This window comes from Grampus griseus (assembly GCF_964374135.1).
Source record: "Grampus griseus genome assembly, chromosome: 11".
NCBI classification, from domain to species: Eukaryota; Metazoa; Chordata; class Mammalia; order Artiodactyla; family Delphinidae; genus Grampus; species Grampus griseus.
This window is the reverse complement of record NC_139005.1, coordinates 45,938,156-46,082,334: the sequence shown is the minus strand read 5'-3', so window position 1 is coordinate 46,082,334 and position 144,179 is coordinate 45,938,156. Positions and strand designations below refer to the sequence as shown.

Sequence of the window (144,179 nt, the reverse complement as noted above, 5' to 3'; positions counted from 1 at the left end):
TTTCCTTTTTAGTTTCCTTTAAACCCCCTTTTAGAGGGATCAATCTGTTTTAAAAATTGAATAAGGCTAAGTTACACTTCGAACTTGTTACTTGGCCCAATCTTCTACACCTTGTTTCATTCAACTCCATAAAATGTTTTCCCTCCTTGAAGAATTTTCAGGCACTGCAGTTTGCCCTGTAAATCTCTGGCTTTTTGTCTGCTCCTCAGTCACCTGCTTTGTTATGGATCCAATTTTGTGGCTCACAAACAAAATCTTCTCAGAAATGACCTATGAAGCAGCCTCCACAGGGCTGCCTGGGACTTGACAGCTTCCATTTCCTCCCCCGTGGAGAGTGGCAATGACCCCAGCATGGAGACCAGAAATGAGGGGAGACGGGGAGGGGTGTGCATTTAGTGGTCAGAGCTTATACTTGCAGTTTGCCCTTGTAGTTACAGTGATTCCTTAGCTCTTTTCTGGGGTTCTGAAATAAATTTTGACCTCGTATCTTAATTGGCATATCAACATAAATTTACTAGAAAATAAGGCATGTTCTAAGGAGTAGTCTGAATTTTTTTGCCTTATTCATGATACCTATTTATATTACTTAAGGTGATTCAGTTCAATTGTGTTTTTGCAAATAGATGGAATCATTTCTGGAAAAGTAATAATAACAAATCAATGTCTTACTTCGGAATTATAAAAGCATAAGCCTCTTTTTAAATAAGTACAGTTGCATGTCAAGAAATCTAAACAAATGTGTAGTTAAGAATGATTGTTATACCTTGGGGACTTCGTTTCTACAAGACAGATTAGCAACATCCGTACCTCGTTATGCATGGAAGTCATTTGTTTTTCCCTGAATCCAGCACAGCACAAGTTCTGGGATTGCAATTCATAAAGAGAACGAATGTGAAGACTGAGAGCTGTTATGACATTAATCTTCACGAATATGGAAAAGAGTGAATTATTATCTTCCTCTTTATGAGGTGAAGAGAACTGTCGCAAAAAATTTGAATCTTGGTGTATATTGGGAGAGCTGCAGGGCCTTAGAGAGTTAGTCTAACCCCTCTATTTGTAGGAGACTCACCCACCTTTACGTAGTGAGTTAATGGCAGAGGTGGTACAAACCCCTAAACTCCCCAAATCAGGGATCTTTTCACTGACCCAAAAGGGGCATATTTTCTCCTAATTCCAGTTTTTCTAAACAATCAAGAGGCCTCTTCAACACACTTAATATGGGATCTTAAACTATACATAAGTAGTCAATTTTTGACTGCTTGTCGTGAGCTAACGCATTTTTTGGTATTTGTCTACTTTTTGTCTGTATTTACGCTATACAAATTCCACTGTTGACAAGTTCTCAGCTCTGTTAATGTTGTCCAAAATTATGAATCTGAGCCTTTTTGTACAGATGATCAGCACCATGACTAGTAAGGAAAGCTTCCAGGCTGCTCAGCTTTGGCTGTGCCCTCACACATTTAACTCCTGTATTTAAAAATTCCTCTGAAAATCCACTGACATTCCATTAAGTGTAAAAAATTGCAATTTCTAGGGAGCTGTTAGGGTTCTTTTTGGAGAAGCAAGATTCCTTTAAAAAGAATGAAAAGATATTTTTAAAAAGTAAAGCAGGCAGTCAGATGCCTTAGAGTTCTTCAAAATGCCTTAGAGTCCTCTATCACTAGATCACTAATTATATACATGTATTCTATTATTTTATGTCAGCTATATTAACTTGTTAAAAGGATAACCTAGAAGAAGGGCATTTGGAAACTAGACTAGAAATCAGAAGACTTCAATTTTAAGCACATTTTTCCTTGCCAGGGAATACAGTTAAGGGAGAATGGTATAATGATGAGAAACCAGCCTGGCTCCCAAGTCTTACTTCACCACCTACCGCTTTTGTGAGCTTGAACATGTTTTAACCCCTGGGCCTCAGCTGCATCCTCATTAGTAAAAAATAAGTATAATCTCTACATCATCTACATCAAGGGTGGATGTAAGAAACTGGATGACATATATGAAGCACCCAGCAGAAAGCCAGACTCATAATGGGGGCTCAGTGAATGCTAGTTTATTATCTTTTCACACATCCCTACCTTCACCCTCCCTAATCTCTCTGCCTCTGTTCCTAATCTGGATAACGTATATTACAAGAGAACTGTAAGGACTGATTTTAGGATGACACATAGAAAATGTATAGAGCAACTGACTGACTCATTGAAAAAATCCTTCCACAGACATAAGAATTGCTAAAAGAAAAATACAAAACAAAAAGATCTCCTTCCAAGACAAGACACAAGGAGGAGGCACAGATAATAGAATTAATTGGTGACTGCAAGATGAGAAGAACTAGTTGATGGGAGAGAGCCTTCTGGCTTCAGCAACTGAGTGAGCAAAGATGCCTTGAATGGAGGTGGGCAAGGACAAGTAGAGGCTATGAGGAAGGGTGACAATGGGTTTAACTTGGGATGGCAATGGATTGAGTTTTGGACATTGCTATAGTCTGAACGTTTGTGTGCCCCACCCCCAAATTCATATGTTCAAATCCCAGGTTTATGGCATTAGGAGATGGAGCCTTTGGGAGGTAATTAGGTCATGAGGGCAGAACCCTCCTGATTTAGATTAGTGCTCTTATAAAAGACACCCCCACAGAGCTCCCTAGGCCCTTCTGCCATGTGAGGACACAGAGAAAAGAAACTGAAGAGGAACCAGGAAGTGGGTTCTCACCAGAACCCGACAATGCTGGCACCCTGATCTTGGACTTCCAGCCTCCAGACTGTGAGTAATAAATTGCTGCTGTTTATAAGCCACCCGGTCTACAGTATTTTGTTACAGTCGCCCAAACAGACTAAAACAGACAGGTTGGGTTTGGGCTTTATGATTCTCTAATCAGCCCCCCAAATAGACAGTGGTCTCTAAACAAATGTTTCAAGTATGTGCATGTCCTTAAACTAATCTGCCACAAAACCCTTTTATAAAGCAAAGAATCATTTGATAAAGCAACTCCTTGACATATCTATTTTGTGAATTCCAACTACAGTATATCAGGTTTTCCAAGAAAAACACATCTGCACATAGGCTTATTATGGTCATTAAGAATAGATTTTCTAGTTCATTGCTCCACGAATGATGGCTGCCAATTCTGAAACTTGAGTTGTACATCACAACTTCTATTTAATCCTGTTTATCATTTCAAAATTAAGTTGTTGTCTTTGTTCAAAAGGAAACAATTTGGTATTTAAGAAGCACTTTTCAAGTCACGTATGAGTGTCGCAGAAATTATCATATTTAACACCATGGCTTTTAACTTTGGCCATAGTTTTCAAGAAGTTTTCCCTCCATCCAAAACCTCATCCCCTCCCTTCACCCTATGCCACCCTCACTCTCACCCATCCTCCACCACCACCACCCCCCACGCACACACATCGAATTTTAAGACTCTTGAAAGATTTAGGAGTTCTTACTTCAGAGGTACTACCACCATAATATATCAAACATATTAAAACAAGTCATGCAAATTACTTAAAACTCTACTGGTTGAGTTGTGGTAGACTACTTGATATAACGTTATGTTCTAAAGATAGTTAAATTAAGGAGTTAGTGTTTTTTGAGCACAAGCCACCCATTCTCCTTGCTTGGCCCTGCAATAAAACTTTCTCTGCTCCAAAAAAAAAAAGATATTGAAATTAAGTATTAATTAATTTCAATTTTGTAGAATTGGGTTTTTTTTTAATTTTGGAGAAAAGAAATTTAAAATTTCAAACATTGTAGGCCCTTGAAAAGCTTGTAGTCCATTAAGTAGTTTTTCAATAGCCAATGAATAAAATAGTCCCAACAACAAATCCCCACTCAAAGAAAAAGATAAAACATTAGCACTTTCAGAATATTTTTGCTGATCTTTTCCCCTTCGCACATAAAGCATCTGTATTATTTTAATTGTTTCTTATCTTGGGCTCTTTTGTCCTCATGCAGTAGTTGGCATGGAACACCACAATGATTGGGAATTGATTACCTCAACTGTCCTGGAGATGAGGGTTCCACCTCTTCCTGCCATGAGATTCTCTAATGCACTCAGATGTGGTGTGAAGTGAGAGCACACCTGGCCGGCCTTGGGCACCTCTGTCCTGTTATAAGACCTCTCAGCAAACCCCTGCAGGGCCTTCTAAATGATCCAACTGGGCTCTAAGGTAGAGCTTGGTCTTCCATGGGATTTCACTCCAATTACTATGAATTTTGAGAACTATTCACAGGAAAGGTGCTACCAAAAGCAAAACGTGATTATTTAAAAGATTTATCTCTCCAAATTATCAAATATGCAAATATGCCATAAGTATTTGCCTTGGCAGAAATCAGTAGCAGAAACATGTTGACAAATAAGTTTCTTTATGTTCGTAACTGATTTCAGAAGCTACTTTGTTAGATTCCTCCCAAAGCTGAAAAGCCAAGAATGAGAAGAACCATGAGTTGCTCCCTCTGTTTCTCTTTCCCTGCCAAGTGCAGTCACTCTGCTAACCCAGGTCACACTTTTGAAAAAAGAGAACAGGAGTGAAGCAGGGAAGAGGGATAAATGGAAGTGGCTGAAAGCTGTGCAGAGACTGCATTTCTCTCCTACACCCCAACACTCAAACCTACATTCTTCTCTGTGAAGACAATCTGAGTTAAGACAGAAGGAGACAACGGCCTATTTAGCCAATAATTTGACAATATTCTCTGGACACCCTTTTTCTGTAATTAGACAGCCACTTTCTTTTGACAACAAAAGAAAAGTCGTCCTTATAATATTAACTTCTCAAATAGCAAGGTTGTGTTGAATTTAATGTGCTCATTTAAACTGTGCATTTCACTCCACCAGAGAGTGTTAGAGAATTGATTTAAAAAAAAAAACTGCAGCACATGATAATTGCAATTTATTGATGGTATTAATGATTTCAGTTCCCGTTTTGTCATTTGGTATACAGTTTTAAAGGCTTGAGAACTTAAATGTAAAAGGGGGAAATTGATTTTAAAATAAAGCTAGTTATTTATTTTGACAAAAGATGAAATCAAAGGGGTTTTTTTCCTTATCTATGAATAGAAATTCTGTGTAATGTTATAGCTAATAGAGTATTGATTTTCCCCTTTTCCACTTTTTCAATGTGCTTTGGAGCTGCCTTTTATGGATTTTAAATATACAGGTTTTGCGTTACATTTGGGAAAACATGCATATACAGAAAATATATTTGCCCAAATGGATCTAGGTGTTTCAGCTGTCAGAAATCTACTTCACACTCATTAGTCTAGCATTGGACCAACTGTGACACCTATAAGAAAAATAAGTTGAAATCGGATAATTCAGCAATAACTGCTCAATGAAAAAGATTGATTGCAAACCAGGAATAATTTCAACCTGATTTTTAATTAAAGGCAAAAAAAAATGTGGATATCATCACAACTACTTATACTTCCTGTGATGGTTTTCCTTCTTCTCTCCACACTCCCCCTGCCACAGTCATATTATTTGCACACTGAAAAATAATTAGCTTTGGTAGCAGGGCTGGCAGGCCTGAAACTGGAATCTTCAGTCTTTTTACCAATTCCATCTCTAAGGACAAAAATGTGAGATGAAAAAAAAAAAACCCAAATTGAAGTAAAGGAGAAACTGTTACATATTTGAATGAGATTTTGTAACATACAAAAGCCAGGTGTGGCAACAAAAAGAATAAAATACCTAGGAATAAACCTACCTAAGGAGGCAAAAGACCTGTACTCAGAAAATTATGAGATAGCGATGAAAGAAATAAATGACACAAACAGATGGAGAGATATACCATGTTCTTAGATTGGAAGAATCAATATTCTCAAAATGACTATACTACACAAAGCAATCTACAGATTCAATGCAATCTCTACCAAATTACCAATGGCATTTTCCACAGAATTAGAACAAAAATTTTTACAATTTGTATGGAAACACAAAAGACCCTGACTAGCCAAAGCAATCTTGAGAAAGAAAAACAGAGCTAGAGGAATCAGGCTCCCTGACTTAAGACTATACTACAAAGCTACAGTCATCAAAACGGTATGGTACTGGCATAAAAACAGAAATATGGATCAACGGAACAAAGATAAACTCACACACCTATGGTCACCTAGTCTATGACAAAGGAGGCAAGAATATACAATGGAGAAAAGACAGTCTCTTCAATAAGTGGTGCTGGGAAAACTGGACAGCTACATGTAAAAGAATGAAATTAGAACATCCCCTAACACCATACACAAAAATAAATTCAAAATGGATTAAAGACCTAAATGTAAGACCAGACACTATAAAACTCTTAGAGAAAACTAGGCAGAACACTCTTTCACATAAATCACAGCAAGATCTTTTTCAATCCACCTCCTAGACTAATGAAAATAAAAACAAAAATAAACAAATGGGATCTAATTAAAAGTAAAAGCTTTTGCACAGCAAAGGAAACCATAAACAAAACAAAAAGACAACGCTCAGACTGGGAGAAAATATTTGCAAATGATGCAACCAACAAGGGTTTAATCTCCAAAATAAAAAAACAGTTCATGCAGCTCAATATCAAAAAAACAAACAACCCAATCCAAAAATGGCCAGAAGATCTAAATAGACATTTCTCCAAAGAAGACATACAGATGGCCAAGAAGCACATGAAAAGATGCTCAACATCACTAATAATTAGAGAAATGCAAATCAAAATTACAATGACATATCACCTCACACCGGTCAGAACGGCCATCATCAAAAAAAATCTACAAACAATAAACACGGGAGAGGGTATGGAGAAAAGGGAACGCTCCTACACTGTTGGTGGGAATATAAATTGGTACAGCCACTATGGAGAACAGTATGGAGTTTCCTTTAAAAGCTAACAGTAGAACTACCATATGACCCAGCAATCCCATTCTTAGGCATATACCTGGAGAAAACCATAATTCGAAAAGATACACGCACCCCAATATTCACTGCAGCACTATTTACAATAGCCAGGACATGGAAGCAACCTAAATGTCCATCAACAAAGGAGTGGATAAAGAAGATGTGGTACATATATAGAATGGAATATTAGCCATAAAAAAGAACAAAATAATGCCATTTGCAGCAACATGGATGGACCTAGAGATTGTCATACTGAGGGAAGTAGGTCAGACAGAGAAAGACAAATACCATATGATATCGCTTATATGTGGAATCTAAAATATGACACAAATGAACTTATATACCAAACCGAAACAGACTCACAGACATAGAAAACAAACTTATGGTTACCAGGGGATGGTGGGGGGGGATAAATCGGGAGACTGGAATTGACATACACACGCTACTATACATAAAATAGATAACTAATAAGAACCTATTGTAAGGCATAGGGAACTCTACTCAATACTCTGTAATGATATATATGGGAAAAGAATCTTAAAAAAAAAGAGTGGGTATATATAAATGTATAACTGATTCACTTTGCTGTACACCTGAAACTAACACAACATTGTAAATCAACTATGCTCCAATAAAATTTTAAATTAAAAAAAAAAGCCAGGTATGATCTCTTTGTGTTAGTTCAATCCAGAGCCCCCAACTTCTAACTTTATTTTGGGCGTGGCAAAATCCTCAAGGGAATTTAGTGAGTTAAGTCTGGTTATGAATCTGGAGTATGAATTTGGATGCAGTGAAATCAGGAAATGCAGCTTCTTTAGAAGACAGAAGTGCCTCAGACTCGGAATCAGACATCTTTGGCTTGGCCTCTAATTAGCTGCGTTGCCTTGGGCACGTGGCTAAGCCTGAGTATTTTCCTCCCCAGTGATAGGGGTGAACTGGACAGGATGATATCCACAATCTCTTCTAGTTAACTCTCAGCCAAAAAGCATTGATTGAGCAACTGCCTTGAGTCCAACTCAGTGCAGAATAAAGTCGAGGGCTGTGTAAATATGATATGCCTGTATGTGTCTGTGTGTGTGTGTGTGTGTGTGTGTGTGTGTGTGTGTCTACCTCCCTACCAGTCTTTAAATCATTTGTAGACAAATCTGTGCCCAGTTCTTCTTTCTTTGCCCTAGCACTTATCACAGTACCTAGCAAAATAAAAGCACCCAACAACTTCTTTGGTGAATGAATGAATATGTGAAAACTTCCATAGGAGTTTTATAGTCTCCCTGGGAAAATATCATAAAAGCACTTTTTTTGGGGGGGTGGTAAGGATTATAACTAATATAACCAAGAAATATGATAAACAGAGGCCCTCAGGAATCTCGTTTATCCCACACAGAAACAACAAATTAAAATAGGATATTATAATATTCTCCCGAATTTTAGACCATGAGCCCAGTTCCTAATTGGGAGAACCCCAAAAGGAACAGGTAGTGTTGCTCATCTCTCCAGCTACATCTAAAATGACTGAAGCCTTGAAAGGAAATTTCTTGCTAATAATCATGAACTCAGTTGGTGCCTCAAAAGCTTTCCACCAAGACTGTTACCTTTGTTAATGAAGTTTCTTTACAAGATGAGAGATTTTAATCCCCAGCGAAGTAGTCATAGAATTGCAAACATCAGAATTCATTTCATGAGGCTTGAGAATCATTTTCTTCTAAAATAACAAGCCTAATTTTTAAGGAGAAAGGACATTTAAATAGAAGGAAGGCAATATTTTCCAAACACAATTTTTCAGTTTTCACAGTGAAATAACTGAAACTAAAGCTCCACTTGATTTAAAAGTAAGCAAGATTCTAAACCTAAGCCACAGCCACTGCAACACACCATCAGTTTATTCCCCTGAGAGCACTTTGGCGAGGAGATGGGGAGGTCTCTGATTTGTCAGCCAGGGTGAAACACAGAAAATTAAGGTGTCAGTTAAAGAAACAGACCCATGCTTCTCTAATGCCTTCTAAAAGTCCCCTGTCAGAAAAACTCCACACGTTGTAGCCTTGCTCATTTTATCTCCTTAGACATCACATATCAATCATCTCAGTCTGTTAAAGACAAAGAGCTGGAAGACATTTATATTCCAAAATCTCTCAGACATCAAATAGGTCTCAAACGCAAAGTGCACTCTGGTTATCAATTATGATTGGATTCTCAAGGTGACAAGTTCCGTGCCAGGCTCTTAGCTTTCCCCTCTCACCATCAGGCTCAGAGAACTGCATGTGAGAAGCACAAAATATAACTACATTTAGGAGGATGATTAACTTCTCCCTAAGGAATGAACAGCCTCATTCCCGTGATGTGGAAAGGCAAGCAGCACCCACTGTGACCATGACTTCCTCCCAGGGGGATTCCCAACATTCCCCTGAATGTACCACTGGCTCTAAGACAGTGTCCTGTGAGCAAAGGGAAAGCCCACATGCTTCCTCCCCACCAGCCAAAGCTGTCTCCTTCAGTGGCCTGCCACACAGGAGTCAATCTTTGAGTGATAGCTTTGCCCATAACCAAACATCCAAGACACGGTACTGCTAATAAGGACAGAGTTGGGTGAACGGGCCAGAGAGAGGGTTTGGACAGTTACCACAGAACAGTGGGTATCTGTGAAAAAGAGAGGAAAACAGGAAGGCTCTGGAAAGAAAGGACATGGGGTTGACTCAAGATAAGCTTAACCTACTTTACAACTTTACTGAACTTACAGCTCTGAGACCTGGAACAGGAGCCTTAGGGTGTTGAGAAAGTATCAGGAGTCTTGGGGCATGCAGGAAGTAAGCACAGAACCCTCTGCTTTTCTGCGTCTACTTCAGGGCTCTTGTAACCACCGCCCCAGAGCACGGGTTTCGAGCTGTTTGACGCTACACACGTTTTAGCACTCAACTCACAAATTGAAACCTGTAATCTTCTTATTTTATAAAATTGCGGCTTTTTCATTTCTAAATACATTTTGTTCCAAATATTCAAGTGTGTTTCCATCTTCTTACCTTTGTTGATTCTGTTCCCTCTGCAAGAAAAGCCCTCCCATTATAACAGCTTAGCTGAATGATACCATCATTCAAGACCCAACTCCTATCTCATCTCCTCTCTGAAGACCCTTATTAAAGGGTGACCTTTCCCCCTTCAAAACCTCCTTAGTATGTTTATATAAATCACAGAGTGTGTGTGCGTGTGCGCATGTGTGTGTGTGTGTGTGTGTGTGTGTGTGTGTCACAGCACATCAACAGTGCACAGAGCTCTTATGTTATCTAATTTCTGGATGCCCAGGTTGGCTGGACAGGCAGAGTATAGGGTACACCCATCCCAGTTCCAGGTATAACCCAAGATAGGGTACTCAGTGCATTTTAGTATATAGGTCTCTAGCTCTAACCAGTTCTGCCAAGGAATGGTTTTCCAGCATCCTTACGTTGTAGAGTTCTAAAGAAAATTTCTTTAACCTGGAACTAATGATAGCAAATAATTTTTGCCAACATTGAAATGAGGCTGCTTCCTCATAATTGGGAAATGAATCTTCTCACTGCTGCACTTCTCCCTGTTCTACTGTTTTCGCTTAGCTTTTATACCAGTTTTACTATTTCTCCTTCATTACTGCACTACCAAATCTTTCAAATGAAAGAGCTAAAGTAGATTGTTTTCTACATTTTTTCTTGATTCATTTCAGACTTAGAAAATATATGTAGTTATCAAATGAAAGTAATTAATATCATTTCCGTATTACACTATTTTTGAACAGTAAGATCGCTATTTTTTTAATGTTTCTGATTTAGTTTAGTTCTAGGAAATTAGATTTCTCTTATCTATAATCTATTATATGACTAATGTGTGTAGTGTTCACCTTCAAAAGCACCCAAAATAAGGAATTAGCTCATTGTCTATATTCACATTAGCTGGCCATTTAAATTAGCTTTTTCCTTCTTTTTTTATAATTTTTTTCAAGTCTTTGATTACTACTGTTATGCTCCTTAATGGTTACAGATGTTGATTAACATCATTATTCTGAAAAAAGAGTAAAAAATGCTAAATCTTTACAAAATAAACAATCACAATTTTTAAAATGTAATCTATAATAAGAACAAGCAACTTATGATATTCAACACTTTCTGTAGGAAAGAAGAGCACGTTCATGGGTTTATATGTACCCACAGAAAAGTTTATTAAAGGTTTAAATACTACCTTCATAAGGTAAACTCAGGTTTTAAAAATTTGTGTTATCCTCACATAAATCCTCCTCAGCATTATGATGGGCCATGTAAATGCTAGTACTTTAATGCAGCAGAGGAATTTCTCACATTTTAGATACTGAAAGATATTAGTTCTGTTAGGAGGAAGAGGATTTATATCAATTAAGCACTGATTTGAGTCTGTCAGTCACTTAACATACTGTCTCACTGTATAACCACATACAGTGAGTATTTTACTTTCCTTTTTTTTTTTTTTTTTTTAACAGATTAAGAAACTGAGGCTCAGAGTGACATTCCTCAGTGGCGGAAGTGGAGTTCATAATTTGCCCGACTCTAAGGGCCATGCTCTTTTCGCTATACCATGTGGCCTCCCTAAATTAAGCCTCTCTTGTCAACAAGTCTGTGAGGGCAGAGACAATGTGACACTCAGGAGACAGCAAGAAGATAGGAGGAGACGATCGATGCCTTTTCCAACACTTAGCCCACAAGAGCCTAGGAGATTTCAACCTATTCATGAAGCCATAGATAAAAACTTACAAAATATCTAATTTAGCATAGAATTACAGAGTCACAAAGTGATTTATAGTACTTGTTCTTCTAAGTATATGATGAACTCTAGGGCATTTACCAGAACAATTATCTACTGAAAACAACCAGCAAAAGCAATATAAAAAAAAATGGAATAAGATAAGTCTCTGCTGAGGGTGATATAGTGCCACCTCCTCTGTGAAGGTAAACCAGATACTAAAATTTAGAGACATAGTAGAGGCATCAGTTCTATATCTACATACCTGTTCTATACCTAAAACCAGCAGAAAGGGGAAATACAGAGAATGAAGGGCTGTGGTCCTAGAATAAAAGGAACAATCAGACACTTGTTACAATGTGGCTTTTCCTAATTCAATCCCTGTCTCCAATCCCTGGAGCACTTGGCAAGTAGGAAACCCTGTACTATGCACTGGAGATTTGCAGTTGACTCAGAAATAGTCCTGGCCTTCCAAGAGCTCGAGGTCTAATTAGGGAGATAAGGTGGGAGATAAGGCAAATACACTAATCATTGTACCTGTAGGTAACATCATACATGTCATAAAGAAAGATTTAGAAGTGCTCCAAGGCAACAACAATGATTCTGTGGGTGTCATTTGGGATAGGCTGGTGGGTGGGATGTCAACAGGTGGAGGTGGGGCACCAGCAAAGGCATAACAGGGTGGATGTCTTCCAGAACAGGCACTTGGTTTCCTGGGCTGTTGATGGGCACCACACTGTGGAGGGCCTGGCACATCACAATGAGGATTCCGTGTCTAACAGCTGACCTTTGAAAGAGCTGTTTCCATTGAGTGAAAAGGTCTAAAATTAAACCACAAAGTGATTTGGCCTATCCTCCCACTCTTTCCTTTCCTCTTGACAGGCTGCTGCCAACATCTGAAACTTGATTCAACACCTGACAAGTCATTTTCTCACTTCCTATCCTCCTTGGAATATTTAATTAGTGATACCATTCAAAGTAAAATAAACAAAGGAAGGAAGAAAGAAATGGAAGTGGTGGCAGGAAGTGTTAGTAGCAGGAGATTGACCAGGGGAAGGGATCAGTGGATCTTGAAAATGGGATGAAGTCTGCACACACAGCCATGGCCCTCCCCCACCACTCACACTCCCCTGCAGAAGGTGAAGGTCAACTGGTGAGGATAAAGGAGGCTCCAGGTTTCTCAGGGATTCAATAGATCCATAGGCAGTGAGGATGGTAAACACATAAATTTGGAATCAGATAGATGCCAGTGTGGGTAGACACTTACTGGCTGTGTGAACCTGAGCAAGTTTCAACCTCTCTGGCCCTCAGTTTTCTTGTCTGTAAAATGGAAATGCTAGTAGTATCTGCCTTACAGGGTTCTTGGAGAGAAGAAATGAGATGATGCAAGAAAAAGAACTTAGCCCAGTGAGCCCTGGAGAGGACTTCTATTATCACCTATAACTTTACAATAACGTGACATGGAAGTAGAGGTCAGCTACACTACTTTCTGTTGCATTCAGAGAATGGAAGACACAAACCCTCCCTACCCCAATGTGTGTGCGTGTGTGTGTGTGTGTGTGTGTGTGTGTGTGAGAGAGAGAGAGAGAGAGAGAGAGAGAGAGAGAGAGAGAGAGAATCAGAAAAATTGGGGTTTTTTTAATAAGAAAGAACCCTCCCCAGAGCCCTATGATGAGTACCTTAATGCCATTCTGGGGAAGAGTTAGAAATCAAGCCCCACTGACGTGGGATGGGGAGAGTAGAAATATATAAGGATTGATTTTTGTGGAGATTTGGCATCCAGAGTTCAGGACTAGAAAAAGCCAAGTTAACTGAAGTGAGATTCCAAGGATGTGAAAAGCAGATGTATGTGTACCAGAAAAGATGGGCTTTGATCACAGACACACACACACTGATTAGAGCGGTATTGGGAAAGCACAACTCACACCTACCCTATCTTATTATTTGGAACATCTAAAAGACGTCACGGGTTTGAGACCTCCAGGACGCACAAAGGCTGGGCAGCACTGGTGAGACAGAATGCGCCCCTCTCCCTGGGAAAGGTGGGGATGTCAGCAGTCACAGGGGTCGGGTTGGTTTCGGGCAGAAGCTGCCCAGGAGGATCAGGAATAGACAATTTACCTGGAGAAGTGGAGCAAAAACGCTGTTTAAAACAAACAAGGACTATGGGACTTGTGTCTGGCCCTGTGGGTGGGGCCACATTTAACCCATATGCTCCCTGACTCTTCTGACAGTGACTTGAATTCAGTACCTAGTGTTAGAATCCCACTGTACCCTGGCTTTTCTGAAAGTACCCAGAGCTAAAGACTCTAGAAAATGAAAAGAATGACCACCTAGGAAAATGTTTTAATGCTGCTTCAGGCTACTCTACAGAAATGGTTGCACTGAGTCAAAGAACCAAAATGCAAATGGTCACTAACAAGTATGTCACCAGAGCACAGTGTCTGACTAAATGCCATCTTTTGCAAGATATGGGATCTGTGTACGAATAGAGTCTTAGTCTTGTTTACATGAAGCATCCAAACATTTTGACAAATGAACTGTCATCTGCCAAGCCAAAGTCCACGGACTTCCTCGGGGAAGAAGTCGAGTACAATTAGCAGGTTAACAAAACACAGCTGCAACACAGAAAGCCACCTTCCTTCTAATCCCCTTCACCTTCCATCAGAGGAAAACAGAATGCAGCTAAAAACGTCCCAAAGGCTCCTACTCCTGAGGTCACAACATTAACGGACAATACCAACAGGTCCTGAAAACACCCACAGTATCAGAGGAAGACCCTCAGCCCACACCCCCATTCGATACCCAGCACTTTGGTGCTCTGGAACGCCAGTCTGTGGCTGCAAACTTGGGATTTATTTAGTTAACATCCCTAACGTGCCCTTTCCTGGATGAGGTAAATATATCAGTGTAGTCCATCCATGGAAAAGAACTATTCATTTTTATTATAGAAAAGCAGACTGGGTGAATTGTACACTGGATTTAATTACTTTTGTCAGCAGTCCAACGACTTCAAGGATAAACCTGGAGAAAGTACTTCCAGCAGATAAATGGAACATCTCCAACAGCTTCGGCCTTCTACAGTAGGCTATGACCTCAGTTCAGCTGGAGTCGGATCTTACCTTGGGTAGTGTTTTTATGAGTCTGTCTGAGGAATGAAAACTCAATTATTAAAACAAAAGAGCTTAAACTTAGAATGAAAACTCACAAGTTAACACAGTAATTTTGGCTTTTATACACTGTAGTCTGTTAGAGCTAGAAGAGTCCTTTGAAAAATCACCTCATCCTGTTCTTTCATTTCACAGATGAGGAAAATGGGATCCAAAGAGCATTGGTGACTTGCCCAAGCTCACCTCTCTCTTTAAAAATACTCTTTCCAGGGCTTCCCTGGTGGCGCCGTGGTTGGGAGTCTGCCTGCCGATGCCGGGGACGCGGGTTCGTGCCCCGGTCCGGGAAGATCCCACATGCCACAGAGCGGCTGGGCCCGTGAGCCATGGCCGCTGGGCCTGCACGTCCGGAGCCTGTGCTCCGCGACGGGAGAGGCCGCGGCGGTGAGAGGCCCGAGTACCACAAAAAAAAAACAACAACAAAATACTCTTTCCACTAAACGACAGGGACTTCAGATTGAAATTTGCTAAATGAAATGCCATTCCCAGTGCAGCCTCTCACTATGGGTACTAAAGGACTCCAGGTTCTGGAAGATTGGCTTATCCTTTTTCTACTAAAAAGGATATTATGCTCAATACCGTGGTTTAACTGATAAGGACCTCTGCATTTATAACCAAGCTGTATTCAAAATCTTTGTAAATCAGTGGTTTAGAATTTGAACTCTACTTTTCCCATAGAAACAACATTAGAAACAGTGGGTTGGTGCCAAGACAGCTCACAGAAACATATTTAAATTAGGATAAGACTTCAATGCCATAAGTATTACAGAAGATATTATCAACAGCAAATACTTTTGCAATTCTTGCAATTAACCATTAAGAAAAAATATAAAAGCAATCCATTCCAAAGTAAATTATCAGTGCTTAGTTATGTTGAACGTTGACGCTTAAAGAAAAGCAGTTTTAATAAATATTCATTTAACAAGAATATTCCGGGTACCACCAGATTGAGTGCCTGCCTCTAAGAAGCTACAGAAGCCTGGAAGGGACAAGAAAACAAAGAAAATGAGAAGGTTAGAGACATGTTCTAAGGTGCAAAAGGAATACAACTGCCTGGGGAGACTAAGAGGGCCCTTGCAGAGGAGGCAACTTCTGATCTAGTCCTCAAAGGATGAGCAGGAGTTTGACAGGAAGATGAAGAAAGGAATGTCACTCCAGAAAGTAGACAGAAACGTGTTGAGGCTATTCTGATGAAAATTTGAGCACTCCTGGGGACTAATTATTTCTCATTTCACTTAAGAATGTGGAGATTCCCTTTTTGCTTAATACAGATATCTCACTAACACTGCTCATCGCTCCTGTCATAATAAAGATGGGATTTAGCTACAAATGAAAGGAAAAAGGAGCAAAAGAAGAAAAGGTTACTGAGCAAGAACTGAAAATGGGACAGGAAGACCCAGCTCAAATGCCCTGCGTTTGCCATCCCTATAGGATGCAGGTTCTTGACTCATTTGCTTTCGAAATTTTTAGAGCACAGTGTGTGGCCTGTATTAGGTACTTAGCAAATGTTTATTTGATTTAAAAGTCACAAATTTCTACAATGAGATACCACTTTACAACCACAAGCATGGCTGTAACATAAAAGATAGGTAATAACAAGTAAGGATGTAAGAGGATATGGAGAAATTGTAACACTTATACACTATTGGTGGGAATGTAAAATGGTTAAAGAACTTTAGAAAACAGTTTGGCAGTTCCTCAAAAAGTTAAGCATAGAGTTATCTATATGATCTTGCAATTCCACTTTGAAGTATATACCCAGAAAAAATGAAAACATACCCACACAAAAAGAAGTGTACATCAATGTTCATGGCAGCATTATTCATAATTGACAAAAAGTAGAAACAACCCAAATGTCCATCTACTAATGAATGGATAAATAAAATGTAACCTATCCATACAACGTAATATTATTCTGCCATAAAAAGAAATGAAGTCTTGGGCTTCCCTGGTGGCGCAGTGGTTGAGAGTCCCCCTGCCGATGCAGGGGACACGGGTTCGTGCCCTGGTCCGGGAAGATCCCACATGCTGCGGAGCGGCTGGGCCCGTGAGCCATAGCCGCTGAGCCTGCACGTCCGGAGCCTGTGCTCCACAACGGGAGAGGCCACAACAGTGAGAGGCCCGCGTACCGCAAAAAAAAAAAAATGAAATGAAGTCCTGATACTTGCTACCACATGGATAAATTTTGTTTTTTTTAATCAAGTTATACTTGACATACAATATTATATTAGTTTTAGATATACAACATAGTAATTCTATATTTTTATACATTATGAAATACTCATCACTGTAAGTACAGTTGCCATCCATCACCATACAGAGGTGTTACAATATTATTGACTATATTCCCTGGGTGTACGTTACAACCCTGTGACTTATTTATTTTATAGCTGGAGGTTTGTACCTCTTAACCTCCTTCACCTATTTTGTCTGTCCCCCAGCCCCACTGCCCTCTGGCAACCACTAGTTTGTTCTCTGTATCTATGAGTCTACTTCTATTTTCTTTTGTTGGTTCATTTGTTTTCTTTTTTAGTTCCACATGAGTGAAATCATATCATACATCACGTGGTCACAATTGGCAAGATTTCATTTTATATATATATAGTGTACTCAACCATAAGAAAGAATTATATATAAATATATAATATATATATTATATAATCCCAAATATATATATATATATTCCCAGAGGTGGAATTGCTAGATTTTACAGGAGTTCTATTTTTAGTTTTCTGAGAAACCTCCATACTTTTTTCCATAGTGGCTGCACCAATTTACCTTCTCACCAACAGTGCACAAGGGTTCCCTTTTCTCCACACCCTCATCAACACTTGCGGTTTCTCATAATAGCTGTTCTGACAGATGTGAGTTGATAACTTATTGTGATTCTGATTTGCCTTTCTCTGATGATTTGTGATGCTGAGAACCTTTTCATGTGCCTCTTGGCCATCTGTATATCTTCTCTGAAAAAATGTTTTTTCAGATCCTTTGCCCATGTTTTAATAAACGTCTTTGTTCTTTTATGTTGACTTGTACAAGTTTTTTTTGCATATTTTGGATATTTACCCTTTACTGGATTTGCAAATTCCAGTAAATTCCATTTGCAAATATCTTCTCCCATTCGGTAGGTTGCCTTTTCGTTTTGTTAGTGGTTTCCTGTAAGCTTTTAGTGTGACATAGTCCCACTTGTTTATTTTTGCTTTTGTTTAGTCACTGAGTTCCTCTATTCTTCTCCTGAGTTCTGTGAGCCTCTTTATGACTGTTTCTTTGAACTCTTTATCAGGTAAATTATCTCCATTTCATTAGGGTTTTTTCCTGGGCTTTATTTTGTCCTTTTATTTGGAACATATTCCTCTTTCTCCTCATTTTGTGTGACTTTCAGACTTTGGTTCTATGAATTAAGCAAAACAGCTGCCTCTCCTGGTCTTGAAGGAGTGGCCTTGTGTGGGAGCATCCCTTGTGTAGACTGCTTGTGTCTGGCGGCTTGGTCAGGCTGATGGAAGGTGGAGCAGCCCCGGTAGGGGGCAGTCCCGTCCCTGGAGAGCGCTGCCCCTGAGGCTGCCTTGGTGGGGCAGCTGGGGATGGAGTGCGCATGGGCTGGGGAGACAACCCAGGGGAACTCAAACAATGGCATTCACCAGTGCCTCCAACCCCAGGGAGGGCTGTCATCTGGCAGAAGCTCTAAGGTTAGTAAATGGCTTTTCTTCCCATATAGTCTAGGTACCCTTTAAACTGCTGCTTTTCCGCTGTGTCCCAGGGTGGGTGAGTCTGTGTTCATCAGAGCCCTCAACTATCCCTCCCTACTGCGGGTTGCCATGGCAGGGTGGGGTTCCTGTGGATACCATGTCTCCAACTTTCCTACCAGTTTCTATGTGGTCCTTCTACGTGCAGTAGCCGTTCAATCAGCGCTTGGGTCTTCTTCAGGAGGAATTGCTCTATATGCAGGTGTAGATTCAGTGTGCCCACAAGAGGAGGTGTGCTCAGGGTCTTCCTATGCTCTCATATTGACCAACCCCACCAACGTGGATGAACTTTGAAAACATTAAGTGAAAGAAGCAAGCTAAAAAAGACCAAATATGGTCTTTTCCATTTGTATGAAATATCCGGAATAGGTAAACCTATAGAGACAGAAAGTAGATTCGTGTTTGCCTAGGACTGAGGGATTGGGGAAAATGGAGAGGGGCTCCTAACAGATACAGGGTTTCTTTTTGGGTTACTGAAAATGTTCTAAACTTCATCATGGTGATGGTTTCACAATTCTGTGAATATACTAAAAACCATTGAACTGTACACTTTAAATGGGTGAATTATACGATATGTGAATTGTATCTCAACATGCTTTTTAAAATAAAGTCACGAGGTAACCACAACTATGAAATTTCTTTATCCATTCATTCAACAAATATTTTTAAGCCCCCCCTCTATGCCAGGCACTACTAGAGGCCTGATACAGAAAAGTAAGCAAGACAAAGTCCCTACCCTCAAGGTATTTATACGGGGGAGGGGTAGACAATAAACACAAGATTAAGGGACTGGATAAACACAGTTAATTGAAAACAGGCCCTTATATACTCCTCTCTCTCCTAAATTCCAGTAAAATGACTGCCAAGGACTAGAAAGGTATTAAAAAGCAGAGACAAAAATAACAGAATAGGAAATAACCCCAGACAAGACATGACAAAAACTTGTCTACTAGAGAAAGAAGATGGACAAATGATATCTCAACATGTCCACTGGGAAGTCACTAAAAGTTTTTAAGCAAGAACAGTGACTCAAATGAACACTGAGACCATTTATTCTGGCTGCTCTGTGTAGAATAGATAACAGCAAGAAAGTGGAAGGCAGGAGAACAGTTAGATGCTATTACCATAGGCCGAGTAAGTGGTGATGGCACTTGGACAGTGAAGACAAAAGAAGTGGGATTGAATTTGAGATGTATCTTGAAGGTAGAGCCAATAGGACTTGCTGATAGATTGACCATGGGGCAGGAAGAGAAAGAGGAAGCAAAAACTACCACTAGATATTTTGGTTGAGCAGCCAGGTGATGAGGCATCATTTACTCAAATGAAGACTGAGGGGATGGAGAAGGAAAGATTTGGGGATGAGGGCAAGTAATTAAGAATCAAGCATTTTGAACGTTTTAAGTCTTATATGCCCATAAGATATCCAAGTGCCCAAGATGGGTGCCAAGTAGATACTGTATGCATAAACTGGGGTAGAGATATAGATTTGGGAGTCATCAGCACATATACGGTATTTAAATTCATGGAACTAAGAGGGGAAGAGGGCCCAGATCTGAGTCCTGAAGCATTTAGAGGTGGGTCACAGCTCCCACATTTTGCTGGATACTTCTTTTGTTCTTTGTTTGTGAATTATTTCATTCTACAGAAATTTTCAATTACCTTCTAACATTTCTGCTTTCCATGACATCCTAAGAAAGGCCTTCTTCATTCAATACAACAAAATTTTCCTCCTACACATCCTTCCAGTATATTCAACGTTTACACGTATATCTTGAGCTCAGCAATGGGCTGAAGATCTGAACGGATGCAAAAGGCAATAAGCTGGTGCAGTCACAGAACTCACCTCATCTGATTCCTGTCTCTCAGGGATCCCTGGCCTTTGTTGTCTGGTGTCCAGGATCTTGAAAACCATCCTACACCTTTTTTTTTTGCACATTTAGTGAGGATATACTAAATATATAGAGTAATTTCATTTTTATACAAATAAAATATGCATACATAAATACATACATACATACATACTGATAAATGTGCACACAATTTACAAGTCCATATAGAATGAACTGGAATGATTTATACCAAACTATCAACAGTGCTTACCCCCACAAGTGAAGGAATAAGGTAAAATAGGGATCACTTTTTATTCTACTTAAACTGCCTTTCAGTGTTTTAATTTTTACAGTGATTTAATATAATCTTTATAAATTATTTAAAAATAATTAAAATATTGATAAGAACATTTTGAATTGTTACCCCTCGCTACCCTCTTCGATTCAGTGAACTGCGTTGAAGAAGGGGTGTTTGTGATTGACTAGCTCACACATCAGTTCAAATGACATTGTTTCTTTCACATTGAGATTTCCCATTAAGGCCTCCTAGACTGTTTCTCCCATGTTTTGAAAAGCTAATCGTTTAATCCAAGTAATATGAGAAGGAGGACAATTTAAATCAATAAAGGTATACTTTAAATTCAGCTGGAGAAAAATAACTGCATCAACTATAATTTGAAATTTAGCTGTGGCTATTACCATCCCCATTGAAACCTTCTTGCTGGTAGAAAGGCTGTTTTGTCTTCAGAGAAAATAGGGAAGCTGTCAAGCAATTCCACCACGTGGTACAACCCATCCTTACCATCTCTAAAAATCTGATTTCTTGTTTTGAATACTGTATTTAAGTTAGCTGACAGCTTTTGCATTGCAAATTGATGGGGAAGATTCTTGTGCAACCAAACGTCAATCTTGTTTCCAGAGCTTAGGACTGAAAATGTAAATTCCACTATATATTTTGAATGCACTCTAAATAAAAGAGTTCAGCAAGACAGATGGGTCTGTATGTGAGGAAATGCTTCTTAATGGACCTCTAAGTGCGGTATCAACCCCTCAAGCATTTTGAAGCTAGGGTGGTAAAGGAAAACTGTTTCTTTACTCACAACAGTTCTGGCACAAATGTGTAGGTGGGTGTTCCACACCAAGCAATTCTCCAGTTCTCTGCAGACACCAACTGCGACTCTTAAAATGTATTAAATTCTGAGCTACCACAGACCCCCCAGGTTAATGGCTCAGTCCCATAAGGCTGCCTCCCTCTTCAGATGCCAATCTCAAGTAGTGTGCTCCCAAGTTACCCACACTTTTGTCTGACTTAGCTACAAATCAGGATACCCACAATCCCTTCTCAGGTTCAATAATTTGCTATAATTGCTCACAGAACTCAGAGAAACACGCTATGTATGTTTACTGATTTATTACCAATGAGATTACAAAGTATACAAATGAAGGGCCAGATGAAGAGGTACCGTAGGACCAGGTCTGGAAGGGTCCTGAGTGCAGGAGCTTCTGTTCCCATGGGGTTGGGGACACCCCACCCCCACTGGGTGCACCACTCTCCCAGCACATGGGTACTTTCACCATCCCAGAAGCTCTCTGAACCCTACAGTTTAGCCATTTTTATGGAGGCTTTATCACATAGCCACAATCGATTATTAATTCAATCTCCAGCCCTTTTACTCTCCCCAGAGAATGAGAAGTGTGCTGAAAGTTTCAAGCTTCTAATCATGGCATGGTCTTAGGTGACCAGCCCCATCCTGAAGCCATCCAGGAGCCCACCAGGGGTCATTTCATTAGAACAAAAGACATTCCTATCACCCAAGAATTTCCGAGGGATTTAGGAGTTCTGTGTTAGATGCTCCTATCACTTCCATTGCAGGAAATTGTAAAGGTTTTAGGAGCTCTGTGTCAGGAACTGGAGACAGAGACCGAATATATATTTCTTATTATGTCACAGGTTGGTCAGCACATAATATAAAATATATCAAGCTTTCTCTTTCTATAGCAGAGAGATGACATGAGGCTCTCTGGAGGTCCCTTCAAGCCTTATGCTTCCTTTAAATCTGTCACGTATTTGGTACTCCTATAAACACACGCACAGGCACACACACGCGCGCACACGCACACAGGCACACACACTCCATGCATGCGCATCCTTATTCCTGACTTTTGATCTTCAACTACTTTAGATTTTCAGTAGATGATAAACTTTCAAAGGTGCCAGAGCTTTAGCTGTCAGGACTGTAGAGCAAATAGAATTTAATACTTTGAGATTCAATTGACTAACATGTAAAAACACCTAGAACCGTGCCCAGAACCTGGTAGAAGCCAGGGATGATATTCAAAATATTTTACCACCAGTATGGCGTGGTCACGCAACAATCACAGCAAACACCAGCTATAAAATTTTAGTAGGAATATACCACAGTATACTGGCTAAATTATCAGTGCTGATAAAAGCTCACTAAATGTCTGGATTTTTTTCTTCTGTACACCCTTGCTCACATAGAGTTTGTTGAACCAGAATTAATATTTATAGGACATTATTGTCACAGTATGTATGCTTTCTTAATTGAGTTACATAATTATATTTACATTTTGTTCATTAATCTCTTATTGATACCAGAGGACTACAGAAAGCTATCTTCCAAGAACTTGGAAATGAGAGAGATAAGATCTCCCTTGACAGACTAAAAAATGAACCTTACTGGGAGAAGTTATCCACCATAATGGCTGAAGAGCTGAAGAACTTCCTCAAATTAAGTAATCTGAGGGCCACTCAAAACAAAATTTATTATCATGTTAAAGCTGTAGAATACCTAATGTCCAGAGCAGAGACAGAGAGAGAGAGAAGCAATGGGAAATATTCAGAACTGCCCCATGGAAAAAGCAAAGCAGACACTGGCCTAGACTAGGGTGCCCCAGCCAGCACACTCAGAATATACTGGGCCCAGCTGAAGGCTGCCCCTAGAGGTGGGGAGGCTCTAGAGAGATTTTGTAAAAGGATTTTTCCTGAGGTTAACTAAATCCCTTTCATTTTGACCTATTCACTGATTTGGTAAGGAACAGGGGGAAATGACCTGCTCATATAGCCCTAATCAGACAGCTCATTCTGGTTCCTATGAAGTTCTTTCTCACTCTAAATTACTAAATTGACATTTTTGTGTTAAATCAGCCCCATGTGCATTTTACTTAGTATAGGTCAGCCACCAGTGCTTGATGACCTCCCAGTACTCTTAAAAGAGGTAGGTGAGATGGCCTAGTGCCAAAGAACCCACTTAGACCTGGGTTCAAATGCCAGTTCTGCTTTTCTAAGGCAGTGTGTGATTCTAAGCAAGTTTTAACTTCCCTAAGCCTTGCTTTGCACATTGATAAAAATGTGTATAATAATTCCTCCCACATAGAGTGACTGGAGAATTAAATGTGCTAAAGTTTGTGAAGTGCTGTCATCAGCATTAAGAGTGAGTCTCTGGGGACTTTCCTGGAAGTCCGGTGGCTAAGACTCTGCGCTTCCAATGCAGGGGATGCACGTTCGATCCCTGGTCCAGGAACTAAGATCTCACATGCCGCGTAGCACGGCCAGAAAAAAAAGAGTGAGTGTCTGGGCTTTCAGAGCAGAGGACACATCCCCATGACCAGCACCCCACACACTCCCACATCACACCTTTAACTGTCATCTCCAAATGTCTACAAACATACTGTCATGTCTGCCTGGGGTCGCCTGGATGGACTCTGAGCTCACATTCATCTTTGTATCCCCAGGGTCCCTCTCTCAGTGGGTTTGCTTTGTTCCCTTGAATGTTTTAAATTGTGGGAAAACAACCACACTACACCAACAAGGAAGCACATCTGTAGAGTTCTGACTACACACTGACTAATACAACAACTGTTACTCGTAGCATAGTGACCATTTAGAAATGGAGAGGTGTACAGGATGACAGATAGCTATGTTAGTATTAGTATTTGTCTAATGTGATTCTCATAAAAGACGGTGCTGTCTCATTATTACTGCCCCTTTATTTCTAGATTTTAAAAAGAAAAAACTCATCCTCAGGGCTTCTCTGGTGGCACAGTGGTTGAGAGTCCGCCTGCCGATGCAGGGGACAGGGGTTCGTGCCCCGGTCCAGGAAGATTCCACATGCCGCGGAGCGGCTGGGCCCGTGAGCCGTGGCCGCTGAGCCTGCGCGTCCGGAGCCTGTGCTCCGCAACGGGAGAGGCCACAGCAGTGAGAGGCCTGCGTACCGCAAAAAAAAAAAAAACTAATCCTCAAAAAGTTTAAGTAAACCACTTTTATGTACAGCAGAAACTAACACAACATTGTAAAGCAACTACACTCCCATAAAAACTAACTAAAAATAAATAAAAAGAATCAGAAAAAAAATTAAGTAACTTACAAGAAAAGCACAGAGCCAGAAGTGAAATCCTAGAATGCTTCCCATGTGCTTTTGACAATATCACACCACCACCACACACACACACGTGCGTGCACACACACATACACCCCAATTAGTTGCTATAAATCTAAAGCTACTGCTATGAATCTAAACAATATTTGACACAAAAGGTCAGCTGGCAAAAAAAAAAGGAAGAGAGGCAAATATTTAACAGAGTACAAGAACAGAAACTGAGTCAGTAACTTGCCAATGTTAAGAGCCTATGTTAGACCAGGGGAAACACTTCTCCCTCATTCCAAATTATTCCATCCACAGGAAGGAAGTTCAAAGGTATAAATCTTGGACCCTCTCTGTCCCCAAGGAGCTGGAGTGATGGCTCTGGTTGGTAATTTAGGGAGATTTAACGAGGCATGCCTGCGCAGCTCTGCCCTGTCTCCCTCAGGAATGGGGATACTTGACGGAGTCTGTGTTCTCTGCTGCTCTTCCCTCAGACACAGAGGTCTCCCCAGACCCAAGGCTGCCATGACTGTGAGGGCCGCTCTCTCCAGTTTGTGGATTCAGTCATCAGGCTTTTTGGCCCTCACACCAAGCCATATATTCTAACCCTGACTTTATTGGTAATTAAGGTGATCATTTGGCCTCCATTCGATTCCTCTGTTTTATTCTTAATTTAACCGAAACTCAAGCAGGTAAGAGGAATGTTATTTATTGGACCACTCAAACACCCCTAAATATAGATTCAGATACTAGCTATGTCACCTTGGACAAGTTGGTTATCTACCTGGTAATCTGGGACAAATTACTTAATCTCTCAGAACCTCAGTTTCAACATCTATAAGGTACCCTAAATACCACTCAGATTAGATTAGACAGGAACATGAAACAAGATTATATATATATATCAGGGGTTCTCAAACTTTCGAACTGAATCAAGCATCAGAATAACCTGGAGGGTTTGCTAAGACTCAGAGTGCTGGGCCCCACTCTTAATGCTCCAGCCCTAGTTTCTGACTCAACAGATGAGGCCTACAATTTGCTGATGTTTCTGACAGGGAACCATACTTTTGAGACCCACTGAGATTTCACATACATGCACACACAAACATATATATACATATATCTAGAGAGAGAGAGAGAGAGACGGAGCTTATTAATACAGCATCTGTTACATGAGATGTACTCAATAAAGTAGTACTACTGCCATTTTTGTTTTGTTACCAAAAAAAATACTTTAAGGCAGTGGTTCTCCACCGGGGGTGATTTTGTGTACATACACACACATCTGCCAGGACATTTGGCAGGCGTTTTTGACTGTCACAACTGAAAGGTGGGGAAACAGCTCCTAGCATCTACTAATCCATTGAGTAGAGGCCAGAGATTCTGCTAAACATCCTACAGTGCACAAGACAGCCCCCCTGACAACAAAAAAATTATCTGGCTCAAAATGTCAATAGCTCCAAAATTGAGAAATTCTGCTCCAAGGCCTCCCCCAAAACCCTGTCTATAACTCAAGCATCAATGCTTACATATTTTTCATACACACAAGACCTTCTCACCATTTGAGAGGTACTTGACCCATCAGAGACCCATTAGCCAAGGGGAACAGTCCAAAGGAAGCTTAAGGTTGTTTTATCAGATTATATTAGATATGTCAACAGAAGAAAGGTTTTGATAAAGGAGAAGGAAGAGTAAAGTTTGGAAACCATAGGTGTATAGGGGAAGAGATTTAAGATAAAACTAAATTTTTTTTGTTGAAATTTGTGAATAAAGACATATATATGCAACACAGATATAAAATCACTGTTTAAATGCAGAAATATAAAACAAATTATATACAAGTTGCCTGCCCATTAAATTTTCATGCTTGGAATGTTTAGAAATGTTAAGAGCTAAGGAAAAATCTTTTTCTCCCTGAAATTTTCCTGAGTTTTTCCCTATCAGCAAATAAACAAGATGCAATTTTAGTAGTCAGCAGTTTCAGGAATATGGAGTAGTTTGTACTTTTTTTCATCTATCTGGGAAAATTAGATAGGCCTTCCAACATAATCCTTTTGAGTGATCTTTTCTTCCTCACAGAAAAATGTGATTGGAAAAAAATCCAGTTATTTTAGGATCTGGTTTCTGGCACATGGGTTTTTCTTCTTGCTCTGTCATGACCTCTCTGGGTCTCAGTTTTCTTATTGTGTAGAGCACTTGTTTCAGAAATTACAAAGTGGCAGTGCATTGGGCAAAACTAGTCTTCATCATAGCCATTTTTTGACCCTGCTAGCTTTCTGCAAACTTTGCCTCTTTGGGCATATGAGTTTGACCCCTGGCCTAGTTTCAGTATCTACCGGAAATCCAGGGAAGTCCTTGAGTCAGGCCAAGTCAGTTATTTATTAGCATGAGGCCTCTTTAGCCTGGGAAAGACAGTGACCCCTCAGACTAGACTGATGCTGGCCCAGGTATCTGAGCCATGAGCCACGAAGAAATAATCTCCTGGTTGCTATACATAGGGCAGAAAGAACTCACTGGAGAGAAGAGAAAGTTCAGTGAACAGTCTCAGTCTGGAGCTACTGTTTGCCAGAGACTGAAGAACTTTGACGGGAGTAAGGCACACTCAATTTCAAACTGCCTTCTCATGTTCCCCCAGGAAAATCTTCAGACTGCCCCCAGATAAAGGAGCTGTAATAAATTAAAAGTGGGCCTAAGATTTTTTAAATACCACCAGCTGAGACTCAGTAAAAAGGGAGAAGCAAATGACCTAATTTTGCAGCCCAAAACCAGACACCAACCAGACTGGGGCTGGGTTAACATAGGTGAAGACAGGAGAACTATTTCACATCCACCAAAAAACCCAAATTTACATTTATGTGCGCTCTAAATTAAGTGTAAGGTATAATCAGTGTATTAGTTATATTGAAAGTGTTAATTTATCCATAGTAAATTTTTGAAATGGAGCCCAATTTTCTGAGTCTTATTTTGCTATTTTTTCATCTCTTAACATAGAAGGAGCTTTAAAAAATTGGCTTGAGACCTTTCTCAATCTCTGGGCGAGCCCCTTTGTAGTTAGATATTCAGGCAAAGCAAAGGAACAGCTAATGGACCAAACGGCTAAACCAGCACGTTTGCTGGCTCCAGCCTCCAAGAGCAGCATCTCCTGAGAGAAAGTGGAGAAAACCCTGAGAGCTGTGGGGTGAGGATGAGGTGAAGTTCTACTTTGATAAGTGCTCGTGTGGGATGGTGGCTTTGGCAGGGGAAGGTAACCTGCACAGCGGGGGAAGGGTGAAACAGGAACAGAACTATGGGAGTCTGGGCCCTGCTTATCCCACGTTCCTCGCCATTGCCCTCAGACAAACGGTGCCTGACCCACACCTGGTCCAGCTGTCCTCCAGAGTGAGATCAGGGCACGATGGAAATCCTGTGCTTGTGTGAAGAGCTGAAGAACATAAATGAGGACTAACTAACCCTGGACCGTTGCTTCTCCACCCTTGCCCACATCCAAGCCCCAGGGCTGGCGAATAACCATGCAAATGAGAGCATCCCAAGATTGCTTCCTCTTGGAGAGGAAGGGCAAAGGGTGAAACTCTGACCTGGCAAGTTGTTGGGTGAGGAGAAAAGATAAAGCCAAGAAGAAATGTGAAGTATAAAATATACACAGAACGTAAATGGAAGAAATAAATGGCAGAATGGAAATACCCAGGGGGCAAATCAGAGACTGGGAAGAATAGGTTACGGAAACCTCCCAAAATGAAGAAAGGATGAAGAAATAGATAATATAAAATAGTAGCTAACAAAGATGGAGCCTAGCAGTAGAAGTGCTAATATCCAGATAATAGGAATCCTAGACAAAGAAAAATATAAAAATAAAGATGTAGTTTTTAATTTATTTTTTGATTATCTATTTTTGTATATGCTTGAAATTTCAAGAATAAAAAATTTAAGGCAATTAAAAATGTTTGAAAAAAATAGAGAAATGCCATGTGACCATGGTATTAAAAAGTGCAGAAAATGTATTTCCTAAAATTCAACATTGAGCCATAATTTTACAAAATTCAACATCAATCCACATTCTTAACCTGTTAAGGAGATCACAAAACTAGAGGTAGTATTACCCTAAATGGGAGCTGTTACTGGATTGGCAAGATGATCCCTAGGTCTCTGTCACTAACGGGCATGGCTGCTCCAGAAAGGAGGGAGCATGGACATCTCTGAGGCAAGTGGGCAGCTTTATATGGGTGGGAGACAGCATGAGAGGATGGGGCAAAGGGGACTCATAAGTGGCAAAGAAACAGAAACACAAAGAGGGATATGGGAAGGGGTCTACCCTAAAATACTCCCTATAGGGTAAATGCTGTCACTTCTCCCCACCTCACCTTTCCAAAGCCAATTCCAATGTCATTAAATCTTTTTTTTAATTGAAGTATAGTTGGTGTACAATATTATAGATGTTATAGGTGTAGAATATAGTGATTCACAATTTTTAAAGGTTATACTCCACTTATAGTTATTATAAGATATTCCCTGTGTTGTACAATATATCCTTGTAGCTTATTTTATACATAATAGTTTGTAGCTCTCAATCCCCTACCCCTATATTGCCGTTAGATCTCAATGGATCTTGCATACCCTCGTATTCGTTACCTGCAGTGATGGGTAGGAGGCTCTAGGAAAGGACCAAGAGAGTCTTAACTGAGTAGCCCAGGACCTTTGAGTCCCGGGAATTGGGGAATTGGGGGCCTTGACTGAGCATGTGCATCATTTAGCAGAAACTTTGATGCTCAAATTTAAGTCTCTGAAGACATTGGAAAGACCTTCAACTGTCAGGCTTGCTTTCACCTTTTAAGTTTTCATTACCTTTTTTCCTATAACTTAAGAAACCCAAGGGCATAATGTGGGAAAGAAGGTGGACTCATTGTATTTGGGATGGTACTTTGGGCTCTAACCTTGTAAAGAGATGACTCCTCTCCCCCTTATGGAAGCTGAAGTAGCATTTGTTCGGAAGCTATAGAGCATGCAGTGTAAAATAAAGTCTAAAAGGGAAAAATGCTGTCCCAAGGAGTTTATAATCTGTGTTTAACTGTGAATTCATGCACCAAAAAAATACCATGGGAGAAGGTACTTAAATCTTAGAAGTCCAGTGTCTGCTAAACTATTTACTTTGTTCATTTTCTTTTCATAATTATGAGGCTTTTAAGACTGGCTAAGATAAAGAAAGCCCAGCATTTACCATCTATGTTATTAAATACTATATTTATTTTATAAGAAGAAAATTTCCGTTATTGGGCCAGTGTATACTGAGTGTAAGAGAGAGAGAGAAAAGGCACTGAGGGCCTCTCTGAAGAGACAACTAGAATTTGGCACTACTTACCATTGGAGTGTTCCAAGTTTTTAATTTCCATTTAAGTTGCATTATATTTTATGGGACATTATTTGGGGATGAAAAATTCTAACTCTGCAAAGAAAATTGGCTGAGTAGGGAATTTAACAGCACTGCAACTGGATGAGTTGTTATTTCATATATTTGAAAATTTAAAGAAAAAAACCCCAGAACAAAGAAAATAACCATAGACATTATTCAGGCCCACCTATGGTGGCATTTAAACATCGTAATAAAGAATGAGTGGGTTTTCACCAGATAGGCCAGGTGGGGGAAAATGTTCCAAGAAGAGGGGATTCCGTACACAGAGGAGCACAGCACGCTGTGCAGTGCAACAGAGACACGGGATGCTCTTATAAACAGTCAGGAGTGAGGCTGGAGAAGTAAAAGGAGGGCCATGTCATCAGGAGTCTCATATGCCCCTTTTATCGTTCAAGAACTTTCCTGCCACAAGTGAAAAAGAACCCAATTCCAACTGGCTTAAGCAAAAACAAAAAACAAAAAAGAACAACAACAGAAAGATCAAGGTGTAGGCTTCAGGCATAACTAGATTCAGAATTCAAATGATGTCCGTATGGCTCAGGTTCTCCCCAGCCTTCTGCTGAGTTGGCTTCATCCTCAGACTTCACATGAAAATTTCCAGAATCAGCTCCAGAATCCACCCAGGGCCCACACTAGAGTAGGATGAGGGAAGCACTCACCACCTCATGCACAAATTTAAAGGGTCACCCAAAAACTCAGTAATCAAGATAAATAATATTTTACTGCAATATTTTACAAATTCAAAAAGCAATCTGTGATGAACAAAATATCAAATTTTTAAATAAAGACAAGATCAGTATTACTGATTTTTCCTTTTGCCTAAGGCTCCACCGTGGCTCCAGTTTTCAATAAAGACAGAATCACAACAATGCTACTGATACTAGAAGAATGAACAGATGCTGGGAGTGGGGAGGGCACAATCTGATGCCCACCACAACATGGCTAGAGGTTTTGACTTTATCTGTGGGCAGTGGATGATCATGGAAGATTCCAAGCAAGAGACAGAAAGACAATGGATGGAAAGACATGTTGGGAGGGTTAGAGGAGGAAATTCAGGGACGGGAGTTAGGAGACAATTAGCCCAAGCAATACATGGTGAAACACAGACATAAAGCAGTGCCAGTTGGAGATGGGGAGGTAGGGAGTACGGAGGACATGGGGGACAGAACTGAAAGGTAGTTAGGAATATCAGTAGAACTTGGAGAGATGGGAAACAGGAAATGTTAAATAGTCAGGGATGCTTCTCCAGTTTCTGGCTCTAGCCACTCTCTGGATAGTAGCACAATAACCAAGATTAAGATTTCAGGATATGGGCAGGTGGGTGATTGGCCAAAGGGAGCAAGGGTGAGGAAGAGATGCAGTTCTAGACATGGTGACACTGAGGTGGCAATAGCAGCAGACAACAGGGTCTGAATCTCACAAGGGGGGAATGAAGAAGTGGCTTTGGAAGGTATTAGTATATATAAGGGATAGTTGAAGTCCTGGGCATTAAAAAATTTTCCCAGAGGGTGTATACAGAGAGGGAGAGAAGAAGACTGAAGATGGAATTGATATTATTAGGAGTTCTCTCCAATGCAGGTTTTTTTTTTTTTTGGCCACGCTATGCGGCTTGCAGGGTCTTAGTTCCCCAACCAGGGATCGAACCCAGGTCCACGGCAGTGAGAGCACTGAGTCCTAACCACTGGGAATCCCTACCCCCAGGGAATTCCCTCTCCAGTGCAATTTGAAAAATAGATCCTGGCCCTAAAATATTCTCCTTATTGATCTTACAACTCCTAAAAAACTTTTTTAACTCCTAGAATTTTCACATTACTTCTGCTTTGGATTAAATCACCAAAAGCATTTTGATGTACTACATATGTTATCTATATAACTTTAGACTGTAAGTATACAAGTTAACAGAGCTGGGATAACCACCTAGAAAACAGCCATAGAGAACATAATTTCCAAAAAGGAGAGGGGAAAGGAAAGGAGAAAACAGGTGCTACCTATTGGGTTTAAAAAACCTTGGTCTATAATTGATTTCTCAGGTTGGGCCTGAAAAAATTACAGAGTATTAAAAGGTCCCCTGATGTACCTTTTGAACCCTCCATATCTGATTAAATTGGAGAGTTTAAGAGAAGCAGAAATAGGAAATACAAAGAAAGAGGAGGGCCTCAAGGTGAGATCTGGGGTCTGGGCCCAATGTAGGTTTCTATACTCTTTCCCCTCTCCCTTCAAGTTAGAAAGGAAAAAAATCAGTCATCTCTGGAGGTCCCTTGCTGATGCCAACTGTAGGAGAAATATAAGAAGGCATCATCGGACTCTTCCCCAAGGGGGCAGACAAACAAGAGACGCACTCTTCTCCTGTTTTTGAACAAAGGGGCTGCAAAGTAAAGTATCTGAAATATTTGAGTATTCCATCAGGAAATACCCAAATCAGTAACAGTCTGCGGTGGAACTTTTTAAAAAGCCCAATAAAATCTAAAACGGGGAGAAAGATTACTTTCATTTGCAGCTAAGGCTGGAATCATTATTTTTTATAGTGTGAGGTTAGGCTGAATTTTAAAATCTTTTGTTATTCTACAGCGTTAGCCTGTTTTTAATTAAGACACCCATGTCAGTTGAAAAATGTGGCGTATTTGTATAGAAATAACTATAGCAAACCAAAATCTTAATTCTAAACCATTTTACTCACTTTCCCAGACACACTGGTAATTATTTCTGGTTGACATCACTGAAGTGCTTTCCAGCAGCACTGAATAGATTCATATCAATTGAAGTTTTCCCTTGTGAAGAAAGATGAGGTGCCGGGATAAATCTGGGAGTGGGCAAATCCCATTTTTCATCAGTGCCTAATAATTAGCAGAAATTCATTACTCTGTGTTTGTTTGAGCCTGAACAATAATCAGCTTGTAATTACTGGTAGCTTAGGGCAAGGTAAATATTTGATGTGATGCTGGTAAATCAGTTTTTAGTGGTACAAAGAGTTAGCTGATCCTGTATTTCTTTAGCCTTTAATAAGATTATAAGCATTAACCACAAAGGTGAGGCTAAACCTTCCCCATCTGTTGTTGTACCTTCACGCTTCAGACAAATAGCAGGAAAGAGACTGCCGGTGGAACGCCAAGCTAATGAACCCCTGGGGGACTGGGGCTGTCTACCTGGGTTAAAAACCAGAAATTGCTTTTAGCAAATTCAGTGCAGGAAAAGCAGCTACAGTAGCCTTATCATTAAAGTCCTAAAGCCTGTTACTGGGCTAAGCTTTGGCCTAGCTTTGATTTAAATCTCTAATTTTGTTGTTGTTGTTGTTGAGTCTGAGCAGCTGACACTGGAGGCAAATTTAAGCTTTTCTGGTTGGTTTACTAGATATTTTTTAAGTCTTAAAATTAAGCAATATTCTTTATGTAATAGACACAGCAGGTAAGTTCCAGAAGAATCTTCTCCAGTGGTTAATATAAAAGAGCCAATAAAAGTGCATAGGACTTTGTAACAATCTAAACATGAATACCTACACGTAGCTCATTTATCCCACTACAGCCCAGCAAGGTAGGGAGAGCCAATGGTATTATCTCCATTTTAAAAATGAGCAACATCTTCTTTATCCATTCATCTGTCGATGGACACTTAGGTTGCTCCCATGTCCTGGCTATTGTACATAGAGCTGCAATGAACACTGTGGTACATGACTCTTTTTGAATTATGGTTTTCTCAGGGTATATGCCCAGTAGTGGGATTGCTGGGTCGTATGGTAGTTCCGTTTTTAGTTTTTTAAGGAACCTCCATACTGTTCTCCATAGTGGCTGTATCAATTTACATTCCCACCAACAGTGCAAGAGGGTTCCCTTTCCTCCACACCCTATATGGCACATATATACAACAGAGTATTACTCAGCCATAAAAAGAAATGAAATTGAGTTATTTGTAGTGAGGTGGATGGACCTAGAGTCTGTCATACAGAATGAAGTAAGTCAGAAAGAGAAAAACAAACACCGTATGCTAACACATATATGGAATCTAAAAAACAATCGTTCTGAAGAACCTAGGGGCAGGACAGGAATAAAAATGCAGATGTAGAGAACGGACTTGAGGACACGGGGAGGGGAAGGGTAAGCTGGATGAGGTGAGAGAGTGGCATGGACATATATACACCACCATATGTAAAATAGCTAGTGGGAAGCAGCCACATGGCACAGGGAGATCACTCGAAGCTCGGTGCTTTGTGACCACCTAGAGGGGCGGGACAGGGAGGGTGGGAGGGAGACACAAAAGGGAGGAGATATGGGGATATATGTGTATGTATAGCTGATTCACTTTGTTATAAAGCAGAAACTAACACACCACTGTAAAGCAATTATACTCCAATAAAGATGTTAAAAAAAAAAAATGAGCAAATTGAGTCTCAGCGAGGTTAAAGCCCTGACGGGAGGTCACAGTTTTAGTCAGTGATGGAGTCAGGCTGAGCACAGACCGTCTCTCCCCTGGTTTAGAATTCTCTCCACACCACATTTACCTGTGGGTCTGTGTCGAGCCCAAGCCAGCAGTGATGGGCTCAAAACCAGAGATGACTGCCTCTGTCAAGGCTTGGGAGCACTGCCAGCATGTTACATTACACGAGGGAGACACCAGGTAAACAGCTGCCCAAAGCACAGCTCTGTAAAACACCATGTAAATACCCCCCTAACTGGATCGAGGGCAAACCAGAGAAAAGCACTGGTTTGGAAAGTGCTTTAAATAGACATCCATTTAAGCCTCTTGAGCACAGATAATTAGATTTCACTTTCTTTATATCCAAGAACCTAGCAGAGTATCCATGGGGCAGAGGCTCAGTAGCTATGTACCATATTCACGTGCCCAGCTGGAAGGAACAGGGAAGGCACGGGCAGAGGAAAAAGACAGAGTGTACCAATCCAATCTAAAAATGACATCAGCTTCTTCCTACAATGAAGTTCCAATGAAACCTCTCCTGTGCTCAGAAATCCTCAAGGGCTCCATATTGCTTGCCACTGGCCTGGCATTCAAAACTCTCATCAATAACTCCTCGCTCCCCTGTGGATACAGCCAGAATAGATTACTGTTCTTTCCTAAACATGCCCTGGGGGTTCTCACTTCTGTAGAACTGGCCCGCTTTGATGCTATCTCTCCCTCTGATAACCTACCCACCTGTTCAGACTCATCTCAAAGACTGTCTCCTGTTTAAGACCTTTCTGCTTCCTCCAACTGAATAAGATTTCATTCTCCCCTGAAGTCCCATGGACGAACTTTACCATATATCCTCTTACTCTGCCTTAAATTGGTTCAACAGATGAAATTGCCAATATTCATATGTTTCGATCTAAAATTATCATTTTTCCCATGTTAGAGAATTTCTAGAGGACTGAAACTATGTGCATTCCTCTTGGTCAGCGTCCTCCAAATGCCTGGACTGAAAACATGAACAATAATTTTCAGTCAACAAAAGAATTATGGGTTGTTCCTTAAATTCTTCAGGTTTTTCTTTTTACATTATATTCATTCTGTAAGTATATCAGGACTCAACGCCACCACCACCATTCCATTCTCATTCATTCTCTCTCATTCATCTTTCATTCTCTCTCTCTCTCTCTCTCTCAACATTGAATCCATTCTAGGAATTCCACCTCCACAAAAATTCCTGAACTGAAGACAACTGACTATTATAACTAACTACATCCTGTAGGAACAATTTGACCTGCGTATTTCATTTGTTCTTCTATTCAGTTAACATGCATTGAGGATCGTCACTTTGCCAAACACTTGTAACCACCAGACAGACACAGGTGAAATATCGTCTGTTCCAATCACAGCCCAATGGGGAAGACAAGCAAGAAATCCAGAGATTTCCAATGTGGCAGGTGCCATAAAAAGGGTACACAGGGTCCTATGGGGACACATAGGATGGGCTCCTGATTCATTCTACAGAGGGAAGGGAAAAGAGGAATTCAAAGAAAGCCTCCCCAAAAACCTAACTGAATCTTGAGAGAAAATTTTACTGGGTGGGAATAAAAGGAGAACATTTTTCAGGGAGAGAGAATAATGTTCAAAGGCAGAGAACTGTGTCAAAACATCCATTTTGGGCTTCCCTGGTGGCGCAGTGGTTGACAGTCCGTCTGCCGATGCAGGGAACGTGGGTTCGTGCCCCGGTCCGGGAAGATCCCACATGCCGCGGAGCGGCTGGGCCCGTGAGCCATGGCCACTGAGCCTGCGCGTCCGGAGCCTGTGCTCCGCAATGGGAGAGGCCACAACAGTGAGAGGCCCGCGTACCGCCAAAAAAAATCCATTTTGATGGAACAATGTGTTTGTAGGGCATAGGAGGAGGGGGCATGGCAAGAGAAGAGACTGGAGAGGTGGGCAAAGGGTAGATGATGGTGGACCTTGTGTGCCAAGTCAAGGAGCTTCAACTTTATCCTGAAAATGACTGGAAGCCATTAAAAAGTGAGGGGGGTGTGTGTGTGTTTATAAATTATAAATATATGTGGAGGGGGATAGATAGAGATTCTAAATACACATAGCAGCTAAAGTCTGCGCATTATGGTTGACAGTAGGGAACACTGATTTGCAAATTAATATTTATACATATAATTATAAACTAGTATAGCATCAGTTCTAGAAAGGACAGTTTAGAGATCGTCTATCCAATAACCACATTTTACACATGGAGAGATGGAAGGTCTTGCATCTGGTCATAGGACTTGTGAGCATCCAGGTCAATAATTATTGCCAATAATAATCTTTTCTTTTTATCATTATCATATGAGTCAAAACTGTGTTTGAATTAATAAGAATTTTACTTGGCTTGTATTTTACATCAACAACTAAAGTGGCTGATACCTCAAATAGTTTACATAATAAATTGAATTCAAACATAAGCCACATCCAGATAGGAATAAAATGGATTTTTTCAATGACAGGAAAACAGCAAAATCAGTGTGGTCTTTTTGGGGGGCCACATACTTAAGTCTTTGACATCAATCACACATATAATGTCATTGACACTGATGTGGGCAATGCCGACATCAGCTTTGGAACTCATCTTTTGGAAATGCCTCTGAACGTGGAGGGGTAGTTACAGCACAGTGGCTGAGTGTCGGCCTCCTGAGCTCCAGAGTGTCTGGGGTCTATTTTGGCTCTGCCCCTCATGAGGTGAGTGACCTGGGAAGTTGATTAACTGCTTTGTGTCCCAATTTCCCCATGTACGGAAAAAGAAAAAATAATGGTACCTACCTCTAGGGTTGTTATGAGGATTAAATGAGTTACTACTTATAACGGGCTAAGAATAGCCTGGGACATGATAGATGTTATGCAGGCATATGTTAAATACAAATAAAGCCAGATGTAAACCCCATGAAACAGTTGGCAAGATGAATTTCTAACTATGCTCTGGTTAAAGCTGGCAAACAGAATTCTAAAACCAAACTGTAGAAAAATATTTCTAAAGCACTTTTATGCTGTAGATGTTAATGGCATTAGTCCATCGTTAGCTACTATTTGTAAAATATGAATATTTATTCCTCTATTTGTTTAAGGTTCATTATTTAATTTTAGCTCATCTTTTGCACATCTGTTTACATGTTAAAAACCCCCAAAGGACAAAAACCATGCTCTTCAAACTTGCCCTCTAAGGTGTCAAATCCAAGTGCCAGGTGGGCACTTTCTGGTGATGGGGATTAAGCTGAACAAATAAGTCCCTTTGCCTTCTTTATGTGTCAGCTTTACTTGGCTTTGTGGTGGCTATGCATGTATTTCCTTTTCACTTCATTACTTTGATTTTCTTTTGACGGGGAGAGGGATAGTGGGAAACAGAGTTTACCACTATCCTCCGGTAGATATGAGTGATGTGTAATATTTTATTCCCACTAGGTGCAACTGGCTTCATGACTATCTTTTTGCTCAGTAGGTCACTAAAGACCTGGGGCAGGTTTAATTTAGAGACGAGACTGGGAGAGACCTACAAATGAGGAAAGGCAATGATTTCACAGCAGCACACTGTTTCCTGTCTGATTAAAAGGACTTACTCACTGAGTCAGCCCAGAGAGCCTTGAATTCATGCTCTAATCAATGTGATGAAGTAAATAATACAAAATAAAATGCTGGAATGAATCTGAGTGATTCCATACTTTGTGAGAAACAGAAACTTACCAAAACACACAAAGAAAGGGGAACATGTCAGGAAAATGATACAGGTAGAATTAAAACAACTTTAAAAGGTCTCCTTCCCCAAAAAATGACAAATTGAGCTATTTCAATTCCACTTCTTGCTACCTACTCCCTAATCAAATGCTTTGTTGGGTAAAATCGACATGTGGGACTTTTCAAATAGCAGAAGATTGTTTGAAGAGAAATTTGGCAAAGAAAAAAGTTAAATCTCCCTCACAATATTCTTTGGAAATAAGAATGAGGCAAGATCAACATGTTGAGGATCAACCAAAATATAACATTTGTTGAACTGAAAGCAAAGCACAGGTTCTGGATAGGATAAAACCTGAGACTGAAAGGTCCTCCTTAGTATGTCCACATTCACAATAAAGTATCACAAATATGAAATAATATCCTTGGACTTACCTGGTGGCGCAGTAGTTAAGAATCCGCCTGCCAATGCAGGAGACACGGGTTCAAGCCCTGGTCCGGGAAGATCCCACATGCCGTGGAGCAACTAAGCCTGTGTGCCACAACTACTGAGCCCACGAGCCACAACTACTGAAGCCCACACGCCTAAAGCCTATGCTCCACAACAAGAGAAGCCACCGCAATGAGAAGGCCGCGAACCGCAACGAAGAGTAGCCCCCGCTCGCCACAACTAGAGAAAGCCCGCGCACAGCAATGAAGACCCAAAACAACCAAAAAATAAAAATAAATAAAATTTTTAAATAAATAAATAAATAATATCCTTGTGAGGGACAGTGAAACTGGTGAGAAGCTGGATCTATTCCAGAATTATAGATGTATTGTCATGGCCCTCACCAAAATAGCCCAGCCGGGAGCTTCGTGATCCAGTGAAGATTTGTGGCCCAGGTGATTGAGACAGTATAGATAGTATAGAAAGATAGTATAAAGGAAACATTCTCTTGAAGTGGAAATGCTTCTGTATAATCTATTTGAACTATTACCAAAAATGTATCTTTTATGAGATTCCAAGTGTTGAAAACAAGGTCAGAGAACAAGAATTACATAAGAGATGAATTAGGCCAAGGAGATGGGACTTTCTCTGCTGTCAATACCTAGTTAGCAGACATGACACGGTGAGTACAAAGTCTGTGTTGTCAGTGGGTAGCCTGGGTTTGGTGCTCCAGAAGCATCTCTTCTGTTATTTGTAAGAAAGCCTCAGATGTGTACCAAAGCTGCAGATGTGAATGCATAAGATATGCATTTTCAGTGTGCCGGAGAAGTGTATTAATATCAAATTGCCTAAATTCAAAGAAACAAAGTATCTTCCTGATGATGACATTTCATCATCTCCTTTTCTCACCAGCTGTTGCGCACCTTCAAAGGTCACATCATTTAGGAATTAAGAAACTCACCTGTATCACTTCCAGAAATGAGCCAAATGAAATCCTTACAGAAAAGATCAGCAAATCCATTTCTCAAAGGATGTCCTTGCTATCAATTTGTCAAGGATGTCTGAAAAGAGTGATTTGTGATCAAAATCTCTTTCCATAGAAAATATATACATTTCCACTCTGTTTCATGACTGACAGAAATAGCCAATATTAATGCACTTAATTATTTATAGTTTGACCTTTACTTTTCACAGAAATTCAAAGAGCAGCTGTCCTTATAAATTCAAGATAAAGACCACACTAACTTTTTGAATATAAATCAACTTGTTAAAATTAAAGGTTTACTGACTACCATTTTGATTTCTTGTTGAATAATGAGATGAGAGAAGAAGATCAAAAATGGAATTTCAATATACCAGATAATCTCTTTAATTTCATTTCTTCCACAGGTATGTACTCAGTTCCTCCTATGAGCAGGGCAGTGTACACATATAACATGAGAGAGGAGAGTTAGAAAAAATATATACAAAATAGTGACTTCCACTTAAGAAGGCAAAAATTTTATTAAGGAGGCGGAAGAATTTGCCTAAACAGGCAAAATTATTAATAAGATGAGGTCAACATGCAAAGTAGTATATGTACAAGAGCAAAATCATTTGATACAAAGAATGTCTCTAACATGGAAGAATGATAAATAAATGAATGATCGTTGTCGAATTAGGGAGCAGGCAGGCTGTATTCTGGGAAAGATTTTTGAACAAGTTAAATTTTGAATAGAGTCAATTGTTCATTCACTACTTAGTATGTGCCAGTCACTGCACTGGGCACTGTAAATGTAAAAAATAAAATACCTGAATCCTGTCTTCAGAGAGAATAGTAGAGACATATGCTCTCCAGTAGAGACTCCTGGGCATATATCTGGAAAAAATGAAAACACTAATTAGGAAAGATACATGCACCTCAAGTTTCATACCAGCATAACTTAAAATAGCCAAGATATGGAAACAACCCAAGTGTCCATCAACAGATGAATAGATAAAGAAGATGTGGTATATATACGATGAAATTTTCTTTAACATCTTTATTGGAGTATAATTGCTTTACAATGTTGTGTTAGTTTCTGCTGTATAACAAAGGGAATCAGCTATATGCATACGTATATCCCCATATCCCCTCCCTCTTGCATCTCCCTCCCACCTTCCTTATCCCACCCCTCTAGGTGGTCACAAAGCACCGAGCTGATCTCCCTGTGCTATGCAGCTGCTTCCCACTAACTACCTATTTTACATTTGGTAGTGTATATATCTCAATGTTACTCTCTCACTTCGTCCCAGCTTACCCTTCCCCCTCCCCGTGTCCTCAAGTCCATTCCCTACGTCTTATACAATGAAGTATTATTCAACCATAAAAAAGAATGAAATTCTGCCTTTAGAAGCAAAATGGATGGAGTTAGATAATATTATGCTTAGTGAAATAAGTCAGACAAAGATAAATACTGTATGATATCACTCATATATGGAATCTAAAAAATAATACCAATGAGTGTATGTAGCAAAACACAAGCAGACTCACAGATACAGAGAACAAACTAGTGGTTACCACCGGGAAGAGGGATGGCAGAGGGACACATTAGGGGTATGGGATCAAAAGATATAAATTATTATTTATAAAATAGAGAAGCAACAAGCTTATATTGTATACCACAGGGAATTATAGCCAATATTTTGTAATAACTTTTAATGGAGTATGAACTGTAAAAATACTGAATCACTATACTGTAGACCTGAAACTAATATATTATAAATCAACTATGCTTCAATTTAAAAAAATAATGTAATGAGTGTGGTAACAGCGTAATCAAGTTACAACAGAAAAACAGTTCTACCTGGCAAGTGAAAGATGTTTTCAAAAGGCAGAAAATGAATTGTGTGTTGAGAGAGGAGCGGAAGTCTCCATGAGATGAATGGGAGAGAAGGCCACACCAGGCGTAATAACCAGGCAAGGTTTGCAGGGCTCCATGGTAGAAAAGAGCAGGGGCTTTCCAGAGTCTGAGATCAGAGTGTCAGGGACTACAGCAGATCTGACTGAAAGCAGATCTGGGCCAGAGTGTAAAGAAAGTCTTTTGTGTACAAGACTTCTATTTCCTCCTCAGCACTAAATGCACTTCAAGAACAATAGCTATTTTATTTATTTTACATTTTTTTACCCCCAGCATTGTTATCCAGTTGGTCTATGGGGAGCTAAGGAGAGAAGTACTGTCAGATACTCACAATTTATGGTTTTATATTGTTCTAAAATTAATCTTTGTGAGGGCAAAAGAAGCACAAAAGTAACAAATGTGTCTTTATGTTAGATCTTGACTTCTAACTCTGATTTCAGTTCTTAAATAGGACAATCTTGGAGAAGGATTGGCTCAAGATGGTGGATGAGAAGGACATGCGCTCACTCCCTCTTGTGAGAACACTGGAATGACAATTAACTGCTGAACAATCATTGACAGGAAGACACTGGAACTCACCAAAAAAGATACCCCACATCGAGAAAGACAAAGGAGAAGCCGCAATGAGATGGTAGGAGGGGTGCAATCACAATAAAATCAAATCCCATAACCACTGAGTGGGAGACTCACAAACTGGAGAACAATTAAACTACAGAAGTCCACCCACTGGAGTGAAGGTTCTGAGCTCCACGTCAGGTTTCCCAACCTGGGGGTCCAGCAACGGTAGGAGGAATTCCCAGAGAATCAGATTCTGAAGACTAGCAGGATTTGATTGCAGGACTTCGACAGGACTGGGGAAAACAGAGACTCCACTCTTGGAGGGCACACACAAAGTAGTGTGCACATCAGGACCCAGGGGAAGGAGCAGTGACCCCATAGGAGACTGAACCAGACCTATCTGCTAGTGTTGGAGGGTCTCCTGCAGAGGAAGGGGGTGGCTGTGGCTCACCACGGGGACAAGGACACTGGCAGCAGAAATTCTGGGAAGTGCTCCTTGGCATGAACTCTCCCAGAGTCCTCCATTAGCCCCACCAAGGAGCCTGTGGGCTGCGTTGCCACTGGCCAAACAACCAACAGGGAGGGAACTGAGCCTACCCACCAGCAGACAAGCAGATTAAAGTTTTACTGAGCTCTGCCCACCAGAGCAACACCCAGCTCTACCCACCACCAGTCCCTCCCCTCAGGAAGCTTGCATAGGCCTCTTAGATAGCCTCATCCACCAGAGGGAAGACAGCAGAAGCAAGAAGAACTACAATCCTGCAGCCTGTGGAACGAAAACCACATTCACAGAAAGATACACAAAATGAAAAGGGAGAGGACTATGTGACAGATGAAGGAAAAGATAAAACCCCAGAAAAACAACTAAGTGAAGTGGAGGTAGACAACCTTCCAGGAAAAGAATTCAGAATAATGATAGTGAAGATGATCCAGGACCTCGGAAGAAGAATGGAGGCAAAGATTGAGAAGATGCAAGAAATGTTTAACAAAGACCTAGAAGAATTAAAGAACAAACACCTGGAAGAATTAAAGAACAAACAAATAGAGATGAAAAATACAATAACTGAAATGAAAAATACACTAGAAGGGATCAAAAGCAGAATAACTGAGGCAGATGAATGGACAAGTGACCTGGAAGACAGAATGGTGGAATTCACTGCCGCAGAACCGAACAAAGAAAATAAAATGAAAACAAATGAAGACAGCCTAAGAGACCTCTGGGACAACACTAAACACACCAGCATTCACATTAAACGGGTCCCAGAGGAGAAGAGAGAGAGGGAGGACCCGAAAAAATATTTGAAGAGGTTATAGTCAAAAACATTCCTAATATGGGAAAGGAAAGAGCCACCCAAGTCCAGGAAGCGCAGAGAGTCCCAGGCAGGATAAACCCAAGGAGAAACATGCTGAGACACACAGTAATCAAACTACCAAAAATCAAAGACAAAGAAAAATTATTAAAAGCAACAAGGGAAAAACAGCACATAACATAAAAGGGAACTCCCATAAGGTTAACAGCTGATTTCTCAGCAGAAACTCTACAAGCCAGAAGGGAGTGGCATGATATATTTAAGGTGATGAAAGGGAAGAACCTACAACCAAGATTACTCTACCCAGCAAGGATCTCATTCAGATTCGTCAGAGAAATCAAAAGCTTTACAGACAAGCAAAAGCTAAGAGAATTCAGCACCATCAAACCAGCTCTACAATAAATGCTAAAGAAACTTCTCTAAGTGGGAAACAAAAGAGAAGAAACGGACCTACAAAAACAAACCCAAAACAATAAGAAAATGGTAATAGGAACATACATATCGATAATTACCTTAAATGTGAATGGATTAAATGCTCCAACCAAAAGACACAGGCTTACTGAATGGATACAAAAACAAGACCCATATATATGTCTTCTACAAGAGACCCACTTCAGACCTAGGGATACATACACAATGAAAGTGAGGGGATGGAAAAAGATATTCCATACAAATGGAAATCAAAAGAAATCTGGAGTAGCAATACTCATATCAGAAAACATAGACTTTAAAATAAATAATGTTACAAGAGACAAGGAAGGACACTACATAATGATCAATGAATCAATCCAAGAAGATATAACATTATAAATATATATGCATCCAACATAGGAGCACCTCAATAAATAAGGCAAATGCTAACAGCTATAAAAGAGGAAATCAACAGTAACACAATAATAGTGGGGGATTTTAACACCTCACTTACACCAATGGACAGATCATCCAGACAGAAAATTAATAAGGAAACACAAGCTTTAAATGAGCAACAGACCAGATACATTTAATTGATATTTACAGGACATTCCATCCAAAAACAGCGGATTACACTTTCTTCGCAAATGCACACGGAACATTCTCCAGGATAGATCACATCTTGGGTCACAAATCAAGCCTTGGTAAATTTAAGAAAACTGAAACCTTATCAAGCATCTTTTCCGACCACAATGCTGTGAGATTAGAAATCAAATACAGGGAAAAAAAGTAAAAAACACAAACACATGGAGGCTAAACAGTATGTTACTAAACAAGCAAGAGATCACTGAAGAAATCAAAGAGGAAATAAAAAAATACCTAGAGACAAATAACAACGAAAACATGATGATCCAAAACCTGTGGGATGCAGCAAAAGCAGTTCTAAGAGGGAATTTTATAGCAATACAATCCTACCTCAAGAAACAAGAAAAATCTCAAATAAGGAATCTAACCTTACCCCTAAAGGAACTAGAGAAAGATGAATAAACAAACCCCAAAGTTAGTAGAAGGAAAGACATAATAAAGATCAGAGCAGAAATAAATGAAATAGAAACAAAGAAATATTAGCAAAGATCAATAAAACTAAAAGCTGTTTCTTTGAGAAGATAAACAAAATTGATAAACCATTAGCCAGATTCATCAAGAAAAAGAGGGAGAGGACTCAAATCAATAAAATTAGAAATGAAAAAGAAGTTACAGTGGACACCACAGAAATACAAAGCATCCTAAGAGACTACAAGCAACTCTATGCCAATAAAATGGAAAATCTGGAAGAAAGGGACAAATTCTTAGAAAGGTATAACCTTCCAAGACTGAACACAAGAAATGAAATTGAAACTGTGATTAAAAATCTTCCAACAAACAGAAGTCCAGGACCAGATGGCTTCACAGGCAAATTCTATCAAACATTTAGAGATGAGCTAACACCTATCCTTCTCAAACTCTTCCAAAAAATTGCAGAGGAAGGAACACTCCTAAACTCATTCTACAAGGCCACCATCACTCTGATACCAAAACCAGACAAAGATACTATAAAAAAAGAAAATTACAGACCAATATCACTCATGAATATAGATGCAAAAATCCTAACAAAATACTAGCAAACAAAATCCAACAGCACATTAACAGGATCATCCACCATGATCAAGTGGGATTGATCCCAGAGATGCAAGGATTCTTCTATATACACAAATCAATCAATGTGATACACCATATTAACAAATTGAAGAATAAAAACCATATGATCATCTCAATAGATGCAGAAAAAGTTTTTCACCAAATTCAACATCCATTTATGATAAAAAATCTCCAGAAAGTGGGCATAGAGGGAATCTACCTCAACATAATAAAGGCCATATATGACAAACCCACAGCAAACATCATTCTCAATGGTGAAAAACTGAAAGCATTTTCTCTAAGATCAGGAACAAGACAAGGATGTCCACTCTCACCACTATTATTCAACATAGTTTTGGAAGTCCTAGCCACGGCAATCAGAGAAGAAAAAGAAATACAAGGAATACAAATTGGGAAAGAAGAAATAAAACTGTCACTGTTTGCAGGTGACATGATACTATACATAGAGAATCCGAAAGATGCCACCAGAAAATTACTAGAGCTAATTAATGAATTTGGTAAAGTTGCAGGATACAAAATTAATGCACAGAATTCTCTTGCATTCCTATACACTAACAATGAAAGATCAGAAAGAGCAATTAAGGAAACAATCCCATTCACCACTGCAACAAAAAGAATAAAATACCTAGGAGTAAACCTACCTAAGGAGATAAAAGACCTGTACTCAGAAAACTATAAGACACAGATGAAAGAAATCGAAGATGACACAAACAGATGGAGAGATATACCATGTTCTTGGATTGGAAGTCTCAATATTGTGAAAATGACTACACTTCCCAAAGCAATCTACAGATTCAGTGCAATCCCTAGCAAATTACCAATGGCATTTTTTACAGAACTAGAACAAAATATCTTAAAATTTGTATGGAGACACAAAAGACACCGAATAGCCAAAGTAATCTTGAGAGAAAAAAATGGAGCTGGAGGAATCAGACCCCCTGACTTCAGACTATACTACAAAGCTACAGTAATCAAGACAATATGGTACTGGCACAAAAACAGAAATATAGATCAATGGAACAGGATAGAAAGCCCAGAGATAAACCCACGCACCTATGGTCAACTAATCTATGACAAAGGAGGCAAGGATATACAATGGAGAAAAGACAGTCTCTTCAATAAGTGGTGCTGGGAAAACTGGACAGCTACATGTTAAAGAATGAAATTGGAACACTCCATAACACCATACACAAAAACAAACTCAAAATGGATTAAAGACCTAAATGTAAGACTGGACACTATAAAACTCTTAGAGGAAAACATTGGAAGAACACTCTTTGACATAAATCACAGCAAGATCTTTTTTGACCCACCTCCTATAATAATGGAAATAAAAACAAAAATAAACAAATGGGACCTAATGAAACTTAAAAGCTTTTGCACAGCAAAGGAAACTATAAACTAGATGAAAATACAACACTCAGAATGGGAGAAAATAGTTGCAAACAAATCAACAGACAAAGGATTAATCTCCAAAATATATAAACAGCTCATGCAGCTCAATATTAAAAGAACAACCCAATCAAAAAATGGACAGAAGACCTAAATAGACATTTCTCCAAAGAAGACATACAGATGGCCACGAAGCACATGAAGAGCTGCTCAACATCACTAATTATTAGAGAAATGCAAATCAAAATTACAATGAGGTATCACCTCACACCAGTTACAATGGGCATCATCAGAAAATCTACAAACAACAAATGCTGGAGAGGGTGTGGAGAATAGGGAACCCTCTTGCACTGTTGATGGGAATGTAAACTGATACAGCCACTATGGAGAACAGTATGGAGGTTCCTTAAAAAACTAAAAATAAAATTACCATATGACCCAGCAATCCCACTACTGGGCATATACCCAGAGAAAACTATAATTCAAAGAGACATATACACCCCAATGTTCGTTGCAGCACTATTTACAATGGCCAGGTCATGGAAGCAACCTAAATCCCCATCAACAAATGGATAAAGAAGATGTGGTGCATATATACAATGGAATATTACTCAGCCATAAAAAGGAACGAAATTGGGTAATTTGTAGAGACGTGGATGGACCTAGAGACTGTCATACAGAGTGAAGAAAGTCAGAAAGAGAAAAACAAATATCGTATATTAGCGCATATGTGTGGAATCTAGAAAAATGGTACAGATGAACCTGTCTGAAAGGCAGAAATAGAGACACACATATAGAGGACAAACATATGGACACCAAGAGGGGAAAGCAGGGGGTGTGGGGTGTGGTGGTGGTGGGATGAACTGGGAGATTGGGATTGACATATACACACTAATATGTATAAAATAGATAACTAATAAGAACTGTATAAAATAAAATATAAATTCAAAAAATAAAAAAAATTAAATTAAGTTTGAAAAATCAAAAAAAAAGGACAATCTTTATTATTCAGAAAAGACTAAATGTATAATATGGGATAAAGATTGCATTTACTAGCAAGCATTTCGCTTTATCAGCCAGATAGGTACCACTAGCCAGACAAGTGCTTATGAATTATGGCATTGTTTTTGGCAAAACTATTTATCTGTGTGACACGACATGTCACTTTTGAACTTCAACTTGATGTCCATAAAATTACATTTTCATCAAACTGAAAGATCAAGCTTTCCATGCTGACTCACTTGGGTCAACATTTTGCAAATGCCTGAATTTACCACTTGAACCATAAACACTTTGTGAATAATTTTGTGCGCTGATGTTTGATAGCCTAGGGCACAGATCACCATTTCTGAGCAGAGGGGCGTTAAAGCAGAATGCATTTCCTTTCTGCATACCCAATGACTTACTCCAAAGAGTATTCTCATCAGGTCATTTTGAAATCACTGGATAAATACTAACCTTGCTGAGCCCCAAAAGAAAGTAAACAGCATCCGTGGTGCATCGTTTACTTGTTAGGATTAGGAAAGAGCATCACCTCCACTGCCAGAGGATTTTCACTAGCATAACACTCATAGGCATTTGCCACAACTTGGGGTAATTTCCTTGTTTCGGTTAGACCTAATTTTAGGGTTCCTTAAAAACATGCAATGAGGGGAAAATCTCAAAACTGACCAAAGACCTAGAGAGAGTCATCAGTTATTCTGTCCTTAATTCTCTACTGAAAAAAAAACAAAAAATGCAGCATTCAGGTGTTACTGCTCCTTTCTGGGCCCTGTTTATGAGGTGGATTCTTTTTTTCATATGAACAATGCGGATTTGGACCTCTCACCCTGGTAAGTATACGTAGAAGGTTTGGCCCTCAGAGAGGTGACTGCTTTAAAGAGGAAATGACCCAGTGCCCCTGTAATCTTTTTGGACAGAAATGACTGGCTATGATGAAATTCAGTCATCACTCAAATACCCCATTCAAGAATTATTAAATGAGCAGGTTCCTCACTGACCTTTACTAACCACATTAAAGAACAATCTGGCTCCATTTTTGAAACAAGAATTGTCACAGCAATTTTGCATGAATAAATATCCCATTTGGTGAAATAATGTAAACTTTGTCTTCAGAGAAAGGTGCATACCAGTTTTGGTGCTGTTTATGCAAGAACAAATTGTTATCTCCAAATCTTGCCCAAGGCAAAGGAAGAGAAACATTAAATATGGTGATTGTTATGATGACTTCACTAAAAGCTGGAAGAAATGATGACAAAAGTTCTTGTTGCAAGTAGAAAGTTTGAAGGCAAATCTCTGGGAAGTGCTCTGCCCCAGGTACCACGTAAAATTGGAGTATTATTGACACAGTTGACTGGACTAACCATAAAGGTGGAAGAGAGGTGCCTGGGGTTTTAGCGATGTCTGGAACAGCCACTCAGATCTTAACTAAGATGGTACTGAATTCTTGGAAGAAGGTTGAACTTCTTCTTTTTTAAAATTAATTAATTTATTTATTTTTGCTGAGTTGGGTCTTTGTTGTTGCACACGGGCTTTCTCTAGTTGCGGCGAACAGGGGCTACTCTCTGTTGCAGTGCGCAGGCTTCTCATTGAGGTGGCTTCTCTTGTTGCAGAGCACAGGCTCTAGGTGCATGGGCTTCAGTAGTTGTGGCACACAGGCTCAGTAGCTGTGGCTCAATGGCTCTAGAGCACAGGCTCAGTAGTTGTGGCACACGGGCTTAGTTGCTCCGCGGCATGTGGGATCTTCCTGGACCAGGGCTCGAACCCGTATCCGCTGCATTAGCACGCAGATCCTTAACCACTGCACCACCAGGGAAGTCCCAGAAGAAGGCTGAACTCAGTGTTAGATATTCAGCACTTACAAGAATCTCTCATTGGCAAGACCTGTCATAAACTAGTTTCAGTAATACTGGTAGAGACCCTGCAGATTCTCAAATGTTAAAAGGCCAAACTGCTAAGTTAGATGACTGAGAAAAAGATACCACTTTTACTTTCTGTTGCAACTAAAAGAAAATTCCGTTTAGCCTGGATTAAATAGCAAAGTAGACTTATTAGCTCCATTAACTAAAAAGTCCAGAGATAAAGAGACTTTAGGCTAGACTTGATGTGCCACTCAACCATATTAGAGAAAAAAATGTCTTTCCATCTCTCTTCTCTGCCTCCCAGAGGGTCAGGTTTATCCTAGGCCTGGCTCTCTCATAGTCACAGGGAGGTCCCAGGGTTACACGCTTCCTTATTCAAGCTCAGGGGCAAAGGGCAGTTTTCTAGTACCACCCAAAGAACCTCAGGAAAGCTCCCTTTCCAGAAGATTCTAGAAACATCTCCTTAACTCTCAATTGTGGGAATCCTGTGCTTATCCCTGAACCAATCAATGTGACTAGTAACCAAGACATATATCTTGTCATATTGTAGACTTTAAGTCTAAGACTAAGAACTTTTTTCTTCTGATGATCTGCCCTTGATTTAGTGGCCTTTACCTTGGGCCAGTTCCAAGCAGACTGTGCAAGGAAGGCACCATTAATAGATTCCTCTCCAAGGGCCCAATCCCAGCGGTGCCTTCCTGAGAGCAGTAACTGTTTCTGCTCTCCAGCAGGGAGTACATAGCAGGAGGTGCCTGGGAGGAGTCTGGGGGAATCATGCTTCTCTCAGCTCTGACCTTATCTGCAGCTGAGTCTTTTACTTCCTTGCTTTTGCTTGTACTAACTCTAGCTTGGGAAAGAGATTTTTTAAACCTGCTAGACCTCAAACCACTTTGGATTATAGACCACTATATCAAAGGCCTCTCTGCAAAGTTGCCAGGTTTTTCCCTCTCTTTTCAATTACAGGCTAAGCAAACTCCTTTCAGTAAGACCTTACTAAAGTTTGCAAGAAGGAGTCAAAATATGCCAACAACCTTAATTTTTTCTACTAAGTTTCCTAATGCTGCTGCCCCTGTAGGCAAAAGATCGAAGAACTAAATTATAGGTCAGGCCTTAGGTCAACCAGATGTTCCACTACTAGTAGTAAGAACAGATAATTTTCCAGACTTGGATAGTGAGACCTCGTTGCTCTCCACTCAGCTCCCTGGGATCAGCCAATTCCACATTTTTAGGTGTATCTAGCTAAAATATTCCTATTAACAGTTGCAAAAAAAAACAGAAATAGATTCTGACAATTCTAAACAAAAGGGAATTTGTTGGAAAGTACTGAGGGCTTATGGAACAACAGGAGGTTGGAGAACTAGGCTTAGAAAATGGGCAGTCTCTCTACTAATTAGGATACTGATCCTTCTTCTTTAGTACAGGCCAGACAACAGTGACTTAACCAACATAGAAAATTTGTTTCTTTCCTGTGTAGGGAGAAGGAAACAGGAGTGTAGGCTGCTCTACCCAGGCTTCTGCCACTTGGCTTTCCATTCTCTAAGACACTGTCTTAATCTGCAAGGTGGCATTACCAGCACCACATCCAGGCTCCAGCCAAGGAGAAAGAGGCAATAAAGAGTAAACAGCTTCCTTTAAAGATGTGACCTGAAAGTTGTGCACATCACTCCCACCTACTGGCAACTGGCCAGAATCAGTCACCTAGTCACCCCTAGCTGCAAGAGAAGCTGGAAAAATCTAGTCTCCAGCTAGGTAGCTCAATGCCAAGCTAAAATTTAGGATGTAGGGGGTCTTTTTCTTAAAATAAAAAGAGAAAGGATATTGAGGAATATGGTAGTCTCTGCCACAGTAACCCAGTATTATGATTTGAATGGTTGTATCCTCCCTGAAATTCATATCTTGAAGTCCTAATGCCCAATGTGATGGTATTAGGAGGCAGGGGCTTTGGGAGGTGATTAGGTCATAAGCGTGGAGGCTTCCAGAATTTTGGATTAATGCTCTTAGAAAAGAGACCCACAGGGGTCCCTAGGCCCTTCCACCATGTGAGGATACAGGAAGTCTGGAACGCAGAAGCACGCCTTCACTCAACTATGCTGGCACCTTGATCTCAGACTTCCAGCTTCCAGAACTGTGAGAAATGTTTCTACTGTTTATAAGCCACCCAGTCTGTGGTATTTTGTTATAGCACCCCGAACAGATGAAGACCCCAGGAAGCTCTAGAACAAGAAGCAGAAGAGACATCATCTCCAAACGAGAACAGTCAGCTAGGCTACCACCACCCCTGCTGCAGAGCACTGCCACCACCAACACCAGGCATCGCTTCCTACTGACAGGAATAAATTCTAGCTGACCTTTCATCTTTGAGTCGTTCACTTGAGAGCCAAGGTCCGGGCCGCAGTACCTGATTGTCCACGCTAAATCCCGTGTTCATGTTCTGGCAGCTACGATGTGGTGAGATGGAAATCCTGCCTTCCACCAAGACTACACCTGATCGAGGACTCCCCAAGAATAAGAAAGAAGTTTAACTACTGGGGCACCAAACAAAAATGACAGATATCCACTAGAGACGAGGATATTGTTTCTCTCACATACCATTTATCAAAGCATCTTGTTAGTCTGCTTAAAATCAGTGGATCTTGAAGGGGCTGTGGCCTTGGCTCACAGCCTGGTGACTAGAAAACAAGTAACCTTAGCAACAGCAGTGAACTCTACCATCTTCTTTAGGAGGTACACAGAAATATTTGAGGGGAATGTTTCATGAGTCAAGGGAGGAGTTTCTACATTCCTATAGTCTCAAGTTTTCACATATGGGTGAAGAGAAATTTCCTATTTGCTTTAGAAAGCATAATTTTCTTTCATCTAAATCAGTCCTAGAGAGTCTATTTAAGCTTCCCACATGGTCAGGTACTATACTTTGCAGCTGTTAGGATGTGAGAGAATGCTTGGGCAGCACAAGTCTGGGGTTCTAAAAGGTGTTTATGGAAGGGAAGTATGGCCCAAGGGGTCACAGGCATTGCCCTTGTGTCTTCCCTATATTTTGTGATCCAAAACTAATAAATTATTTTTAAAGAAAAGAATAAAAAATAAATCAGTCCTAGAAATCATCACATTCCATGTCTCCATGAATGCATCTCTCTGAATATCTCACTTAAACTTTTTGGTTAATCAAGAGAACATTGTCATTACAGAAAACCAATGCTTTCAATGAGTAGTATACCAGGCTTGATAAAGATACAGAGAACTTATTAAAAGAAAGACATTTGCCCTTAGATCCACCTGCAGCAGTGCTTCTGGAGGAGGGCACTACTGTCATTTTGGGTGGGACAATGCTCTACTGTGCAGCACTATTCCATACATTGTGCAATATTTAATATCCCAGGCCTCCAGGCACTAATACCAGTGGCACCTCCTTATAACATACATCACAGTCATTATATACTGTCATTATAATAACACAGATGGCATACCCTTTTCAAATGTTCCCTAAAGGTTCCCACTGCTAGTTGGTTACAATCTAGCTGGGGAGAAATATACAAAATATACAAAAACGACCTAACAATCAGGGACCAGTCAACAAAAACTGGGAAATGATCCACAGTGGCACCTAGCACAGTGCCTGGCATACTGAGGTGTGCAATAAAGGTTAAAGGAATGAATGGATGGATGGATAAATGAAGATAGGACTTAACTGGCTCTCATGGAATGGAACACTAGTACACAGAACCCTGACAGAGAGTTTAGAGAGCAGTAAATAGACCTATAGTTACTATTTCTATTAAGAAACACGTAATAGAAGTACGGTCCAGATGAAAGAAGACCTTAAATGTCAGATGGCAATTTGATTTTGCCAGTCTGCCACTTAACATACAACTTTGGACAAGATAATCAATTCCTTGCATTTCACCTTTTTTTAATCTGTGAAATGAGGGTACATGCCTCATATAGTAGTTGTGAGGATGGAATGTTAGAAAACCCATGGTGCTTAGTATATAGTTGGCTAATAATAAACTGTAACTGCTATTATTACTATTCCTATTATGTCATGATAGCAAGATAGATTTAAACTTAAAATGTTTAATTGGGAGACAGTAAGGTAAGGAAAGCAACATGAACAAAGTGGTGTGAAGAAAAGGGTACTGGAGAACAGAAAAGGCTAGAACTGGAGACCAGTTAATCCTGAGTGCTCTGTTTCAGCACTTTTCATTTAAAATAATATAGTTTCATTCCAGGTTTCCTTAGTTTCTTAGTTCCCAGACTATATGTTTTTTAAAGTCCTTATAATAAGATATACACCATGATACTAATAGGATTTACAAATGAATTTGTGATGCTGGGTCTTATTTACCTTTTTATGTTTATAATATTTTCTATTTTTTTATTCTATTTTTTCAATTTATTTTTTATTGACATATAGTTCATGTATAATACTAAACGTACAGGTGTACAATATAGTGATTGTACTATAGTAATATTTTCTAATTTTTTCACTATAAACCATTTTAATCTGTTTTATTTTGAATAGTTTTTATGTAAATATTTTTTAAATAAAAAGATCTATTTTTTAAATAAAAAGAGTTACAGTGAAGTCAATTTTGAAAGCTGGGATCTCTTTAATAAAGTCTTCTGATCATTAATTGATATTTATTGAACAGCCTAGATGGACTGAGCAAAATCTTGGCACTAATGTCTGTCTCAAACCACCAGCAAACCACGGAGTCATTAAGAGTGAACAGGTGGTTTCTCCAAGAAGCTGATGTATCTTCCAGGACAGGAACTGATGGTACCCAGGTAAGCAAAGGGAGGGGCGAGGGCCACAGCTTTGTTCCCAGGCTTCTGGAACTCAGTTACTTTCCCCATCACTTTTCACATCATGTCCCACCAGAGAGAATTTCTTTCAGTCTTGGATAAGTATTAGAACTGGGTTGAAATAAAAAGCTATTTATTTAAGACAAGTTTTTAAGGCTTTGCTTCAGGTTTCTTTCTGAGTTTATCATGCTCCTTTGCTTATAAAATGCAATAAATGTTTGTTGATGTGATATGTTATCCAAAATATGACAACTATAATAGCAAACAGTGATTGTTACAGCTACAAGGCAGCTGTATTCAACACCGTTCATATAATTATGCTCCACTTCACAATAGTTACAACTGTATTGTACAATATTGGAGGCAAATTATCAACAGTAGTGATTTTAGCATTTAAATGTGTATACAGCTTAATTTGTTCCTTCTCTTATAACATGGCAGAAAAACAACTATTTGAAAAGTTTAAAAATTCCATCCAAATGGTGATTTAGAAGAATGTAGGTTTTTTAATTGTATGTACATAGACACAGCCTTACACTGAAATTTCGATATGTGCTATGAATTGGAAAGTTCAGCTGTAATTTGGTCCAGTTTATCAAAAGGTTTCCCACCTATCCTGAATAACTGAATTTAACTAGTCAACATGCAGCTAACATTAGTAGCTTTTGGAGACATTTTTTGATCAAAGGATTTGTTTTAACTTTACACTGAGGGAAAATAAAGACATAAAGGGAGAAAATGCTGTTCGGCCCTTCTTAATCTAAGCTTTTGGATTGTCTCCCTCTGGGACTTAGTCACAATGATTAAAAAAACAAAAAAACTAGCTTTTATTGAGCACTTAACTCAACATCGCTAATCATAAGAGAAATGCAAATCAAAACCAAAGTGAAAGGGGGATTCCCTGGTGGCGCAATGGTTAAGAATCCACCTGCCAGTGCAGGAGACACGGGTTTGAGCCCTGGTCCGGGAAGATCCCACATGCCGCGGAGCAACTAAGCCCGTGGGCCACAACTAGTGAGCCTGCACTCTAGAGCCCGTGAGCCACAACTACTGAAGTCCACGCACCTAGAGTCTGTTCTCCACAACAAGAGAAGCCACCGCAATGAGAAGCCTGTGTGCCACAACCACTGAGCCTGCACTCTAGAGCTCGCGAGCCACAACTACTGAGCCCATGTGGTACAACTACTGAAGCAATAATAAGTAAATAAATAAAACCACGGGCTTCCCTGGTGGCGCAGTGGTTGAGAGTCCACCTGCCAATGCAGGGGACACGGGTTCGTGCCCCGGTCCGGGAAGATCCCACATGCTGCGGAATGGCTATGCTCGTGAGCCACGGCCACTGAGCCTGCACATCCAGAGCCTGTGCTCCACAACGGGAGAGGCCACAACAGCGAGAGGCCTGCGTACCGCAAAATAAATAAATAAAACCACAATGAGAGGGACTTCCCTGGTGGTCCAGTGGTAAAGAATACGCCTTCCAATGCAGGGGACACAGGTTCGATCCCTGGTCAGGGAAAATCCCACATGCCGTGAGGCAACTAAGCCCACGTGCCACAACTACGGAGCTCGCACGCCTCAACTAGAGCCTGTGTGTTGCAAACTACAGAGCCCACAAGCTCTGGAACCTGTGCACCGCAACTACAGAGCCCACGCACCCTGGAGCCTATGCACTACACTAGAGAAGAAAAAACCCTCACACCACAACTAGAGAGAAGCCCGCATGCTGAAACATAGAGCCCACACACCACAACGAAAGATCCCGCATGCCTCAACGAAGATCTCACATGCCGCAACTAAGACCCGATGCAGCCAAAAATGAATTATAAATAAACAATAAATTTATCTTTAAAAAAAACCCACAATGAGGTATCACCTCAAACCTATCAGAATGGCTATCATCAAAAAGTCTACAAATACAAATGTTGGTGAGGATGCAGAGAAAAGGGAACCCTTGTACACTGTTGGTGGGACTGTAAATTGGTGCAGTCACTGTTGAAAACATTATGGAGGTTTCTCAAAAAACGAAAAATAAAACTACCATGTGACCTAGCAATTCCACTCCTGGGTATATACTCAAAAAAACCAAAAACACTAATTTGAAAAGATAAATACACCCCAATGTTCACAGCAGCATTATTTACAATTGCCAAGACATGGAAACAACCTAAGTGTCCATCAACAGATGAATGGATAAAGAAGATGTGGTAAATATATGCAATGGAATACTATTCAGCCATAAAAAAGAATGAAATTTTGCCATTTGCAGCAACATGGATGGACTTGGAGGGCATTATGCTATGTGAAATATGTCAGATAGAGAAAGATAAATACTGTGTGATATCGCTTATATGTGGAATCTCAAAAATACAACAAACTAGTGAATATAACATAAAAGAAGCAGACTCACAGATATAGAAAAAAAACTAGTGGTTACTAGTGATGGGGGGAGCAATATAGGGATGGGGGAGTGAGAGGTACAAACTACTGGGTGTAAGATAGGCTCGAGGATGTACTGTACAGGATAGGGAATACAGCCAATATTTTGTAATAACTATAAATGGAAAATAACCTTTAAAACTGTATAAATATAAAAAATGTAAAAGTAAAATTTAAAAAATAAAATATTAAAGGTTTAAAAATCTAGCCTTTATTGAGCACTTACCATGGACCAACAACATACTGTGCAAAGTGCTTTCCATACTTCGCCTCTTTTAATCCCTCCCCAGTGATCCTTCACAGGTGAAGAAACCATGACTCAGAAGAAGTAAGGGACCTGCCTAAGGTCACCCAGCTGACAAGTGGCAGAGCCAAGATTTAATCCCTACCTGTTCAACTCCAAAAGCCCTTGCTCATGACAACTCCACTCTGGTCTCAACTCACGTGAGCCTGAGCCATCCTGAGTGATAAATGGCCAAATCAGAAGCTGCATCAGGCCATTTGCAGTGGTGTTGTGTGTCTTTCAGGCCATCTTGGAGATGCTGTATGTCTCCTATTAATGTTCATGTCAAGTAAAAACCATGCCTTAGAGAAAAAGACCAAATTTTTATAGTATACACTTAATGTAGCATTTACTATATGTGGCAGGCACTGTATAAATATAATAATGTTTATTTTTAATCCTCAAAAGCCTACACATTAGGTATTATTACTGTCAGCCCTAATTTACAGATAGTAATTTAAAACAGAGAAATTAAGTAAATTGCCTAAGGTGACATGGCTGGCAAATAGAAAATCTGAGATTCAAAGGCAGTCAGGCTAGTGACAAGGGCTGGATCCCAACCACCACCTACAACCCCCTCTCAGAGACCAGGTTCTTGTTTTCACTTCTCCCACTGTCTCTGAGTAGAGCAATGACCAAGGCTTCTGGAAGGAGCTTTACTAACTAAGGTTTGGAAATAACACACTTCTTAGCAAAGTGTTTTGGGATGTAGAGATAAATTATCCAATTCAATAAATAAACGTTCTGTTTGTATGCTCGTGTACTTTTTTGTACAAAACACTCCAGAGTTATATTTTCTTTGGTAAGACCTAAAGGGGAAATAAAGAGGAGAGAAAAATCTTAGTGAGAAAAATGCTATGACCGTAATAAAGTGACTTTTGAAATATATATAGACCCCAAGGCCTTTCTTTTAGTCAGATAATATATAACTGGCTATAGGAAGATTAACAAGTGTAAGACAATGCATTTGAATTGCAGACAATTAATATTTAATTTGCCATCCATGGTACATTCTCAGGCACAGGACAAGGTGATTTTTAAAAGCAAAATAAGGAGATTAAAAAAAATAAAATAAAAATAAGGAGATAGCACAGTTCACATAACACTCAGTCGTTGTGAGCCACCTCTAGGGCCAGATTCACATTAGTTATAATCAGTCTATTAATAATTTAACCACCTATATGAACGCTTTTCCTCATATGATCTCATAACCTTTGGCCCCACAGAAATGGAACTTATACAAATCAATTAAGCCACTGCACACTGGCTACCTCAGGCAGAAAAAAAAAGAAAATCTCTCATCCAACAATGTTCCAGGGCAGAAGAGAGATGCTGGAGGCTGGGAACAAACCCATTTTACTGAATGCCCCCTCTCTCCTCATTTAAGTGTACTGCACTGAACTGACTAACAAGACCAAAATGAGAAAACCCATCCAGTTATTAAGAATTGCCCTTCATACACCATTGGCTTGATTCACTTTGGAAAGCAATGCAGATCCAAGCAATTCAAATATTTAAGTAGACTCTTTTCCCTGGGAGAGAAATGGTCTTGTCACAGGGTTGAAATCATCCTGCAGTACAAGACAGGGTACACAGTGCAGAAAACTGGGACCCTGGGAACTAAAAGGCAGCCTAAAATAATCCAAAGAAATAGCAGAGCTCTATTTTATACTATGTATGGTTGCAGAAATAGAAATAACTGTCATTTACTGAGAACTTACTATGTGTGAAGCACTTGCTAAACACTGGTGGGACGTAACATATTTAGACAGACACAGTATTAGTAATCAGACAGCCTGGGGTCTAGTGCTGATACCTCCACCTGTGTGGCCTTTTGATGTTTACTTCCCTTTGTAAAAAGGGGTCTAATGACACTCACCTGAGTCACTGTAAGGATCAAGTAAGATAATGTATATGTGGCAGAGATTGCTATAAGGACTCCCAATTTTTAGGTAGATGCTTTGCCTACCTGGAATAAATACTATTTCCCAGACTCCCTTGCAGTTAAGTGTGGGCATGGACTACATTATGGTCAATGGGAAGCAGACAGCTGTAGCATGTGGTAGTTTTCATTCACCACCTTTAACTCAATCATCCTCATGAGTGCAGGCTTTGCCTCTTCTTTATCCCTTTCTCCTGCAAGCTAGATGGCCAGGTTGCCATGTTGGACCATGCAGTTGTGGTCACACGCAGTCAAGCAGAAAGATAGAAGGAGGGGTCTCTGACACTACAGAGTGACACATTCCTGATCCAGCTGCCCAGACTTTACCAGAAAGGCAAACAAGCTTCTATCTTGTTTAATTCGCGGGTATACTTTGGTTTTCTATACAATTCTGTTGTCGCAGCTCAGCAAACAGAAAGCAAACTAGGTTCTTCTCAAATGTACCCTGAGGGACCCATCTTGTAAACCTATAGCCTCTTCCTTTCCTGTATATCTACATTCACGTGGTCTGGCCTCCAGATCTAAAATGCTATCGTCCTATTGTTGCTCCCACATAATGTGAGCTCAGAATAAGAGTCTACCCACCAGGGAGACTTAAGGTCACCACCCCAGGAAATGCAGCAAAAAAACTCCCTAGGACCAGCTGGAAGAGGAAGGCTGCAGCAGTGTGGAGCCAGGCAGGGTTAGGGCTCCAGATACGGCTTTACTATGTGGAGATAAAGGGCATTAGACAGACAAAAGGTGTGGTTGAGATCGCAAAGGGATAACTCTCGTCACCCTCTGGCTCAGAGCATGGATCCGGCTTTACAGCCCACCTGCCCACATTGAACACAGTCCCGTGTGTTGCTGATGTCCGTGTGAGTCCCTGCCACACTCACCCTTCTCAACCTTATCCTAAGTATTGATGATCAAATCTGGCCCCTCTACTGCCTTCTCTCACCCTCTGGAAGTGCCACAGACCTAATGCCTAGTCATCTGCCTTTATTACTGCTGCTTTCAGTTGACACTGTTAGCCAGGAAGACATGCACACCATTGCCACCTCAGTAGTGTGACACTGAACAAGTCGGTTTCTTCAACTATAAAATTGGAGGCATATATCAATTACATCTCAATAGAACTAAGAAAATTAATTAAACTAATTAATTAAAGTGACAAAAGAAATTGGAGAACTAGAAAATCCCTTGCTAACATCCTTTCCAACATCATGGTCAATGATCACTACAGTGAACCTCAGAACTCAAGTGGAGTTCTGAGCCCTAAGTGAAGAGCAAAGGCCGCCGAAATTCTCACCAGAGTTGGCATAATATAGATTCTGCATCAGCGTGATTTTTACTTTGAAAAAAATCTGCCACTTCTGCCCACGACAGGTAAATGACTTCACTCTCACCTGGACTAATATCAGTCACAGGTGTTTAATGAGAAACTGTGCCCTCTCTCTCCCATTTTCCCACCTTTAATGCTACCTCTTCCACCGTACGTCTCAGTGCCTCTGACGTCACGAGAATAAGGATAAAGGGTTTTTCCGGGAAGATGGCGGAAGAGTAAGACGCGAAGATCAGCTTCCTCCCCACAAATACACCAGAAATACATCTACCCGTGTAACAACTCCTACAGAACACCTACTGAACGCTGGCAGAAGACCTCAGACCTCCCAAAATGCAAGAAACCCCCCACGTACCTGGGTAGGGCAAAAGAAACAACACAGACAAAAGAATAGGGACGGGACCTGCACCCGTGGGAGGGAGCTATGAAAGAGGAAAGGTTTCCAAACACTAGGAAGCCCCTTCGCAGACACAGACTGCGGGTGGCGGACGGGGAAAGCTTCGGAGCCGCGGAGGAGAGCACAGCAACAGGGGTGCGGAGGGCAAAGCGGGGAGATTCCCGCACAAAGGACCGGTGCCGACCAGCACTAACCAGGCCGAGAGGCTTGTCTGCTCACCCGCCGAGGCGGGCGGGGCTGGGAGCTGAGGCTCGGGTTTCGGTCGGAGCGCAGGGAGAGAACGGGGGTTGGCGGCGTGAACACAGCCTGCAGGGGGTTAGTGCGCCACGGCTAGCTGGGAGGGAGTCTGGAGAAAAGTCTGCACCTGCCGAAGAGGCAAGAGACCTTTTCTTACCTCTGTTTCCTGGTGCTCAAGGAGAGGGGATTAAGAGCGCTGCTTAAAGGAGCTCCAGTGACGGGCGCGAGCCGCAGATAAAAGCGCGGACCCCAAAGACGGGCAGGAGACGCTAAGGCTGCTGCTGCCGCCGCCAAGAAGCCTGTGTGCGAGCACAGGTCACTATCTACACCCCCCTTCCGGGGAGCCTGTGCAGCCCGCCGCTGCCAGGGTCCCGGGATCCAGGGACGACTTCCCCGGAAGAACGCACGGAGCGCCTCAGGCTAGTGCAACGTCATGCCGGCCTCTGCAGCGCAGGCTCGCCCCGCCCTCCGTGCCCCTCCCTCTCCCCGGCCTGAGTGAGCCACAGCCCCCGAATCAGCGGCTCCTTTAACCCCGTCATGTCTGAGCGAAGAAGAGACGAGCTCCAGAGACCTACACGCAGAGGCGGGGCTAAACCCAAAGCTGAGCACCTGGGAGCTATGAGAACAAAGAAGAGAAAGGGAAATCTCTCCCGGCAGCCACAGGAGCAGCGGATTAAAGCTCCACAATCAACTTAATGTGCCCTGCATCTGTGGAATACCTGAATACACAAGGAATCATCCCCAAATAAGGAGCCGTGTGGATGAAAGGCTCTTGGTGCTTCACCCAGGAGTCAGTGCTGCGCCTCTGAGGTGGGAGAGCCAACTTCAGGACACTGGTCCACAAGAGACCTCCCAGCTCCACATAATATCAAACGGCGAAAATCTCCCAGAGATCTCCATCACAACACCAGCACCCAGCTTCACTCAACAACCAGCAAGCTACAGTGCTGGACATCCTATGCCAAACAACTAGCAACACAGGAACACAACACCACCCATTAGCAGAGAGGCTGCCTAAAATCATAAGGCCACAGACACCCCAAAACACACCACCAGACGTGGACCTGCCCACCAGAAAGACAAGATCCAGCCTCATCCACCAGAACACAGGCACTAGTCCCCTCCACCAGGAAGCCTACACAACCCACTGAACCAAATTTAGCCACTGGGGACAGACACCAAAAACAACGGGAACTACGAACCTGCAGCCTGCGAAAAGGAGACCCCAAACACAGTAAGATAAGCAAAATGAGAAGACAGAAAAACACACAACAGATGAAGGAGCAAGATAAAAACCCACCAGACCTAACAAATGAAGAGGAAATAGGCAGTCTACCTGAAAAAGAATTCAGAATAATGATAGTGAAGATGATCCAAAATCTTGGAAATAGAATAGACAAAATGCAAGAAACATTTAACAAGGACCTAGAAGAACTAAAGATGAAACAAGCAATGATGAACAACACAATAAATGAAATTCAAAATACTCTAGATGGGATCAATAGCAGAATAAGTGAGGCAGAAGAACGGATAAGTGACCTGGAAGATAAAATAGTGGAAATAACTACTGCAAAGCAGAATAAAGAAAAAAGAATGAAAAGAACTGAGGACAGTCTCAGAGACCTCTGGGACAACATTAAACACACCAACATTCGAATTATAGGGGTTCCAGAAGAAGAAGAGAAAAAGAAAGAGACTGAGAAAATATTTGAAGAGATTATGGTTGAAAACTTCCCTAATATGGGAAAGGAAATAGTTAATCAAGTCCAGGAAGCACAGAGAGTCCCATACAGGATAAATCCAAGGAGAAACACACCGAGACACATATTAATCAAACTGTCAAAAATTAAATACAAAGAAAACATATTAAAAGCAGCAAGGGAAAAACAAATAACACACAAGGGAATCCCCATAAGGTTAACAGCTGATCTTTCAGCAGAAGCTCTGCAAGCCAGAAGGGACTGGCAGGACATATTTAAAGTGATGAAGGAGAAAAACCTGCAACCAAGATTACTCTACCCAGCAAGGATCTCATTCAGATTTGATGGAGAAATTAAAATCTTTACAGACAAGCAAAAGCTGAGAGAGTTCAGCACCACCAAACCAGCTTTACAACAACTGCTAAAAGAACTTCTCTAGGCAAGAAACACAAGAGAAGGAAAAGACCTACAATAACGAACCCAAAACAATTAAGAAAATGGGAATAGGAACATACATATCGATAATTTCCTTAAATGTAAATGGACTAAATGCTCCCACCAAAAGACACAGATTGGCTGAATGGATACAAAAACAAGACGCATATATTTGCTGTCTACAAGAGACCCACTTCAGACCTAGAGAAACATACAGACTGAAAGAAAGGGGATGGAAAAAGATATTTCATGCAAATGGAAACCAAAAGAAAGCTGGAGTACCAATTCTCATATCAGACAAAATAGACTTTAAAATAAAGACTATTAGAAGAGACAAAGAAGGACACTACATAACGATCAAGGGATCGATCCAAGAAGAAGATATAACAATTGTAAATATTTATGCACCCAACATAGGAGCACCTCACTACGTAAGACAAATACTAACAGCCATAAAAGGGGAAATCGACAGTAACACATTCATAGTAGGGGACTTTAACACCCCACTTTCACCAATGGACAGATCATCCAAAATGAAAATAAATAAGGAAACACAAGCTTTAAATGATACATTAAACAAGATGGACTTAATTGATATTTATAGGACATTCCATCCAAAAACAGTAGAATACACATTTTTCTCAATGGCTCATGGAACATTCTCCAGGATAGATCATATCTTGGGTCACAAATCAAGCCTTGGTAAATTTAAGAAAATTGAAATTGTATGAAGTATCTTTTCCGACCACAACGCTATGAGACTAGCTATCAATTATAGGAAAAGATCTGTGAAAAATACAAACACATGGAAGCTAAACAATACACTACTTAATAACGAAGTGATCACTGAAGAAATCAAAGAGGATATCAAAAAATACCTAGAAACAAATGACAATGGAGACACGATGACCCAAAACCTATGGGATGCAGCAAAAGCAGTTCTAAGAGGGAAGTTAATAGCAATACAATCCTACCTTAAGAAACAGGAAACATCTCGAATAAACAACCTAACCTTGCACCTAAAGCAATTAGAGAAAGAAGAACAAAAAAACCCCCAAAGTTAGCAAAAGGAAAGAAATCATAAAAATCAGATCAGAAATAAATGAAAAGGAAATGAAGGAAATGATAGCAAAGATCTATAAAACTAAATGCTGTTTCTTTGAGAAGATAAACAAAATTGATAAACCATTAGCCAGATTCATCAAGAAGAAAGGGAGAAGACTCAAATCAATAGAATTAGAAATGAAAAAGGAGAAGTAACAACTGACACTGCAGAAATACAAAAGATTATGAGAGATTACTACAAGCAACTCTACGCCAAAAAAATGGACAACCTGGAAGAAATGGACAGATTCTTACAAATGCACAACCTGCCAAGACTGAATCAGGAAGAAATAGAAAATATGAACAGACCAATCACAAGGACTGAAATTTAAACTGTGATTAAGAATCTTCCAACAGGGGCTTCCCTGGTGGTGCAGTCGTTGAGAGTCTGCCTGCCAATGCAGGGGACACGGGTTCGAGCCCTGTTCTGGGAAGATCCCACGTACCACGGAGCAACTGGGCCCGTGAGCCACAAATACTGAGCTCTGTGCGTCTGGAGCCTGTGCTCCGCAGCAAGAGAGGCCGCAACAGTGAGAGGCCCGCATACCGCGATGAAGAGTGGCCTCCGCTTGCCACTACTAGAGAAAGCCCTCGCACAGAAACGAAGACCCAACACAGCCAAAAATAAATAAATGAATAAATAAATTTAAAAAAAAAAAAAAGAATCTTCCAACAAACAAAAGCCCAGGACCAGATGCCTTCACAGGCGAATTCTATCAAACATTTAGAGAAGAGCTAACACCTATCCTTCTCAAACTCTTCCAAAATATAGCAGAGGGAGGAACACTCCCAAACTCATTCTACGAGGCCACCATCACCCTGATACCAAAACCAGACAAAGAAAGAAAACTACAGGCCAATATCACTGATGAACATAGATGCAAAAATGTTCAACAAAATACTAGCAAACAGACTCCAACAGCACATTAAATGGATCATACACCATGATCAAGTGGGGTTTATCCCAGGAATGCAAGGATTCTTCAATATACGCAAATCAATCAACATGATACACCAGATTAACAAACTGAAGGAGAAAAACCATATGGTCATCTCAATAGATCCAGAGAAAGCTTTTGACAAAATTCAACACCCATTTATGATAAAAACCCTGCAGAAAGTAGGCATAGAGGGAACTTTCCTCAACATAATAAAGGCCATATATGACAAACCCACAGCCAACATCGTCCTCAATGGTGAAAAACTGAAAGCATTTCCACTGAGATCAGGAAAAAGACAAGGTTGCCCACTCTCACCACTCTTATTCAACATAGTTTTGGAAGTTTTAGCCACAGCAATCAGAGAAGAAAAGGAAATAAAAGGAATCCAAATCAGAAAAGAAAAAGTAAAGCTGTCACTGTTTGCAGATGACATGATACTATACGTAGAGAATCCTAAAGATGCTACCAGAAAACTACTAGAGCTAATAAATGAATTTGGTAAAGTAGCAGGATACAAAATTAATGCACAGAAATGTCTGGCATTCCTATACACTAATGATGAAAAATCTGAAAGTGAAATCAAGAAAACACTCCCATTTACCATTGCAACAAAAAGAATAAAATATCTAGGAATAAACCTACCTACCTAAGGAGACAAAAGACCAGTATGCAGAAAATTATAAGACACTGATGAAAGAAATTAAACATGATAAAAATAGATGGAGAGATATACCATGTTCTTGGATTGGAAGAATCAACATTGTGAAAATGACTGTACTACCCAAAGCAATCTACAGATTCAATACAATCCCTATCAAACTACCACTGGCATTTTTCACAGAACTAGAACAAAAAATTTCACAATTTGTATGGAAACACAAAAGACCCCGAATAGCCAAAGCAATCTTGAGAACAAAAAATGGAGCTGGAGGAATCAGGCTCCCTGACTTCAGACTATACTACAAAGCTACATTAGTCAAGACAGTATGGTACTGGCACAAAAACAGAAATATAGATCAACAGAAAAGGATAGAAAGCCCAGAGATAAACCCACGCACATATGGTCACCTTATCTTTGATAAAGGAGGCAGGAATGTACAGTGGAGAAAGGACAGCCTCTTCAATAAGTGGTGCTGGGAAAACTGGACAGGTACATGTAAAAGTATGAGATTAGATCACTCCCTAACACCATACACAAAAATAAGCTCAAAATGGATTAAAGCCCTAAATATAAGGCCAGAAACTATCAAACTCTTAGAGGAAAATATAGGCAGAACACTCTGTGACATAAATCACAGCAAGATCCTTTTTGACCCACCTCCTAGAGAAATGGAAATAAAAACAAAAATAAACAAATGGGACCTAATGAAACTTCAAAGCTTTCGCACAGCAAAGGAAACCATAAACAAGACCAAAAGACAACCCTCAGAATGGGAGAAAATATTTGCAAATGAAGCAACTGACAAAGGATTAATCTCCAAAATACACAAGCAGCTCATGCAGCTCAATAACAAAAAATCAAACAACCCAATCCAAAAATGGGTAGAAGACCTAAATAGACATTTCTCCAAAGAAGATATACAGACTGCCAACAAACACATGAAAGAATGCTCAACATCATTCATCATTAGAGAAATGCAAATCAAAAGTACAATGAGATATCATCTCACACCAGTCAGAACGGCCATCATCAAAAAATCTACAAACAATAAATGCTGGAGAGGGTGTGGAGAAAAGGGAACCCTCTTGCACTGTTGGTGGGAATGTAAATTGATACAGCCACTGTGGAGAACAGTATGGAGGTTCCTTAAAAAACTACAAATAGAACTACCATGTGACCCAGCAATCCCACTACTGGGCATATACCCTAAGAAAACCATAATTCAAAAAGAGTCATGTACCAAAATGTTCATTGCAGCTCTATTTACAATAGCCCGGAGATGGAAAAAACCTAAGGGTCCATCATCGGATGAATGGATAAAGAAGATGTGGCACATATATACAATGGAGTGTTACTCAGCCATAAAAAGAAACGGAATTGAGCTATTTGTAATGAGGTGGATAGACCTAGAGTCTGTCATACAGAGTGAAGTGAGAAAGAAAAAGACAAATACCGTATGCTAACACATATATATGGAATTTAAGAAAAAAATGTCATGACGAACCTAGGAGTAAGATAGGAATAAAGACACAGACCTACTAGAGAATGGACTTGAGGATATGGGGAGGGGGAAGGGTAAGCTGTGACAAAGCGCGAGAGAGGCATGGACATATATACACTACTAAACGTAGGGTCGATAGCTAACGGGAAGCAGCTGCATAGCACAGGGAGATCAGCTCGGTGCTTTGTGACCGCCTGGAGGGGTGGGATAGGGAGGGTTGGAGGGAGGGAGACGCAAGAGGGAAGAGATATGGGAACATATGTATATGTATAACTGATTCACTTTGTTATAAAGCAGAAACTAACACACCATTGTAAAGCAATTATACTCCAATAAAGATGTTAAAAAGAAAAAAAAAAAAGGATAAAGGGTTGTTGCACTAAGGCCCACCTGGTGAACTCCTACGTGTCCTCAAGGTCAACTCAGTATCACCATCTCTGGGAGACTTGCTTAAACCTTCCAGGTGGTTTTGTGCTGCTTCTCAGGTACGCTGTACATCAACAGTCCCCAACATTTTTGGCACCAGGGACCGGTTTTGTGGAAACAATTTTTCCACCGACAGGGCAGGGAAGATGGGTCAGGTGGTAATGTGAGCAATGGGGGGGATGGGTCAGGAGGTGATGCGAGAGATGGGGAGCTATGGGGAGCAGTAGATGAAGCTTCACTCGCTTGCCCACCGCTCACCTCCTGCTGTGCGGCCCGGTTCCTAACAGACCATGGACCAGTACCAGTCTACAGCCCAGGGGTTGGGGCCCCCTGCTGTACATGACTCTGTTATAAGACTCAACATGTTGTGAGGTATTACCTGTGTGTGCATGTGTATCTCCAGCTAGACTGTGAGCTCTATGAGAGCAGGAATCAAATCTTACTGATTTGTGTTTCCTTTTTAGAAAAGCCCTTGACACACAACAGGAGCTTAAAAAATATCTGATGAATGAATGAGTAAATAAATGCTCTGCAATTATCATTGAAATGTATTTTTAAGCTCCAGGATTCCCTTGAGGAGGTAATTTTATCCTGTTCTTGGGTAGATGATTACATGGCCCTACATGTGGTTGACTTAACACTTTCTACAACAATTTGAGCCACTTCCCGTTGTTGGGTCCTCAGTGGAGACAGAGAACAAGTCAGCACCATCTATGCCTCACTGACCTTGTGGAAGATTCTCAGGTTTGCTTCAGGCTGTAGAATGGTCACCCCAGGAAAGGCAATAAGAAGGATGTCCACTTCAGAGGTCATCCTTTAACACCCTTTCTTTCTCAAACTGGCAGCCAACGCACTGGGGACAGGACAGAAGCAGAGAGGAAGGTGTCACCAAAAGAACCCAATAGGAGTTGGGTAGCAGTTTTGCTAATGAGCTGTAGGTTTTGTCTTTATAATCCCCAGTGAATTGCTGCAGAGACTCGACTTCTCGAATGGCCTGGCAAACCTGGGAAATGAACACACCTCCTGGGGGCTGAGAGTGGGAGGTTGGCCAGATTTAATGACTGAGCACAAGAAAATGGAAAAAGAAAATAACCTGGAAAGAGATTTTGTCTTTCCTTAGTTGGCAAGGGGGAAAGGGAGCTATTATTGTTCTGGAGAAGGTAGGGAAGAAAGGAAAATTGTGGTAGTGTCAGTAAGGGTTGGAGACAAGGATCCCCCTTATTCACACTCCCTGCTAATACCAAGGATGTGAGTAGGAGAGGATAACTGAGGAAAAGGCTCCTTGGAGCCTCCTTGGAGGAGGAGACATAGGCAGAATTGTCCTCATGGAGACCAGTGATCCCAAAAGAGGGGACCTTTTGCCTGAGCCCCCAGTGTGGCCATAGAACGTAAAGTTTCTTGACACCTTGGGTAATCCAGAGTGACGTGGTGGAAATTCAAAAGTCTGGGTTTGTAAAGGGTTCTCTTTACCAGTGCAGCCAACAGTAATTTGTGATACTGTTTTCCTTTGATAAAATCACTATTTCTATAATCATGAGTCCAAAGAGTTTGCAAAACCTCTCACAATCTGACCTTTGCCCAGCTTTGGAAGTCCATATAAGTCATTCGAACGTGCAGTTCCCCTCGTGTGTCAAGCTGTATGTTCCCACCCCTTGCAATGGCTCACATCCCTGCCACCTATTGGACCTCTAGACATCCTTCAAAACTCAGCTCAGATGTCTCCTCCTTTGTAAACCCTCTCATGATCTCCACAGATAGAGATAAATGCTCCTCCGACACACTAGCCATTGCAGCATTTTCATGAGGCTGCAAGGGTTGTTCACATGATTGTCTTCCCCACCTGCCTGTGAGCTCTTGCAGAGTAGGGATCACACATCTTTGTATTCCCAGCATTCAGGACTTAGATATCTTAGACTCTAAACAAGTTACTGATAAATTTACTAAGTATCATTTAATCAAAAAGTAAACAGCTGTCTAGGTAAAGGGAGGTCTTCATGATCTGAGTGGACTCGAAGTTAACCTCCCCCCAAAATAAATCAGCTCTTGAATATCAGGAACATCATACCCCAGGGAGATACATGTTACATTAGCAAATCTCTTAGACTGTTTTTCATAGGTAGGACCAGGATGCAAAAGTTTGAGGACTGTTAAATACTTACACACCCTATGACCCATCAATTTCACTCCGAGGTTTATACCCAAGAGAAATGAACATGCATGACACAGTTACACACAGTTACACATAGCACCTTTATTCATAATACTCAAAAACTGGAAACAACCCAAACATCTACCAACAGGCAAGTAACTAAACTGTGGTATGTTCATACAATGGGATATGAATATTACCCAGCAATAAAAAGGGAAAAGCTATGAATACATGGAACAACATGGATGAATCTCAAAACGATATGTTGACTAATTATTCCATTTATATGAAGTCAAACAATAGGCCGAAAAAAATGTATCTATAGTGGTTGTCTTGAGTGGGAGGATTTGACTAAAAAGGGGCACATGGGAACTTTCAAAGATTAAAAAAATGTTTCGTATCGCGATTTGAATGATAACCCAGGTGTATGTACTTATCAGAAATCATTGAACTTAAGATCTGTGCATTTTACTACATGTAAATTATTCTTCAATAAAGAAAAATGTTTGAGGATTACTGCTGTATAAAAACCATGCACTTCAAGAAGTAATGCTATACACATTTTCCCTTGGGAGATGGGAAACCTGGAGTATTGCTCTGTTCGAGACGTCACCTCGTAAGAGAGAATATATGGCACTATACCCAGCATAACGACAGTGCGAAATACAAACCCTTTTAAAAATGACAAACTGTCAGTCTGTTAAAGAATCAAAGAGGAAAAAGTGTTGTTCAAGAGTCTTCATTAAAATTTCACTTTTGCTTGCCTGTCATAATAGATCTTAACTCAATTCTCTGATGATGAATTGACGATTATAATATTGCCTATTATTTTTAGCCTCTTTTTTATGAAAGTGGAGAAAAATACTTTAACTTGAGGAGGCAATCAGGGAAATGTAATTGCAAATGACAGCGAACAAAGGCATTTTATGAAGCCAGAATGAACTAAGAGCTATGAGGCATGTGTCCGGTAGCTCAATAAGAAAATGCTTTCCTTTTCAACAATCTGCACAAAGACTTCAACTGGCATCAGTGGGCAACATATTTACCCAAAACCTATTATCTTACATTTGCTCCTCGGACTCAATTCAATGTTTCTCAGCCTTTAATACTAAACACCTCCTTGGTGCCCCAGTAAATACAGTAGATTCAGGAACTCCTTTACGTGTACACACACACACACACACACACACACACACACATATGCATACATTTATCTTCCACTCACTGGGTGTGCTTTGGAGTTATGTTCCAAACTCTGCCACTTATTAGCTGTGGAAACTTGAGCAATTTATTTAACCTCTGTTTTCCAGATTCCTCATCTGTAAAATGGGATAATAACAGAAATGTACCTCAGAATCATTTACAGGTTAAATATGTGTTTAGCACAGGACCTAACCCATAGTAAGTCTCAGCAAATGCTAGAAGAAAAGCAACCACACAGTGGAACTTTAGAGATGGAAGAGACATTAGACATTATCAATTCATAAATAAGGTTACTGATGCTTAAAGAAGGAAATTGACTTCCTAAAATCATGCAGATATGTGATGACAGAAATGGTATTAGAACAGAAATTTCCTGACTCCCAGACCAATGCTTTTTCCAAAATCCCTGCTCTTTTCTCTTCTGTCCCCCAACTATTACTATGCCAGGTACCCATGAATAAGAAGACCCTGTGATGAGCAGAGTCAAGAGACACATATTCTACTCCCAGACTGACATCTCCCTGAACTTCTGATTTCTCTTCTGTAAAATGAAAGGATTGGACACATATGATTGCAAAGATTCTGACCAGCAACAGCATTCTGTGAGCCCATTAGCAAGTCTAAACCCTGCACCATTTCTATGGGTGAAGAGTGGGACAGGAATCACTTACACCACAATCTACAATCTTCTGCTCTGACTGATCACTTTGTAAAGTTGTCCAGCCTTGCGCTCACCGCCTTGACATCTCCCTCCGATGTTTTCACCCTCTGCCTGGAGCAATGTGGGCAGCAATGTAATGAGCACAGGTGAGGTAGGGAAAGGAGATCTAGGGAGGTTCTCTAGAAGGAGACGTGAGGGTGTGTTCCTCGTGCCTGATGGTCTATACAACAGGCATCTAAATTAAAGAGCAACCAGCAGTTCTATAAGGGCACATATAACGCGTTTTGCGGAAATAAGCAGTAGACAAAGTCTGAGAACTAAGTTCAATTCTGACTCCAGGATAATGTGTTCCTCTTCTTCCTCTACCATGAAAAAAGTGCTCATTTAAGGTAACAAGTTATGTACACACGAATTTTATAAGAACTGCCAGGTGTAGAAAGCATGAGAATGTCATAGGTTAAAGGAAGAATAGAGGTGAGCCAGACCACCGTGATGAGACAGAAGAAGCCAACTCGTCATCCTCTCCACTGGCTTTTAGATAACTTAGGACAGACCCAGATTCAAAGCCGAGCTTCCAAAGAAGCAAGTGGCATAGAAGAGGCTGGCAGAGAAGACAGCACAGGACAGGTAAAATGAATGGAGGTGGGGGGAAGGAAGCAGAGAAACACAGTCTGTCCTCTGGGCAGAACTGGGAGCACGAAATAGCTGCCTATCTTGTCCCGGAATTCTTTTTTCCTATATACCGCACGTAGCCCATCATGTCCAAGGGCAGTGCCAGAGGAGTTGACCCACATAGGTGGGAACAGGTGGTTGATCAGCTCATCAAACATGAAGTAAAAGTAAGGACACTGAATAGTCCTACCCTTCACCCAGAGAGAGGACATTACAGGCATCTCCTTCATAGGATGAACAGAGGAAGGAACTGAGGATGCTTAGCTCAGAGAAGAGGTCAATTGAAGCAAAGAAGGAAGCTTCGAACATGAGAAGGGCTAAGCCATGGTGAAGGAGAGCAGTTACTTCTCCTTAACTAGAATGAACATAACTCTCATTGTCCCTAGGACGGTACTGGCTTTGTCTGTTGACCCAGGGCCAGTTTAGCCTTCGTCCTATTGGAAACATTTTTATTAAAGCTGCATGAAGATAACTCAGAATGGGTTTGGTAGACTTCCACTTTGTACTTCCGCCTTCCGCCTTAATTTTCATTTAACTTTGTGTAAGACCTATATGCAATGAACAGAGATCTAACTTTTACACATGGTTTCCAACTGAAAGATGATTAACAACCCATCTCTCTTTTCCAGACTCTTTCCAGAGACAATGTAACCAGTACCTCCCTTTCAAGAACAGCATGCAGGGTGCTCACTCACCCATATGATAAACGACATTCGTATACAAACACAGGAGAAACTACCCATCTCAGGTGTGGAAGACAGATTCAGCATTGCTCCCTCTACTGGCAGCTTGGTGGACTGGCCCCTGAGATGTCTGGATGCACAAAGACGGCACACCCCCCCAGTTCACCAACGCAGGGGTTCCCAAGCCCCAGGCCTTGGACCCTGGGGCCGTTAGGAACGGTCCGCACAGCAGGAGGTGAGTGGCGGGCAGGCGAGCGAGCGAAGCTTCATCTGCCGCTTCCCATCGCTCCCCATCGCTCACATCACCACCCGAACCATTCCCCACCCGCACCTGCACCCACGCCAGTGGAAAAAATGTCTTCCACGAAACCGGTCCCTGGTGCCAAAAATGTTGGGGACCACCGCACCAAAGAGTGGGAAATGTGGGAAATTTAAAGCGGTCTCTGGCCTGTCCTGCCATAGACTACAACACAGAAAGTAGTCTAAACACCCTACTCCAGTGTTTTTGCCATTTATTGTAGGGAGTTTTATTATTTGGTAATGCTTTTTTATTTTGTAATAAACCTTTCGCAGCAATGATTTTTTAAGTGCTTATTAATAAAATAATAAGTACTAAATTTCTATTTTTCAAGAATGTTAAGAGTTACCATCCACCATGGGGGCTATAGTGATGTCACTGACCACATGAAAACCTGAAGACACGAATCTCTGAAAAAAGTCAGCGTCTACTTCAAAAGTTATTTTCAGAAGACTGTGCCCAAAGATAAAGGTTTAACACTTTCAACTGCACAAGGTTTATTTATATATCGCTCTGTGAGACACAACTGTTGATCTAGATCAAATGACTGTTCTTCTAAATTAATTTCACTTATTTTATATTCCAAATGTTTCTGTGCATATACCAAAAATAAAGAGAAGGCTGCATGGAATGACTCTGTAAGCAGAAAAACTTCACAGTTAAAAACTGTCAGTTTTCCATCAGGATCAGGACTGAAGTTTCAAAGAGAAAATCAGTTAATTCCAAAAATAGCTCTTATATTTTCAATATTTCTACTCATCTCACGAAGAAGTTCAACAGTGGATATTAAAATTTCTATGGTGGAAATATAATTTTCAGAGTACAGTGTCATGGTCAAAGCAATATTCTTACTAAATTAAGGAACCCATGGAGAGAGCAGCTGAAAAGAAAACCTTGATTAAAATCCATGTGTTCTAATCATGCTGTGTCAATGGCTGTTCTGATAAGTCTGATATATTTCCTAGTACAAACAACAACAAAAAATATATAGGTACAACCTATGGAGCAGAAATGACTTGGCATTGATTACAGTATAACGTAATTTATAATTATGTCCAAATAAGTTGCAACATTCCACCAACAAAAATGTAACTATAATGGTAAAATTTACTAATTTTTTAATTTATATACATGGCTACAGTAATTGAACTTGAAAAATTTTTAATAAAGTTGGTGTAAAATCCAAAAAAAAAAACTTTGCTAATGAATTAGAAAACACATCAAAACACGTTCATTTTAATTATTTGTAGCTCCTTTCACTTTCAAAACTCTTAACTTTTCTCAAAAGTGTCCTGATGGGCACCCCATCTAACGCTTAGGAGAACAAAATGAATACAGTTGGAGGAAGGTGGTAAGAGGCAGATTTCAATTCAAAGCAAGAAAGAGCTTTCTTATAATCAGAGGTATTTGACAGGAGGGAGCACAGTGTGGTAGGAAGATGACGTAGCATAATGTCCAGCGTGGTAGCTGATTTCATTATTGACGATGGAATGCGCCACTTGAAGAGGCCATGTGCTCACCGTCACTGGAAATGTTTAAACACTGTCAGTGAAGAGAACTGCTTGAATTGGAGGAGGATCCAGAATACCTCTGAGGCTCCTTGAAACTATATGGTTCATTCATTCAACAAATAATCACTGGTGTCTCTTGCACTGCTCACCCTAGAGGCAGCTAGCCGCCGTCGCGAGGCCTCTCACAAAGAAGGTGTGTGAGATGATAAATGTTTGTTGTTTTAAGTCATTAAGAAAAAAAAAAACAGTGCCCACTACATGTTAGGCACGGTTCTAGTGGTGGTGAACAGCAGTGGTGAGTCCATGCTGTAACAACTGTATGTGAAAAATGTGAAAATAAGTATCTGAAAATGCTCTGAAAACTGTCAAGTACAACTCAGATGCGAGCTATAATTACGGTTAAATTGAACTATATATTTATGTCTTTATCGTATATTTGATCATTAGTCATACATATGCTGTTTTATATACATGATTCTAGTCTTCCAGGTTCATGTTTTCAGATTTCTGTTTTCATTTGGGCACCTCTTAATTGGTGTTAACTTGTATTTAGTTTTGTGAAGCCATACTTCCACGTAAGAATGTTCTACCTCCCAGAATAGGTTATATGAATCTCAAGGTCAGGTTCCATCTTCCACCTTCCCACTTAGCCCTTACAGTGTTCAGATCAAGGTTTGGTACTCAGAGGTCTCTCAGGACACAAGATTGGCTGCACAAAGATACTTTCTTCCCCATTTGGTGAGAGTCAAGTCTCAAATCTTTCGCACTTTTTTTTTATAAAGAGTAAGCCCCCTTCTGTGCTCCTTCATTGTTCCTGCCTCCTATTATTTCCCCACAAAATGAAATGTTATTATGACCAGGATTCAGCAAACAAAACTAACACGACTCAAGTCCTTAAAACCCTAAGAGTACTTCTCAACAGAAGTTCAAATCCACTGATGTGCCCAGCAGCTTTTGATTCCCAAAAAGATAAAAACTTGTGCCTTAATATCTAATTCTTTTCCACTCTCCTCAATCATACTGGATCCTTTTATCATTATTTTAATGTTTCTTTGCATAAATGGCTGAGAGCCTTCATTCTGTGCTCTTGAGAGCTGATCTGAATCACACCCACACAGATCATATTGTGTGAACTTGCAATTATTTCCTGTGAATGTTCTGTGAATGTGCTGAAACCAAGCATGAACATTTCCAGCCAAACTGCAATTTTTTTTCAGGACCTTTACAGCAGCCAAGTTCTGAAAGCAGGGAGTTTTAACAGCAGTTTCTAACACAAAACTGTGGATGTTCAATTTGCAGAGGCAAAAGGTTTCCAGTTCCCACATTTATGATTTTAATGTTTAGTAAAACCATACATAGTATTTGATCAACCACCACTCCTCTTCCATTCCCAACAACTGTTACAACAGAAAACTTCCACAACAACTGTAAGGATGCCAGGGGCTCCCCACTGTCTCCTAATATGCACATAACTGGGAAAATATTTGTGAAACTATTACTGATGTATGGTTCTTGTTCCCTGGCAGCCACTCCGTTATGATGGTGCAACAGGAGGCGAAAGTCAATGCCACATCAGGAAGGAGGAGAATACGATGTGGAGAAAGGCCCTTCCAGACAGGAAGAGAAAATGGAAAGCTTTCCACTTCCAAATCCCAGGTGCAATACGGGGAGGAGAGATCAAATGCCCGTGATTTCACTGTCCACTCTGAAGTGGGGCTCTAGGAGTAGGAGGCATGTTAGAAACATCCACACAGACAGACACAGATAAGCACTGGAGCTTTTGGTAGGATTTGTGATTTGGTGTGCTTTCCTGGGCAGAGCTTGGGAAGCCTGTGAGGCTACAGGGAGGGCTTCATCCTAAGCAGCATGGGAAAAAAGTGCAGCCCTGGTAGAGGGAGGAGCCTAGACAGAGGACCCCTGGCAGTGCTCCTGGCTGCCCAAGGCTTGAGCAAGGCATGCAACCAGCAAGGACCTACTGTATAGCACGGGGAACTATACTCAGTGTCTTGGAATAACCTAGAATGGAAAAGAATTTGAAAAACAAATATATATATATATATATATATATATATATATATATATATATATATATATATATATATATATATATAAACTGAATCACTTTGCTGTGCACCTGAAACTAATTCAACATTGTAAATCAACTATACTTCAATGAAAAAAAACTTTTTTAAGAAGGCATCCAAGGGCTTCCCTGGTGGCGGAGTGGTTAAGAATCCGCCTGCCAATGCTGGGGACACGGGTTCGAGCCCTGGCCCGGAAAGATCCCACATGTGGCGGAGCAACTAAGCCCATGCGCCACAACTACTGAGCCTGCGCTCTAGAGCCCATGAGCCACAACTACTGAAGCCCGCGTGCATAGAGCCCGTGCTCCACAACAAGAGAAGCCACTGCAGTGAGAAGCCTGCACACCACAACGAAGAGTAGCCCCCACTCGCCGCAACTAGAGAAAGCCCGCACACAGCAACGAAGACCCAACGCAGCCAAAAATTAATTTTTTTTTTAAGTTTAAAAAAAAAAAAAAGAAGGTATCCAAGAGATCTGGGACCTCTCACCTGCTCCGGAACAGGGGTTCAGAGACCAGAGGGGACCTGTGAGGAGCTGCAATTAGGACAAAATGGTTGCTGCAGTCAAGGGCTTCATGATCAGAGCCTAAAGCAAGAACTCAGTATTGGGGATCTGACCTCCAAATGAGCAGATAGGCCCTCTCCAACAGTAGCACAGGGAACAGACAGATCAGCCATGGCCCGGTGAAGATCAATGAGGAACCAAAGGACACTGCATGGGTCTGAAACTCCCATCTCTCCCCTGCTAACACGAGGTCACACACACCCTACCCTTCCATCTATCTAGGTACCATTTTAGAGTGGGAGGGGCAGGGGGGATGGGCATCTAAAAGACTGAATATTTACCCAAAGGGAACTTAGTCATCCAAGAGAGACTATTTAAACCCAAAGGTACAGAGATAGCATAAATTGACAAGTTTAAAGTTAATTTCCACACTTCCCACTACCTACCCCCACCCAGCTTGAGTGTGGTCTGGTAAAGGAAGATTACATCAGTTTTAGGAAACAAAGAAACTCCATTTGCTTTGCACATCTGTGTGAGGCATGTGAATTTTAACATACCACTATCCACAATCCTAAATTCTCCGTTGTTACAGCCAATTTTATTTCAAAATGTTATTTCAAATGTTGTATTTTTTGTTCAATCCCAATAAGATTTCCCTTTTTCTTCTAGGTCTCATCTCATCAAGATGTATCTGAGAAAATTTTGAGAGCTGGTAAAAGATGCCACCAAAAAATCCCAATACCGCCCTGACAAAACCGACGGGGGACGTCCCCGGACTGCCAGCCACAGGGTCCGAGGGCTACGCTGACTTAACACAATCAGAGGAAGGAAGAAGTGTGTGTGTGCAAGGTTCCAGCTGCCAGTGCCAAAGAGCTCTGCCATTCACCCACTGAAACATTCATAACTAGACTGGGGCCTCCAGGGGTGGCTAAATGTTAAGGGAGACCTTTAAATTTCCCCAAATGAAACACACAACCCCTCCAAATCTGTGAAGCCTTAACAGTGGCTGCAGGCTGACCCAGTAATAGGAGGTGAAAATGACCACCCTACACATACACACACACACATACGCACGTGCACACACACACACACATGCAGCAATCTTCTGTTAAACAGCTCCCCACAGCCACCATAGCATGCCATCGCCATTGCTACTAGGCAAACCCGTCCCCTCCCTCATCCCACAGGCACAATCTCCCGCTTGAGACTCCACATTACCTATTTGTAAGTTATTTTCCTCCATTTGAGTTCACCCTTGATGTTCCATTAACTTCTTCAAATCCTTTTTGGAAAGAGAAAGTGAATGAGCAACTTCATTTTATTCGTATAAAAGTAAATGCCATTGGAGAGTAACCTGGGACAGGAGGAAAAAGGTAGAGCGTGTGCGCTTCTCAAGGCAGCCAAAGCCCTACAGGACAGGGCTCCAGGGTTTGACTGCTCTGTTCCTTCTACTGCTAAAGACAAGGTCCATTCCCACTCACAATTTCCTCTGCTTTCATCTGTCCAGAGCCTGCCACTGTTGTAGTTGTTCAAGCCTGAGACTCCATTCTGCATAGTGATGTCAGAGGCCTTTGCCTTCTTCTAATTAGCCTTGCTTCTATTGCTGAGGCCAATTTACACCTAACAACTTCCCTCTAAACCCTTTTCAGGGCAGCATGCCCTCAGTTATAGAAGACACACAGTTATACTCTGGTTTGATACCAGTAGTAAAGTGCTAGTTCTTTCTTATATTCTGCCTTGTAAAATGTCTCCTTTGGCTCACATGTCAGGCAATAATTAGAACCTGGGAGGTCTGTTGTTAAAAAACAAATAGGAAGGCATCCTCCTTCCACATAATTTTCTTACTCCTTGAGGTCCAAGTCTCATTGGATGAAAAGTCCAGGGCACATTGATTATATTTCCCAGTTGTTCCCTTCATTTTAACTTCTAGAAACTTAAAAAAAAAAAAAAAGGCTCTATCAATATTTAATGATAGCAATTATCTTTAAACTGGCAAAAGTGCCTTCCATTACAAAAGGTAAAAGGACAACACTTGTGTAGCCCTGGTATAAAGATTCTTGTTCCGTTACATCCACTAGGGGGAAAGGATGTAATAAATAATTAACTACCTAAAATTGTTGCCATGAATAATAACGTAGTCAGCCAGGACTTCCATCAATATACAAAATCAATCCTGTGAGGATGCCACCACCTGCAACCATACACACAGCCCTCTACTGCTCACTCCTGAGGCGACCCCAAGTACCTGTTTCCACCCTGACTACACCGCCTCTTCCTGAACTCGCAGCAATGAGACCTGAAATCCTGAGAGAGGCAAGATGTTTTCTAAAGGGAAATGTTAGGTGCAAGCAGAGACCTCAGCCTAACATGTCACTACTGATGCAGAGAAGCAGCCTAGACCCCAGTGCTGTCCTCACAGACTCTGTGAACTCCGGCCACTGGCCTGAACTCTCCCAGACTCTTCCAAGGACTGACTGTGTGACTTCCACCAACACAGTTTAAAAAAAGAAACAGGGCTTCCCTGGTGGAGCAGTGGTTGAGAGTCCGCCTGCCGATGCAGGGGACATGGGTTCGTGCCCCGGTCCGGGAAGATCCCACATGCCACGGAGCGGCTGGGCCCGTGAGCCATGGCCACTGAGCCTGCGCGTCCGGAGCCTGTGCTCCACAACGGGAGAGGCCGCAACAGTGAGAGGCCCGCGTACCGCAAAAAAAAAGAAAAAAAGAAAAAAAAGAAACTGAGTTTTCATACGAAAAGTGATCGAGCATTTACATCTTCCCAAATACTTCTAGAACTCTAATCCAATAAAGCTGTTCATAAAAAATTACTGATAAAAACAAATTAGAAGCCACCTTCTTAGCAGTACAGCTGACTAGCTCTGCCATCTGGACCACAGTGCACTGTGGCTACTCACCGCTGGGACTCTCACTATTTTGACCTACCTGGCACTTTCTGCCACTGCTACTGCAGCTCCTCTATGAAGAATGCAGCTCTCCCTGGAAAAGGAGTAAAGAAGACCAAGGGGCTATCACATCTGATCCTTTATCACCTCTTCCTGAACACGGAAGAAAAGTTCTTCACAAGGGAACCCTGAGAATTTTTCCCAGCTTCATCCTAAACCTGGAATCCAGACCTTCCATGCTTTACACTGGGTTTATTGTGTATTTTCTACTCAAAAATATCCCCGTCATTACTGCAACCACCTTCTCCACCAACACAACATTCTGTTGCTTATCCCTGTAACTAAAAGAATATGGATCATCTCTAGGAGAATCAGCTGCTAAATCCAGTGGGCAACTATTCACCTAGCTAGATGAGCGACGCTCACTTCGATAAGCACATCCAGGATTTCACTGATTGGGAAAAGGTAACAGGCCTCGGTTCAGATGCCCCACTATCTGTTTGATGTCCATAAGAAAAATATTAGTCACGGTCTTGAAGGATTCTTGCCCAAAATGGCACCATGATAAAGAACACAAGGAAGCAAAGAATCACATGGGCTACCAGAACCTGATGTAGAATATAACATGTTAGAGGAACAGAATCACGTAGCCAGTGGTGTGGAGCAGAAACTGTACAGCACCTCTGCCTGGCAGGAAAGGAGACAAATGCCAAGAGCAACTCAGATTTGAAGCTGCAAACCGAGAAGTTTCCGTAAACGCATCTCATTTTATGTGACAGAGCCGGAAGCATTTTGTAGTCTGAATGGAAACTAGTCTATATGACAGTGAAACCTTTCTCTGTATAATGTTGGTCCTAAAACTAAACCTTACCTTCACTGAAAATAAAAGTTTGGTATTTGGCAATACTTACTCAACCATCTCTCCCAACTCTACATTTTTTTCATTTTTCTGTGACTACTAATAATTAATAAAATGTGGTATGTTACTAAAGATTATCAAGTTATGACTTAACTATATAACTCAATCTGCCATCTTGAAAAGAATTAACAGCTTAATTGAGATTTACAAAATTCAAGGAAGGCAGGGAGGGCGGGAACAAGATAGAGAGGGAAGAGACTGGAAACAATCCACTCGTCTAAAAGTAGGGGAGGGGGGGCTTCCCTGGTGGTGCAGTGGTTGAGAATCTGCCTGCCAATGCAGGGGACACAGGTTCGAGCCCTGGTCTGGGAAGATCCCACATGCCGCGGAGCAACGAGGCCCGTGAGCCACAACTACTGAGCCTGCGCGTCTGGAGCTTGTGCTCCGCAACAAGAGAGGCCGCGACAGTGAGAGGCCCACGCACTGCGATGAAGAGTGGCCCCCGCTCGCCGCAACTAGAGAAAGCCCACGCACAGAAACGAAGACCCACACAGCCAAAAATAAATTAATAAATTATAAAAAATAAATAAATAAAAGTAGGGGAGGGACTTCCCTGGTGGCACAATGGTTAAGAATCCACCTGCCAATGCAGGAGACACAGGTTCGATCCCTGGTCCGGGAAGATCCCACATGCTGCGGAGCAACTAAGCCCGTGCACCACAACTACTGAGCCTGCGCTCTAGAGCCTGCAAGCCACAGCTACTGAAACTGCAAGCCACAGCTACTGAACCCATGAGCCACAGCTACTGAGCCATGTGCCACAACTACTGAAGCCCATGCGCCTAGAGCCCTTGCTCTGCAACGAGAAGCCACCACAATGAAAAGCCCGCACATCACAACAAAGAGTAGCCCCCGCTCACCACAACTAGAGAAAGCCCACGCGCAGCAACAAAGACCCAAGGCAGCCAAATAAATAAATAAATGTATTAAATAAATAAATAAAAGTAGGGGAATGGTAATCTATACAATGGAATATTTAATGGGGCCATTAATATTATTTTCACAAAAAAGCAGTTTATGTCATGGGGAAATGTTCATGATATGTTAACTAAAAAGAAAAAGCAGGAAATAACACATTATAAGACAAATTTTCTAAAAAAATAAAACAACTTAGCCTAGGTAAAAATACCCCAAAATATTAACCTTTTTTTCCCTTTGATGCTATGATACAGGGATTTCTATCTCCTTTATATTTTTCTGTACTTCCTACAATATATACATGTAACTTTTATGTTCAGAAAAATAATGGTTTTTTAAAAGAATATCTCAATCATAAGAGGGTTGATCAAGGACTTAAGCATACAAAAAATGAGCTAAAAGATCAGAGAGGCAGACGTTGGCAGTGGCCTTCCAAGTTCCATCTGGGGTATGACCCTGCAGATGACCCCAGCCAATACTAGGGGCAAGTGCAGCGGGCTGTCACTGACTGATGCTATTCAGGATTCAGATCAGAACCAGCTCTTCATTTTGGGGATTCATTCTCTACATTGTTGCTAGAAAGTTTATTTTAGGTTCAGTTATATCTGAGTTGATTAAGTGGGTAAAATTTCTAACCTGTGATTATTCCCTAAACCGGCCATGTTTTATGATTTTCTGCAATGCTTAAAATAAGCTTTACAAGCATAGAAGTGTAGTCTTGTAGCAAGACAATCTGACAGCAAGACAGTCCCTATCTCTTTATATTGTATGGAAGAAAAATCCAGAGAAGAAATCTGTCCCTTATTGTAGAGAACAGGGTTCAATCGATTTTAATCTTTCTCAAAAATTTTCATCTTAGTTTATTGTTCAGCTATCCAAAGCCCTTTGTTTGCTTTATTAGATCATAAATCCAATTTAATAGCATGCAGAAACGAAGCAATTTTAGGTCCAAGCAGACTGTTTACTAGTTTTCCTTTAATTAAAGATGATTTTCCTCTTAAAGGAGACTCATGCTTCTGATTTTATATTTTCTTTCTCAAAGAGGGAGCTTACATTGTTTCTATATACAACGTACATGCTGGCAACAGCAGTACCAGGTATACCAGGTAGTAGCCTTCGAGCTGTGGTGTTTGAGGTGCTTCCCCCCGTTATCATAGGGAAGGGGATTTGGGTTAATATAGGTCAGTGAGTCTGAGGAGGGCTAAGAATGTTTCTAGTGGACTTTTCAGAACTACTTGGCCTTCATATCTCTGCACAGAACTTGTCCCCCACACCCTACCCTTCTCTAGAGCACCAATGTTACTCCAAAGTCTGACACTTGCAGCCCTCAAGATTTAGATTCCTACTCAACATTTATCTGTGTTTTCCCAATGCCTAATAGAACTCATTCCCTAAGCAGAAGTGTATTGAGCACCTCCACCTTAACAGACACTGTGATAGGTCTGAAGGCACTGAACAAGGTAGTAGACCCAGTTGCCATTCTCATAAGGGTTCATTCAATAGGGAGAAATAGATGAGAAAATACGTAAACCCAATTTAGGTGAGTGTGAGATAAATGAAGAAAATAAAACAGGGTAATGGAATAGAAAGTGATGAGCACAAGTGTTTAGGTTGGATGAACAGGGAAGGCTCCACTGAGGAGGAGGAATTTAAGCTTAAATCTCGTGCAGAGAAGGAGCTGTCATTAATAGAGCAAGGGAGGTGCACACCAAGAAGAGAACTCGAGTTCAAAAGGCCTGAGGCAGAGCAAGTTTGGTTCGTGAAAGGAACAAGCAGGGAGCCAGCCTGGCTAGAATCTAGGGAGAGGAAAGCCAGATGACATTAGAGACGTAGACTGAGGCCAAGTCATGCAAGATCTTGTAAGAAGGAAGCTCAGATTTTTAAACATGGATGGGAAGATACCAAAGGATGTGGTGTCACAGTCTGAAGAAGCTACCATCTCATCTATAAAACTTACAAAGGATGATCCTGGTCTATATCATTTTACTTCAAGCCACCCCCAGCACTGGGATTTCCTATCAGACACAGCTCCGGGGTATCTGCCCAGGATAATAAATCAGAGGCAGGCGAGTTAGTCCTTCTGTATTCATTTTTCATCCAAAATACTTTTGCTTTCCCTTTCCCTTTGAAAGATATCACAAATTTTAATTGTGGTTAGGGAGAGTGTAACCAAGGTCCACAATCCCAGCTGCCTAACCAATACCTCCACAAGTGCCCCCATCTCAATCACAACCCACTCCCACCTGTCCTCTCTGAAACCCAGCTCTCTCCTAGTGTCCTCCACCCAAGGACCGACACCCTCACTTCTCAAGTTTCACAAGCCAGGTACTTAGGAATTATCCAACACCTTGCACGCTGTCAGCTCCTTATTTAACCCTCATCAAGTCCTCCTAAAACCCTCAATTCCATCTGCTTCTCTCCAGCTCAACCACTGAGATCTCTGCTTCAAAGCACCATCGTACAGCAAGTATCTCTGAACTGGCCTTCTCACAGTCACTTTTGTTCTCCTGCGATACACTGCAGCCTGAACAGTCTTAAAGGTGGTTAAAGCTCTGCAGTGGCTTCTCGATATGCTTAGGACAACCACTAATCCAGCCTACGGGGTTCTGAGTGGCCAGGCCATGTTACTCACTCCAGACTCATCTGTATATCTGTGCTCCAGCCATCCCGGCCCCAATCAATTCCTCAAATCATCATGCTTCCTTTCATCTTAAGGTCTCTGCCCTTATTTTTACACCCCATATCTTTCCTTCACCTGATTAATGCCTACTCATTTTTCAGATCTCACCACAAACACCATTTCCTTAGGAAAGTTTTCTTGGGTTTCCCTATTTTATTTTCTCATAGCTTGTATATTCATTTAGCTCTTATGAAAACAGTGGAAACACTGCACAAAACTAATTCAATCGTTTTTATTTCACTTCTTGATACATGCATATTCTAGCAACCAACCCTCTACCTTAGGCTAACTGATGACTAAGGAAGGACTGAAAGGAATAGGAACTCTAGGTTGCCTGGTCTTTCCTTTTACGTACGTCATCATTCTCAGTGTAAGTAGCTGGCTAACGCAGGGAAGTAACACAGGTGAAAAAGGATAAGATAGAGTTCTCTGGTATTTTACATTTCTTAGAATGCTATCGCTAGCTTTCATCACTCAAAGCAAGTTCTGGTTCAAATGGCAAGTGTGGCTTCTTGGGTAGGGTTGCCAGAGTTTGCAAATAAAAAGTGCATAACAATTAAATATGAATCTCAGATAAATAACAAATCATTTTTTAGTGTAAGTACGTCCCAAGTATTGCATGGGACACACCATATCTTAGGGCTGTGGGTGGCCCCCTGCTTCCTCAGTCACAGGTATAACTTTCTTTTTTTTAACTGTGATAAAATACATGTAACATAAAATTTACCATACTAACCATTTTTACAGTTCTGTGGCATTAACTACATTCACATCGCTGTGCAACCATCACCACCAAACATCCATAGAACTATTTTTATCTTGCAAAACTGAAACTCTATACTCATTAAACACAAACTCTTCATTTTCCCTCCCCCAGATCCCTGGCAACCACCATTCTACTTTCTGTCTCCTTACAACATCTGTAAGGATGTTGGGAAAAACATCTATTCAAGTCTTCAGCCCTTTTTTTTTTTTTTTTTGCGGTACGCGGGCCTCTCCCGCCGCGGAGCACAGGGAGCACAGGCTCCGGACGCGCAGGCCCAGTGGCCGTGGCTCACGCGCCCAGCCGCTCCGCGGCATGTGGGATCCCCCTGGACCGGGGCATGAACCCGTGGCCCCTGCATCGGCAGGCGGACTCTCAACCACTGCGCCACCAGGGAAGCCCCAGCCCATTTTTTAATCAAGCTTTTTGTTCTTTGTTTTTTTTGATGTTGAGTTACATGAGTTTTTTGGATATTTTGGATGTTAACCCTTATCAGATATATCGTTTGCAAATATTTTCTCCTATTTAGTAGGCTACCTTTTCATCTTGTTGATAGTTTCCTTCACTGTGCAAAAGCTACTCACTGTGATATAGTCCCGTTTGTTTACTTGCTTTTGTTTCCCTCACCTGAGGAGATGGATCCAAAAACTGTTGCTAAGACTAATGTCAAGGAGCGTACTGCCTCTGTTTTCCTCTTGGAGTTTTATGGTTTCAGGTCTTACATTTAAGTCTTCAATCCATTTTGAGTTTATTTTTGTATCTTGTGTGAGAAAGTAGTCCAGTATGATTCTTTTGCACATAGCTGTCAAGTTTAGGGGGTTTCCCTATTTTATAGCTTTGCTGCATTGTACCTTTCCTTTAAATCATTCATCAAAGTTTGTGAATGTATTTTAAATTGAATGCTTATATTATTGGATCAAGCTTTCCTACCAGTCTATGAGCTCCATGAGGGTAAGGGTGGTGTCTTCTTAGTTAACCATCACCGTCATCATCTAATACTGAGCTGGGCACCTAATACATGTCCAACAAATATTTGTTGACTCAATGAATGTGTTGTAACACCCATGATTATTCTATTGCATTCACATTCTATGCATAGCACAAGCTAGGTGCTATGGTAATGTAAAGTAACTAAATGTGACCCTATCATCAAGAAGATTTGGAGATGAAAACAGACATGTAGTAACAGACAAGGTGTGAGAAGCACGTGAATAACAGAAGTACCCAGAGAAGGGAGAGATTAATTCGGAGGCAAAGTTAGGAAATGTGGTCTAAATCCTCATTCATGCTTTCTTCAATCTCCTAACAGATTTTATATCCTACTCAACACTTTAGCTTTCCAAAATGAAGATCTAATTCTTTAATCTATTGATTTGTATATTGGACCAAAGTATAAAACGGTGAAATGGAAAAAAATTATCACTTTCCTTTTCAAACCTAAGATAATATATTCTTTCTTCTCTACCCAAAGCTGCTTGGAATGCCATCAGATCTCAACACCAGTCCTCACTCTGCTCCACACTTGCTGTGTGTGTTCGTCAGCTCAGGCTGCCATAACAAAAGACTCAGACCTAGTGGTTTAGACAACAGAAATTTATTTTCCCACAGTCCTGGAGTCTGGAAGTCCAAGATCAGGTTGCCAGCATGGTCAGGCTCTGGTGGGAGTTCTCTTCCTGGCCTGTAGATAGCCACTGTCGAGGAAATTCACTGTTTTTTCCTTTACTCTCATGTTCTCAACATTTCAGATACCAGATACATGGGGTTTTTCCCTGACCAATTTTCCAACTCCAGCTGAGTGTCCTACAGTTCAATACAATTCAATTCTGACACTAATTGGAGTTAGCACTGACCCCACAGGATAAAGACTCAGGCCTACAAGACTGCCTTCCACCTCAGATGTCAATCACAAGCAGTAGGTCCCCAGGTTACCCACGACCTCTGTCTGACTTGGCTATAAATCGGAAGTTCCCATGACCCCTGTCTCAGGTTTGAGAATTTGCTAGAGTAACTCACAGAACTCCAAAAACTGTTTTACTTACTACTGCCAATTTACTACAAATGATATTTTAAAGGATACAAATGAACAGTCAGATGAAGAGATACATGGGTGAGATCTGCAAGGGTCTTTCCCTACAGTCAGGCTGTGCCACCCTCCTAGCATGTGGATGTGTTCACCAGCCTGGAAGCTCTATGAACCCAGTACTTTGGGGATTTTTATGGAGGCTTCATCACATAGGTATGATCGCTTATTAATTCAATTTCCAGTCCCTGTTCCTTCTCTGGAGAATGAGGGATGGGTCTGAAAGTTCCAAGCTTCTAATCATGGCTTGCTCTTTCTGGTGACAAGTCCCCATCCAGGAGCCCACCAAGAGTAGCCTCATTAGAACAAAAGATGCTCCTATCACCCGGAAAAATTCCAAGGCATATTAGGAGCTCTGTGACAGGAACCAGGGGCAGGCACAACTATATTTTCTATTATTCCACAGCTACTTTTTCGCCGTGTCCTCACATGGTGGAGAGAAAAAGAGAGAAAAAGAGATCAAGCTCTATGGTGTCTCTTCTTACAAGGACACTAAACTTTTTGTGTCAGGGACCCACCCTATGACCTCATTTAACCTTAATTACTTCCCTGTAGTCCCTATCTCCAAATATAGTCACATTGGCGGTTAGGGCTTCTGCATATGAACTGGAGGGTGGGGGACACAATTCAGTCCATATGATCTTGATCAAACGCCAAACTACTCTGGTCTTCATCTTCAACTAGAGCCCACAGGCTTCTTGTTTTTGTGTATAAAGTTTTATCAGAATGCAGCCATGCACAATCATTTGCATATTGTCTATGGCTGAGTTTGCACTTCAACAGTACGGTTGAATAGTTGCAGCAGTGATCTAACAGCCTGCAAAGTCTAAAACATTTACTATCTGGTCCTACACAGAAAAAGTTTGTTGACCCCTTACCTTGGTGCTCCCTCAGGACTCTTCTAGCTCTAACGTTCTAGGATCCTATTCATGCCTTCAGCCTAGAACATCTTTTAGCTCAAGTCTGCAGGTTCCGCAAAAAGCATTGGTGACCTAACGATTGTTTTAATAAGTATTAAGTTATCAACAGAGGTGTTTTCATTAATCTCACATTGTAGCTAACCTCTGCACTGTCATTAATTGAGCCTAAGTAGACATGGAACAAAGGCTTTCCATGTAGTAAATGCATTTTATATCTCCATAACCAAATACATTCTCATTAAATCATTGTTTTAGGGGCTCTGTTGAGCAAGAAAAAAACAGAGAGAGTTAGAAGTGTTCTGGCCCCACTGGTTTCCCCTGTCTGCACTTGTATAGCCCCTCTAATCTGCACCACACTGTTTGGCACAGAGATATGTGCCATTTTGAACTGCTTGCTAGTTATGTCATTTGCATTAGCCTTTCTCCCAAGCTAGATAGTTAGTAGCTTGGGGTCAGGGATCGTGCTTTCTGAATCCAAAAAGCACAGAATTAAAGAGCTGGCAGAGATATTAATAATCATAATCCAACCTTCTTGCTTTACACATGAATAAACTGAGGCCCAGACCAAACAAATAACTTGTCTTACTTCTCTTTAACTGTCATGGTATTTATCAAGTGCTTGAATCAGAATTTCTGTTTGGCAAGGACTTGAAGAATGATTAGAGAAGGAAATTAGAAAAGGAAATAAAGAGGAAAAGGAAATTTCCTGGATCTTGGCTTGAAAGGCTTTTGGTGGAGTGTTCTAGAAAGCAACCTAAACTCTGCGTTTTCATGTATCTGGACCACAGCATTTCCTAACATGTAGTCTGTGGAACACCAACCCCAAGAGATGCTCCAAGAAAATATGGTCCAACAGTTAAACAAGTTTGGAAAAGACCTCTTTTTAAATAAGCCAAAACTAATCTCTATTTATACAGTGCACTAAGAGAGAGAATCTATGATCACCTAACAAATTTCTAATAAGCTTCTTTCATGTGAGGCAGGACAATTAACTGAATTCTACTGGAAACTTGCTGAGCTCACTTAATCTATTTCTCTCTGGCAGTGAACTAGAGTGGTGCCCATATGTTTTAACATCCTATAGCACCTTTCTCTCCCACAAGACTCCTTTAACATCTCATAGTTTCTCTGGGCAAGAGAATGTCAATTTACCAACCAGGAAACCACCTCACACCACAGACCACAAAGAGTATCTGAGACCAGGGATAACTTCACCATCTGTCTGAGCCAGAGTCACCAGGCCTGGCAACCCACGCCTGTTTTATGCACAAGAGGCAAATGGTCATATGCCAGGGAAAGTAGAAAGTCTGTAAATTATCAGCTTTGAGACTCAAGAGATGAATGATGACAAAGCTGCTGACATTTCACCTAAAACCATCATCTCAAGTGAAAAAGAAATGAATAACTAACAGCACATATATCTTTCTGCAGTTCAATGTTTTCCCTCCTTTCTCCCAAAGCATCTAAGATGAAAGTTTCTTCATTTACACATTTCACTAGGGTTTTACTACTTAGCACTTTTCAAGAAAATAATTTGTGAAAACAGAGTCATTTTTCTAGGTTCAAATCTATACAAAACTAACTGCTTTCTTAATTAAGAAAGCAGTTGCTGGCAATTTCCAACTTACCAATGAGTTTCCAAATTCCAGTAGTTTTACTTGGTCAGTCCTAGTGTGGAACTAAGAGCTTATTGCCCATGAAAACAATGCTCTTATTTATTGATTCATTCAGCAAAGTTTTAGAAGGTTGCCTATAATATTGAATCTTTGAGGAATAAGAGGGTGCAGGACATTGTTACTATACACAAAGAGTTTTCATTTTAGTAGAGGAGATACAGATATGCAAAAAATAAAATAATATAATAAATATATATAAAATATATATTGAGGGGCTTCCCTGGTGGCAAAGTGGTTGAGAGTCCGCCTGCCGATGCAGGGGACGTGGGTTCGTGCCCCGGTCCAGGGAGATCCCACATGCCGCGGAGCGGCTAGGCCCGTGAGCCATGGCCGCTGAGCCTGCGCATCCAGAGCCTGTGCTCCGCAACGGGAGAGGCCACAACAGTGAGAGGCCCACACACCGAAAAAATATATATATTTTTATATATATATATATATATATATATGTATGTATATAGATAGATAGATAGATAGATGTTAAGTACTAAGAATGTCATTTAGATGGCATTTCTCTTAGAAAGAGAAGGGCAAATACCATATGATATCACTTATTTGTGGAATCTAAGATATGACACAGAGAGGGCAGACAGCAGAAGCAAGAACTGCAGTCCTGCAGCTTGTGGAACAAAAACCACATTCACAGAAAGATAGACAAGATGAAAAGGCAGATGGATATGTACCAGATGAAGGAACAAGATAAAACCCCAGAAAAACAACTGAATGAAGTGGAGATAGGCAACCTTCCAGAAAAAGAATTCAGAATAATGATAGTAAAGATGATCCAGGACCTCAGAAAAAGAATGGAGGCAAATATCGACAAGATGCAAGAAATGTTTAACAAAAACCTAGAAGAATTAAAGAACAAAAAACAGAGATGAACAATACAATAACTGAAATGAAAACTACACTAAAAGGAATCAATAGCAGAATAACTGAGGCAGAAGAACGGATAAATGATCTAGAAGACAGAATGGTGGAATTCACTGCTGTGGAACAGAATAAAGAAAAAAGAATGAAAAGAAACGAAGACAGCCTAAGAGACTTCTGGGACAACATTAAATGCAACAACATTCGCCTTACAGGGGTCCCAGAAGGAGAAGAGAGAGAGAAAAGACCCGAGAAAATATTTGAAGAGATTGGAGTCAAAAACTTCCCTAACATGGGAAAGGGAATAGCCACTCAAGTCCAGGAAGCGCAGGGAGTCCCATACAGGATAAACCCAAGGAGAAACATGCCGAGACACACAGTAATCAAATTGGCAAAAATCAAAGACAAAGAAAAATTATTGAAAGCAGCAAGGGAAAATGACAACTAACATAAAAGGGAAGTCCCATAAGGTTAACAGCTGATTTCTCAGCAGAAACTCTACAAGCCAGAAGGCAGTGGCATGATATACTTAAAGTGATGAAAGAGAAAAACTTACAACCAAGATTACTCTACCTGGCAAGGATCTCATTCATATTCAATGGAGAAATCAAAAGCTTTACAGACAAGCAAAAGCTAAGAGAATTCAGCACCAGCAAACCAGCTCTACAACAAATGCTAAAGGAACTTCTCTAAGTGGGAAACAAAAGAAACGGACCTACAAAAACAAACCCAAAACAATAAGAAAATAGTAATAGGAACATACATATTGATAATTACCTTAAATGTGAATGGATTAAATGCTCCAACCAAAAGACACAGGCTTGCTGAATGGATACAAAAACAAGACCCATATATATGCTGTCTACAAGAGACCCAATTCAGACCTAGGGACACATACAGAATGAAAGTGAGGGGATGGAAAAAGATATTCTGTTCAAATGGAAATCAAAATAAAGCTGGAGTAGCAATACTCATATCAGATAAAATAGACTTTAAAATAAAGAATGTTACAAGAGACAAGGAAGGACACTACATACAATTGTGATACAATATCACTCATGAATATAGATGCAAAAATCCTCAACAAAATACAAGCAAACAGAATCCAACAACACATTAAAAGGATCATACACCATGATCAAGTGGGATTTATCCCAGGGATGCAAAGATTCTTCAATGTACGCAAATTAATCAATGTGATACGCCATATTAACAAATTAAAGAATAAAAACCATATGACCATCTCAATAGATGCACAAAAAGTTTTTGACAAAATGCAATGCTCATTTATGATAAAAACTCTCCAGAAAGTGGGCAAGGAGGGAACCTACCTCAACATAATAAAGGCCATATACGACAAACTGACAGCAAACATCATTCTCAATGGTGAAAAACTGAAAGCATTTCCTCTAAGATCAGGAACAAGACAAGGATGTCCACTCTCACGCCCATTATTCAACATAGTTCTGGAAGTCCTAGCCATGGCAATTGGAGAAGAAAAAGAAATACAAGAAATACAAATTGGAAAAGAAGAAGTAAAACTGTCACTGTTTGCAGATGACATACATAGAGAATCCTAAAGATGCCACCAGAAAACTACTAGAGCTAATCAATGAATCTGGTAAAGCTGCAGGATACAAAATTAATGCACAGAAATCTCTTGCATTCCTATACACTAATGATGAAAAATCTGAAAAAGAAATTAAGGAAACATTCCCATTTACCATTTCAAGAAAAGGAATAAAATTCCTAGGAATAAACCTACCTAGGGAGACAAAAGACCTGTATGCAGAAAACTATAAGACACTGATGAAAGAAATTAAAGATGATACCAACAGATGGAGAGATATACCATGTTCTTGCACTGGAAGAATCAATATGGTGAAAATGACTATACTACCCAAAGTAATCTACAGATTCAATGCAATCGCTATCAAATTACCAATGGCATTTTTTTACAGAACTAGAACAAAAAATCTTAAAATTTGTATGGAGACACAAAAGATCCCGAATAGCCAAAGCAGTCTTTAGGGAAAAAAACAGGGCTGGAGGAATCAGACTTCCTGACTTCAGACTATACTACAAAGCTACAGTAATCAAGACAATATGGTACTGGCACAAAAACAGAAATATAGATCAATGGAACAGGATAGAAAGCCCAGAGATAAACCCACGCACCTATGGTCAACTAATCTACGACAAAGGAGGCAAGGATATACAATGGAGAATAGACAGTCTCTTCAATAAGTGGTGCTGGGAAAACTGGACAGCTACATGTAAAAGAATGAAATTAGAACACTCCCTAACACCATACAGAAAAATAAACTCAAAATGGATTAGAGACCTAAATGTAAGACTGGACACTTTAAAACTCTTAGAGGAAAACATAGGAAGAACACTCTTTGACATAAATCACAACAAGATCTTTTTTGATCCACCTCCTAGAGTAATGGAAATAAAAACAAAAATAAACAAATGGGATGTAGTGAAACTTCAAAGCTTTTGCACAGCAAAGGAAACCATAAACAAGACGAAAAGACAACCCTCAGAATGGGAGAAAATATTTGTAGATGAATCAATGGACAAAGGATTAATCTCCAAAGTATACAAACAGCTCATGCAGCTCAATATTAAAAAAACAAACAACCTAATCCAAAAATGGGCAGAAGACCTAAATAGACATTTCTCCAAACAAGACATACACATGGCCACGAAGCACATGAAGAGCTGCTCAACATCACTAATTATTAGAGAAATGCAAATCAAAACTACAATGAGGTATCCCCTCACACCAGTTACAATGGGCATCATCAGAAAATCTACAAACGGGGCTTCCCTGGTGGTTCAGTGGTTGAGAATCTGCCTGCTAATGCACGGGACATGGGTTCGAGCCCTGGTCTGGGAAGATCCCACATGCTGCAGAGCAACTAGGCCTGTGCGCCACAACTACTGAGCCTGCGCATCTGGAGCCTGTGCTCCACAACGAGAGGCCACGATACTGAGAGGCCCACACACCGCGATGAAGAGTGGCCCCCGCTTGCCACAACTAGAGAAAGCCCTCGCACAGAAACGAAGACTCAACACAGCCAAAAAAAAATAAATAAATTTATTTTTTTTTTAAAAAGAAAATCTACAAACAACAAATGCTGGAGAGGGTGTGGAGAAAAGGGAATCCTCTTGCACTGTTGGTGGGAATGTAAATTGATACAGCCACTATGCAGAACACTTTGGAGGTTCCTTAAAAGAACTAAAAATATGGGCTTCCCTGGTGGCACAGTGGTTGAGAGTCCGCCTGCCGATGTAGGGGACACAGGTTCGTGCCCCAGTCCAGGAGGATCCCACATGCCGCGGAGCAGCTGGACCTGTGAGGCCATAGCCACTGAGCCTGCACATCCAGAGCCTGTGCTCCACAATGGGAGAGGCCACAGCAGTGAGAGGCCCGCGTACCGCAAAAGAAAAAAAAAAGAACTAAAAATAGAATTATCATATGATCCAGCAATCCCACTACTGGGCATATACCCAGAGAAAACCATAATTCAAAAAGACACATGCACCCCAATGTTCATTGCAACACTATATACAATAGCCAGGTCATGGAAGCTACCTAAATGCCCATCAACAGATGAATGGATAAAGAAGATGTGGTACATATATACAATGGAATATTGCTCAGCCATAAAAAGGAACGAAATTGGGTCATTTGTTGAGTCGTGGATGGATCTAGAGACTGTCATACAGAGTGAAGTAAGTCAGAAAGAGAAACACAAATATCGTATACTAACGCATATATGTGGAACCTAGAAAAATGGTACAGATGAACCGGTTTGCAGGGCAGAAATTGAGACACAGATGTAGAGAACAAACGTATGGACACCAAGGGGGGAAAGCGGCAGGGGGGTTTGGGGGGGTGTGATGAATTGGGTGATTGGGATTGACATGTATACACTGATGTGTATAAAATGGATGACTAATAAGAACCTGCTGTATAAAAAGTAAAAATAAATAAAAATTTTTAAAAAGTAAAATATGACACAAACGAACATATCTATGAAACAGAAACAGAATCACAGACATAGAGAACAGACTTGTGGTTGCCATGAGGGAGAGGGTTGTGGGAGGGATGGAGTGGGAGGTTGGGGTTAGCAGATGTAAGCTATTACATATAGAATGAATAAAGAACAAGGTCCTACTGTATAGCACAGAGAACTATATTCAATATCTTGTGATAAGCCATAATGAAAAAGAATATATATTTTCAAAAAGAATATACATATATATGTATAATTGAATCACTTTGCTGTACAGCAGTAATTAACACAACATTGTAAATCAACTATACTTCAATTTTTAAAATTAAATAAAATAAAGTAAAACATTTAAAAAAAGAAATTATCTAGTCTGAGGAACAGATATAAAAAGAATAAAGAAAAAATGAACAGAGCCTCGGAGACTGAGGGACACCATCAAACATACCAATACACACATAATATGAGCCACAGTAGGAGAAAACAGAGAAAAAAGGACAGATACAATATTTGTAAAAATAACGGCCAAATTTGAAGGAAAAAAACATTAATCACCTCCAAGAAACTCAACAAACTTCAAGTGGGATAAACTCAAAGACATTCACACCTAGACACATCATAATCAAACTACTGAAAGCCAAAGTATTCTATTCAGGACAGCAGACAGTAAAGGGTCTGGATTAGATATGCATAGAGTTCTGGGATAAGTAGAAGACTCAGTTTAAAAAGTTTGTTTGGGATTAGGCTACAAAAATAGTACTGGCTTGAAGTGATAAAGGCCTGAACTAAAATAGTAGCACTGAAAATGGAAAGGAAAGGGGACTTCCCTGGTAGCGTAGTGGTTAAGAATCCACTTGCCAATTCAGGGTACACGGGTTCAAGCCCTGGTCTGGAAAGATCCCACATGCCACAGAGCAACTAAGCAAATGCGCCGCAACTACCAAACCTATGCTCTAGAGCCCATGAGCCACAACTACGGAGCCTGCGTGCCACAACTACTGAAGCCCACGCACCTAGAGCCCATGCTCCTCAACAAGAGAAGCCACTGCAATGAGAAGCCAATGCACCACAACATAGAGTAGCCCCCGCTCGCCGCAACTAGAGAAAGCCCATGCCTAGCAATAAAAACCCAACACAGCCAAAAAATAAAGAAATTTATTTTTTTTAAAAAATGGAAAGGAAGGAATAAGAGGGGGAAACATAAAAGCCAAATCAGTAGACCTAGACACTGATGTCATTGACAGTGTGTATGGGAAACATTCAGAAATGACCCAAGTTTTCAAGTCTCAGTCATTGCAAGATGGCAAAAGTAATGAAATCAGGAATAGTTGGTTAGAAAAGGAAGGAAAAATATGAAGGGTGTGGTTTAGGATATGTGGAGCTTGAAGCCCTGAACATACATAGAGACCAGCAGTAAGGGGTTGGAAATGTGGAACTGAGAGAGACTGGGGAAAGGCTGCCATCCTGGTTTGCTCCTACTGCCCTGGCATCACATCCAGTTTCACATTTGTCCCAGACAACAATTTCCCAGTTTGGGCAATAAATTATATGACCACATTATCTCTGAGGGAGAAAGTAAAAACATTAGGGAAAAGCTCACAGCACAGAACATTGGGCAATGCCCACTGATAGGTAAGAAGAGAAGGAATAAAAACAGTTATGGAAACAGAAAAACACAATCAGAGAAGTAGGAATGTATATTCAGAGACGTGACGGAGGGAGCATGACTGAGGAAAGATGGTCAGCTTTGATGTGATCTTCAGAGGCCCCAGGAGAGAGATTCCATCAAGTGGTAGATTATTAAAGGTTCAATTTTTTTTATTTTGTCATTCAAGAAAGTAACAAGTTAGAGGATAGTTTGTTTTCTAATGCTAAGTATATTTGCTGACTGAGGGGAAGGAACTAGCAGAGAGGAATTGAGAGAAGATAGAAGTAAAAGCCAAGCTAATGAAAAGAGTGAGGTCTCATAGGAGGTGAGGACAGGAGGGAAGGAAATGGTAGAGAGAGGAATTAAAACATCATATATATAAATGGAGCTTTTCTTAAGAATGGATGAAGGCAGAAAATGTTTGAAGCAATGAGAGGTTATGGTGAGAGAAGAAAGGAAGAGAAAATGAAGGCACTGTCACTCCCTGCAGTCAGGAGTGGCCCTTATTTATCGAGTGTGGTTGTGCCTGACCACTTGGATTCAAATCCCAGCTCTGCCACCAATTCCGTTATTTCGAGCAAGTTATCTGACCTCTCTGTGCTTCCATTTCCTCATCTATAATGAGGATAATCATCATTGTTGTGAGGTTGAGTGTATACAAGCAAAAGTGCTTAGAATAGTAATGCTTACTGAGTGCTTCCATAATAAGCACTCAATTGTTATTATTTGCACAGTATTGTCTGTAGCCACCCTGCCTCACATGATCATTGGAGCTCCCTAAATGTCCCATGAAAGAATGAAATCAGAATCAAGATAGTCTGCTGGAAGCTAGGATGTGTGAAGGTTGTTGAAGGATAAAGATCAAGTAGATGAGAATTCTAGAATTCTACAGAGGCAAATTAAAATGACTAATAATCAAGGTCCTGGTTAAGGGGGAGACCCCTAAGGCCAAAGAAAGTTGACGGTGACTGGCAAGTGATAAGGATGAAGGGAAGTCTCGGTAGGTGTAAGGGGATGTGAGGGGAAGAACAGAGCAAGCTAAATGATTAACTCTTCAATATTCCCACATAATGAAATGCCTTTGTTAATCCCATAGTGTCTGAGAGATCACATTACGACAACATATTACAGAAAAGCATTCGCTGAGTATGCACACACACGGAACCCAGAGGAAGATGCAAAACGTCTTTGCTTTCCCATAATGTCATCCTTCAGTTAATTCCGTCCACCTCTGAAGTTCCACTCTCTCTCTCTGGATTTCCTCCCTCTTCCCTCTCTCTCTGCCCCACTGCATCTCATTGGTCCTTTTCTACCCCCTTCCCCTCCTTCCAAGTCCCAGCTCCACACAAGTGGGCCAATATTCCTGTGTAAAGAGGCTTCAGGACCTTCACATCTTCCTCGGTTTACATTGACAATATCTTAGAGCAAACTTACTACTACATTAATAAAAATCTCTACCTCTTTATTCCAATCTACAAAAGACCCCCTTCATACCTAAGATGAGAAAAGAAATAGAAGGTGACAGTTGCAAAGAAAATCCTGTCCTGTCAGGTAACCATTTTAAACACAAAGTTTGTCCCAGCCTCTAGAACAGTGTCTAAACATGATAGTCCACTAATAAATGTTGGATGGATGAATAAATGAATAAACACAAACTCCAAAGTAAAACATGACTGATTTGAACATTAATGACTGTTGGCATCCACAACAGTCTCTCCTGAGCCTTTTGTTTGCTAACTCACTTCATCAAACTGATTGCACTGAGTCCCAATTTTTCACACCTCCCTGTATCCACACCCTTTGGTAGTTGCCTTCTCACCTTGCCTCTGGACTTGGCCACGTGATGTGCTTTGGAGAATGAGAAAGCAGCAAATATGACTGAGCAGAAGCTAAAAAAACGCTTATACATGAACTGCCACTAACATGAGAACAAGCCTGAGCTAACCTGCTGGAGGAATGTGACAAACACAGGAAGGACAGATGAACTGTCCCTGTCAAGGTCATCCTAGGTCCACCAGCCACCAGCCTACCCACCAGCTGATCACATAATCAAGATCAGCAGCACCAAATTCATGAAATATAATAAATGGCTTTTGTTTGAAACCACAAAGTTTGGAGTTATTAAGCAGCAATAGCTAACTGATACACTTCCAAACCCCAAATCCCCCTCCGGCTACGTTAGACTGGCAGCCCCACTGCACCACTTTGGGCGGTGGGAGCACCATCGCACCATAATCTATGTCGTGCAACACAGAGCCTTTAAGGCTGCATGCAGCAGTTCCGCTGGGAGAGCACCAGAATAAGTTAAAACCCTCTCTCTCCTGCTTGCCCTTCACCTTTAATGACACAGGGAGAAAGGGAAAAGAAAGTTAAAGGCAGTTTGAGCTACCAAAACTAACTGCATATTGCAAAAGGAACCATTTCGTTTGACTGAACATTTCCAAACAAGTTTCAGCTCCTGAGCATTTTAAACACAGAGAGAAAACAATATAAATAATGTATGCGTGTATGTATACGTGTATATACACATATATACCTACATGGCTGTTAGTGAATCATTTGCAAGGGACATTTTGAATGTTAAAATGGTGTGGATTTCTACACTCCTTCTTTCTGGCTTTCCAGGCACCAGTCCCATCAATCTCTAAACCCTGATACCAGGCAGTTCATTGTTTTTCAAATTTATGACATTTTTCAGTCCATTGTTTTTAAACTGTCACCCTCAGTGGGTAGCTGGCACAACTCATTGCTACTCTCAGCTCCCACCAAGCTCATCACCCTAGGAGTGATGTGCTAGCAAATTTTTCAGTTGACTGAGCTCCAGGATGGTAAATACTCTCTGTGTGCTTCCTCTGATGACATCATTAGTTTTGTCCTCCAACCTTTACCCAAAACAGAAATAACTAAGATTGTGATTGCCCATCCCAAACACATAATGAAAATGAGGGAAACTGAAAATAGAACCAGTCATTCTATTCAACTCTTGGTGGGATGGAAGACTAACTCTCTCCCAGACATCCCAATAGTTTTATGTCATCGTTGCAAAAATGTCTCTAATATTGCAGGATCTATCTGGTCTACTGAGAGACTATTCTGTATGTGGTTCTCAGTTTAAACCAGCTTATTTTGATCTGCTGTATTTTCTCATTTATTTTCTGAAATGCATAACTTATGGACTTAATTCTCATCTCAGGAAATGGCCTGATTTCTCCGAGTGTTCTCAAACTAATTATATGGAGTTCAGTGAATGTGAAAGTCAGTTCTTCCTCTCTGTCCTCGCCTGGACATTAGGCGTGATCTTAGGCTGGAGTATGTACCTGAATGGAGGAATCAGAAAACCAGGTCCAGCTGACTCTGCCCCTTACCAGGGTGAGGCCCTGCGCAAGTCACAATCATGTCTGATCCTCAGGGTCCTTATCTACAAAACGAGGATTTGGATGATTTCCAAGGCTCCTTTCAGCACTGAAAGCTTATTATATTATCCACAGATTTTTGTGATATTTCCTTTTACTTTGGTAGAGAGCATACACTTATTTCAACATTTACAGCATTTCCAATCGGTATATCTCTTTATCTAATTGTGTGCCTGCATAAAATTTTCATGAGTATATTTTTAGTTCCCCCTTCCATCTTGGGGTTGGAAGGGTTTGAAAAGTACTTGGGCAATTCAATCATTCAACAAACATTTATTGAGCACTTATTATGTGCCAGACCCTAGGCTAGGGGCTTGGGAAAATAAAATGAAAGTGATTATAATACTGATGTTCCTAATTATTTCTCTACAAAAACACTGAATGAGAGACTTGGTCTCAGCCTCAACCCAAAGTATATATCTAGTCTAAGAAAATGTTTAAAAAAGATCACTATGTTATACCAGACCCAAGACGCTAAAAACTTTTGCTAAAATGGTATTGGCAATATACACCCTCTGGTCCATTTTAAAGAGACAGTGTGAAAGTGATCTGAGTTCTGAGAACTACTTAAACTAATTAAATTGTCTAGCCAGTGTCTGGTACAGTAAAGAAGTACTACTGTAATTTTTATCTTCCTACACCTCCTTCCTTTCTTTCCATCTCTTTTTCCCTAAAATTCATCTGACTTCTCTCTCACTCTTCCTACCCTAGCTGTACTCAAAGGGTACACCATTGGAGCAGCAAAATCACCAGGCATCTTCTTCATTCCCACTTTCAACACTGGTGAAAGACAACTGCCTTCTTTGCTTCTAACCTAACCACATTCCCAACCTTTTGTTCAATACATGCTTACACCAACATGACCTGGAAACCAAGTAGGTGAAAGGAAATCTGGTAGTATCCATAGTTTGGTGTGTATTAAGAAACCTGCAGAAGTCTGATATTACCCAGGAAGCCAAATAATTCACACTGGCAGGAAAATTCTACATCTGCTGTTCTCCACTCCCTGACAAGGCTCAGTAAGATTGAATCTGTTGTGTGACCACATATTTACATAACAGATTTTTTCTCTGCTTTTGTGTTGCTCTAACTAATTGATTTAGAATGCAACTCTAATCTCCAGTGCCCCTCCCCCCAGGAACTAATTCTATTAGAATTCAAGTATAATGAAGACTCATTAGTAGAGGTGTATAAGTCATTAGAAAAGATAATATACCACACAGAGAAAATAAATAATTAAATGGCTTTAAAACACAGTATTTGGCCATACTTATTTAATGAAATATATTCTAAAGACAAAAAGAAAAAAATCCCTTAACTTCTATTTAGTAATCTAATTGCTGGTAGTAATATTGGTGTAGTTATTTTTAACTATTCATATATGTAGTATGATAATGCTATAGAAAAGTATATTGCTGTTATTAAGAATCAAGGTTTTCAGAAAAGATCCAAATGTGTAATTTTTTAAGTAAAAACTCTACAAAGTTAAATTTGAATTGGAAATTTCAGAATGAACTCATGGGCTTTTTCAATGCACATTACTCAGCTCTTGTCTACTGAAAAGGCTTGAAAGCCACAAAAGCCCAGTAATGAGCACCCCTACTGACCATATTTGGGACTCAAATATTACAAACCACTAAAAAGAACCAGGACTCCTTGGAGAAAAGCGGATTCCAGGCCTAGGGCAGGAAATAATACAAGATGAGTTTGGAACATTTTGTTGCTCTAGAAAGCAAGGAAACCATCAAAGTTTAAAGGGACTTGTCAACAAGTCACAGAAACCAACTTAAGGGAACTCTGACTGGCCAGAAATGGGACAATTTGAACATCAAAGAGAATAATGATTGCAATCGGTTGAAATACAATGAATATATAAAAATCCATGATGAACTTTTTAAAAAGCTCTTTGAAGAGAATAAATTTAGAATTTATCTTGCCTGTCTTTAAAAAAAAGACTTTATTTTGGAATACCAAATAGCTCTAATTGATGAAAGAAAGCTCTTCTTTTCAGAAGACTTCCAACTGATAAATATAGCAGGAATTATAGCATTAGAAAATCACCATTTGCAACCCTTAATAGAATCATTGTTCAGGCAACCATCAATAGTTGGCAAAACAATTAGGTAAAAGGATAATGATAACCAGATATCCATGGGGTACCAAAGTAACACCTCACTGATTATAAGGGGGAACATGCAACTTTACAACAGAAGGATCAGATGATCACTCTTAGCATCCCTAAAACCAGAGGACAATATGTACATCCTGATATAATATGAAGTACCCAACTCCACCTATGACATATTCTTGTCAAAATGTTGAATCTGAACTTAAGACTTTAACTTCCAGTTTATGGAAAATACAAGGGAAAGAAGAACAGGTTAAAATCTACCATTCAGAAACAATCAGACAAATCAGAATGAGGGCTATTCTCCATGACAACTAACCCGGACTTTTCAACAAGTCAATGACATGAGTAAAAAGGGTGGTAAGGATACTGTTAAAGATTTTAAAGGACTCAAGAGACAAAACAATCAGATGTGTTTGCCTTATTTGCATTCTACCTCAAACAAACCACTTGTTAAAATAAAAAAGGACATTTTTGAGAAATTCAAACATGGACTGGATATTAAATGACACTAAGGAAATAATGCTAATTTGGGGGGGCTATAATGCCATTATTTATGCCATTATTATGTGATACAGTGGTTAAGAAGATATTCTTGGGACTTCCCCAGTGGCACAGTGGTTAAGAATCCGCCTGTCAATGCAGGGGACACGGGTTCGAGCCCTGGTCCAGGAAGATCCCACATGCCACGGAGCAACTAAGGCCGTGTGCCACAACTACTGAGCCTGCACTCTAGAGCCCGTGAGCCACAACTACTGAAGCCCACGTGCCACTACTACTGAAGCCCGTGCCTAGAGCCCGGGCTCCACAACACGAGAAGCCACTGCAATGAGAAGCCCGTGCACGGCAACAAAGAGTAGCCCCTGCTTGCTGCAACTAGAGAAAGCCCGTGCACAGCAACAAAGACCCAATGCAGCCAAAAATTAATTAATTAATTTTTTTTTTAAGAAGAAGATATTCTTATTTTTAAAGATATATAAATACATTTAGGGTTCCCCTGGTGGCACAGTGGTTAAGAATCCACCTGCCAATGCAGAGGACACGGGTTTGAGCCCTTGTCCGGGAAGATCCCACATGCCACGGAGCAACTAAGCCCCTGCACCACAACTACTGAGCCCGCGCTCTAGAGCCCAGGCTCCACAACAAGAGAAGCCACCACAGTGAGAAGTCAGTGCTCTACAATGAAGAGTAGCCTCCCGCTGGCCACAACTAGAGAAAGCCCGGGCACAGCAATGAAGACCCAGTGCAGCCAAAAATAAATAAATAAATAATGTATAACTACATTTAAATATTTAGGGGCAAAAAATATCAGATTGTCCAGGATTTGCTTTAAAATTCTTCAGCCAAAAAAAAAGAAGCAGCAGCAAATGTGGCAATGTTAATAATTGTTTAAGGTGAGTATACAGAGCTTCATTATACTATTTTTCAACTTCTGTATCTTCTAATTTTTCATACATAAAAATTTAAGGGTAAAGTTTCTTAAAATATGATGAAAAACAAAGCCCCTTGCCTCCTGGAGACTACTTTATGATGACTACAATTATTTTGGGTATAGAAAATGACTGCTGGCTTTCAGAATCTCTCTACAAACATCTGAAGTCTTAATTCCCTGGTGAGTATTTTGGTATTCCCTGTACTTGTTTTTCCCAAATTGGACATTATACTTCTTATGAAATCTTCCTTCCCCTAAGACCCACATCAACTTCCACCTCCTTCCCTAAATCTATTCATTCATTCAATGAACAACTATTGGGTGACTTCAATGTGCTGGATCCTGCATTAAACACAGGAGATATATTACAGAAGCAATAAAGACAAGCTCTTGACAAGTTCTCTGTGACAGAGACAAGTAAACAGGAAATTACAGTGCACAGAGAAGCAAGCTCTGATAGGGAAGCTGAAGAGTACCACAGGAGAGGGACCTACCCCAGTCTGGAAGGAGTGACTTGCACACTGAGACCTGAAGATCCAGTAGGAATGAGCTAGGGGTCGGGAGACCAAGCACAGTCCAGGCATAGGGAACAGCAAGTGCAAAAGAACAGCAGTAAATGAGAATAAGCCATGTTCTTAAAACTTGTGATAGTTAATTTTATGTGTCCACTTGATTGGGCCATGAGGTGCCCAGATATTTGGCCAAACATTACTATGTTTGTGAGGGTGTTCCTAGATGAGATTGACATTTGAGTTGATAGACTGAGTAAAGCAGACTGCCCTCCCTAATGTGCAAGAGCCTCATCCAAACAACTGAAGACCTAAATAGAACAAAAAAGGCTGAGTAAAAGAGAATTTCACTTGCCTGACATTTTGAGATTGGACATTAGTCTTTTCCTGCCCTCAGACTGGAACTTTCACCATCAGCTATCCTAGTTCCCCAGCCTTTGATTCAGACTGAAACTGTAGCACTGGTTCTCCTGGATCTCCAGCTTGATGACTGCAGATCTGAGGACTTCTCAGCCTCTATAATTATGTGAGCCAATTCATCATCATCATCATCATTTGTTTTATATATATATATTTATATATATATACACACATACATACACAATTGACCTTGAACAACATGAGTTTGAACAGCATGGGTCCACTTATATGGGGATTTTTTTCAATGAATACTATAGCACTAAACAGCCCGAGGTTGCTTGAATTGGGGATTTGGCACTGAGGATACAGGGGACTGACTGTGAAGTTGTACTTAGATTTTTGACTGTGCAAGGGTCGGCACCCCTAACTCCCGCATTGTTCAAGGTCAACTGCATGTTGCATGTATGTGTGTATATAAAAATAAATGTGTGTGAGTATGTGCGTATACATATTTGGTTCTGTTTCTCTGGAGAACGCTGACTAATACAGAACTAAAAAAAAACTTAGTAGAGATAGCACATGCAATGTATGTTTGGGAATGAGAAAGGTAGAGGGAAAGATACTAAGTTGGAGAATTAAGCAGAGTTCATATACTGAACAATTTATCTCAAAGGGAATGTGAAACCATGGGAGGATTTGCATTTAAGAAAGGACACGGCTGTTTTATGAAGAGTAAATTGCAGGGGGCAAGATAAGAGTCAGGGAGACCAGTTAAGAGGTTATGGCCATATCCCAGCCAATAGGCTCTCTCCATAGCACGCACATCAAGACATTCTGAGGCTCCTTCATGGCCTTCATCCCTTCTGCCTTGAAGCACAGATATTTATGCGCATGCTTTCTCTCTTCTTCCAGAACAATCTCCTTAAGGGTGGGAACAAAGTCACATAGCCTGATAATAACAGCTAGCACTTAACACTCAGGATATACTAAGCACACTGTATACATAACACCTAATTCCACAATAACCATGCCAGATAGCTATTATCCCCCGTTTACCAATGAAGAAACTCACATTCAGAACTATTTGCCAAACAAGTATATGCACCAGCCCACACAGCTGGTAAATGGTGGCACTTGGATTCCCACCCAAGTCAGCCCTGCTCCAGATCTCTCCAAGCTCCTGTAGTGATCAATAAACACACATACAGTTGAGCTGCAAGATGTCTGAGTCCAATCTTATCAAACTACAGACTTTTCTTTTGATACGTGTTTGCCTACAGAGGCAAATAAGTTACCCATATTTCAGGGTTGTTTTTTTTTTTTTTTCTAGAGTACTCTATACCAGGGGGCGTTTTATTCTCACAGTGAATGTGAAAGTGCAATTTGAGGATTTTCAACACAATAGTATAAGTACTGAATGGACTTGACCGGCAATGTCAGAAGAAGAGGAAGAGGATGCTGGAACCAAAGAGGAAAGTCAAGGCCAGCCAAGAGCATCAGTGGCAGGCTCTATGCAGTTCCAGGAAACATTAAAGGCTGGCATCACTCCCCGCTTAATCCATAATGTGACTGAGCCGCAACCCCAGTGATTTTGAGAAAAAAGAATCAGCAGAATTTTGCAGCTTTAATAGAATGTATAAGCAACTAAAAGTTTCGGGGAAGCCTTCACTTCATTACCTCAGCAGTCATACCCTGACCTTGTGGCCGCTCTTTGTGAAAAACCCTTTTATGTTTTTTCACATAAGTGGAATTAACACTTATATGGGGATTTTTTCCCTCCGTGGCATGAACTCACGGTAGACGAATGCTTCAGTAGATTACAAGTAGTTTTTCAATGTCACATTTCTGTAACAGTGTTACGGAACAAAACTGATTGTCATCAGGATTGGAGGCAATTCTATTCACAGCAAGATAAATTGGATTTCTAAACTGTGATTTCCATTGTGTTACCTCTATGTATCATGAAAGTTATCCTGATGCGCCCAGCAGTCAGGCTACGTACTTATACAGTGAGGTCCAGCTTTATGCTGAATTCATCATCTTTCCCTTCCCGAGGGAGGGCAGAAGAGCAACGGAAGCATAATTTTAGACCACCATCTAATGGAAGGGGTCAATGAGGATATACTACTCTAAATATCAGTATGAACATTCAAAGACTAGAAGAAAACAGTCCATTCCCTAAGAAGATTAGACATCACTGTGGATTACCCAATTTATCACTGTGGAGTTTTGTGTGTATATGAAGTCCTCTCTCTCTCTCTCTCTCTCTCTCTCTCTCCTTTTTTAATAATACTTTTTAGACATATGCAAACAGTATAACTATTTCAGAATGCAAATCGCCATCAATAAAAATATCCCATCTTGCAATTTGTAAATTTGGACTCCACTAATCTTTCAATATATTGGGCAATGTCTTGGGTGGCATTTTCACAATCTATAAAAAAAATAAGATTTTCTAAATGAATTAAAAGATTAAAAACATTATGGAAAACAAGATGGATAGTGCAAATGTTCATACTGTTGTAATCAAAAGGCAAACAGGAGGTAGTAAAGCTTAGGACCACGGACTTCACAGAGTCAGTCCTTCTGGGTTCGAATCTTGTCTCACCATTGTTGTGACCTGGACAAATTACTTAACCTTACTGTGCCTACATTTTCTTATCTGTAAAATGCAGATCCTAGTAATACACACTTCATAGCAGATTGCCATGAAGATTAGAGTTAACGATATACTTAGAGAAGTTCCTGGCATACACTAAACACTCAGTGGTACAACTTATGATTACTATTGGTATTATAATCTGAAAGCATCCTTTTCTTAAAGCAAATAAGTTACGAACGACTCATAATTCTATCTCGATCACTCCAGCAGATTTCCTTACAATCTCTAGCAGGCAGTATCATGTTGCTTCATTCACATTACTAAGTATCTTTGAAAATAAGAACACTGCAGTCCTAAAAAAAAAAAAAAATTCTAGATTTCAATTTTCCCCACTTATTTTCTATTGGTGGTATTTTTCTATATTTAAAGTAAACCTAAGCTATCCAGCAAATACCTGGGCCTTGTTCCTTTATGTCCTGTCAAATCCTTACAGGATCTTGGAAAATATGACTACCTGCAACATTCCCCACTATGAGGACACAAGATAAAATTCCTTAATTTTTGGCATGGATCATTTATGTATATGGGAAATCATACTTATGTTTTATTTGCTAAATGCTAAAGGGAAAGGAGACATTAGACCCTAAAGTGTTTCAGAAAGAGGTAAAATAAAAAAGAGAATGCTTTAAAAGTAACATTTTCCTAGTTCACTTGGATTAAGTAGAATCTATAAATACACAAGATGAGGTTTTCACAAGCAGCAAGTTAAAGAAGCTATCTCCATATTTTATCCATGCAAAACTGCCAACTGATTTTTCCTAAAATTTAAATGTTTCTATCTAACAAAACTGATTTTCTTGGGTCCAGGGAGGGTGCATTATTCATCCAGGTAGTATCTACCAAATATATAGAGTGTACAATAATTATTGACCTAAATAAATTTGAATGAACACATAGCACAGCACTGGGCTCAAGGGAGGCACTCAAATATTTTTCGAATGAATGAACCAGAGGAAGATGGATGGAAACTGCTTCCAGGTCATCTGTCTTGCAGATTGTAATCAAGATTAAGAAAGAAATATAGGAGGGCAGAATGGATACCATCCCAAAATAATACACACACGTACGTATCTAACATATGCATTCACATACACAAACTGAAGCAATCTCAATAATTAACATTCAAAAGTAACAGGAACTTAAACTACAGAAGAAAGACCAGCAATTCATATAGATAATGACAATATTAAGCAAATTGCCTTGGATCTAACCCACTGTTTAAAATAGCCTTGATCAGTTCTCAAGGGAGAAAATTTCACCAATTTATATAGTTTTGGCTTTTAAATCTGAAAAAAGGAAAGAAAGTTTCTGAAATGTCTGAGATCTAAACTCCTGTATCCCCTCCCAACAAATTCAAGTCTAGGGTAACCATGTGTCAGCATCATTCCCCATCACTGGACCTGAGAGCTCAGTTCGGTCCTCCCATTTGTCTTTTTTTTTTTTTTAACATCTTTACTGGGGTATAATTGCTTTACAATGGTGTGTTAGTTTCTGCTTTATAACAAAGTGAATCAGCTACACATATACATATGTTCCCATAACTCTTCCCTCTTGCGTCTCCCTCCCTCCCACCCTCCTTATCCCACCCCTCTAGGTGGTCAAAAAGCACCGAGCTGATCACCCTATGCTATGCGACTGATTCTCACTAGCTATCAGTTTTACATTTGGTAGTGTATATACGTCCATGCAACTCTCTCACTTTGTCCCTGCTTATCCTTCCCACTCCCCGTGTCTTCAAGTCCATTCTCTGCGTCTTTATTCCCATCCTGCTCCTACGTTCTTCATGACCTGTTTTTTTTTTTTTTAGATTCCATATATATGTGTTAGCATATGGTATTTGTTTTTCTCTTTCTGACTTACTTCACTCTGTATGACAGACTCTAGGTCCATCCACCTCATTACAAATAGCTCAATTTCATTTCTTTTTATGGCTGAGTAATACATCATTGTATATATGTGCCACATCTTCTTTACCCATTCATCTGTCAATGGACACTTAGGTTGCTTCCATGTCCTGGCTATTGTAAGTAGAGCTGCAATGAACATTTTGGTACATGACTCTTTTTGAATTATGGTTTTCTCAGGGTATATGCCCAGGAGTGGGATTGCTGGGTCGTATGGTAGTTCTATTTTTAGTTCTTTAAGGAACCTCCATACTGTTCCCCATAGTGGCTGTATCAATTAACATTCCCACCGACACTGCAAGAGGGTTCCCTTTTCTCCACACCCTCTCCAGCATTTATTGTTTGTAGATTTTTTGATGATGGCCATTCTGACCGGTGTGAGGTGATGTCTCATTATAGTTTTGATTTGCATTTCTCTAATGATTAATGATGTTGAGCATTCTTTCATGTGTTTGTTGGCAATATGTATATCTTCTTTGGAGAAATGTCTGTTTAGACCTTCTGCCCATTTTTGGATTGGGTTGTTTGATTTTTGATATTGAGCTCCATGAGCTGTTTGTATATTTTGGAGATAAATCCTTTGTCAGTTGCTTCATTTGTAAATATTTTCTCCCATTCTGAAGGTTGTCTTTTCATCTTGTTTATGGATTACTTTGCTGTGCAAAAGCTTTTAAGTTTCAATAGGTCCCATTTGTTTAGTTTTGTTTTTATTTCCATTTCTCTAGGAGGTGGGTCAAAAAGGATCTTGCTGTGATTTATGTCATAGAGTGTTCTGCCTATGTTTCCCACTAAGAGTTTGATAGTGTCTGGCCTTACATTTAGGTTTCTAATCCATTTTGAGTTTATTTTTCTGTATGGTGTTAGGGAGTGATCTAATTTCATTCTTTTACATGTAGCTGTCCAGTTTTCCCAGCACCACTTATTGAACAGGCTGTCTTTTCCCCATTGTATATTCTTGCCTCCTTTATCAAAACTAAGGTGACCATATGTGCGTGGGTTTATCTCTGGGCTTTCTATCTATTGATCTATATTTCTGTTTTTGTGCCAGTACCATACTGTCTTGATTACTGTAGCTTTGTAGTATAGTCTGAAGTCAGGGAGCCAGATTCCTCCAGCTCCATTTTTCGTTCTCAAGATTGCTTTGACTATTCAGGGTCTTTTGTATTTCCATACAAACTGTGAGACTGTTTGTTCTAGTTCTGTGAAAAATGCCAGTGGTAGTTTGATAGGGATTGCATTGAATCTGTAGACTGCTTTGGGTAGTATAGTCATTTTCACAATGTTGATTCTTCCAATCCAAGATAATTGTATATCTCTCCATCTATTTGTATCATCTTTAATTTCTTTCATCAGTGTCTTATAATTTTCCGCATACAGGTCTTTTATCTCCTTAGGTAGGTTTATTCCTAGGTATTTTATTCTTTTTGTTGCAGTGGTAAATGGGAGTGTTTCCTTAATTCCACTTTCAGATTTTTCATCATTAGTGTATAGGAATGCAAGAGATTTCTGTACATTAATATTGTATCCTGCTACTTTACCAAATCCATTGATTAGCTCTAGTAGTTTTCTGGTAGCATCTTAGGGTTCTCTATGTATAGTATCATGTCATCTGCAAACAAAGACAGCTTTGCTTCTTCTTTTCCAATTTGGATTCCTTTTATTTCTTTGTCTTCGCTGACTGCTGTGGTTAAAACTTCTAAAACTATGTTGAATAATAGTGGTGAGAGTGGGCAACCTTGTCTTGTTCCTGATCTTAGAGGAAATGGTTTCAGTTTTTCACCATTGAGGACGATGTTAGCTGTGGGTTTGTCATATATGGCCTTTATTCTGTTGAGGTAAGTTCCCTCTCTGCCTACTTTCTGGAGGGCTTTTATCATAAATGGGTGTTGAATTTTGCCAAAGCTTTTCCTGCATCTATTGACGTGATCATATGGTTTTTATTCTTGTATCACATTGATTGATTTGCGTATATTGAAGAACGCTTGCATTTCTGGGATAAACCCCACTTCATCATGGTGTACGATCCTTTTAATGTTGCTGTTGGATTCTGTTTGTTAGTATTTTGTTGAGGATTTTTGCATGTATGTTCATCAGTGATATTGGCCTGTAGTTTTCTTTCTTTGTGACATCTTTTTCTGGTTTTGGTATCAGGGTGATGGTGGCCTTGTAGAATGAGTTTGGGAGTGCTCCACCCTCTGTTATATTTTGGAAGAGTTTGAGAAGGATAGGTATTAGCTCGTCTCTAAATGTTTGATAGAATTCGCCTGTGAAGCCATCTGGTCTTGGGCTTTTGTTTTTTGGAAGATTTTTAATCACAGTTTCAATTTCAGTGCTTGTGATTGGTCTGTTCATATTTTCTATTTCTTCCTGGTTCAGTCTCAGAAGGTTGTGCATTTCTAAGAATTTGTCCATTTCTTCCAGGTTGTCCATTTTATTGGCATATAGTTGCTTGTATTAATCTCTCATGATCCTTTGTATTTCTGCAGTGTCAGTTGTTACTTCTCCGTTTTCATTTCTAATTCTATTGCTTTGTCTTCTCCCCTTTTTTCTTGATGAGTCTGGCTAATGGTTTATGAATTTTGTTTATCTTCTCAAAGAATCAGCTTTTAGTTTTATTGATCTTTGCTATTTTTCCTCCATTTCTTTTTCCCTTATTACTAATCTGATCTTTATGATTTCTTTCCTTCTGCTAACTTTGGGGGTTTTTTGTTCTTCTTTTTCTAATTGCTTTAGGTGTAAGGTTAGGTTTTTTATTTGAGATGTTCTTTGTTTCTTAAGGTAGGATTGCATTGCTATAAACTTCCCTCTTAGAATTGCTTTTGCTGCATCCCATAGGTTTTGGGTCATCGTGTTTTCATTGTCATTTGTTTCTAGGTATTTTTTGATTTCCTCTTTGATTTCTTCAGTGATCTTTTGGTTATTAAGTAGTGTATTGTTTAGCCTCCATGTGTTGTATTTTTTACAGATATTTTCCTATAATTGATATCTAGTTTCATAGCATTGTGGTCAGAAAACATGCTGGATACGATTTCAATTTTCTTAAAATTACCAAGGCTTGATTTGTGACCCAAGATACGATCTATCCTGGAGAATGATCCATGAGCACTTCAGCAGAAAGTGCATTCTGTTGTTTTTGGATGGAATGTCCTATAAATATCAATTAAGTCCATCTTGTTTAATGTATCATTTAAAGCTTGTGTTTCCTTATTTATTTTCATTTTGCATGATCTGTCCATTGGTGAGGGTGGGGTGTTAAAGTCCCCTACTGTAATCGTGTTACTGTCAAGTTCCCCTTTTATGGCTGTTAGTATTTGCCTTATGTATTGAGGTGCTCCTATGTTGGATGCATAAATATTTACAATTGTTATATCTTCTTCTTGGATTGATCCCTTGACCATTATGTAGTGTCCCTCTTTGTCTCTTGTAATAGTCTTTGTTTTAAAGTCTATTTTGTCTGATATGAGAACTGCTACTCCAGCTTTCTGTTGATTTCCATTTGCATGGAATATCTTTTTCCATCCCCTCACTTTCAGTCTGTATGTGTCCCAGGTCTGAAGTGGGTCTCCTGTAGACAGCATATATACAGGCCTTGTTTTTGTATCCATTCAGCCAGTCTATGTCTTTTGGTGGGAGCATTTAATCCATTTACATTTAAGGTAATTATCGATATGTGTGTTCCTGTTACCATTTTCTTAATTGTTTGGGGTTTGTTTTTGTAGGTCTTTTCCTTCTCTTGTGTTTCCTACCTAGAGAAGTTCCTCTAGCATTTGTTGTAAAGCTGGTATGGTGCTTCTGAATTCTCTTAACTTTTGCTTGTCTGTAAAGGCTTTAATTTCTCCATCAAATCTGAATGAGATCCTTGCTGGGTAGAGTAATCTTGGTTGTAGGTTTTTCCCTTTCATCACTTTAATTATGTTCTGCCACTCCCTTCTGGCTTGCAGAGTTTCTGTTGTTAACCTTATGGGGATTCCCTTGTATGCTATTTGTTGTTTTTCCCTTGCTGCTTTTAATATTTTTTCTTTGTATCTAATTTTTGATAACTTGATTAATATGTGTCTTGGAGTGTTTCTCCTTGGATTTATCCTGTATGGGATTCTCTGTGCTTCCTGGACTTGATTAACTATTTCTTTTCCCATATTAGGGAAGTTTTCAACTATAATCTCTTCAAATATTTTCTCAGTCCCTTTCTTTTTCTCTTCTTCTTCTGGGACCCCTATAATTCGAATGTTGGTGCATTTAATGTTGTCCCAGAGGTCTCTGAGACTGTCCTCAATTCTTTTCATTCTTTTTTCTTTATTCTGCTCTGCAGTAGTTATCGCCACTATTTTATCTTCCAGGTCACTTATCCGTTCTTCTGCCTCAGTTATTCTGCTATTGATCCCATCTAGAGAACATTTAATTTCATTTATTGTGTGTTCATCATTGCTTGTTTGCTCTTGAGTTCTTCTAGGTCCTTGTTATATGTTTCTTGTATTTTCTCCATTATATTTCCAAGATTTTGGATCATCTTTACTATCATTTTTCTGAATTCTCTTTCAGGTAGACTGTCTATTTCCTCTTCATTTGTTTGGTCTGCTTGATTTTTACCTTGCTCCTTCATCTACTGTGTTCTTCTCTGTCTTCTCATTTTGCTTAACTTACTGTGTTTGGGGTCTCCTTTTTGCAGACTGCAGGTTTGTAGTTCCCATTGTTTTTGGTGTCTGTCCCCAGTGGCTAAGGTTGGTTCAGTGGGTTGTGTAGGCTTCCTGGTGGAGGGGACTAGTGCCTGTGTTCTGGTGGATGAGGCTGGATCTTGTCTTTCTGGTGGGCAGTTCCTCATCTGGTCGTGTGTTTTGGGGTGTCTGTGACCTTATTATGATATTAGGCAGCCTCTCTGCTAATGGGTGGGGTTGTGTTCCTGTGTTGCTAGTTGTTTGGCATGGGGTGTCCAGCACTGGAGCTTGCTGGCCGTTGAGTTGAGGTGGGTCTTGGCATTGAGATGGAGATCTCTGGTAGATTTTCGGAGTTTGACAATACGTGGAGCTGGGAGGTTACTTGTGGACCAGTGTCCTGAACTCAGCTCTCCCACCTCAGAGGCACAGGCCTGACGCCCGGCCGGAGCACCAAGACCCTGTCATCCATACGGGAAAAGAGAAATATATATATATATCATTGCTCCCAAAGTCCACCACCTCAGTTTGGGATGATTCGTTGTCTTTTCATGTATTCCACAGATGCAGGGCACATCAAGTTGATTCTGGAGATTTAATCCGCTGCTCCTGAGCTGGGAGAGATTTCCCTTTCTCTTCTTTGTTCTCACAGCTCCCGGGGTTCAGCTTTGGATTTGGCCCCGCCTCTGTGTGCAGGTCCCCGGAGGGCGTCTGTTCCTGCTCAGACAGGACGGGGTTAAAAGACGAGCTGATTCGGGGCCTCTGGCTCACTCAGGCCGGGTGCAGGGAGGGATACGGAGGGCGGGGCGATCCTGCGGCGGCAGAGGCCATCATGACGTTGCACCAGCCTGAGGCGCACCGTGCGTTCTCCCGGGGAAGCTGTCCCTGGATCACGGGACCCTGGCTGTGGTGGGCTGCACAGGCTCCCGAGAGGGGCGGTTTGGAGAGTGACCTGTGCTCACACACGGGCTTCTTGGTGGCGGCAGCAGCGGCCTTAGCGTCTCACACCCGTCTCTTGGGTCCGCACTGATAGCAGCAGCTCGCGCCCATCTCTGGAGCTCCTTTAAGCGGCGCTCTTAATCCCCTCTCCTCGCGCACCAGGAAACAAAGAGGCAAGAAAAGGTCTCTTGCCTCTTCGGCAGCTCCAGACCTTTTCCCGGACTCCCTCCCGGCTATCTGTGGTGCACTAACCCCTTCAGGCTGTGTTCATGCAGCCAACCCCAGTCCTCTGCCTGGGATCCAACCGAAGCCCAAGCCGCAGCTCCCAGCCCCGCCCGCCCCGGCGGGTGAGCAGACAAGCCTCTCGGGCTGGTGAGTGCCGGTCGGCACCGATCCTCTGGGCGGAATCTCTCCGCTTTGCACTACGCACCCCTGTGGCTGCGCTCTCCTACGTGGCTCCAAAGCTTCCCCCCCGTCACCCCCACCCCCGTCTCCGCCCGCGAAGGGGCTTCCTAGTGTGTGGAAACTTTTCCTCCTTCACAGCTCCCTCCCACTGGTGCACGTCCCGTCCCTATTCTTTTGTCTCTCTTTTCTTTTTTCTTTTGCCCTACCCAGGTATGTGGGGGAGTTTCTTGCCTTTTGGGAGGTCTGAAGTCTTCTGCCAGCGTTCAGTAGGTGTTCTGCAGGGGTTGTTCCACATGTAGTTGTATTTCTAATGTATTTGTGGGGAGGAAGGCGATCTCCACGTCTTACTCTTCCGCCATCTTGAAGCTCCTCTCCCACGTGACTTTATTATTCCGAAGATTTTCAGGACACTGGAGGGCTGCACTGGTGGCGCAGTGGTTGAGAATCCGCCTCCCGATGCAGGCAGCACGGGTTCATGCCCCGGCCCGGGAAAAGCCCACATGCCACGAAGCAGCTGGGCCCGTGAGCCATGGCCGCTGAGCCTTCGCGTCCAGAGCCTGAGCTCCGCAACAGGAGAGGCCACAGCAGTGAGAGGCCCGCATACCGCAAAGAAAAAAAGACATTTGAAAGCCCCTTAAACTCTCTTATTCTGCTCAGCCCCTGCCCAGTCCAGCCAAGATGGCAGACAGTTTCCCGAACGGTTATGTCAAGGATTGAAATGAGGGGGGATTATCTCTTTCTACTGAGACTAGTGTATCCATCCTATGGAAGACGATAAATAGAAAGGGATAACCTATGTTTTAATCGAGGGTGCTGTTCTCCATAGTAGAAATATGCATGAAATTTCCCCAAATCTTATTTCATATGCCATCATTTCTCAACACTGATTTCTGTTCATAAATCAGCTTCACTGGGAAATGTCCATTTAGGATAGTGTATTTAGGCATTCCAAGTAGCCCAAAGAGAAGCCGTTTACACATTCTGCTGTAGCCCCAAGTAAGGTCAGTTCCACTGAGGCATATTGTAAAATTAAAAAAACATTTAAAAGGCGTTGAAAAAAGTTCATCATCAGAGGAGATCATATGTACGTTCACAGAGGAGATGTAGATGTTACACTGAGATTTGTCCATTTGTCAAGGAAAATAACTCAGGGCCAGAAGGAAGAAATTCCTATCTGCTAAGGCCGACCAAAGTAAGGGGAAGCAGCCCAGCCTACCTCTGCCAACAATGCTTTGCCCACAGAAATTAAAAACTCTGGGTGGAATACTGAAAACATTTTTTAAGGCGTTTATGGGCTCACCAAGAAAATTAAGAATCCTCAAAACCCAAAAATCAAGAGAAAGTGGAAACACAGAGAAGTAAAGCCCCAAAGTTGACATTTACTCTGAGGGCATTTGCCCAACTCCAGAGTCCCTGAACTTCATTTCCTGACATTAAATATCATAAGGGTCAGTCTAAAGTCGGATGTCCTATAGGAGATCCCCTCCCTCCATAAAGTGGAACCACAAAAAGCCACACTCACAATGTCAGGGTCAACAAGAAATCAGCCAGCCACAGCCAAAGGAGGCCGCAAATAAAATTGCCTGCCCAGCCCTAAATGCTGTCACTAGATAGAGGGGGGGAAAATCTCCCTCGAGAATTCTTAACACAAGCTGATTCTTTCGAAAGTTTGTAGCCCAAACACATAATACCTTGGATTGAGAAACCTTAAATAAATACTTCAGGATAAAACTGTCCCACATTGGTAATGCCCCAGACATTTGGCAGAAACAACTGAAAATCCTAAAAGAACCCACCTTCAACGTAGGCCTCAAAAATTCCCATGGGTAAAAATTATGAAGAGAGTCAAAAATCTCTAACCACAGGAAGATTTTAACTCACCGTAAAAGAGTCAACAGAAGCAGCAAGTGACATGAACTAACCTATAAACTTCCAGATACTGGAAGAAACCTACAAGTATGTTTACTATGTTTAAGAAATAAAAGGGGGGGGGCTTCCCTGGTGGCGCAGTGGTTGAGAGTCCGCCTGCTGATGCAGGGGACGCGGGTTCGTGCCCCGGTCTGGGAAGATCCCACGTGCCGCAGAGCGGCTGGGCCCGTGAGCCATGGCCGCTGAGCCTGCGCATCCGGAGCCTGTGCTCCGCAACGGGAGAGGCCACAGCAGTGAGAGGCCCGCGTACCGTAAAAAAAAAAAAAAAAAAAAAGAAAGAAAGAAAGAAAAGGGGAGATTGAAACTGTGACTAAGAATAAAAAGACTTTAGTGGTCACAGGAAGAGCCGGGGTCTCCTGAGTGAAAATCTGGGATGCCTACGGGTCCCGAGACTTCTTGGACAGCCTGGTACTCTCCATCAGAGAAGAAGGGAATTTAGGCCTAGTTTATAGCTTTCAGTGGAGGCCTTTGGTGGCCGAATACAAAGATGTGGATTTAAATTTATTCAGGTCAAGGAGTAGACCAACTGCAAAAGGTGATTGACACAATCAAAACCAACCCTGAAGACAGAAGAATCATTCTACGTGCTTGGAATCGAAAGATCTTCCTCTCATACCCCACCACCCTGCCCCTGTGCCATGCCCTTTGCCACTTCTACGTGATGAACCATGACTGTCCTGCAGCTGTACCAGAAGTCAGGAGACAGGGGCCTGAGTGTGTCCTTCAACATCGCCAGCTATGCCCTGCTCACCTACATGATCGCACACATCACAGGCCTGAAGCCAGGTGACTCTGTACACACTTTGGGAGATGCACATATTTACCTTGATCACATGGAGCTGCTGAAAATGCAGCTTCAGGGAGAATCAAGGCCTTTCCCAAAGCTCAAAATCCTTGGAAAAGTTGAGAAAATCGATGACTTCAAGGCTGAAAACTTTCAGATTGAAGGCTACAGTCCCCATCCCACTATTAAAATGGAAATGGCTACTTAGAGTGCTATTTTTTTTTTATTGAGGTATGGTTGATTTGCAGTGTTTGAGGTGTACAGCAGGGTGATTTGGTTGTGTATATTTTTTCAGATTCTTTTCCATTGAAGGTTGTTGCAGGATGTTGAATATGGTTCCCTATGCTGTGCAGTGAACCCTTGTTGTTAATCTATGTTGCATACAGTGGTTTGTATCTGTTGGTCCCAAATTCCTAATTTATTCTTCCCCCACCTTTCTCCTTTGGTAACCATAAATTTGTTTTCTATGTCTGTGAGTCTATTTCTGGTTTGTTTGTTTTTATTTATTTTTGGCTGTGTTGGGTCTGTTGCTGCACGTGGGCTTTCTCTAGTTGCGATGAGCAGGAACTACTCTTCGTTGCGGTGCGTGGGCTTCTCATTGCAGTGGCTTCTCTTGTTGTGGAGCACAGGCTCTAGGCACACAGGCTCAGTAGTTGTGGCTCTCGAGCTCTAGAGAGTAGTTGTGGTGCACAGGCTTAGTTGCTCCACGGCATGTGGAATCTTCATGGACCAGGGCTCGACCGCATGTCCCCTGCATTGGCAGGTAGATTCTTAACCACTGCGCCACCAGGGAAGTCCCCTCTGTTTTGTAAATAAGTTCAGTTGTATCATTTCTTTAGATTCCACATATAAGTGATATCATATAGTACTTGTCTTTCTCTTTCTGACTTACTTCACTTTGTGTGATAATCTCTAGTTGTATTCATGTTGCTGCAAATGGCATTATTTCATTCTTTTTATAGCTGAGTAATATTCCATTATATATATACCACACCTTCTTTACCTATTCATCTGTCAATGGACATTTAGGTTGCTTCCATGTCTTGGCCATTGTAAATAGTGCTGATATGAAAATGGAGTGGTATCTTTTTGAATTAGAGTTTTCATCTTTTTCAGATATACACCCAGGAGTGGGATTGCTGGATCATATGGTAACTCTATTCTTAGATTTTTTAAGGAACTTCCATACTGTTCTCCCTACTGGCTGCACCAATTTGCATTCCCACCAACAATGTAGGAGGATTGCCTTTTCTCCACACCCTCTTCAGCATTTATTCTTGTAGACTTTTTGATGACAGCTCTTCTGACTGGTGTGAGGTAGTACCTCACTGTAGTTTTAATTTGCGTTTCTCTAGTAATTAGCAAAGTTGAGCATCTTTTCATGTGCCTGTTGGCCATCTGTATGTCTTCTTTGGAGAAGTGTCTATTTGGACCTTCTGGCCATTTTTTGATTGGGTTTTTTGTTTTTTAGAGTGCTTTTTTTTTAACATCTTTATTGGAGTATAACTGCTTTACAACGTTGTGTTAGTTTCTGCTGTATAACAAAGTGAATCAGCTATATGTATACATATATCCCCATATCCCCTCCCTCTTGTGTCTCCCTCCCACCTTTCCTATCCCACCCCTCTAGGTGGTCACAAAGCACCGAGCTGATCTCCCTGTGCAATGCAGCTGCTTCCAACTAGCTATCTATTTTACATTTGGTAGTGTGTATATGTCAATGCTATTTTAGAGTGCTTTTAAAGGAGTTGTTTGAAGGATATTTACACCCAGGTAAAAGTTTACTTTGCTCTAAAGGAAGGAGGAACTAGGTCAAAACCTGTTGGTCACCTATCAATTGTTATTGATTAACCTTTAAGGATGTTGCCACTGGCACATAGAACTGTGCTGGTTCTCTTAGTAATAAAAGGCCTTGAGTTTGGTTAATTCACTGAGGATGTATGAAAATATCGAGATTGTGAATAAAGTCAGGAAAGAGAAAATTTATATATCTTAACAAAAACATGTACATGCATTTCAATACCATACTCAAACTTCCCAATTCATAATGTTTTCATGATGATGGTCAGTGACTTTCAAGAGTTATATATAACTATTCCCCCAGATTTGAGCAAGCCAAATAACACCATCAGTCATGATAATGCCTAGTGTGGTTATGAACATTTCAAGTTATATCTTTTGGGCTTCCCTGGTGGAGCAGTGGTTGAGAGTCCGCCCGCCGATGCAGGGGACACGGGTTTGTTCTCCGGTACGGAAAGATCCCACATGCCACGGAGCGGCTGGGCCCGTGAGCCATGGTCGCTGAGCCTGCGCATCCGGAGCCTGTGCTCCGCAACGGGAGAGGCCACAACAGTGAGAGGCCCGCGTACCGCAAAAAAAAAAAAAAGAGGTTAAAGTTATATTTGTTTTATATCTTGCTATAATAAAAGTGTTTTGCCTTCAAAAAAAAAGGGAGGAAAAAGACTTTACAAAAAATTTTAATAGAATCCTTAGAAATTAAAAATATCATAATTAAAATTTAAAACTCAGTGAACAAGTTTACTATATGACTAGACCCACTGAAAAGAGAATTCATGAAATGGACTATAATGCTGAAGAAATTAGTGAGAATGTAGAACAGAGAGACAAAGAAATTGAAAATAGGAAACAGTTGTTAAAAAAACAAAAGAGGATAAAGTGAGATACAATGGGAGATCTAAGCCAGTGAAGTAAGGCAAGAAAAAGAAATAAATTTAAGCACTAGAAAGGAAGAAATATAACTTTATTTGCGTATGATATATTATCTATATAGAAACCTCTTAAAAAATATCAATAGATTTTTTGAATAAACAGTAGAGCTCAACATGGGATCTGAATGTAAAATCAGCTGTCCTTCTAAACCAACAACAGCAAAGAGTTAAAAAGTGTACTTTTTGAAAAAGGTATCACTTATGGCATTTAAAAATGTGAATAGGACTTCCCTGGTGGTGCAGTGGCTAAGAATCCACCTGCCAATGCAGGGGACATGGGTTCGAGCCCTGGCCCGGGAAGATCCCACATGCCACGGAGCAACTAAACCCGTGCACCACAACTACTGAGCCTGCGCTCTAGAGCCTGCGAGCCACAACTACTGAAGCCCGCACACCTAGAGCCCATGCTCCGCAACAAGAGACGCCACCACAATGAGAAGCCCAAGCACCGCATCAAAGAGTACCCCCGCTCACCGTAACTAGAGAAAGCCTGCACGTTGCAACGAAGACCCAACACAGCCAAAAATAAATAAATAAATAAATTTTTTTTTAATGTGACGAACCTAGGAATAAGTATACCAAATGATCTTCATGAGAAAAAATTATAAACTTTATTAACAGATATTGAAAATACTTAAATAAATTGAGACCATGTTAATGTATAAAGAGAATCATTATTATAAAGGTGTCAATTCTCCCCAACTTAATTTATAGATTTAAGTTAGTCAAAACTCTGGAGAGTCTTATGAGTCTTGACAAGCTGATTCTAAAGTACATATGGAAGAGAAAACAGCCCATAAAGCCTCAGGTATACCTGAAGAAGAACTGGGTGGGAGAAGTTGTTTTTTAAGTTACATATAAAGCTGTATTAATTGATATATTGTGGCATTTGTGTTGGAATAGACAAATATACCACTAGAACAGGATAGAAACCCAGAAAAAAACCCATGTGTTTGGGATGTGATTTATAGCAGAGATGCGGAAGCACAGGGCAGTGTGAGAAAGCTGGACTTCTGTTGGATTATGCCGTCACAATTAGTTACCCATGTTTAAAAAGGGGGTGAGGAGGAATCTCACCACACCCACAAAACTCACTTCTACATGGATTAAAAAGTTAAATGTAAAAGGCAAAACCATAAAATGTTTAGGTGAAAGTCTCAAAGATTATCTTTATGACCTTAGGGTACGGAAGAATTTCGTAAGTAAAGTACACATACACCTGTATACACACACATACACACACACCCACATCTAACCATAAAGATGGATACGTTTGAGTACATTAAAAAGAACTTCTGTTCACCAAAAGATACCGTTAAGAGAGTGAAAAGGCAAGGCACAGAGTAAGAAACTGACAAAATGACATGGTGCTCAGATCTAGACTATACATAGAAGTCTTACAAATAAATAGGAAAAAGACAAACAATCTGATAGAAAAATAGGCAGATATGAACAGAGGTTTCCTGGAAGAGGAAGATAAGAACCTTCAACAAGCACAGGAAAAGATACCAATCTCTAGTAATTAGGAAAATGCAAATTAGAGCCATAATATATGACTTTACTCCTGCTAGATTTGCAAAAATTTAAAGATTATCAAGTGTTGGCAAAGATGTGGGATAACAGAAACAATTATATCTGCTGGTACGAGTGTATATTGGTAAAAAAATCACTATGGCATTACCTAGTTTGTCTGAAGGTATACGCAACATAGGACCTATCAACTTCATTCCTAGATAAACTTGAGAAACCCTTGCACATGGGCACCAAGTAACACATACGAGAATGTTCAGAGCACCACTGTTTGCTGAGGTATAAGCCAGAACTAACTCAAATGGGCATCAGCAGAGGAATGGATAAATTATGCTATTTCATGTAATGGAATTCTGTGCTGCCATGAACTACAGCTACGTACAAAAAAATGGATGAACTTTAGAAACACGTTGAATATAAGAAGTCATCAGAGAATGCTTACCCTTATGATTCCATTTATATAAAAGTCAGAAACATGTAAACTAAATAGTATATTATTTGTGGACAGAGATTTATGTAGTAAAACCATAAAAAATGGACCTAAAGATTGTGATACTGAGTGAAACAAGTCTGTCACAGAAAGACAAATATATGACATCGCTTACATGTGGAATCAAAAAAGAGGGGGGGTACAAATGAACTTATTTACAAAACAGAAGTAGAATCACAGATGTAGAAAACGAACTTATGGTTACCAGGAGATAAGGGTGGGGAGGGATAAATTGGGAGATTGGGACCGACATATACACACTACTATGTATAAAACAGATAACAAATAAGAACCTGTTGTATAGCACAGGGAGCTCTACTCAATACTCTGTAACGGCCTATATGGGAAAAGAATCTTAAAAAAAAAAAAAAGACTGGATATATGTATATGTATAACTGATTCACTTTGCTGTACACCTGAAACTAACACAGCATTGTAAATCGACTATACTCCAATGAAAAATTTTTTTTAAAAAAAGAATTTTATAGAATTTTAAAAAAATAAAAAAAACAAGGGAATGATAAACTCAAAGTTCAGGGTTGTGATCCCTCTGAATGTGGAGAGAAGGGGGTGGAACGAGATCTCATGAGTAATGAGAAAGTACAAGTTTTTTAACTGGGTCATGAATTCCTGGGAATTTATTCTATTGTCATTCTTTGGCATTTAAACATATTTCATATATACTGTTTTACATCTCTGAAATATTTAATTTTAAAAATTTTAAAGAAGACAAATAAATGACAGAAAATATCTATCACATATGTAAAACAGAAAAAATTTAAAAACAAAATAAAATGATCCTCTACTAATTACTAAGAGAAAATGAAAACACAATAGAAAAACGAGCAAAGGATAAGAACGTGCAGATCACACAATAAGAAATACAAATGGCCAATAATATACGAAAAGACATTTAACTTCACTAATCAGTGCAAATGAAACAGAACTATATTTCACCCATCAAACTGGAAGCATTTTTTAAAATGTGATAATAGCAGGATTAGTAAGGTATGAAGAATGAACTGACAAAGTCTTTTGGAGGGCAATCTGATGTTATCTATCAAAATTTTAAATGTAAATACTCTTCTGCTCAGCAATTCTGTATCTAAGAACCTATCTGATAGAAATACATTTTGGTCACGTTGTATATAAAATGTTCACTGTAGCATTATTTGTAATAATGGAAAATTGGAAGCAGCTTAAATGCCCATCAATAAAGAAATAGTTTATTTAGAACACAACTGCGTTTTATCATTTTGGAATGTCTTCAGGTACAAGCAGAAATTGTGCCTTAAATAAACAGGGGCTCTTTTTTAAATCACATAACAAGCTCTGAATAAAACTCATGCCATTGTTTGCTCAGTTGCTCCATGTTTTCACCAAGGACCCAGCATCTTTTCATCCCTCTGCTCCTCCATCTTTGAGTGCCGACTGGATTATTGTTCTCAGCTCTGCACTCTCTTGCTCTGTAGTATAACCTTGCAGTGTGCTAGAAAGGGCTGACGTAGGACTTGGCCTTGCAACCTGGATCAGCCAATTGAATGTGGGTGGAAGTAACTCTGTGTGTGCTAGTTCTAAGCTAAGGTCTTAAGAGTTATCTCGTGTTTCTACTCACTCTCTTGCACTCCTGTGATCCATAATAAGAAGAACTACCTCAGAGAGCCAGTGATGCAAGAAAAATGAGGAAATGCATAGAACAGACCTGAACCTAACACACAGCTTGGAGCCACGCCCAGCCGATCTCAGGTGAGCCCAGCAGAGCCAGAGATACCTCGCATACTATGAGCAAGAAAACAAATGTTTATCCTTGTAATCCACTGAGATTTCAAGGTTGGTTGTTAGACAGAAATATTAACTAATAAACTTGGCATGTTGACTTTCCATCCTTATGCCCGTGGCCTTGTGGTCTCAAGTTAGCTTCAAGCTGCAGAAATTGCAGTTGTCTTCAAAGCAGGAAGTTGCGGATGTGAGAAGAGTGGCCAGAGCAGAGAGTAACCTCCTTGTGATGCTTTTGGGTTTTTTTGCGGTACGCGGGCCTCTCGCTGTTGTGGCCTCTCCCGTTGCAGAGCACAGGCTCCGGACGCACAGGCTCAGCAGCCATGGCTCATGGGCCTAGCCGCTCCGCGGCATGTGGGATCTTCCCGGACCGGGGCACGAACCCGTGTCCCCTGCATCGGCAGGCAGACTCTCAACCACTGCGCCACCAGGGAAGCCCAATGCTTTCGTTTTTTATCAAGGAATAAAGAGATTTCCCAGAAGCCTCTCTGTCAACTTCCCCTTACATCTTATAGTCCAGACAGTGTCACATGGTCACTCTAGCTATTACAAATACCTGCCAAGGGGACCAAGACTGGCTGGAGAAAAGGCCTGCCTTCCCTGAGATCAAGAGATATCTGCCCTCTACATGGACAAATCAAGAGGTTATGGCAAAGCATGTATAACTGTGTTGTCTACCACACATGTTCTGTAATACTGGGCAAAGGTCAAATAGAATAAGGTAGATTTATATGTAGTAACATGAAAAAAATTTTAAGATGATCATTCAAAAAGAATAGCAAATGGCAGAACAATACATATAATATTCTCACTTGTTTAAAAAATAAGAAATTCAAGTTTGGGTGCGTATGTATATACATAAATACACAGAAGAGGGTCTGAAAAATATACATCAAACTCTTTCATAGCAGTCACTGCTGAGGAAGAGGTGGTTTAGAAAGAGGCTGTGTTTAAAAGGACCTTCTCTAGTTGCTCTATGAACTTATTTCTGTATCGTTTGAATTCTTAAGAACACACAATAATTTATGGATTACTTCTTTAAAAATTTACTTTTCATTAAAAAATAAAAGCTGTATAAGTGAGAGAACTGAACACTGAAAGAAAATATGAGCTAGAAGAAGGTCTGTATTTTTTTTTTATTCAAAGGGAGAAAGAAAAGATTTTTCTCTATAATCCAATCAATTTCTGGCTCCTAGGAAGAAAACAAAACCACTCAGACAAGATACTTTGGCCATTGCCATGCCTTTAAAACTGAAATCCCTTGTAAAGTCCTATTTCTCTTGTTAACAAGTTTCATTAAGAATGTTAGACTACACAGCATTGATCTCCACACACCTCAGCCTTCCTAACTGGGCAACTCAGAAGCCAGCTTATTTATTGTTTGAACTGTTTGTTGTAAATGCATGCTCTTATACTCACCCTTGCCGACACCCATGGGAGACCTAGGCACTTCTGTATAAATTCAATCTGCCTCAAATGCAATCATTCTTATTTTTAAAACCATGTGTATAAAATCAAAGATGTTACCAAATCTAAAGATCACTGGAAAAATAGACAGTATAGTTCAAAAAATAGCTTTTATAGAACGTATTTCTATATTCTGAGCATTCTTTACAATGTAAGAAAATGTTCTATACGAATTAAATGAGAAAGAGTAGGGAACTTGTTTCTTTTATAAAAGTCCTTAAAATAATTCTTATAGAAACTTCTTTATTTTGTAAAGAAAAATTATAAACGTGAAACTATAAAATACTTTTCATTTCAATTCCATTTATTAAGAGATGAACTAGGAACGAAACTGGAAGCTGGGTTCCAAAAAGATGAGTAAGTTGCACTTCCTCCCCACAAAAAGCTTGTAATTCGGTTAAGAGATATAGAAGTAAAAATAGATGAATTTAATCAAATGGATAACCAGCTTTAAAAGGGTGGAAATGTAATGAGACAGAACACTGTATTTTCCAGAACTCCTCTCAAGGTTAATATGTAAGGTTGGAAGACAGACTTGGGGAGAGTAAGCGGGGTAGGGAAAGAAGGAGATGAGAACTGGTAGAAATGGGGCTTCCCTGGTGGCGCAGTGGTTGAGAGTACGCCTGCCGATGCAGGGGATGCAGGTTCGTGCCCCGGTCCGGGAAGATCCCACATGCCGCGGAGCAGCTAGGCCCGTGAGCCATGGCCGCTGAGCCTGCGCGTCCGGAGCCTGTGCTCCGCAACGGGAGAGGCCACAACAGTGAGAGGCCCGCGTACTGAAAAAAAAAAAAAAAGGGTGGAAATGTAATGAGACAGAAAACTGTATTTTCCAGAACTCCTCTCAAAGTTAATATGTAAGGTTGGAAGACAACCTTGGGGAGAGTAAGTGGGGTAGGGAAAGAAGGAGATGAGAACTGGAGCAAGCAACTTAACTGTGGGCAGGTGGTGGGTTGCTAACCACCCCCTAACCCGCGCTGTGGTCTCCTTCAGTGGTGTGTGTGATTGAAGGTGTTGTCCCCTGGTGGCCCTGCCTTTTTGCTCTCCTCTCTGTGCAGCTCAGCCTCTCCTCCAAACTTTGGGGACAAAGCATCAGGACAGAGAGTTGTCGTAGAAGCACTTTGGTTTATTTTTTTCTGAAGTATAATTGATTGACAATGTTGTGTTAGTTTCTGCTGTACAGCAAAGTGATTCAGTTATACATATATATACACATTCTTTTTTTATATTCTGTTCCATATGGTTTATCACAGGATATTGAATATGGTTCCCTGTGCTATACAGTAGGACCTTGTTGCTTATCCATCTTATATATAATAGTTTGCATCTGCTAACCCCAAACTCCCAATCCATCCCTCCCCCAACGCCCTCCCCCTTGGCAACCACAAGTCTGCTCTTCATGTCTGTGAGTCTGTTTCAGTTTCGTAGATAAGTTCATTTGTGTCATATTTTAGATTCCATATAAAAGTGATATCATATGATATTTGTCTTTCTCTTTCTGACTTACCTCACTTGGTATGATAATCTCTAGTGCCATCCATGTTGCTGCAAATAGCACGATTTTGTTCTTTTTTATGACTGTATTCTATTGTGTGTGTGTGTGCATGTGTATGTATGTATGTGTATATATATATATATCACATTTTCTTTATCCATTCATCTGTTGATGGACATTTAGGTTGTTTCCATGTCTTAGCTATTGTGAATAGTGCTGCTATGAACATAGGGGTGCAGGTATCTTTTTTTTTTTTTTTTTTTTGCGGTGGCCTCTCACTGTTGTGGCCTCTCCCGCTGCGGAGCACAGGCTCTGGACGCGCAGGCTCAGCGGCCATGGCTCACGGGCCCAGCCGCTCCACAGCATGTGGGATCTTCCCAGACCGGGGCACGAACCCGTGTCCCCTGCATCGGCAGGCGGACTCTCAACCACTGCGCCACCAGGGAAGCCCGTAGACTTTTTAATTATGGCCATTCTGACCGGTGTGAGGTGATATCTCATTGTAGTTTTGATTTGCATTTCTCTAATGATTAGCGATGTTGAGCATCTTTTTGTGTGCTTGTTGGCCATCTGCATGTCTTCTTTGGAGAAATGTTTATTTAGTTCTTCTGCCCATTTTTCAGTTGGGTTGTTTTTTTGAGCTGTTTGTATATTTTGGAATTAAACCCTTGTTGGTCACATAGTTTACAAATATTTTCTCCCATTCTGTATGTAGCTTGTCTTTTCATTTTGTTTACGGTTTCTTTTGCTGAGAAGCACTTTTATTTTAATCATTGCCGCAAAGGAACTGCAAACCAAGTGAGTTTCTTGTTAAGGCCAGAAACACACTGAAGTCCATAATATGTAGACAAAAGACTTTTTAAAAGCATTCAGTTAAATTTGTGAATTTCCACTATACTATCTCTTCCCTGCGGGGCTGGCACTTCTCTACTGAGCTCCAGACCTACAACCATCATCACCAGAGTTAACCTCCTCATCTTCGCCCAGCAAATCTGCCTTCCTTATCTTGGCAAATAAAACACCATCAGCCACTACCCTCACCAGAAACAGGGGAGTCAGCCTTCACTGCTGTACAGTGAGTCCCCGTTTGACCAATTCTACCTACTGAGCATCTTTCAAATGCAACTCTGCAAACTCCATGGGCCCTGTTGCTGCCTTTGTTCAGATCCTTAGCAATAGCACTCTGTGGTGTCTCTGCTCCAGTCTCATCAGCCTCTAGTTGTTCATCTTTCTACTACTTCTGAATGCCCTTTCTAAAATGGCCATTTGATTATGTTATATTAAAATTCTTCAGTGCTATTATCTGCCAACACAAGGTTCAAACCCTTTAACATGGTGAACGAAGTGTGTGATGACCTGTTTCTTCCAGGCTTTTTGGTCTCATGTCCCATCACTCCCTACACACAAATCCTATCCTAGACATGTATTCTAACTCTGAGAACCACGTGCACCTTTGCTGGGTCAAATGCTGTAGTGAGCCGCAGAGATACAGGAGTGAACCAGAGGGCATGGCCCAGTCCTCACAGAACTTAGAGTGCCCTTGCAGGAGCCTGAAAAAAGCACGCTCTCCTTGGCCTCTGTACCTCCACACCTGCTTCCTCATCTGTCCTGGGTCATTGGCTGACCCAGGCAATGGCTATGTGTGAGCTTGAGGGAATCACTTCACCCCTCCGGGCCTCAGTCCTTCATCTATAACATGACTAGGTAGCCCGCGTGATCTCTAAAATTTCTCCCAACTCTTGCAAGTTATAAATCTGGAGAATACTTTTAAATTGCCAAAGTAGAGAAGAAAGAGTCCTCAGAAATGTCCCAACAAATAGTGATGTTTAAACTATTGTAAGCAGCACTGTGAACATGTCAAAACTGCCAAGTTTTCTTTTGCCATCACGAAAGGATCCAGATTCCAAGCAAGATATGCCCTCCACTGAGTATTAAACTCCGACACCTAATTAAGGTGTAGCTTTATTTAACTAAAGTCCTTTGTAAATTAGAAAGCACTAAAAAACATTTCTGTCATTCCTGTTAACTGTGTGCTGTTTTTCCATGAAGTCATTATATAAGTGCATTCCCTGAATTTCAAGGGAAAGGAAGGTGATCTCACCTCTGAAAAGCTGTTTCTTTTGCATCTAATGGAAAGAAAGTGGGCCTTTGGCATTTTTTTCCAGGACACCCAAAATCCAAATTTATACTGTTGAATTACAAATAAATCTCCTGGAACAGGATCAGACAGTGCCAATGCTATCTTCAGCCCAAAATAAAGCTAGCTTTGATGTATTTTTAACCTAGGTTCATAAATTAACTTTCAGAGAAAAACCTGTATTTTGAGCTGAAACAAAACTGTGAAATTCATATATAATTAACCAAATCATGAACAGTTTTGATTTTGATTCTTTCACTAGACTTTTAAAGGGAAAATATTCTTATCAGAGCACATTTAAAAGTGTATTATTATTGTGGTGGTGTCAATATCCCAGTTTTGATATTGAACAAGGTTTATATGTTACTTAAATAGCTAAGGGAAGTTGGATAAAGGATACATGTGACTCTCTATACTATTTTTGCAACTTTCTGTTTATAATTATTTCAAAATAAAACTCAGGGTCCACCTAATGAATTAATGAATCTAGTCAGGGATCTCCAATGGCTGCTAACATCACAAAAAGACAGATGACTGGATATCATACACGTCCTGGTGGAAGCATAAGTCCATCCATGAATGAGTCTTGCCAAAAGGCAGCTGTGAATGGGATCAAACCTCCATCCAACAACCAATTTATAGGAAAATAAAGAGCAGAGGAATAGGCTGAGATATATCACAGGGGTGCAATCAGCAAGATCCAGACAATGGAAGATCCAGAGAACAAATGATTTCATTTCTTCAACAAATAGGTTGCAAAGAGAGACACAGAGAGAGAGGGATGGGGGGAATCTGTGGATAAAAGGAGGCTTAAAGACACATCAACCAATCGCAATGCGTGGACCTTATCTAGATCCTGATTTGAACAAACTGTAAGACTAAAAATCCTATGGGATTTAAAAGATAATTAGGCTTTAACACTCATGGGATATCTTATGATTTTTTTTAATGTTAACTCTAAAATAAATAAATAATTAAAAGTCCAAATTTTATATGTATAATACTTTTATTGAAGTATATTAATGGCATCTTCCTAAGTGTTTAAATTAAGTATTTTTGTACAGAGGGCACAGTCCCTGAATTGTGGTCATTAGACACAATAATGAACAGAAGCCCTGGCCTGCAGGGAGCATCTGGTCACCATAAGGAAAAGAAAACAGGAAGGCTGAGAATTAGACGCTGGCTTAAAATTGTCCTCCTCTTCCAGTGAGATTCCACAGCTCCCCAGTTGAAATATTAAACACTTGGCAAAGCTAAATACTAGATCGGTTTCTTTCATCAGCCTGGGTGGTTCCAGGTATGCAGGAGTGAAGAATGTCCAAATAGAAAACACTCTGCTCCATTAGCCTGAGATATGGTTGAGGAGAAACTTCGATTACCACTCCTGTTCGTAAGTGTTTATTATCTGGACAAATTACAACTTCCCCCTAAGTCTCTTGTGGTTTTTCTCAGCAAAAAAGGTGAGTGTTTTTAGGCAAGTGCTGACTAAATTTTAATTTTAGAGGTCTCAGTGTTTTAAGTATGTTTTCTCCTTTCTTCAGGAATTTTTCAGCAAAACTTCGTTGGCATCTACCTCTTTCAGAAATATTTTTCTGTGTGATATTCACTGTTCTTTGGGAATTTGAGAGTAGAAGTCAAAGTTTACTAAACCTAGTGCTCAGGAAATAGCTGAGATTTTATAAACACATCAAGCCTTCCCAAGGGCAGACTGAATTGGGGTGATTTCCCTAATCCTTCCTTTTAAATTAAGGGGGCTGCTCAGTTGTAATAAAAAGTGGAAGATCCCTTGGGATGGCAGCAAGAGACAGAAAAGGAGGTGGCTCTTATAGTTGGTTTTTTAAATCTCAGAGGAAGAGCTATGTACTTAGATATATGCGGAATTCATGGGTTTGCATCTAAACCCAGATATCAGTCTTTGCCACCCGCCCACCCACTCAAAAGTGACCTCCCTCCAGTATAATTTTCCTTTCATCGGCTCCTGCATGGAATTCAAGCTGCAGCTGCTCTGTACACCAGGAGCAACTGTAATTCACTGCCAGACACAGCCTGCAGCCCTGGACCTGCTGCTCAACACAGCAGCAGTGGGCTGGGGAGTGGGGCAGCCACATCTCCCTTTGCTGCCCACCCCTTTGTTCCCTCGCATCACCCCTAAACCTCTTTCTACAAGTCTATCACATTCTGCTGAAAGGATTGTTTGCAATAACCCAAACAGTCGGCTATTAAATATTAAATATCCTGTTCTTAAAAGACTATTAGCCACTCCACTTAAATTCATTGATAAAGAAATACGTACTGATCATCTTCAATATGCCAGATACTCTGATAAGCTTGGGGGTTATACTGGTCAGGGTATAAAGCTGCAGATAACAGAAATTATACCAGCTAGTTTAAACAGAGAATAATTTTTACAAGAATTTAGATGCTCCCCTAAAACATCATCGGAAAGACAAGAGAGCAAAGCTGGAGCAAAGCTCCAGGCTAAGCAAGGCAGCCCAGGGAGTGTGTGCTCAGATGTCTCTCTGAGAAAAACTGACTTCGAGGAGCGTAGTTAGCTGACAGCTGCCACTTGCAGGGTCCACCGCAGTGCACACAGGAGGCCACACATTCTCCAGGCTGCTCCCAGCCCCTGACTGAGCCCAGTGGGGTTCTAGACTAGGCTCCTCCTGCCCAGTCCTGGTTCCTCTAAGGAGCGGTCTTTGCTCAGGGACGCCGCATCCGCCTGGCCGAGGCTTCCTCAGAACTATGCTGCAGTGTAAAGCGCCCCATTCCTTCCCTCTAGATGTCAGAACTTCATCATGGTCTGAAGCTCTCCCTGCCCACTCCGGCTGCCTCACCCTTGGTTCTTCACAAGCACTTCCCCCCCGTAAATCTCTAACACATTTAACTCCATCTTGCCATCTGCTTCCCGGCCTACCTGAACTGACTCTCTGGGCCTCCAGGAACAGCTCCCAGAACGATGCAACAAAAGTGGTCCACCAAAAGGAACGCAGCTGCCACGATCAGGAAGTCAGGGAATTGGGTAGACCTCACCTCAACAGCTGTGTTCAAAGAACCACCTATCTAAGCCACCACATCCTGCTTCTCAACACCCACCAAGTTTGGGAAGAGTCTCCACTACAGCTACCGTGAGGGAAAAAATTCCACCCACAGGACCATGCTGCCAGGAAAAAAATAACAGAAATGGCAGAAGTGTGGCCTCTTCCTTATAGTGTTCATGCTGGGCACCTCAGGTCATGTTCAATGTTCAGTCTCTATTACAGTTGACTAGCAGGCCAGAAGGTATTGCTCACAAGGAATAGTGATCTGGAGAGGATGGCAGAGCTTTGCTCAGAAACCCAAAGTCTGCCCTAGTATTTATGTATATGGGGCCTGCCAAGGACACTTCCAGAACCATTGAATGAGCTGGGCCCTATGTCTGTCTTTTTCTTATTGATTTTAGGAATTCTATAAATATTCTGGAAATTAAGCCTTTAACAGTTATACAGAATTGAAATTATCTTCTCCCAGGCTGTGGCTTATCTTTTCATGTTATTTATGTGCTTTTCGATAAACAGAAGGGTTTTTTTGTTTGTTTTTTGGGTTTTTTTGCAGTACGCGGGCCTCTCACCGTTGTTGCCTCTCCCGTTGCGGAGCACAGGCTCCGGACGTGCAGGCTCAGCAGCCATGGCTCACGGGCCCAGCTGCTCTGTGGCATGTGGGATCTTCCCGGACCAGGGCACGAACCCGTGTCCCCTGCATCAGCAGGCGGACTCTCAACCACTGCGCCAACAGGGAAGCCCAACAGAAGTTATTTTTAAGGGAGTTGAATTTATCAGTCTTTGTAGTATATGCTCTTTGTGTTTTGTTTTAAAATCCTTTCCAAATCTGAGGACATAAAGATATTCTCCAATATTTTCTTCTAAAGTTTTAAACTTTTACCTTCAACATTTAAGTCCTTAATTCTTCTAGAATTGATTTTTTTGTATGATATGAGTAGTGATCCATTTTTTTCCAATAAGGACAGCCAATTTCCAAACACTTTCTATTGAATACTCCATTTTTCACTATGGATCTGAAATATATCATTTCTGTTATATCCTTCCAGTATGGATGGGTCTGTTTCTGGACTCTTCTTTTCTGTTTCATTAACCTATTTCTCTGCACATGCACCAATGCCACATTGTCTAAATACTATACATTGCACAATAAGTTTTTTAGTAGAATCTGCTCCCAGCTCATTGTTCTTCAGGAATATTTTGGCCGTTCCTGACTCTTTGCTTCTCAATTTAAATTTTAGAGTAAGTTTTCAAGGTTCACATAAACTCCTTTTAGGGTTTTTACTGGAATTTTATTGAATCTATTGATCAATTTGGGGATAAATTACATTTTAATGATATTCCTTCTATTCTTGGCAATAATATGACACTTCATTTTTAAATGTCTTTCAATAAAGTTTTATGATTTTCTCCATAAAAGTCCCACATATCTTTGGTGAGGTTCATATCTAGGTACCTTTTATTTTGTTAGCTAATATAAATGTTAGATGTTAAAACTGTTTTTTAACTGTTTGCTGTTGATGTCTAGAAACACATATGATTTTTATATAATAGTTTCATATCCAGCAACCTTATAAAACTCTCTTATTAACTCTAATAATTTTCCATAGATTCTTGGAGGTTAAAAATTCATATCATTTGAAAATAATTACAATTTTCCTACATCCTTTCAAATTTTGTATTTTCCATTTCTTTTTCTTGGCCTGTTATACTGGATAATATATCTAGTACAAAGGAGAGTAGAAGTGTAATAGCATAATTCTTGTCTTTTAAACAGAATGTTTTTAACCATTCATCATTAAATATTGTGTCAGTTCTTCACTAGATCCACCCCTTCATACTCCGCTTTGTGATGCCAAGGCTGGGAACCTACATATTACATTTCCCAGATACCAGCTTCTTGTGAGATTCTGCCAATGAAAGATACTGACGGGAGATTGGAAGGCAAGAGAAGGGGAGATGGGACTTCCTGTTTTCTAGCTCCTATTGTCATTCCTCATACAGAGACAAATAGCTTCATCTACCTAAGACTTTTGACAGCTCAAGCACCAAACCCCAGGGTGCCCCCTCAGTGAGCAAAGCACTAGTTCTGCAGCACCACCTCACAATCACTGCCTGTACGGACCCCCTATGAGCCAGAAGGTGGCTTCACTCAGAGGTATTAAGATATACAAGCTTTATAAAATGGGTTGAGAATATTCCTTCTTTTTCTATTCCTAGAATAGTCTGAATATGATTAGTAATCTTTTACTTGAATGTTCAGTAGAACTTGCCAGTGAAGCCACCTGCCATGGTGTTTTCTTTAAGGGACAATGTTAAACTACTGATTTAATTTCTTAAATCATTAGAAGATCATTTAGGTTTTCTATCTTCTCATGAGACTCTTTTGGGGATTTGTATTTTTCAAGAAATGTGTTTATTTCTGCTAAAAAATTTATAGGTAAAATGTTGTTCACCATATTCTTAAATTTTCTTTTTAATCTCTACGTCATCTGTGGTGATGGTCTCTTTTTTCCTTTCAAATAATTGCTATTTGTGCCTTCTCTCCTGTTTTAACATTCTTCTAAAAGGCTTCTCAATTTTGTTAATCTTTCAAAAGTACAACTTTTGTCTCTTTTGATACTTCCTATGATATCTTTGTTTTCTGTTTCATTAATACATGCTATATGCTATATTTTTATAGCATGTGTGCACTCATTACTATATATTTTCCTCAAAGTATTATTTTGGCTTCATCTTACAAATTATTTGCTTTGTATTATTGTTTAGCATTTTTATTTTATTACAATGTCTTCTCTAATCCATAAGCCTTTTAGATGTATTTATTTTTTTAGATTTATTTAGATTTATGTTTTAAATTTTTCTAATATTGTGGGTACAGTATTCTACCTATGTCCATTAGACCAAGATTGCCAATTATGTTACTAAAATCTGCCATATCCTTTTGATTTTTTTTTATCTGCTTAATTTATTGATTACTGGGAGAGATAGGTTAAAATCTCCCACTCAGCTACCAGATATGCCTGGAAGCTCCACCTCTTGTCTCTTTGCATCTCTGTCAATTATTGCTTTATATATTTTAAAGTGTGTTATTAGTGTATACCAGCTTAGAATTTTCATATATCCATGGTGAATTGAACCTTTGTCATTATGTGGCAACACTTTTTTTAAAAACTAATACAATTTTTTTTAATATTTATTTTATTTATTTTGTTTTTATTTTATTCTTGGCTGCATTGGGTCTTAGTTGAGGCACACACGATCTTTGTTGTGGCATGTGGGATCTTTCGTTGCAGCATGCAGGCTCTTTGTTGCGGCGCACAGGGTTCTCTCTAGTTGTGGTGTGCAGCCTTCTCTCTAGTTATGGCGAGCAGGCTCAATACTTGTCGCGCAGGCTTAGTTGCCCCGCGGCCTGTGGGATCTTAGTTCCCTGACCAGGGATCGAACTCGCATCCCCTGCATTGGAAGGCAGATTCTTTACCACTGGACCACCGAAGTCCCTATGTGGCAACATTCTTCATCTCTAATAATACTCTTTCTCTTAAAGTCTTTTTTGTCTTACTTGTTATACTATATCATCTTTTCCTGATTCTGTGAACTTTATTATAGTTATCAGTCTATGTAAGGAATTGAAAATGGTAGCCATGTCCCAGTCTCTTTTTTCAGGAGGCCCAAATGACTCCAGCACCTTTTTTTCCCCTTGCTACAGCATGATAGCTTCCAAATGAATTAGGGGTGGATTTTCCTTGCAGGCACTTTCAAATAATCGCCTTTGCCACAAGAGCAAATGGCAGATTTTCCTCCTCCAAGCTTCCATTCAGTGGCCCTATAGCAATACATTATGCCTACATCCACTATATTATGAATGTAAGCATTGCTCCTTTATCTCTGGTGGCCAAATTATCATTGTCTGAAAGCTGCATTGATGAGGTTCCATCTGCTCTGAATAGCAAGGCCCCAAAAAAGGTCCTATACTAACAGTAGTTTTTTATCCATTAAAGCATGCAAATAACCTCTTCAAAATGTCTTAAGGTGAAATAGTATGCTTTTATCAACTCATTTATCAAGATTATTGTCAACATGAATCTACTAATCTTACTTAAATAAGATAGCTACCATAAGTAATTAAATGAATGTCTTAGAAGATAGCTGACTGATATCTAAATCTTTTTGGTTATCAAAAAGCTTCCTTTTAATCATGTGTCTTTCATGATGACATGCAGTGAGTGTGGGGTATAGCAGAGATGACACAATAAAGTGGGGGAGGGGGAGGGGGGCACTCAATAAGTGAATGTTCACTTCATATATCCTCCCTGTCTAGGGGAAATATCCATCTTGAACGCAGTGATGCAATTGAGCTGATACTGGTGAAATGAAAATCCAGAACTTTTTAATGGACCAGCTGCACCCCTTGCCTGTCTTTACCAAATTAGGTCCAGACTATGCCGAAGCAGAATAGAACTGAGTTAAAAATCCAACAAAGTCTTACCACGTGCATAGGACTGAACTATAAACTGAAACTTGTATCATCAAGTTTTAAGTTTAAAAAAAAAACTCTGCTGGTATTCCTCAGCGTTAAGTATACTCCAAACACACCTTTTTGAATTGATAAAGCTAAAAAACTAATAGCTATTACATAGCCTGAAACCTTGGAGACTGTTAAGCTAGGATTCAGAAGATGTTAGAGAGCGGCACCTGCTGCCAAACGGTGATACTGCAGCCCACTGGGTCGTTCAGTGAAATGGACGGTGAGGCCAGTGAAAATCCAGTGTCCCAAAAGCAGTCCTACATTCATATGGAAGGGCAGTCCTCTCTCCCACCTCTCGGTCACCCCACAATAACCAAGACCTGCCGATCTGCTTCCTAAACAGCTCTCAGAGTCTTCCATCTTCCACATTTCATCCCCATACTCACTGCCTCAGTACAAGCCACCACCTTTATCACCTGGATTCCAAGAACAGCCTCTTAAGTGATTTCCCAGATTCCAGTCTATTTTCCACTGGAAGTAATCCTTTGTGTGTGGTCTTTTTTATACAGCACCGTTATGATCATGTCACTCCCTGCGTTTCTTATTAAAGAGGTTAAACTTTTACCATAGAATTACCAGATTCTTCTCTTCACCGTTGTCGTCCTCCTTCCCCCTCCAGCATCATCTCTCTACACAGCTTCCCTCCACTCTTTGCTTCAGCCACACTGAATGTCGCTCCGTTTTTGACACATTACACACACCCACTGTATCCTGCTTTTACTCCATATCTTGCTATTCCCTTTACCTTAAATCTCTTCATTCCCATCCCACTCACCTAACCCTTACTCACCATTCAGGTTCACCTTAGCTTTCATTCTGCTGGGAAGATTTTTCTGACCTTTCTAGAATGGATTAGGTTCCCTTGCTCTAAATTTGAAACTGTTGTTCCCTTATCAAAGCTGGTAATTGTCTGCCACCCCCTCTAGACTGTAAGCTTTGTGAGGACAAAATACATGACTATTTTGTTCATCCTTGTAACTTCAACACATAGCATAGTGCCTCAGTAGAAACTTAGTAAATATTTGTTAAGGTATTGAATTGAATTGAAATCCAGTATATATTCAATTGAACCATATAAAATTGCTTTTTTGGGCTTTCCTGGTGGCATACTGGTTAAGAATCCACCTGCCAATGCAGGGGACACAGGTTCGAGCCCTGGTCCGGAAAGATCCCACATGCTGCGGAGCAAATAAGCCCGTGCACCACAACTGCTGAGCTCTAGAGCCTGCTCTGCAACAAGAGAGGCCACCGCAACGAGAAGCCCAGGCGCTGCAACAAGAGTAGCCCCCGCTCGCCGCAACTAGAGAAAGCCCACACGCAGCAACGAAAACCCAACACAGCCAAAAATAAAATAAATAAAATAAAAATAAAATTTTTTTTAAAAATTGCCTTTTTAAGTTCAAAATGGTCAAATATTGGCAATTACGTATGTTTAACCTAATAGATGCTGCCAATTTGGGAGAAGAAAAGAACCTTAACAATTGATATAGTTACTGAAAAAAATCAATAAATGTCTTTTTTTAAATGTAAACTTCTTGATTTTCACTAAAATCTATTATCCTGGGCCATATACACAATTAGAAATCCATGAATTCAGAAAATGACCTTCAAAAGGAAAAACCAACACCTGTGCTAGCCCTTAAAAACACAATGACTACCAAAAGTTAACTTTCTGACCTTCATGAGTATTTTGGCTAAAAATGACTTTCTGACCTCATCATGCTGAAGTGCCGATCATAATCTGGCCTTGCACGCAAGACAGTTAAATCTAGAATATTTCTCATTCTGCCAAATACTCATTGCAGCTGTTGCTTTATCCGTCATTCAACATGTCCCCCAAGTGGACATTGCCACACATCATGTCCAGTCCTAGATGGTTGCCTTCATCTGAACAGGCAAGTCCAAAGAAGCAAGCCTCTGGTTAAATAAATGCATCTGTGTTTCCTCTGGAATTCACTCATACTTTCAGATAAACATGCTCAGTGGGAGAGAACAGGATAGTGGGCTCCAGGATAAAAGGAAATCTGTCAGGCAGATGTTGCTTTTGTGCAGTTGACTATTCCTTAAAAGCTTCATGTAAGACTAAAAGAAGGCAGGGGGCCAGGATAATTTTTTTAGCCTGTTTAGTGCTTACTCTACTTTTAAATGCAGAGAACCTAGTTCAATTTCCAGGTGCAATGGATTCCTCACAAACATTCAGTGATTTGGATACTTTTAATGCATTATAGTCCATATTTTAAATTCCATACAAAATAATTTATTCTTGCTAAAACACACTGACTTTCTACTTCTGTACATTACTGTTATGGCTGAAAATGGCCTTTCTTACTTAACCTCTGTTCCCTGTGTCTTATTGGCCCCAAAATAATTATAGTTTATGCTAAAACTTCTCCCACTTTCTTCCCAAGGGAGGGATATAGAGAAAAAAGAAAGAAGAGCAAGACCAAGGATCAGGAGTGTCCAGTAATTAGAGGCTAGTTAGAGATGGAAAAGCTAGGAAAGGAGATGGAAAAGTAACAGCCAATGTAAATCATTAAATTGTCCTAATTAATAACATAAAAACGAAACCATCTAAATGTCTCAAAAGGGCATTTGTTAAATAAAGTATAGAACACCTATGTAACTGAATACCATAAAGACATTAAAATGATTATGAAGACCTGTGTTTATTGATTTTGGAGGATGGTTATAAGCTATTAAGTGAAAAAGTGAGTCTCAAAATAGCATATATAGTTTGATTCCATTTTTTAAATTAAAAAGTCTGGAACGATACATGCCAAAATATTAGTGTTAGTGAGATTTTTGCAAATGTTTCTATTTTTGGTTTTCCTATAAAGAACATGTATTGTTATATAATAACAAATTTCTTTTATTTATTTGATTGGCAAAGGGATAGAAAAGGTGGTCCATGCCTGCAAAGCTGGGGGCTTATCCATAGCAATGCCCTTAAGTTTCAGCCCATGGAAGTTCAGCCTTGATTGGTCTTACCCTGCCTCACTGAGTCTTATGTTTTGCAGGTTGCAATAGAGGTAACTGAAGTCAGGAAAACTGGTAAAAATTTAAAATGCAACTATGTCATCTAAGAGAATAATATTTTATGCCAGCATTTTTCAAATATTTTTAGCCACAGAAACTTTTATTTAAATTAAATATTTTAGGAAATCCAAAACAGACTAAAATAGAACTACTGCAATTGAGGGGAGTAAGGAGAAAGTGGACCCCAACCAGTTCAAGTTACCAAGAAGTTCCCAAGGGAAGAATAATAATATCACAATAATAAGAGAGAGGAGGTATCATGTAAGGGACAGAGCATATATCCTGGAGCATATTGCCTGAGTTCAAATTCTGGGTCCACCACTAACCAGCTATGTAATTTATTAAGCACTTACTATCTGCCAACAATGTGCTAAGTGCCTTGCATGTATTGTCTCAGTTAATCATCAGAGGACACAGAGAGGTTGAATATCTTATTCTAGATCCCCCAGAAGAGCGGGGATCTGAACACCAGCATCTGATTTCAGAGCCCATGTTCTTTTTTCTCTCTTTTTCTTTTTTTATTGGAGTATAGCTGATTTACAAATGTTGTGTTAGTTCCTGGTGTACAGCAAAGTAATCACTTCACATATATATACAGTAAGTCCCCTACATATGAATGAGTTGCATTCCGAGAGCGCATTCATAAGTCCAATTTGTTTGTAAGTCCAACAAAATTAGCCAAGGTACCCAACTAACACAATCGGCTATATAGTGCTGTACTATAATAGGTTTATAACACTTTTCACACAAATAATACATAAAAAACAAACACAAAAGATAGAGAAAACATTTTTAATTTTACAGTACCTTGAAAAGTACAGTAGTACCAGCCACATCATTGCTGCTTTTACGCTTGCTTCCGGACATCCTGGGATTGAAATGAAGATACTGTACTACAGTACTCTATACACTACTGTACAGTAAAGTACACAAAAGCTTTTAGAGGATGCACGCATGTGACAATGTACGCCAGACACGTGAACTATCGTGATTGGACATGCAAATGCACATTCGCATCTTTGAAAGTTCACAACTTGAAGGTTTGTATGTAAGGAACTTACTGTATATTCTTTTCTACATTCTCTTCCATTATGGTTTATTACAAGATATTGAATATAGTTCCCTGTGCTATATAGCAGTACCTTGTTTTTTATCCATTTTATATGTAGTAGTTTGTATCTGCTAATCCCAAACTCATAATTTATCCTTCCCCACCCCCTTTCCCCTTTGGTAACCATAAATTTGTTTTCTATGTCTGTGAGTCTGTTTCTGTTTTGTAAATAAATTCATTTGCATCATATTTTAGATTACATATATAAGTGATATCATATGGTATTGGTCTTTCTCGGTCTGACTTACTTCACTTAGTATGATAATCTCTAGGTCCATCCATGTTGCTGCAAATGGCATTATTTCATTCTTTTTTATGCAGAGCCCATGTTCTTAACCCCTACAACGAACTGCAATTGTTTTAAAGCCATTAAGTTATCATCATTTGTATTAGTCAGGGTTCTCCAGAGAAAAAGAACCAATAGCACAGAAAGAGATTTTAAAGAACTAGTTCATGTCATTGTGGAGGCTGCCAGGTCCAAAATCTGCAGGGTGGACAGGTAGCCTGGAGACCCAGGAAGAGTCAATATTGCAGTTCAAGGCCATCAGGCTAGAGATCCAGGGATGTTGCAGTTCACATCCAAAGGTCACCTGCTGACAGAGGGAGGTCAGTCTTTTGCCAAGCCTTCAACTGATTGGATGAGGCCCACCCACACTATGAAGAGCAATCTGCTTTACTCAAAGTCTACCGATCTAAATATTAACCTCATCCAAAAGCACTCGGACAGAAACATCCAGAATAATGTTTGACCACAGATCTGTGCACCATGGTCCAACCAAGCTGACATATAAAATTAACCATCACAGCATCCATCCATCAAAACATTGGCCAAAAAGGCCCAAGGAAGGTTGTATTAATGGAAGGACTAGAAAGCATTTGGATACAGGGTAGTCCAGTGAAATAGCCTAGGAGAGGTACCATGGAGAGGGCCAAGGACCCACTAAACATATTCAGTACCTAGTGAAAGAAAGCTAAAACAGGGAACAAGCAGATTCATTTGGCCCACACTTTCTCCCAGGCTTATCCTACTAAATCTACTTTCTGAGTGCCTTCCTATGTGTAGATCAAGAGTCTTACAGCCACCAGCTGAAGAACCATTTGGTCAGGAACTCCTCAGGTTGGGAAGAGACATCCTTGGCTCAATGGGCCATGCTGAGCTTGGGGCTGCCGAACTACTACGAAGTGTTATTTGATTTCCCCTCAGCTGTGGGAGGGTGTGACCTTGGGCACTAGAATAAACACCTCCCCTTTGGGACCATCAATCCAAGAGTATAGGGAGAGTTGTATGGAAACAGCCCCTTATCTGGAGTTGTTTACCTTAACTCCTCAACACTGTGAGAACAACAACCTCCTCCTGTCCCTTTTTCCCACATGGAGTCAGGGGATCACACAAGAGACTCACCTGTCATTGTGTGGCCACAACCTGAGGAAGTTCTATTCACTGTCTGAGAAAACTGCCCTGAATTTAGACTCCAATCAAAGCCAATTGGAATTGGCTTCAAAGTCAAATGTGTCCTTGTGGGTAGAAATATGGAGCCAAGTTGTCAGTGTCCTATCTTCTTTTCTAACCAAAGAGAGGTGGGAAAAGCTGGGCCTGGCTGGGTACAGTAATCTGGAGACTTATGTGAGCTAGTAGACAGCAGAGGGTAGGGTTAAGCACAGAGTCCATGGACCCTGATGTGAGTTCAAACCCTGGCTAGGCAACTAGCTGTATGACCTTGGTTAAGTTACCTAGCTTCCTTGTGCTCCATCTGTAAAATGGGGATGGCACCAGCAAGAACAGTACAGACCTATGGGCCCCTCCAGCCAGCTGAAGTACACAGCATGACTTCCCACCAAGTCAAGGTCATAGGGGAAAACAGAGGAATCCCAGGTACCAAAAAGCATCAGGAAGAAAGGGTCCAGGTAAGGAGGCACCACAGGGATAATCAAGGGGAAGGTTACATCTCAGGAACTTCAGATTGTGCCTAAGAGCTTGGATCATGGTAACAGGACAGCCACAACCATGTCCAAATCTGCTAGCTTTTCTGTAGTTATACTGAGCAGTCATTCTACATAACTGGAACGGACCTGGAGGGTGAGCAGGACAAAAACGAGTTGCCTCCTCACAGCAATTTCATCTGTAGTAGGGCTCCAAGTTGACTTACATCACCCTCATAAATCCCAAGAAAATGAAGCTTCATTATTGTCTTATTAATTAATCTCTCTTACAAGTTCCCATCTCCCCTTGCAAGCAGGAAGAGGGAACTAGACATTTTAGTTCAAGCTTATAATCTCAGTCCAATCCCAAAAACTGAACAAAATCCTTACATAACTTGATGTCTTTTGGATAAATGTTCAGTCTTTCAGATGTCCTTGCTTCTTCTCTTCCCCAAGATGACATTCAAGAAAAGGATGTCCTTGCTTCTTCTCTTTCAGATGTCCTTGCTTCTTCTCTTCCCCAAGATGACATTCAAGAAAAGGAAGGAGTCCTTGATTCCAGATGGTGTCCCCTGCTGCAAAATGCCTAGCCTGGGCTTGTTCCTGGACTGATAACATTTAGGGAGCAGCCGGCTTCTGGAGGGGTGCAAGTTTCTCCTGCAAAAGCCC

General features: G+C 40.5%; 1 pseudogene across 1 annotated transcript; it reads left to right on the top strand.

Annotated features, from left to right (window-relative positions):
* Positions 1–73,485: 73,485 nt before the first annotated feature.
* On the top strand, positions 73,486–118,467 carry LOC309829906 (thymidylate synthase-like; annotated as a pseudogene). Its single transcript has 3 exons — positions 73,486–73,586; positions 76,687–76,847; positions 117,837–118,467. The product of its transcript is annotated as a thymidylate synthase-like (transcript).
* The last annotated feature ends 25,712 nt before the right edge of the window (positions 118,468–144,179 follow it).